The 135,789-nt window shown below is 39.8% G+C and overlaps 2 protein-coding genes and 1 long non-coding RNA gene across 3 annotated transcripts; 1 reads left to right on the forward strand and 2 right to left on the reverse strand.

The window, feature by feature from the left end:
• Nucleotides 1-536: 536 nt before the first annotated feature.
• On the reverse strand, nt 537-24,060 carry gabrd (gamma-aminobutyric acid type A receptor subunit delta). Its single transcript, XM_052562921.1, has 9 exons — nt 23,791-24,060; nt 15,916-16,031; nt 5,950-6,017; nt 4,237-4,457; nt 3,759-3,841; nt 3,227-3,364; nt 2,897-3,052; nt 2,341-2,549; nt 537-1,806 (listed from the first exon to the last, which is right to left on the reverse strand). Exons 1-9 carry the CDS (start codon nt 23,856-23,858, stop codon nt 1,495-1,497), a joined length of 1,371 nt encoding a protein of 456 aa, XP_052418881.1. The 5' UTR covers nt 23,859-24,060; the 3' UTR covers nt 537-1,494.
• Nucleotides 24,061-27,259: 3,199 nt separating this feature from the next.
• Nucleotides 27,260-116,048, forward strand: cfap74 (cilia and flagella associated protein 74). Its single transcript, XM_052562869.1, has 38 exons — nt 27,260-27,885; nt 27,966-28,041; nt 29,231-29,374; nt 30,138-30,236; nt 30,333-30,437; nt 34,275-34,448; nt 34,738-34,848; nt 35,002-35,104; nt 36,034-36,191; nt 36,320-36,491; nt 37,629-37,829; nt 39,206-39,364; nt 40,192-40,310; nt 51,532-51,598; nt 51,981-52,070; nt 52,189-52,344; nt 53,291-53,405; nt 54,831-54,949; nt 58,308-58,430; nt 58,533-58,654; nt 60,999-61,127; nt 77,056-77,143; nt 82,062-82,235; nt 102,894-103,027; nt 103,739-103,967; nt 105,125-105,253; nt 105,360-105,466; nt 105,560-105,691; nt 106,324-106,433; nt 106,514-106,569; nt 107,439-107,558; nt 109,006-109,158; nt 110,084-110,180; nt 110,639-110,793; nt 112,999-113,137; nt 113,230-113,345; nt 113,478-113,612; nt 115,736-116,048. The coding sequence occupies exons 1-38, from the start codon at nt 27,807-27,809 to the stop codon at nt 115,841-115,843; spliced, it is 4,803 nt and encodes a 1,600-aa protein (XP_052418829.1). The 5' UTR covers nt 27,260-27,806; the 3' UTR covers nt 115,844-116,048.
• LOC127963221 (uncharacterized) lies at nt 80,269-84,817 on the reverse strand. The gene is made up of 3 exons (XR_008154759.1): nt 84,518-84,817; nt 82,110-82,230; nt 80,269-80,521 (listed from the first exon to the last, which is right to left on the reverse strand). It is a non-coding gene; the product is annotated as an uncharacterized LOC127963221 (long non-coding RNA).
• Nucleotides 116,049-135,789: the final 19,741 nt, after the last annotated feature.

The raw sequence follows: 135,789 nt of genomic DNA on the forward strand, positions 1-135,789 counted from the left end.
TCCTCTCCAGGAATGAACTAATATTGGGATGGCTCCCCGGCCTGAGTCGGGCGGTGGGGGTATGTGGCGGGGGAGGCGTGGTTTAGCGCAGTCTGCAACAGGAGAGCGAGTGAAGAGACGAGCGGCGGTAAGTGGTTCAGGTGAGAGACAATTAACTCCTGGATCTCGTTGCAGTGATTGGCGTGGGGAACCAGTATTTAAGCAGTGCGACAGCCGGCGAAGAACGAGAGAGACGGGGACTCGTGAGCGTGAGCTGGTGAGCTGTCAAGGACAGAAGACTGCAGTACCGAAGCAGAGAAGAGTTTTGTGAAGTGCGCGCACCTGCTGCGTTTGTTTGTTTTGTTTTGATTAGTGTTTAAATAAAGTCTCTCACGAGCCCCGTACGCTGACCCTGGTCTCCTTCCTCTACATTAGTCAGAACCTCGTTACAATCACCATCACCTCTCTACCATGAGTTCTAAACAGGATATATATTAGAGTAATCATTAATATTAGGTTATAGGAATTTCGCAATCCAATCTCAAAACACTTCAATCTTGGGTGACAAGAACAGGTTTATTTATCAACTTTGTCAATTTGTCATGTCTTTATCTTGGTGCCAATGTCCCCTCACAGACTTACAACACAGTGATGGCATTAATATATTAAAAAAAAAAAAAAAAAAAAAAAAAGCAAATAATAATGTTAATTTTCACCAATGTGTGTTGATTGTCATGACAATGGCAAATGTTGTTGCAGCACAAATGTGGCACTTCAGAATTAGAGCTACCTCTGACAAAAGAAAAAGCTAAATAGAAGATATTGAACGGAACAAATTGCTCAGAATAGCATCACTACCATCATTACTTGTGGGCAGGGTTCCCATGGCTCATTTGTAACATTTTTCCAACACAAAAAATTATTTTTGCTCATATTTAAACCCCATTGCTAGGAGATTAATAACATTGAGATTACATGTACAGAAAAATATCTAATTTGTATGTTAATAATTCAGACGGTTAGAATTTATTTCAAGAACAACATTAAGTTGCAAGAAACACAGATATTGCTGTAACAGTAATAGCTATCAATGCAACAAAAATGCTGAACTCTTCTATGAGGAAAGATTTAAAGATTGAGAAAAAAAATTAATAAAAAAAATCATTCATAAATCAGGATATATTTCTGCTTTAGTTCATTCATACCAGTACTTAGAAGGCTATTCTGGTGCAAATATTATGAAAGAGCAAAAAATCAATAAGGAAATGGCATTGTAAAGCATTAAGGACTATTTGTAAAGATGCAGAGGTATGTATCAGTCTTCTAAAATGCAATAGACCCCTCTTCTTCCAAAAACAAACAAACAATGCATTTAACATATTTTTAAAGACTACCCTATGATAATATATAAGCATTAACAATCCAGCTATTCTCATATTCTAATAATAGTATAGTTCTGTTGTCACATCATTTATTGATTTATATACATGCAGAGGTCAAAATATTATAAATCATTTACACTGTGTATGCCACCCAGTAGATGACATTTACCACAGCAAAGGTGAAAGGGAAGACAGCCCGAGCGTAGATATCGATGGTGTCAGCATCGATAGGTTTACACTTGCAGCATTTCTTCTCTTCACTGCTTTCCTTCTGTGCCCGTCGGGACCGAGTGCCACGGACCTCCGTCTCTTCATGTGGATCTCCAGGAGGGTCAGTGGTCCGCTGGGCCCTGTTCTGCCTGTTTGTGACGAGGAGGCCCTGGTTCATGCCAGCCACAGAGAGCGAAAACAGAACCATGGCCTGCTTTCCATTCTTTACCATGGACTGCAAAAGAAAATGAGGGGAAAATAAGAATTGTCCATTAAAAAAAAAAACAGGTGGGAATTATTTTTAAACTATGTAATACTCTAAACTGAATAAGGTTTTAATTAATATTGGTGGTAAATGGTAAATTCAGGGAAAACTGGCTTTTAGTTTAGTTACCGATATATGTTTTCCATTTATTTATTGCCTTTGTTTACTTTAAGGTGCAGCTGTAATATTTTCATGTGATTTAAATTTTATTTGGAAGGTACATAACAATAAACATTTTGACATGCGGACAAATGTATTTTCAGGTAAATTAGGCCATCTCTGATTTATAAAAAAAATATCCCATATCTTAATAGTGTCCCTTGAATTAAAGACTATTGTTATACTCTTAAAGTGAAAACCCACTGAGCACAGTGCAGTCTTCAATGACCCACTTTACCTGAATTCATCCTACTTGAGATTTGAGAATATATGAAATGCTCGAGACTTGGTCAGTTATAGCACACAGTTTCACCCTTCTGCACAAAAATAATCTTTTGATAGTACCTCTGCACTCTTATTCGTCTTGACTTTGGCTTTCTCCTTCTTGCTGTAGTCTGCATTATAATGAGCAAAAGCGTATTCGATCAAGGCAGCGAATACAAAGACGTAGCAGATCCAGAAATACACGTCCAGAGCTTTGATGGCAGAAGCACGGGGCAATGATGAACGAGCACTGACCATCAGTGTTGTCATGGTGAGCACCGTTGTGATTCCTGAAGATTAAAGGACACATGGAAATATTCCTTTAACTGGTCAGGTTCATTTGTGTGTGTGATTTGTTTTAAATGTTCTAATTTTACTGATTACTGATTTCAATAGACATTCTACTAACTCTTAGTAACTACATGTCAACTAACTCAGAGTCGTAGTATACTATTAGGTTAGTGTTAACAGAATATATTCTGAGTTAGGTTAAAATAAAGTGAATATTAATCAGACAGTCTACTAATACTCTAGTAACTGGTATATATATATATATATATATATATATATATATATATATATATAGACACACACACATATGGTGAAGAGTACACTTAAGAAACTGTAAGTTACAGACCTAAAGTAACTCTTGCTGGCACAGCTGATTGGCTGATCCAGAATGAAACCCATGACATGGCAACCAGTAGGATTGAGGGCATGTAGGACTGGATGATGTAAACTCCTCGGTTACGTCTTAGTTGAAACCGTAAGCTGAGACGTGGAAATCTCCCTGCTGTTACAAGAACGACAATATTTGCCTTGAAAATATGTAACATGGTTTCTGAGTTAACAAAGCAGATTAAAACAATTCAAAATCAAAAAAGAGTAGCAGCAGCATTAGCGATAATGTATTTGAGAGAATTTAGTTACATCTGATTTATCAGACAGTGTCGATGAAAAGCCTCACCAGATTTAAAGTTCATCACCTCTGTGACAAAGCGATAATCTGTGATGGTGAACTGGGACAGCTCCAATTTGTCCAGCCCATGAATGTGTTTCTGACTCTCTGACCAGTGATACACAATGTCTTCTGAAGAGTAGCCATCTGCAAAACCACCACAGGAAAAAGAAAATATATGAAATAAAGGAGTTTTGTGAAATATAGGCCTGGTTTAACAGATGGGCCTTGTATTAAGCTAGGATTAAACAATAGTTCAATTAGGACATTTTGTTGTTTTTATAAAAACATTACTGGTGTGCATCTTTAGACAAATCAATGACACATAATTTAAGATATGTAAGTTTCATAAGTTAAAACAGCTCAAACATGCATTTTAGTCTAGGCCTAGTCTTAAGACTTATCTGTGAAACTGGGGGAAAAAGTCACAGGCATCATTATCATGGTTTGCTTTTTGTGTAGGAATCATTTTTGTGTTCATGAAGCTGAAACACTGTAATGCAAAAAAGAGATGCCAGATATAAGTTTGGCCTTTACTCACAGCTTTCCAGGTCTAGCATGCATTCCTGTTCATCCATGGGGTATTTTGTGAGGTCCATATCGCATGCAACTGTAGACGTAATTCTGAAAGGGAAACCATCACGATTAAACATTCTGAACATGAAGCAGGTCACAGAGAAGAAATAAACCCTCTTGAAAGTAAATTATATGATCCTATTAAAATATTGATGTTGTTGGGATTTTTTTCATACTGTTGGTGCAGTTAGATTGCTTTACACAGCTCTCAGAAATAAGTCATTGGTCAATGGTAGCCTTTATTTATTAATTAGCCAAGCAGATTTATTAGACCACTTTGTGTTTATTTTGCTATAATGTCTATTTAAAAACGTATTCGTTTTTTTTTTTAATTAGAATTATCTACCCTTTATCGTGACCAGTCAACATTACAAAGTCCTTTTACATTATTGCCAATGCAAAATTACTAACTAGTTTAAAAAGCACAAAAAACAGCCACGAACCGACTGCTGTAGAGGATGACTCCATCAGGCTGCAGGCGTATGAGTTTGTTCTCCACAGTGACATCGTGAAACCAGGCTGATTTGGCATTAACTATGAATGTGTCTGGTAACCAGAGTTTGTCCACAAAGCGGCTGTCCAGGCCAAGAGTTTTGTTTGTGTGGTTGTACGACAGACGGTCATCTCTCCAGCTCTGCCGCAGAAATATTGTCATGGTGTATTCCTGTCAAAACAAATGCACACAAACAAAACCTTTCTGAGACTTGCGTAGTGTACAGATTTACAGACAAGTTTACTTTAAAGCACTGAATTAAATCAAGCAATAAGCCATTAGAGGCTGTGCATCACAATAGTTTGACCATTGATATGGGGTGCTCTTCCTCCTAAAACACATTAAAATCAGCGATTAACATAGATAATAATAATACTTATTATTTTATAATAATTAATACTTATTAGTGCTGTGATAAAGGGCACACACAAAGTTTGGTGGCAGCTTCAGATTCAGTTTGGTATAATGCCATCCATCAGTGCATCAAATATGGTAATAATGGTTAGGACTAGCAATACATAATTCACAACCTTTGTTGATATGGTCTGAAAATAGATTGACTGATCAACCTGACCCATATTATTTTAATAGGATGATTTTAAGTTTATCTGGTTTGATTTATTTGCAAGCAGTTCTCTGGAATACCATTGACTCAACAATAAGTGCTTGTGAACCTTCTGTGCTTGGTTCTGCTATAAACACATTAATATTGAATGTGTCAGTTTCTGTTAGTTTGGACTTTGTTTGCACTGTTTTCTCTTGTGTCGTCATGGTTATTGATTGATTCTGTTCAGGTGTGTCTTGTTAATTATCCTCGGTTGGTATGTGTGTCTCTTAATTGTTTTTCATTTGTAAAAAAAAAAAAAAAAAGTAAATAAATCCAGCATAAATCTGAAAATTTTCACACAGAAATGAAGGCTTGGTACTAGAGCACAAATGCAATGTAGAAAAGACACGCTCACTCACATGCATGCTGGCAAATCAATCCTAAATAAATCTGAATATGTATAGACAAAAATGAAGGCCTGATAGAGCACAAATAAAAATGGAATGAGCATACTCACTCACTCACGTACGTACGCACACACACACACACACACACACGCACACCGTTCATATCTGATTATTGCAGTGTTTATTATTTTATTTTTTTAAATACAATTGTTTTGATTTTTACTTTTTAGATTGGAAAACAAATGTGCCTGAGTTCATAGTGACCCCAAAGACCAGATTTGCAAACAGGAAATGAGGGACATTTGAAGGTTAAGAGTCACTGGACTACATAAAAAGACCACATACAGTGGAAGACCATCTGCTCCAGCAAGCAGCTTAGACAATTTAGTGGTCTTGTGATTTCTATGTATATTTGCCAAAATTTACTTCCTGTGTTTTTACAACTGAAGATGGTGTTTAGAGGACCACTGAAATGGCTTGTTGTTTCTTATGTGTCCAGTGATTTTTAAATGTGTAAAATATTATTAATTTTACATTTTCTTTCTGGAACTCAATCCATTCCATTTTGAAAGAAGAATATTAAAAAGAAGCTTAGCACATTACATTTTTTTAAATTTACATTAATGACAAAAATATGATTTTTTTCTAAACCACAACAAAACAAATCTAGTACATCACACGTGTGAAATAGTGATATGGAAAACCTTACCATGTTGGCTTCTGAGATATGGTCAATACTGGCGACTTCAATTGCCATGGCAACATTCACAGGAGTTCCTGAGGAGACATGTGAGAAAAGAAAAAATAAATGATCAGACTTCACCTACTTGACAACTAAATTTAAATAATTTGAGAAAAAACAGCACTCTTTAAGCCTTATTTAAATTTTCCAAATCTTTAATAAAAAAAAAAAATGTACATGAACCATGCTAAAAGATAAAAATGAAGTAAATGAAATAAAATGATCAAATTCATTCCCTAGACACCAAAAGAAGGAAGCTGCTTCAAGAATGTAAAATATCACTTCCACTAGTGTTTTTGTAGAATGGTAATGCAAGGTACTCAGATTTGGTGTACAGTGTCAACGAAAAGTCTTGAGTGGCTTAGATTTGTTGTGAGTCATGTGACTGCTATGAATGCTATCAATGTGACTGTATAATTTATATATATAATTATGTAAGTATTTTATTCTGCAGTATATTAGCCAGTGTGAGAAGAGAGAGAACTGTGTCAGCAAGGGACTTTGAGCCAGGGCTCAAGTCTCCTGAAGCGATACCATGCCATATGTCAGAGCACAATCCACAAGGATATGACACAAATCTGTCATGTTTGAAGGGTGCCACATTGTAAAATTAGTGAAGTAGTTCCCAAAGCAACTGAGAACCTTTAAAGCCTGGTTTATGCTTGATGCACATGTGCAAGGGTCAAAGGTCTAAAGACGTAAGAGCCACCTGTCCACCTCATTCACTTTCCTTTTATCCTTTCCCATTATAATATAATATTCATATACATTACCTATCAAACTTTTTGATCAGTAAGACAAAAAAAGTGATGTTTAAGAGTGTGACGAGAGGGGCGGGGCTTAGAGCCGTGGGAACGGAGTGAGGCCGGTGGAGTGAAAGTGATAACGAGCGACACCTGTGCCACTCAGCGGTCTCAAATGCCACAGAGGAGCTCCAGAAGGATAAAAAGAGGAGTGACAGCAGTGCAAGACGAGAGAGGACCAGGCCTGGATTTTATTTTGTGTTTTGGTTCTGTTTGTGCGCGACAGTCATGCGCCACCTGGTGGACGGTGACGGCTCCTCTGGATTCGGGCAGCTGGCAGGAGTTCCCCATTCCCTGCTCCTTCCCATCATGGTGGATGGCAGCAGGCTCCGGCCCCAGGTGAATGGCGTCACTTCTCCTTTTATCCTTCCAGAGCTCCTCCTTGGGATTCGAGACCGTTGAGTGGAGCAGGTGTCACTCATTATCACCCACTTCTCACAAAGACATTTATAATGTTACTAAATATTTATATTTCAGATAAATGCTGTTCTTTTGAACTTTCTATTCATAAAAGAAACCTAAAAAAATCTACTATGTTCTAATTTGTATCAAATAAATGCAGGCTTGGTGAGCAGAAGAGACTTCTTTAAAAACATAAAAATCTTACTGTTCAAAAACTTTTGTCTGGTAGTGTATATTTTAATTACACTGAACAAAATTATAAATGCCAGACTTAAGTTTTTTCCCCCAGTTTTCTGACTTTTTCATGTATACAAAAGTCCTATTTCTCTCAAATATTGTTCACAAATCTGTTTAAATCCATGTTAGTGAGTACTTCTCCTTTGCCGAGATAACCCATCCACGTCACAGGTGCGGCATATCAAGATGCAAGATGATTTCATTGACAATTTTTTATTCATTATTTTGAACTCAAGAAAAAAGCGGACATTGCATGAGGACGAACTAAAACTTGGTATACAAAATATTTGTGAAATAATAGTATGTTTTCTCATAGAAAACTGTTTAATAAATAATGAACATCAGTGGACGTGAAATTTAAACTAAATTATAGAATGACCCACATATTATAATCAATTATAACTTCAGTTTCATAAATGCAGAGCAATGTGTACACAGGTCCGCAGAGGAGAACCACTGACATAGGTTTACTTTATGTAGCAGGGTGAAGTGTTACCGGTGTTGATTATTGGCTAGTGTCATGTGAAAACGTTGAGCCTATCAGCAGTCTGCTGTCACGATATAAAAAGAGGACGTTTTTGTCACTTGGGATGCGTTGTCACCCGTACCGCCCCTTTACGGAAGTTGGCACTTATGAATGGGAGAGTATCTGGAGTGCCGCCTCTGCGTTCTGCTGCTGTGTAGGCTGCCCCTGGCTTTGAGCTCGTCAATGAACAAACTACTGCATGTTATCGTTACCGACTGTGCATAGTACCGTGTTATGAACATCTTCCGATTGAGTGACAGGATCAAGGGTTTCACCTTTATATTATGAGACAAGATGCGCGTCTATTGATGTAACGCACTGCTGCCTTGCCTGGGCTGATTCCGGTCGTCTTTTTGTTGGAGTGAACTTTTTTTTTCTTTTTTGGCGAGCCTGGACGATTCCTCGCCAAAGAGTGAAAGTAAAAGTGTGGCTGTTTCTCGTTTGCCCTGTGAGGGTGCGGGCGATCGTGGCCTCACTTATTTTTTTGTGAACTGACTGTGTACTTTTTTTGTTCTCTCTTTATTTTACTTTTTTTTATTTCTGTCCTAAGGAAGGTGTATAGAGGAGGGGTTAGCCGCTGTTTAACGGGGTTCACGTTGAGTGTTGTGCTTATTGTGTGACCTTACTTCACCAGAGTGTGTGTGTGGGTATTAAGCGTGTGGTGTGTGTGTGTGTGAATTGAGGGTCACAGCAGGCCATCTCCCTCCCTTAAGCTTTCTTGTGTATTTGTATTATGTTGTATCCATTTTTTTTTATTTATTGAAGTGTTGTAAAGTGTTTATTTTTTTCTTTTGTTGACACGTGAATATTTAGCCCTTGATGGTAATGTATTGATGATTTTAAATTTTGTATTGAATAAAGCCGCTTCATTTTTTTGTACTCCCAGGCCTATGTCTCTCTGCTCACCCATTTTTCGGTAACGAACCTGTGCGCCCCCCCCGTCTTGGGGCTGGCAGTTCCCGGTATATATACCGGGTGGCGTAGTTGAATGTTATATAATTGTTGTTGCTTTATACAGTTCCTTCCAGTACCTGACGCCACTGGCCACATTTGGCGTAGTCGGCAGGGTCTCCATATTTTGGGTGAGCTTGTATTTTGAGAAGTGAGTCTGGGAGTGCTTTTGAGGCAGTATATTTTTTTTTGTTGGTATTGTATGGTTGAAAAATATACATGTACATTTCTCCCCCCCCCTCTTTTTCTTTTCTCTTTCTTTCCTAAAGGCAAGGCAGCGGTGTGTTATTTGTGTAAAATCTCCTCGGTGTTGTGGTGAGTAGTGATGGAAGGGGAGTTACAAGAATTAAGGGAATTGGTAGCACAGCTAAAGGCTGATAATGAGAAATTGCGCCAAGAACGTGTATGTGCTCCAATGTTGTCAAATAATGGTGTTTCTAGTGTTGCAGAGGCTCCCGCCACCGTGTCCCAACCCGTGAGTGCTGGTGCCACCTCAGCTGAGAGGTTTGTGTTTGTACCTCGTGATCGGCGATGTCCAAAATTTAACGGCCGGGCTGGCATCAGCATTGACGAATGGGTTGAGGAAGTTCAGGCGTGTATGCAGGTGCGCCATCTTTCTATTGCTGATCGAGCGTTTTTTGTATTTGACCATTTGGAGGGGGAAGCACGGGAGGAGATTAGGCATCGACCTAGTGTTGAACGAGGGGATTGCGATAAAATTATTTCCGCATTGAGGGAATTGTATGGCTGTTCTCAGTCATATGTGGCTCTGCAGGAGGCATTTTTTTCTCGTAAACAACGTGAGGGGGAGACCCTATTAGAGTTTTCTTTAGCTTTGATGGGCCTTTGGAAGTCTGTTGAAGAAAAGTCCCCTTATGCTATGCCAAATTCAGAAACCCTTGTGCGTGACCAATTTGTAGAACATGTGATAGATAGCGCCTTACGTCGTGAGTTGAAACAATTGGTACGTCGCTTACCCTCCTCCAGTTTGTTAGAGGTCCGTAGTGAGGCTCTTAGGTGGGAGAGAGAGGGGTTGCCGGGGGGTGATCGCCGTCGAAGCCAGTCGGTTCCTTTGGTTCCCGTTATGCAGTATGGGGTACAGGGGGGATCATCGTTAGATGCCCGTGGTGCCTCAATGGTTGAGCTAAGTGAGTTAAGGGATCTGTTGAAATCACAGCAAGCCCAATTAAATCAGCTCTCTAAAAGTGTGACTCGGCTCCAGATGGTGGCTGAGTGTAGTCAAGCCCCTCGTGCACGTAGTCAATCTCCACACCCACGGAATCACTCTTCTCGTGGCAATACCATAATTTGTCGACGGTGTCAGCGACCTGGCCATTTTGCCAGGGAGTGTGACGGGGAACGTGTTCCTCCTCACCCTCCATCTTCTCGTATGGTCCCTCCTGTGGCTGGAGGTGGGCAGCCTTTTGCACAGCAGTTGTCGGAAAACTAGCACCCGCCGGGCTGCAGAGTCACAGCTCGGTTGGGGTAGATGGTGGCTCAAAGATTCTTCAGGGTTCTCGTTCAGTATCATCTTTAATGTCGTCATGTCCCCATTTGGTAGTTTGCATTGGTGGGGTTCAGGTGCCCTGCCTTATAGACACTGGCTCCATGGTTTCTACAATAACGGAGAGTTGTTTCTTACAAAATTTTGAACCGTGGGGTCAGGATCGTCTTCGGTCATGCCAGTGGTTGCAACTTCGTGCTGCCAACGGGTTGGACATCCCCTACATTGGTTATATGGAGTTGGATGTCGAACTCTGTGGCAGGTTAGTGCCAGGATGCGGGGTGCTGGTTGTCCGAGATCCTCCTGGGGGCTTGTGTTCCCAGGCACCGGGAGTTCTGGGAATGAATGTTCTCAGCCGATGTTACCAGGAGCTCTTTGGGCAGCATGGCTCTTCTCTTTTTGAATCTCCCTCATTGGTTAAGGTACCCAGTATTGTAACAGAGGCATTTCAATATTGTCATAAGGTATGCTCCCAGTCTTATTCTACTCGTGCGGGGTCAGTTAGGGTACGCGGTCGTAGGGTACAACGCATCCCAGGTGGCATGTTACAACTAGTTACGGCAACTTGTTCAGAGCAGTTCTTGCATGACACTGTGCTTTTTGAGCCCCCTGAATCTGGCCTGCCAGCTGGATTGTTGGCCTCACCATCGTTGGTGCAGGTAAATCGAGGTATTGTTTCGGTGCCAGTGGTGAATGTGGGAACCACTGACATTGTGCTTTACCCACGCACTCATTTAGGAACTTTAACTAGTGTTTATGTTGTCAGTTTACCATCAGGGGTTACGGAGGTTAAAACTATCTCTGCTACCGTTAACGTGCAGGTCTCTCATGAGTTGCCTACGGTTGAAGAGCAGATAAAGGCTACTGATTTGTCTGTGTTGTCACTGGAGGATCAAGAACGTGTTCAGGCTCTGCTCTGGCAGTACCAGTCGGTGTTTTCTGTACATGAGGGGGATTTGGGGTGTACTACCCTGTTGTCGCATGAGATCCCACTGATGGATGATACCCCAGTTCGGCAGCGGTACCGTCGAATACCCCCATCGGAGTATGAGGTGGTAAAGGCCCATATCAATATGTTGTTGGAGGCTAAGGTGATACGCGAGAGTTGTAGCCCTTACGCATCCCCTATAGTTCTTGTCAAGAAAAAGGACGGTAGTCTGCGGATGTGCGTAGACTACCGTCAGTTGAATGCGAGAACTAGAAAGGATGCGTTTCCTCTTCCTCGTATTGAGGAGTCATTAGATTCACTGACAGGGGCCCGTTGGTTTTCCACCATGGATTTAGCTAGCGGATACAATCAGGTCCCTGTCAGTGAACAAGATCGGCTTAAGACTGCATTTTGTACGCCATTCGGCTTATTTGAATGGAATCGCATGCCTTTTGGCCTTTGCAACGCACCTAGTACGTTTCAGCGTTTAATGCAGCGTTTATTCGGTGATCAACAGTGTCAGTCATTGTTACTGTATCTGGATGATATTGTAATTTTTTCATCTTCAGTCAAACAACATCTGGAACGACTGGAGCTTGTTTTGAGTAGGTTGCAGTGCGAAGGTCTTAAGGCAAAGTTAGAGAAATGCGCTTTCTTTCGTTCGGAAGTCACATATTTGGGTCATGTGATTTCAGCCGATGGTGTTTCCACCGACCCCAAGAAGATTGAGGCTGTGGCCCAGTGGCCACAACCTACTAGTGTGTCAGAACTTCGCTCCTTCTTGGGCTTTGCGAGTTATTACCGCCGTTTTGTGGAGGGGTTTGCTAAATTGGCAGCCCCTCTACATCGGCTGGTTGCAGAGTTTGGTGGCACAAAGTCTCGGAAGAGAGCAGAGCCAGGTTTTGCAAGTGGCTGGACTACCCACTGTCAGAGAAGTTTTGAGAGTTTGAAGGGTAAGCTCATTTCTGCTCCGGTGCTCTGTTATGCAGATTTTTCCCTCCCTTTTATTTTGGAGGTGGACGCTAGCCTGGGTGGGTTAGGTGCAGTCCTTTCCCAGGAGCAGGGTGGCAAAGTAAGACCTGTGGCATATGCAAGCCGTGGCCTAAGACCCACAGAACGTAATATGTCAAACTATAGTTCTATGAAACTAGAGTTTCTGGCATTAAAGTGGGCCATGGCTGAGAAATTTAGAGAATATCTATTAGGCCATAAATGTGTGGTGTATACTGATAACAATCCTCTCAGCCATCTGACCTCAGCTAAATTGGGGGCTACAGAGCAGCGCTGGGCATCACAGCTTGCTTGTTTTGATTTTGAAGTTAAGTATCGGCCTGGGAGGTGTAATAAGAATGCAGACGCCTTGTCTCGTCAGAATCCACCCGTACTGGAAGTGGCAGGTAGCCTGTTCCCAGGTACAGGGGTTCCCGCTTCGGTACGTCAGGCTGTCGCTGTACCATTGGCTCCTGTTGCTTGTCAGGCCATGGTGACTGCCTTACCGGGTCATTCACTTGATCATATCGGGGGCTTACAAGAGGCTGACCCAGTAATCGGTGAGATTCTGGGGTTTTGGAGAAAGCAAGAGTTCCCTGGGCCTCTTGAGCGGCGGCAGCTTTCACAGGCTGCTCTAATTCTTCTTCGGCAGTGGGACCGCCTGGTGGAAAAGCAGGGAGTGATTTATCGTCGAATTTTTCGTCCTGATGGTGGGGATGAGATTTTGCAAGTAGTTCTACCTTCTGTACTGCAGCGTGACGTGTTGCAAGGGTTGCATCAAGAACACGGGCACCAGGGCATTGAACGCACTACTGAGTTAGTGCGTCAGCGGTGTTATTGGCCTGGTATGACAGCCAAGGTGGCACGATGGGTTCAGGAGTGTGAACGATGTCAAGTGGCCAAAGACACTGAACCGGCTGCCCGTAGTTTTATGGGACATTTGCTAGCGTCCCGGCCAAATGAAATCTTGGCCATCGATTTCACGTTGCTTGAAGCCTCTCGTTCAGGCTTGGAGAATGTTCTTGTAATGACGGATGTGTTTACGAAGTTCACTCTTGCTGTCCCTACTAGGGATCAACGGGCCGAGACTGTAGCACAAGTGCTGGTGTGTGAATGGTTCTATAAGTTTGGGGTACCTGTACGAATTCATTCTGATCAGGGCCGAAACTTTGAGTCCCTTCTGATCCAGCAATTGTGTAAGCTTTATGGGGTTGAGAAGTCTCGCACTACACCATACCACCCAGCTGGTAATGGTCAGTGTGAGCGCTTCAATAGAACATTGCATAACTTATTGCGCACCTTACCAGTTTCAAGGAAAAGAGACTGGGTGTCATGCCTCCCTCAGGTGCTCTTTTCATATAATACCACTCCACACCAGGCCACAGGTGAGTCCCCACACTTCCTTATGTTTGGTCAGGAGCCGCGGCTCCCCATCGATTTCCTGTTGGGCAGAGTGTCTGAGCCAGTGGCAGGTGAGGTGCATGAGTGGATTATGGAGCACCAGACACGGTTACAAGTAGCCTTTGATGGGGCAAGAGATCGTTTAAAGGTAGCCGCTGATCGTCGGAAAACATCTTTTGATCTGCGGGTCCATGACGCACCACTTGAGCAAGGGCAGCTGGTTTATCTCCGGGAATGTGGAAGGCAGGGCCGACACAAGATTCAGGACTTGTGGAGCTCTGTGGTGTATAGGGTGATAGAAGCGCCTAGGGTAGGTGGCTCGGTTTATACTATTGCACCGGTGGATGACGGGGGTAAGATCAAGCGGGTTCACCGGTCATTGTTAAAAGTTCAGGTTCAAGGGAGCCCTGTTCAAATACCCCGTGTCGCTCATGTGGTTGAACCAGAACAGAGTTTACAGGATAGTTTGGATGAGGTGGACTTGTGGGTAGCCTTGCCAGAGTCATCTCAGGCAACTTGCGTTCCTGTCCCTTTTGAAGGGTCAGTTGTGTGTGAGGGAGCTGTGGCTATAAATGGGCCAGGTCCTCCTTGCGAGGTGGAAATAAGTCAAGGTTCATCACTAGACTTGTCAGTTCTGAGTCAGCCGCGAGAGGCTGAGGTTTTGCCTCGTAAGTCAAGGAGACCAACAGCTGGCCAACATTCAAATGTTCATCATTTGCCCAGAGCAGTTGGAGAAGCTGCAGAATGCATTAGGGTGCCCTCTGGTGCAATGTCTAGTGCAGTTTTAGCTGTTTTTAGGCCATGGGATTGACTCCAGGTTTGGGATTTATCGTCGGGGCGACGATTTATAATGTGGGGGTGGAATGTAGCAGGGTGAAGTGTTACCGGTGTTGATTATTGGCTAGTGTCATGTGAAAACGTTGAGCCTATCAGCAGTCTGCTGTCACGATATAAAAAGAGGACGTTTTTGTCACTTGGGATGCGTTGTCACCCGTACCGCCCCTTTACGGAAGTTGGCACTTATGAATGGGAGAGTATCTGGAGTGCCGCCTCTGCGTTCTGCTGCTGTGTAGGCTGCCCCTGGCTTTGAGCTCGTCAATGAACAAACTACTGCATGTTATCGTTACCGACTGTGCATAGTACCGTGTTATGAACATCTTCCGATTGAGTGACAGGATCAAGGGTTTCACCTTTATATTATGAGACAAGATGCGCGTCTATTGATGTAACGCACTGCTGCCTTGCCTGGGCTGATTCCGGTCGTCTTTTTGTTGGAGTGAACTTTTTTTTTCTTTTTTGGCGAGCCTGGACGATTCCTCGCCAAAGAGTGAAAGTAAAAGTGTGGCTGTTTCTCGTTTGCCCTGTGAGGGTGCGGGCGATCGTGGCCTCACTTATTTTTTTGTGAACTGACTGTGTACTTTTTTTGTTCTCTCTTTATTTTACTTTTTTTTATTTCTGTCCTAAGGAAGGTGTATAGAGGAGGGGTTAGCCGCTGTTTAACGGGGTTCACGTTGAGTGTTGTGCTTATTGTGTGACCTTACTTCACCAGAGTGTGTGTGTGGGTATTAAGCGTGTGGTGTGTGTGTGTGTGAATTGAGGGTCACAGCAGGCCATCTCCCTCCCTTAAGCTTTCTTGTGTATTTGTATTATGTTGTATCCATTTTTTTTTATTTATTGAAGTGTTGTAAAGTGTTTATTTTTTTCTTTTGTTGACACGTGAATATTTAGCCCTTGATGGTAATGTATTGATGATTTTAAATTTTGTATTGAATAAAGCCGCTTCATTTTTTTGTACTCCCAGGCCTATGTCTCTCTGCTCACCCATTTTTCGGTAACGAACCTGTGCGCCCCCCCCCTGTCTTGGGGCTGGCAGTTCCCGGTATATATACCGGGTGGAGTAGTTGAATGTTATATAATTGTTGTTGCTTTATACAGTTCCTTCCAGTACCTGACGCCACTGGCCACATTTATTACTAGGTATTTATCAGTATGACATGTGGTGTGCCTGTCACAAGCTTGTTTCTTAGGACATGTTTTAAATATATGTGGAATAATTGAAATACTCTAAAAATAGACAGTAAAAACTGGAGCATTTGTCATAGGAAGTGTGAGGTTTGATGTGAAAAAAGGCTAAATACTGATGACTGCAGGTTGTTGAGAAGTGTAGTGTAAACTGCACATATAAACTCACCTCCAATCCCTGGGCGAAAGTTTCGAGCATAACCTTTCATTAAATCATCCAGATTAGGCAACCAGGATATTTCAATTTCTGTGGCAACATAGTCACCAATATCACTCAGCATGGCCCTAAGGGACAAAACAAACAAATGTTCTTCACTTTCTCTCTCACAATTTTATCATAGATGCAGATGTGTGACATGAAATTGCAGTTTGGTATTCACAATATTGAAATATATTATGGGAACATATTTTGTTGGAAGTGATTGTAAATACAGGACAAATGGATGGATTGAAAAGGTGTTAAGCAAAATAGGATAAAACACAGAAACCTAGCATTAGAAAGCAAAACCCAAACTTACTGAGGGGCTTAATGGATTCTGGTTACACAATAAGAAACAAAATAAGCCAAAAATGATAGAAACCGAGCCCAAAATACAACAAACAGACACAGACATAAAATACAAATTGGGGCACTGAATCAGGAAGCTAAGGAGGTAATGAGGGCTATGCCAAACAGACATAAAGGACAAATCCAAGTAACAAAACTGACAATCGGAATATAAAGCTCTTTTTTCCTATTGCGTTTTAAAAATATGGCTGAAACTTCTAGTTTGGAGATTTTCAAAACTGAAACAAATAATTTCAAATAATAAGGTTGCGCTGAAAATTATACTCATCTGTCAGACTGAATGATCTGCAAATTTTCCTTCATGAGCTATTTTAGTATGACACTTGCAATTTTAATGAGACATTGGTATTATAAGAATTTCTGTGGCAAGTGCTCTTTTTAGTCCAGTGTTCTCTGTTCCTCCTCACTATTTTCTATAAGTCTTTTTCTTCTGCCAAATCTATGAAAAAGAGAGCAGATACTGTGCAATTGTGGCCTGCGCTTTCAATTTAAAAAACAATATGTCCTATGAATAACTCAATGCGATAAGAATCCTTCCTTTTTTCTTTCCATTCTCCCACATTTCATTTTCTTTTCTTTATGAATCTCTTTTAGTGGTGTTTACTGGAAGAAACAGGGTGCATTTTCTTTTTTATTTTGCCTCGTTTCTTTTCTCTCTCGTGCTTTTTTCATGAGTTCATCAAACAACAGTGGTAAGTCAGAATCATTCTTCATGCTCGGTGAGTAATGGCTTCTCCTGCTATTGTTATCTGCACCTCTTGCCACATGTACAGTTTTTCTATCCCTGTCGGCTACGAGGGATTCACATGTGATAAATACATGGAAATAGTTAGGCTGACAGAGAAGATTTGAGAATTAAAGACACGCATCCAAACTTTAACTGAGGACAGAAAGACTGTGAGGGCTCTAGAAACAGCTTTGGATGTGACAAGCTCGGGGATTCCTGTACATTGTTCGGGTCCGCTAATAATAGCGCCCCTTCAGCAGGGCAACTGGGTGACTGTGGGTCAAAACACAGCTTTTCTGTTTCCCGATCAATACATTAAACAGGTTCTCCCCACTCAGTGATGCACCCACTGAGAAACCTGATGAAAGTGCTCTAGTTCTTGGTGATTCTATTGTACGGAACGCAGGGCAGTAGGGGTTAGAGGGGCCCTGGTGCAGGTTGTACCAGTGGACCCTGTTTGAAAGTGTTTAATTTGTATGTTCTTTCTTTTTATTTGTTTGTGCCATTTACACAGAGTTTACTTTTTTTTTTGTAAGAGTCACAGTTTATTTGCTCTAGTTCAGAAAATGGTAATAAAATCTGACAAGAACCCAGAGTTAGACTGTCAGAACAAATTCATCTTAATATCATCATAATATCAGATAAATTTGATAGAAAGATATTTAATGGATTACAATCAAACGGAAACTTCAGACAACTGTCAATACTTTGTTGACTAATTACCAAGCAATGATTAATTTTGTTCAGTCTGTGGTGTTAAAAGGTTGCATTAGCAATTCTGGAAAAAACACGTAAGCAAAACATGGTGAGGTCAAAGTGTGGTCTTTGGTCCCAAAAATTATTTATTTATTTATTTTTTGTATCAATTTCACTAATCCACTTTATGAAAGTTTATTTGGGTATAATATGCCACAGTTCACTTTATTTTGCTATACTCACTTACATAAATTCATTATAGTGTGCACGTACTAGTAATAAAAAAGGAAGAAAAAAAATAATATCAAAAATGATATCTGGTGTCTGAATAATTGTTGGTTTGACTATGCATTAATTCTTGTTAAAACTACAAAGTAATTCAGTCGAGAGCAGGGAGTGATTTTCTTTCTTTCATTTTCTTGGATTAACATTACAGCAGCTAACCCTCATTTTAAGAGACAATGAACTCATCCAATATAATACACATCCGAAATGTTTACTTTCACTTAAGACAACCGATAATTTTTTCGAACATACTTTCCAAGACGGGTATTTTGACATATTTTTTATGTATTTGTCGTACAAGAAAAAAAAAGAAAAGAAAAAAAAAAACAGACAAAGTGTTCAAGTGTTTTGGGCCGCCTCTATCAGCGTGAACCCTGAACAACGAACACCGTGGCTGCTGAATTGGACTGTTTTCTGTTTGTTTAAACTGTGATTTGCATTCACTCGTTTAGGTGCAGGAGGAACTTCGAGGAGAACGTCGCAGAAGAGAGCTCGGTTCAGTGTTGCTGTCTGTCAGACGCGGCTCTCTCTCCACGTGCGCACCGAACACAGCGCGCGAGTAACCAGCTTGTGTTTAAATGCTTTAAACGCTTTTGAATGTTTAAATTGGCAAGGCTTAAAAACATGTGAAATTATAGGCTTTCGAGACGACACGCAGCAGTGGCCTGTCTCTCGCTTCAGCCAGATGGTAGAGATCGCCCCCCCTCGGCCGTGGGCCCCTATAATCATCACAACCTTTCACCCCACTAGCGACGGCCATGACGGAACGTGAAAATTGAGACACCAGCCACCATAGTCCACTGTTTACTGGGAGCCAGAGCGCCTGACATCTTGGCAAATTGAAAAGTGCTGGCTAATGCTAAACGTAAATACAGTAAGATATCCATGCTAATGAAATTCAACTTCGGCAGTCAGAGATCACTAAAAATAACATTAAAGAGGTGTGTGAACTTGCAAGCACGATGTCAGACACTGTAATATGCTCTGGTCTCCTCCCTGCTTACCGTGGTGACGAGATGCATAGCAGATTGTCATCACTCAATGGCTGGATGTCTAAGTGGTGCCCACAGAATAACATAGGTTTCATAGACAATTGGATGAGCTTTTGGTGCAGACCTGACCTGTTTAAAAGAGATGGTCTTCATCCCTCCTGGGGTGGTGCTCCTCTTCTGTCTAGAAATATGGCAAATAGTCTTAGTGTTTATACTTGACTAACTGGGGCCCAGGTCAGGAAGCAGACAGACTGGCTAAACCGACCGTCTGCTAGCTGCCTCCCGTCACAGAGGTCAGTTAATTCTCAGCACATAGAGACTCTTTCACCTAGATATCACACTATAGAGACTGTGTCTGTTCCCCGAACTAGAAAGAAAAAAAAAACATTAAGAGTAAAAATTTAATTGAGGTTCAACAAATAAGGAATAAAGATCCAATATGAACATAATCTACAGTATATGTGCTCCGTTTGTCAGAAACCTAGCTAAAACCTGATGATTACATTATTTTGTACACAGGCCACCAGGGTACTGTACCATACAGACTTTATCAAAGAGTTTGACCGAGTATGACCGAGTTAGTTCTGGCTGCAGATTAAGTTTTATTTCTTGGTGATCTTATTATCCATGTTAATAATGAAAAAGATGCATTGGGATCAGCATTCATAGACATTTTGAACTCTATTGGGGTTAAACAACACGTTCAGCTGATAATAGAATAAATTATATCTCAGATCATTATTTAGTTTTGTGTAAACTTCATGCATCTAAAACTGTAAATTCTAATCCTTGTTACAAGTATGGTAGAACCATCAGTTCTACCACAAAAGACTGCTTTGTAGCTAATTTTCCTGATTTATCTCAATTCCTTAGCATATCCAAGAACTTGATGATGTAACAGAAACTATGGACTCTCTCTTTTCTAGCATTTTGGTAGATATGGTTGCTCCTTTACACTTAAGGAAAGTTAAGGTAAACAGTTTGACACCATGGTATAATGAGCATACTCGCACACTAAAGAGAGCAGCCTGAAAAAATGGGCTGAAAACTAGACATATTTCGTATTGCTTGGTGGGAAAGTAAACTATCCTAAAGAAAAGAATTAAAAACTGCTAGATCTGATTACTTTTCTTCTCTTTTAGAAGAAAACAAACATAACCCCAGGTATTTATTCAATACAGTGGCTAAATTAACTAAAAATAAAGCCTCAACAAGTGTTGACATTTCCCATCACCACAGCAGTAATGACTTTATGAACTACTTTACTTCTAAAATCGATACTATTAGAGATAAAATTGCAACCATTCAGCCGTCAGCTACAGTATCGCATTAGACAGTGCACTATAGACCCCCTGAGGAACAGTTCCACTCATTCTCTACTATAGGAGAGGAAGAATTGTATAAACTTGTTAAATCATCTAAACCAACAACATGTATGTTAGACCCTATACTATCTAAGCTCCTAAAAGAGGTGCTTCCAGAAGTCATAGGTCCTCTTCTGACTATTATTAATTCCTCATTGTCATTAGGATATGTCCCCAAAACCTTCAGACTGGCTGTTATTAAGCATCTCATCATAAAAAAAAAACACAACTTGACCCCAAAGAACTAGTTAAATATAGACCAATCTCGAATCTCCCTTTTCTGTGCAAGATACTAGAAAAGGTGGTATCTTCACAATTATATTCCTTCTTAGAGAAAAATGGTATATGTGAGGATTTCCAGTCAGGATTTAGACCATATCATTGTACTGAGACTGCTCTCCTTAGAGTTACAAATAGGGTTGGGTATTTATTGGTTTTTTTACGATACCGGTGCCATTTCATACTTTTAAAACGGTACCGGTGCTTAAACGGTGCCAGAACTGATACTTGTTTTAAAAAATGTTTTTTTTAAAAATCCACAAAAAACTATGGATAACATTAAAGAACATTTACAAAATATTTAAAATAAAGCCATAGTTTTCACACGCTCCGTGTATACTCTCTTTTCCCAAGCCTTCCTTACTCTAAGCCTAATAAATGTATTTCATGATCTGAGTCATTGTTTAATACTAAACAATTATTGTTTGCAGTCAATTGTTTTCACTGGTCAAAACAAGTCTACTGAATATAAAGCACCTACCAACAGGCTGAGGTACTGACAAAATGAAAAAAAAAAAAAGATTCAATTCAGTTTAAATTAATGTCCTTCTGGAGGAGGTAGAGTGAAACAAATATGTTATTTTCACCAGATTTAAAGGACACCATACAAATAAGGAAAAACAAAACATATGTGAGGACATTGCTACCAAATTAGCAGGGGTGTTAAAGGTTCAGGCTAGGACATCCGCAAGAAGTGGCAGGATCTAGGAAGCCTGCCATAGAAGAAAAGGGCACTGCAGAGGACTGCAATTAAAAAAATCAGGTGGTGGGACCAGTGAGTTCCCCCTTCTCACAGCAAAGGGAAAAAAGGACTTATCAATTCTTTGGCACAAGTGCTTCAGATGGCATTAGTTGTGGTATTGTGGTATTGTTGTGGTAACTTAACCTGAGCCTGAGTCAAGCGCTTCATGTTCAGAGGAACTAGTCAAGTCAAGTCAACTTTATTTATATAGCGCTTTTAACAATACAGATTGTAACAAAGCAACTGAACAACATTAAATAGGAAAATAGTGTGTTAATAATGCAAAAAGGTAGTTCATCATTGCATTCAATGATGTCATCATCCAGCTCAGCTCAGTTCAGTTTAAATGGTATCTGTGCAATCGTTTGCTATCAAGTCGACAATATCCCAGGAAATTAAGTGTCCCCAACTTAGCAAGCCAGAGGTGACAGCGACAAGGAACCAAAACTATTAACAGAGACTGCAGAGAGAGGTGCTACTTCTCTCACTGTCTTTTCAAATCCCATTCACTATGATGCTGTTTAATGTGCCTAATAACCAAAGAAATGAAGATTATATATCAATTCAACTTATCATTTTCAAAAGTCCTTGTAAGGCAGAAGTCTTACAAATCTCTCTGTCTGTATATGTATGGCTGTCATACTATTTTCTCCTCAGAATTAAGTGTATATACATATATTACTCAAGGTACACTTGAACACTACAATAACAGAGAAATTGCCTTTTTCAATAAATACATAAATAAATAAAGTTTATTGCACTTAAATTGGGGAAGTATTAAAAAATGTATTCACATTTTCACATTTTAAAGGAATAGTTTAATCAAAAGTTGAGGGTGAGTAAATTATGAAAAGTTTCATTTATGAGAACTATCCCTTTAGGTGTAAAGTTTTAGTTTAGTAGCCAAATCACACAGCCAACAGGATGAACTTTTTTTTTTTATTTTTATATTTTGATGAACATGCAGCACGTAGTACCAGGTTGGTTGTTAAATGTAGGTTTCTGAAAAATCCAAAGGAGACCTACTGATGTAATGCATACATCATAACACTGCTCCTGCAATGTTGTGAAAAAAAAAAAAAAAAAAATATATATATATATATATATATATATATATATATATATATATATATATATATGTGTGTGTGTGTGTGTGTGTGTGTGTGTGTGTGTTAAGTACATTGGACAAAAAAGTTACCATAACCTTTCCCACAATTAAAAAAAAAAAAAAAACAATAAACAATATATGGGATAGTCCTAAAATAGGTGTTAATACATTACGTAACATTACATCTTATTTTTTTTTTTATTTTTTTTTTTAATTTGACCTACAATACTGATGATTCTGTTAGATTCATCCCAAAAAAGAACAACATACAAGCTGTAGTACTGTAAACAAGGGGCAAAAGAGCCTAATGTGTTGATGCACATTCACATGAGAAATGAACTGCATGTGAACCGCACAACAAGCAAAGGGAGAGACGTGTGCATGTGGGTCAAGGACAAGACATCCCATTTTAGTGTCAGAATCAAATACATTTTACAAAATTTATTTTATATACATAAAGAGCATGCAAGCAAAGTGTCTATTTCAATGTTTCCAATAATGTTTGTAAAAATAAAATATCATGTGGATGGAATAATATTCCAGTCATTCAGTGTAACAGATATTTATGTAAAAATGAAACATTCTAATGTACGGGGGAAATAAATATGTATTGCACTTTTATTGTTGTGATGCTTGAAAACCCCTTTTAACCTATATATGGTTGAATATGCGTGCTTTAAACTGTAAGGTCCAGAGCTCCATGGAAACGTAGAAATATTTATGACAGCATATTATTTATATCTAACATACCACCAGCGAGACATAACTACAACGTATCTATCCTGTTTATAAAGCAAAAGACAAGAACATGAAAATCTGACCAATTTCATAGCAACAACGAGAATTTGAGATAGAAGCAGATTACTGTATGTGAATGTGTATTACGGCACTGCACAGATTTATTAACCTATCAGTTTATTCATGATATCCATGAGAATGAACAGTTTTGGCTAAATTTATCTTCTGATTCCCATGTTTAACATTAAATTTGACGTTGGAGGCAGAAGCGTAAAATGCATGAATTCTAAGCCTCACTGAAAAACATCATCTTAATCCATTACTGAAAAGAGAGGGATGATGGATGTTCACAGATCAGATGAAATTCGCAAATGCATTTATTTACTGCTTAAAGCCTATTTGATAAAGATTCTCATAAATGGGCAATATTTCGACAACCAATTAAACTGCTATAATTTATTGAGCATGAGAATAAATCTGCAGAGATATGGGCTATATGTTTTCTTCTTCTCCTCACAGTGTGTGACGGACGCGCGCATTCTCACCTGCTCATTCTGTTCCCCCCGATGAGCACAAACCAGAAGATCGTCTCGGCAAAACTCCGTGCATCCATTTTGCGCAAAATTGATTCGGACGAAAAGAAGACAGACAGATTAATATATCCTAATTTCCTTAGCCTCCTGGGAGAATCGCAGGAAAATTATGTAATGATCCATAGTTTAGCCAGCCTTATCCAGACTGCAGAGAAAACGGCACACATAACTCGCTTCCTCTCATAGACATCTCTCTAAAGCCGGAATAATCGCGAGGTCCGTTTCTCGAACGAATGGTTCTTCTGAGTCGGTTCTTTTTAACGAAGCGCTCCTGAATTATTTCACTAGCTGCCAGTTACGTATTGTACATTATCAGTGTGCAGTAGGCCTACTGGCTAATAAATGATTGCTTAAATGATTTGCTTTTGTTCTTGTTTGTTCTTGTCAGATAGCTATATATATATATATATATATATATATATATATATATATATATATATATATATATATATATATATATAGCTATATATATATATATATATATATATATATATATATATATATATATATATATATATATATATAGCTATATATATATATATATATATATATATATATATATATATATATATATATATATATATGAAACCAAAATTGTCCATTCTTATTGTTATGAAATATTATGTGCCCTTTAATCTTTTATAGCCTATTAAAAATAAAAACTTAATTAGACTATGCTTCTATTTTCCTTGCAAAGAAGACATCTCTTTCTGATGACTTTTGAACTGTTCTGAATCCATACAGAATTTAAGCACTTAACCGTTCGAACGAACCGATTCATTTGAATGAATCAGATTTACCAACAGTAGCTGCAACTCCCTCCTCTTCTTTCACATCAGATTAAGTCCTCCGCTTGCGGAGGATGCAACCACTCTGCACGATTACACGATGTACTTATATAACATCAACCCTGCTTTACAGTCTTCTTTAGCCCATGTCAGTGTATACTTCAAAGCCAGTGTATTCATTCATTTCTCACACCGCATAGTTTTAGGTTTATCTCTACAGCCACAGCGCATTTAATGCGTCCTGGTTTGCGATGCTGTTACATTTATGAAGATGTAGAAGGCATCAAACCCATATTTCCCAGGACATTCTGGGAAAGATTCAGGAAGGTCACCAGGGCCTTACAAAGTCTAGAAAGAGAACTCAGGTCTCAGTGTGGTGGCCAAGCTTATCTTTGTGAACATCGTGGACACAGTCTCGCCCCCAGAAAATGTTAACAGGGGTGGCCAAATGAGGCCACAGTAAATTTTGGGGTGGCACATTAAAATAAAGAAAAAAAATTAAGGGTTTGCAATATAGACAAAAAGTTATATCTCAGTGAGTTCTAGGATTTTATCGATAACGATAATTAGACTATTTTGCTGAGTGTTATTGTGCTGATATCTTATTTTTAATTGTGCTGACACCTGATTTTTTTTTTACCTTTAAACCAATGTTCAGCTCTGTGGAACATGGAATACTGTAACCTGCAGTTACAAATGAATAAATAATGTTTTGATATTTTAAAGATAAAACATTGAAAACTGATGTTTGAAATTATTTAAAAAATGAAAAGGTACCTAAAATGTGAAATTAAAACCGCCAATAGGCGGCAGCGAGTCACTGTTAATAAGTGAGTCATTCCGATTGAACCGAATCATTTAAACGGTTGATTCATTCAGGAACGAAACACTTTAATGTTGCACAGAGACGCAAAACTGTGGGCTGCAGCAGGTGCTGCACTTTTTTTTTCACTAACTATTGTGAATTTACATTCTGCATTTAAATTAATTTACCCACTGCAAATAATCCTAGGGGTGGCCAGAGTTTATACAGGGGTGGCCGAAGAATCTTGAAGCAGACAGATCCTCTGGTAGCTCTCATGTGCTACTGATCGACGTCTTCTGCCACTACAGGAGTTAGTCCGGCAGAGCTTCTTATGATTGCTTATGAAAATTGAACTGTTTGTTCTGTTCATTAAACAAGTGTTATTTTGCTCAAATTCATGATTCATGATCTGACACAACAAAAGGGGATAGAGGAGAATAGATAGCATAGTTTATTTTTTAGAAAAAGGGGGAGATGTCATGTGGCGCGGCAAAGACCGTCCCAATTCACAATGAGTCCTCTGAAGGCTGCATTCCCAGGGTGATTGCTTAATCGTGGCGCGACGAAGGCTGGTGCAATAGAGTGATGGAACTATGATGTCACTTTGTAGACAAAAACCAAGAAGTGAGCTATTATTTTAGTATTCTGGTTCCAACATCCCAGATTCAATGGGTTTTTTGAATGGGGGTTTGGTTAAATCCCCTGAAATAAGGTCTGTGGTTCATACAAGCACTTTCATGTTTTAGTCTACAACATAAAACACCAGTTACACCCCCACTCGTGATTTTTTAAAACTGTTACATTTCTTAAAAAAGACAGTTGATAACAAGTTGCTAAATGGGACTACAGGCGCTATCATAGACATTAAACGTCATCATGCTGAGCAGTGTATCAGTTTACAGTATTTTTCAATCATAGAGTATAATTTATAGTACAGTTAATTGTAGAAAAACAAATTAATGGTTTCCCATATTGTATATTGTTCAACAATGTTTTTTTGTTTTGTTTTGTTTTTTGCTTTTCCCCCGAAATGCAATATAAGTCTTTGGATGGACGATGCTCATTTTATCAATTTGCTACTGATGTATCCTTCAGAAGACTCTGGGTTTACACCATATAAGGTAAACTCATATGATTATTCACCTTTATTCACTTTTATTTATATAGTGCTTTTAACAATACAGATTGTGTCAAAGCACTATAGTAAAATAGTGTGTCAATAATGCAGCATGACAATATTAAACACAATATAAAATTTTAAGTTAAAGGCAGTTCATCGTTGAATTTAGTGATGTCATCATCCAGCTCAGTTCAGTTTAAATTAGGGAAGCACCAATAACACTTTTTTCAGAACAAGACCGATACGATACTCTCATATTTGGTAATCGCCAATAGCGATACCTGTATTTTCACAGCATTTGTCATTTTTTGCAAATATTGGGTACAGAGACAATATAATAATAAGAATAAGAAGAGGAGGAGGAAGAAGAAGTAGAATCATGATAGTTCGCTTCATTTGACAAACATATATTTCCTTCAGTTATTTCCACACATAAATATATCTGTTAAAATGTATTGTATAAGCTTTGGTTAATTTCACTGTTCATTTTAATTTACATTGGAGCAGCTCAATACTGTAATTGTTAAACATTTACCTAAAATAACGCAAGGAACCAGTTGTTACTGATCTATAATATAGAATATATATATATATAGATCAGTGGTTGTTATACATTAAACAAGTAAACCCAGCAACGCCCCTTGGCGTCACCATTTGGTGAAAGACTCATCAGAATCCAGGGGCATTGCTGGGTTGGAGATGGAAGAAATAAAACAGCGTGGATTATTCAACCGTGTTCGCGATTTGTCTCTTTAAATATGCAAAACAAAAATTAATGAGCATGTAAGGTAAGCGGCAATCTACCACAGCCAACAAGTTCTTGACTTTTATTTTTGAATCGGACAAGGACTACACAAAAGGCGGGCTGTGTGTCGACTTGCAGCCACTACATTTCCCAAGGTACAGTGCGTATGTGTTGCCATGGAAACACACCAACAATAGAAGACGCCGTGACTTCAGACGCAAGAGAGTTGACAGGTAAACTAATAATGTAAGAAAGTTCTGTCATAGGAAAATATATAATATATATTTAGGTTATGGATATCATGCGCTTATACGCGTATTTAAAGTTAGAAATAAGTAGCCTGACAAATAGTCTGGTTAGGTTGCTTACGAACAAACACTGCTTCGCGTTGAAGTTGTAGTATCAAATATGAGGCTAATCCTCTTGATGCAGCATAAAGTCCGGCGATTGATCCTTATCGAGTATGGATTATTCTGTAATTCCTGCAGTTGTTGACTTGGAGACTAGAATATGGCGAACATTGCAGATATCTCAACACCTGCACCTGAGCCAGAGCCACACGATACTAGCGCACAGGAGCACACAGACGGTAAGGCTATTTTTAAAGACCACTACAAGCTGTTGTTGCTAGTATTTTATACATGTTTAATTATGTTGTGTTTAATTTAGAGATTGGCTCGTGGGATGACATCTTCAGGTTTGAGGATGACTTAGTCCCTGATTGGTCCACAGGATCTGACAGCTGGTGGGTGTTAAAATGCGTGCTTTTTTATGGAATATTTTGACTGAAAGTCCAAGTGAGTGAGACTGTTTTTTTTTCATGAATTAGGATACAGGAATAAACAATTTTTTTGAAATTAATAATAAACTTATTTTATTGAAGTACCTTATTGATTTGTATTCAGATGGGTTTAACTAATGCTGAGTAAATATTGTACTAAACACATGTTTGGGTTTATATTAATATAGTTTTATCACTTTGCATCACTCAGTGTGTAGATACAACTATGCTTGCCTTTGTGCAGCATGTAGAAATTAAGATATGGAGTAAACAACAGTGCATGATACCCAGTTTAGGTCAGGTCAAGTACATTTACATTTAGTAATTCAGCAAATGCTTATATTATATTATATATATATATATATATATATATATATATATATATATATATATATATATATATATATATATATATATATATATATATATATATAAGAACTTACATTGAGAACTTACATTTAGGACAATAGAAGCAATCAAACCAACAAAAGCACAATATATATATTGTTTATATATTGTTTTCATCCAAAATACAGTAATACTATGGAATGTTATTACCATGTTATTTATTTGACTAAATTTAAAAATGTAATTTTATTCCTGTGATGGCATAGCAGAAGTTTCGGCAACCTTTCCCCCGCCTTCTGTGTCACATGATCCTTCAGAAATCCCTTCTTCTATTGTAAAATATGAAGCAGCACAACACTTTTCAACTGATAATTAAAAGAAAAGTTACTTGGGCACAAAATTAGAATATAGGAAGGATTCCTGTGTGACATTTTCTTCTTAAATGAGCATTTTTGTCAGGCTCCTCTGTGTAGGTTCAGTAATTGGAATGAATAGGATATGTTCATTGCCATTTAAGTTAAATAACTGAACATAAACATAGGAGCCTGATAAAAATGCTCATTATTCATTATTATTAAAGTGAAATTATTGAACCTACACACAGGAGCCTGATTAAAATACTCATTTTAGAAGAAAAATTCAAATAGTACTTAGAACTTAAGAGTCTTTTGCATCTGAACTCTTAATTTATATACATATTTACAATACTCTTAATTCTGATCTATTTGATGTAACCTTAATGAATTTGTTTTAAACTTTTGAACACTGGTGTAAATCTGTATTACTGGCTTTTGTCTACTTTAAGGGAAGTGAGTGATTGTGAAGATGGAAGTGACAAAGGAGGGGAAAAGCAAAACACTGACAAGATACGCATGTTCAAGCTACAGAAAATTCTAGATCAACTGGACATCTTTTACCAACAGAAGAAACAGAATGTGTTACAGGCCAGGTCTGTATTCACATGTAATGTTATAATGTGGCCCTTGCTGTAACAAGATGTTTTTTAGACTCTGCCTCCAATACCATATTTTCAAAAGTACAGCATGGTGTGAGCACATGCCACAGAAAAGCTGTTAGTTAGGTGGACTGAGTTTGAGACAAACAAGAGAGAGAAGGTTAATTAAGATTTCTGCAGTGTGTGGATTCTTTAAGCCCAGTTTAATGAGAAGTCTTAAAACACCATATGAGATAGTTAAATTACAAGAGTTTGTTTGAGTTGGGTTTGTACAAAAACAAATCTTAAATGAACCAATCTAACCTTTAAAGTCTAAAACTTAAACATGATTGTAATGGAAAATAAAATATACTATACTTATATATTTTTTTATGATCAACCCTTAGATATGCCTTGAATTTATCTCACAATTCTCTAGTCAAGTCAAGTCAAGTCACCTTTATTTATATAGCGCTTTAAACAAAATACATTGCGTCAAAGCAACTGAACAACATTCATTATGAGAACAGTGTGTCAATAATGCAAAATGATAGTTTAAGGCAGTTCATCATTGAATTTAGTGATGTCATCTCTGATCAGTTAAATAGTGTCTGTGCATTTATTTGTAACTTTCTAATAGGAAAGTTCTTGTTTCCAAATACAGTTTTTAATGACTTGTTAAATGGAGATAGTATTTGTTTTTAGCTGCTGAATAACAACAGAACATAACAAAATGTATCTGGAGAACTGAGTTTGTACAAAAAGTATCCTCTTGCAGGGAGGAACTAAAAGCATTTCAACTTCATGTAACTAACCTGGAGGAATTGAGAGACAAGATTGAGGTGGACATGGAAAGAGAGAGACAATCTGAGAACAGGTAAAAAAACAAAGCCCACAGAGATAATTTTAAGAACAAAGGTCACTGTAGAAGATACATTGCTGAATGTCTCTAATTCTGCATTATTCTGTGCAGCGTGGCGCTGTTTCGGCTCCGTGCTCAGCATAAGCGTATATGTGCTGAGCTGCAGGTGGAAGAAGATCTGGGAGCTCATTTAGCCATGGTCTTGAAAGAGCATGAGTGAGTTTTATTCATTAATGCTATACATACTTATTTCTGAATCTTGATTACTTTTTTTTTTTCTTGAAATAGACCTTTTTGTTTTTGTCATGATTTTTTATTTATTCATTTATTTATTTTATTATTTCAAAGTCCAATTCTCGCTGATAAAGGGGTCGTTAATTGCGATTTTCGCTTTTTTAACATTAGTATGTAATGTTGCTGTTTGAGCATAAACAATATCTGCAAAGTTATGAAGCTGAAAGTTCAATGCAAGCGGAGATATCATCTTTTAAAATTCTGGCAGTTTAATGCCTACAAAAACGGCTGGTAGGGACCACAATGAGTTACTTCCCGGGTTCGTACCCAGATAAACCCCACCTTCAGGAAAAGACAGCAAAGGGGGCGAGGCCATGCTGCGAAGAGGTAAAGAAAACTAGAGGTGCACATACAAATCTATTCATATATGAATAGCGATTCTGTCTTCTAACGATTCTAATGGATTCACAAGTTTCAAAATCAATGTTCTTAAGCAACGGTTCTTAATACTGTTCCACACGTCTCCCTGCTCTGCACATGCTCTACATCTCTCTGCATGATCCTCTTCAGTAATATCCTCTGCTTCTCAATTGAGCTCAAACTGATAAGCAATATTAACGTCTCCATTGTTTACAATACAACTGGAGCACATGCTGCTGAGGTGATAGGTGGGATGTTTAGACACGCACTAGAGGAGGTTTAGCCAATCACAACACACTGGGCTAGCTAACCAGTCAGAGTCCATTGCCTATTTCTGAGGGAGGGGCTTAAAAAAAGCAGGAAATGATCAGCGCGTTTCTCAGAGAAGGGACAGAGCATTAGTGATGGGAAGTTCGGATCATTTTACCGACTTGACTTTTGAGTCTCGTTCAGCAAAATGTAATTAAATATAAAATGTAATTTAATTACTTGTTCCTTAATGGAATTTAATTACATTTTAGTTCAGCAAAATGTAATTAAAATGTTACATGTTACATCCCCAACCAATTCAGTCTGAGCCAGAAAGAGAATTGATTAGTTCATCTCATGAGTCTCTCGGGTCGAGTTTTACATGTTCCTTATTCACGTGACAGCCCCAAACGCTATTTCTGACATTTCTGTCACTGTGTTTTTGTTACTGTTTCTTCAGGATCTGTGGTGTGTTATTATTTTATAAATAAATAAAGCCCTGTTATAAATAAAATATAGATGAGTTTGTCTTTTTGACTGTCTTATCAGTTAATAAACACTAGGCTATATAATAATAGTATAATACAAGCCTACAATACAAAGTATTTATAGCCTAGTTTGTTCATTTTTAATCAAAATTTGAGTTTGCTGGTATAATAATTGCTTTTCCTTGGCAAACTTGACATTTTGGTCTAGTATATGTACAAGAAGATTGGTCAAAAAGGACATAATGACATAAATTAAAAGCAAATAACATTTTGAATCCTAAACAAGTAACACTACAGTTATATAGTCTAATCTAAAGGGTGAACTCAAAAGACATAAATCATACAACAAGATCAGTTTTGAAGATTAGAATCCACTGTAAAAAAAATAAAATAAATAAATCTCTTCTTTATCAAAGTGATTTCACCATCTTATCGACAAAATTTAAAGCATAACCAATAATTATAATATGTGTGATTAGTCTTGTCAGCTCCTCTATATATACCGTGTTCTGTGTGAGCTCCACCCCCTTCACCATGGCTGAAGGTGAGTTGAAAAGGGATTTGGGAGAATGCAAAGCAGAAGAAAACTTAATTGACTTGTTTACCGACCTGCCCCCTTTCCTTTCTCTTCAGTCGGTGAACTCTGTCCCTATCATTTCTGAGTTTAGCCCAGAGAAAGTCCTGAAATTACTACCCTCCCACCCAGAAATTTCTGCCCTCCCACCCACTGCTGCCTCCTCCGCTGTTGCCTGGCAGCCCCTATGCTCTCCTTTAGCCCCATATCAGCAGGATGGGCCTTCCGGGAATGTAATGTCATACCCCTAGACTGTCTTTGTTGTGTTTTCCCTCCCACATGACCCAGTTTCTCCCCTTTCTAATTAGTCATTCTGTTTACCTGTGTTCCTCCCAATTACACTTTCTTACCACTCCTGGCAGGGAACCATGTGCCAGTCTGGTCGGACAACATTACAGTGGGGGTGGGGGGGGGGGTGGGGGGGTGTATGTTATCCAGGAGCAACCTCCCCCCAGAAGAATGGAGACTCCATCCCATTACTGTTCAAAGGATTTGGGAATGAAACTATATGGCATCCCAGACCCGATCTGTTGGCTGTCCATGTACAGCCTCTTGATGGGAATCGGTAGACCTCCCAGAAAGCATCATGAATACCATATTACAGGCTAGAGCTCCATCAACAAGGCGCCTCTATAACCTTAAATGGTCGGTTTTCACCGCCTGGTGCACAGTGAAGACCCATTCACTTGTGACATATCTCAGATATTGTCTTTCCTCCAAGACTTAATGGATTTGGCCATACTCCCTCTACCTCTAAAGTCTATTTTGCGGCTATTGCAGCCTCTCATGCTCCCATAGCCAGGCAGTTCATGGATAAGAACAACTTGGTTGTTCATTACCTGAAGGGGTCTAGAAGGCTGAATCCTTCTCTCCCATTCACGACCCTGACATGGGACCTATCCATGGTTGTTAGGGGCCTCAAAGAGCCCTTCAAACTGCTTCAGACTGACGACTTGTGTTCTCCGATGGAGACCAGATTGTTGTTCTCTCTGCACTTCCTCCTTCTCAGGATGATCAGGAGTTGAACTTACTCTGCCCTGTCAGGGCCTTGAGCCTACATTGACTGTTCCAACTGTTGAAATAGGTCTGTCAGTCTTGAAAGCCTAGGCTATCCAGATGGATAGTGGATGCAATAGTTCTCGCCCACTCGTCCTCCAGGCTCCAATTTCCGATTGGAGTTAAAGCACACTCTACAAGGGGCATGGCCTCCTCGTGGGCGTGGTCTAGTGGTATGTCTACTCCAGAAATCTGTGCTGTGGCCAGCTGGGCCTCACCGTACACATTTGTCAGGTTCTACAACCTGGATATTCCTGCACTACAAATGCAGGGCCTGTCAGCATAAGCCCACCTTCATAGTCGGTTTTTGCTTGTTGTCCAGCCTAGGACTGTGTCCGGGTTCTTAGTGTTAGCCTAAGTCCCTTACACATTCTCAGGCCCCTTGCCACCTGAACTGTAGGAGGTCATCAAGATGACTGATGTAACTACTTCCCCGATTGGTCTGGGATACTTTACGTATTTGTTACAAGCCCTTGTCATTGCTCTGGGCACATCCCTGGTCATCCTTCTTGATAGCACGGCGTGATTGTATTGTCCCCTTAGCGTCTTAGCCTAAACGGCTTACGACGCAGTACGAGTGTAGTATCGAATGGGAACATACTCTGTTACTAACTTGGATACGGAACAAGTATTGCATATTTTTCCGTGCTATATGCAAGGACACCTTATGTCATTGCTTGAGTCAAATTAAATCAGTTTTCCTGGTTGAGACGGCTGCTTATATAGCCCGATGCCCCTTCCCTTTTGTTGGGTTCGGGCATGCTCGCTCACCATAAGCTCTTGCTGCCATTGGTTCATTTCCTTCGAACTCTACGAACCAATAGTTGTGCGGTTTCACTGCGTGATTGAAAAAGTTGTCAGAAATAAACGAAATTGACTTTATCCATAGTGTCTTAGCCTAAATGGCTTACGATGCAGTATTCATTCCATATCTAAGGGAACTAAGGTTACGTTAGTAACTGAGTAAGTTTTTATTGCAAAAAAATGGAATGCCTTGAATGGAATTTAGATTGTAATTTGCCCTTTTTTCAGGCTGGAGCTGTGTCAGGTGGAAGTAGAACTGGGTCGCTTCTCGTCTCTGCGTCAGGAGCTTGAGCTGGAAGAGAAGAACATCCACTCTCAGGACAAGATGAAACAAAAGCTCAGACTCCAACGAGAGAAGGATGTTATCAAAGAACGTAGACATAAAGCACAACATGACAAAATGTAAATTGAATATGAAATATTTCACACAATTACACAATGCTTTCATCACATACACAGCAGTTTTCTTTGAACAAAGACAAATAACCTAATCTTCCCTGAGCCATTTAAAAGTTTAAGTCATGTCACTTTTAGACCTGTTGATGAATTTTTACATCTACAGAGCTTGGCATTACAGAGGCGAGTTGTATGGGGGGGAAACACCATTTTTAAAAACTTTAAATTGAAAATTTCTTAATGATTGTTAATTTTTCAGACAATAATGTTATTTGTGTGATCTTCCATATGACAGAGAATATAACAAGACTTTACAATTGGAGTTGGATGTTCAGAGGAAACAACGGCAACAGGCTCTTGCTAGCCATCGCAAAGCGGCTGTCTACCTCAAACAGACGTTACAGAGGTAGTAACAGTATATTTTATTTTACATTTATTATATATTATATTCACAACTTTTTAATATTCTGCTTTCATATTAGCTGCCAGTCTGAAATGTAAAATGGTGTATTCAAAAGAATGAAATATATAACTTATCCTTAGAGCACTTGTGTTCTAGGATGAAACAGAAAGAGGCTGAGGCAGAAGAGAAGAAGAAGGAGCTAATAAAGAAGAAGCAGACCGCCGTGATGACACTTAAAGCCAGTTTTGCTGCAAGTCAGGTACTCAATTAATCAGTCTTATGTTGTTTGTTCAGTTTGGAGTTATGACATGTCTGTGGAAGCAGAATCTGTATTTACACTATTATTAAATGGTAATATGTGTGAAATGCCTTAATCATGGTGCTCAATGGGGCCAATTCAGACTCAACCTGAACTATCAACATGGGGCTTATTAATCTCCTTGTGGGTTCACCACCTTCAAGGAGATGCTTAGACTAAAGCAAAGGCTTAGACCAAAGCAAATGTTTAATTAAAAGGCTTTAACAGCAATGTTGGTGATGACAGAGAGGAGTGTCTGGGAAGAATTGCCTACTTGATTTGAACCAGGGCTGTGTTCTGTTGTTGGACATATGTTCTCATCCCGGATCAGTCATAAGAAACTCAAACAAAGTAGGTTGTAAATAGGAACAACATCTGGCAGAAAATCCTGTTAAGAAGATCTTTAACTTCTACCTCTGGAGGAAGTATTCAGAAGTGATAAGAGAAACAAACTAAATGTGCAGAGCAGGGGCTCGCGTGGACTGGATTTGAGAACTGCTGCTGCAGTGTATCCACGTATAGTCCATTTTCTGTGTTGTCATCTGAATTGTGCAGCATGCAGTCTCTTGTGTCAAACAAACAGCTAAAGATGCTAGTTATTACACCTCTAGCTTGATCAATCTAGTTTGATTTATCAGTCAACTTTTTTTTCTAGCCAGATCTGCCAACACAACCGAGTCAAGACTCATACCAAGACTCGTAACAAACTATAAGATAAAGAATATTGATGGTGATTAATTCTATGTCTCACACAGTGCAAACGTGTTAATGATATGTGTATCCACAACAGCACTGGACACGGAACCTAAAGAACTTTGCTTTATTTGTGAGCCACTAATAATGTATGTGTCAGTAAAAGCCATTGATTGATCTTCTCTCCATATACTTAGGAAACTATGTGTTCTAGAAAACAACGACAGAAAGCCTACGAACAGAAACAGAGAGAGCGAGAGCAAAACTTGAGAGAGTCACTGGAGGCTAAAGGGTTGAACAGCACTGAACTCATACACCAACAAAGACTGCAGGAGCGCTTTAACAAGAAAATTGCGTAAGAATTTCCAATAAATATATGTGTAATCCAAGACACACACAAAAAATGTTTATATATATATATATATCTCTCTCTCTTTCTCTCTCTCCCTATCTTTCATATCTGTTATCTTGTTTGTATTGAAGTGAGTTTGAGGAGACACAGAGAGTGGGGCAAATGGAAATTGTGGCTAAATTGCTCTTGGAACAGAACATGAAGGAAAGGCATAGAAAGTCTCCTGTAATGAGCCACGAGAGAAAACTTGATGAAAAACTTCAAGAGAACTTTATGTCTCCATCAGCACATACAAAGAGAGAGGTACTAGTGAAAGCTTAGTGTGACACTCACCATAAATGTATATCATTAGAATAATTAATTAATTAATTATGCATTTATATGATGTTTTATTGTGTATTGCTGTACACCCAAAGCACTTTACAAGCGGGGTGGGGGTGGGGGGGTGGGGGGGGTCTCTCCTTAACCACCACCAGTGTGCAGCATTCACCTGGTTTGGTGGAGTTCATGGATATAATGTGACGGTTGGGTTTAGGATAAACACAAGGAGAGGGTAGGATCCAATTGCAAGTATGGGTTTTATTAACAGAAGGGAAAAATACAAAATAAACAGTCATGGGAGACAAACCAAACAAAAGAGGGAACCAGATGAAACGGATAAGAACTCGGAGGAACAAGAAGGTAACGGGAAGACTCGGGAGACGAGCACAACTCACACATAGGGTAAGGACTCCATACAGATGACAGACAAAGACAACTATATATAGGGAGACTAATGACAGAGGATTGTCAGCACCTGTGCGATTCTAATTGGAGTGCAATTACTGTGAAGACAGAACCAGACTAGAGGAATTAAAGTGCCTATGGTGAAGTGCCTAAGGAGAAGTGAGCTCACTAGGGAACACCCGGGAAAACAGAGACTGACAGCGTAACATATAATGAATGAAAAATTAACTGAGAATGTGATTGTCAAGCTCATCTCGTCAGCAAAGACGGTTCTGTGACTGGTAGTAGATCTCCATCACCTCCTTTTCAGATGGAGCGGCATTTAATACACAGAGCCGTTGTTCACTGACAAGCAAGGCAATACCGCAATCGAATCCGATACATCTGTGATTATAAACTATAACTTAAACATGACTTGACTTGAATGAGTAGCAAGAGACTGACAACATGTTGCATAAAACAAGGCTAGAACAGAAACAAATAAAGTATGCAGGCTAAATATACAGATTTATTACAAGATACACCTGAAAGCAATGAAACAATGGACCAACTGGAACATTTAACTAAACTAAATGTCTGTTCTAAGAGATAAAAGCAGAGAGCTGATTGAACACAACTCTAGTTTCAATAGCTTTTGACAGAAGAGAGGCTGGTGGAGTGTTGAACATACTGGAAAAAAACTTCTTTTTTGTCCACTTGTTGTTTTTAATTCAGGAAAGGCATGCAATTTCAAGTTCCAGAGCATCTTGTGGCAGGTCCCGTAGTGTTGGTGACAGTGAGGTCAGTTCCTCTCTAGATTCTGTGGAACTGAAGTGGGGAGAGCGGGGAGAAATTGAAGATGAGGATGAAGGAGAGATGAGCCTGGCCCAGCCTGAGTTTACAGGCTTTTGGGAACACAAACACAAAGATTATAAGGTAACAATTTAAATTAAATACAATGACACTGATTTCATTAAGTTTGATCAGAAGTCAACATCACTTACTTACATCACTCACTCAAACTGCAGTGCTTGTTTGAAATGTAGAGAGCTTTGGTTCTCTTACAAAGGTCTTCTGTCATGCTACTGGATTCTCACTACATTTGACATGTCTCGAATGTATACTGTCTTTGCTCTGAGATTGCAACTTTGATTTCTGCAGACTACATTCTTCTTGTTGAAATAGCAGATCAGGGCTTAATTTGCGCTGGAACAAAGCCGGATCTGGCACCTCTGAAATCTGATCTAGCACCTCATTTAGGCAGATCTCCCTCCTCACGTGCCAATCAGAGATGTTTGTGCTGACCAGTAGAATACATATAATTCACAAAAAAATATTGTATTATGTGAAGACTTGCTGCACATCTACATTTTAAATAATGAACTTGACCGCACAAAAGTTGGGATATGTGAACGGATCCAATACTGATAAACTAAAAAAAAAAAATTTTTATTTCTCAACTGTATACATTTACTTTAGACAAAACTGACTGTGCTAGGATACTCACCAGGATGGCCATTTTGATGTTGATTTCTGTGTGTTTGTTCACTTGTTCACAAAATAAATCAATATGATACTCATGACTGTGAGCACACAAAAAAACACATCTGGAGTGCGCAAGTACTAAATGGCTTGAAAAGACTTAAGATGTGCAAATTATACATTTTTTGAAAAAACGACAGTTGCTGATTAGGCACGTGGCAGTTCTATCAAATGTCCTGAAATGCGAGTGAAAGTCTGAGATCAGCATGCAGCAGCTCGCTTGTAGTGCAGGTGAGATGCACCGATGTGAAGCCACTTGAGTGAAAGAGGAACCACCGATGCATTTTTCTAATTACTAATTAAATATGATTTTGTTTGGGTGGATTTATTTACTCATCTAATCTACATGCTATATTGAATAAATGTTTGCAGGTATTTCCTCATAATAAATTGAAAGCTGCAGGAATTGGTAAAGCTATTCGATAAACACAAAATCTAGCTTTGAAATTCCGGTCCGGATTAAATATAACACTATTATATAGAGATTTGTGAAATAAAATTACATGACTTTTCAAAAACTTTTACAGGCCTAGAAATGTTTTTACATGAGCGCTCCATTAGCTCTCCCTCTTCTAATCACATGCCAGATCTGTTACCCCGCTTTGTTCCAGGACGTTGCAATTTACAAATTAAGCACTGCAGCAGGAGTGGAGCAATGTTAGTTGGTTGGCAATGCATAGCAATCTCTCATTTTAATTTTACCCTCCCCTCAATGTTGCTTTAATTATACTTAATTACAATTCCTTTTTTTTCATATTTGTCCCACCTAGGCAACATCAGATGAAAATATTCAACTTGAAACATCTTATACCACCATAAAGACAGACGTGAACAAAAGTTTGGTTTCAAAATTGGCAAAAAAGACTGTAAAGAGTAGAGAATCAAAAGGACCACCATTCATCAGCAAACCAGAGGTTATTCTGTTTAAGGTACAGAATGCAGCATTTTTCCATCGTAATTGTGGTGTTCAAAACTTAGGTTCTTAAGTCATGCTGTCTGTTAAAATATTGCACATATTCTTCATTTATAAGACAATAACATATGCATTGCCATGAGGGCGGCAAAGAATTTCCATTCAAAGTTTCCATTATGTTTTAGTCTAATATGTTTTTTTATAAACATCATCAGCTCACTGGCTGCGTTTACACTGCAAGGCTTAAAGCACAGATACAAGGTTTTTATTAATTTATTTATTTAACCTTATCTCATTTTTTGTCATACACTTAAGCCATGACTTGTGTCCGATATAATTTACCTGAATCTCCACTGAAATTTAATAATTCGACATGGTTGATCCTCAGGTTTTGAACAGCTGTATATAAAATTATTTATATAATTACCGTCAAGAGGCTCTTTGAATTTGAAAAGAAATTGTGTTTTTGTGCAAGTGCATAAACATAATTTTTTTATAATTTGACATTAAGAACATTTAAATTTGTTGCCAAATGTGTCTCCCTCAACTTACGATGGCTTGGAATTCCACTTGGAATCAGATATAAGCATTTAAACATAGGTCGGATGTCCACATTGGAAATACATCTGATTTAAAAACACATTTGGAAGTGGCTCAAAAATGCAAAAAATCAGATATTGTGCAGAAACTTGTGTTTACACTTGTGCAACAATATCCTACTTGTGTCACATGTGAAAAAAGAATCAGTTTTTTTTTTTTTGCCATTTGTAAACGCAGCCTTGAAATGTGAATGCAGCCATCATCTTTACATTATGCCAATACGTTTCTAAACTGTATTTGCAGGATTGCGATGTTGGGAATATCTACAAGAAGAAAGTCATGCTCACAAATGTCACATACATGACTAATTACTGTAAGCTGTTGGGAGTGTCACAGAATCTTAAAGATTATGTGTCAGTGAGGTGAGCTGCTCTTTTAGCACATCACATGAATATCTTACATTTAGGCATTTAATCAGTCTCATTTTGATGGAAGCAATAATCTTTTAAAGCCAAAACAGTTTCGCACATGATACAAACACATTTTACTGGCTCTCACTGGTTGTCTTGAAGGGATAGAAAATCTGATCATCATTTACTAAACCTCATGTCATTCCAAATCTGTATTACTTTCTTCTGTGGAAAAACATCTCAGGTTATGACTTGAACTATGGTTCCCTGAGAAGGGAAGTGTCTATGATGACACTGATAAAGCTTCTGCATCTAAAGCATATTAATCACTCAGTGAGTGATGATTGAAGTACTGCTGAAGCTACAAAGGATACTTGGAACCAAACATTACCAACATAATTAATACTAATGCAATGGATAGTAAAAAAAGTAATATAAAATATTCCAGTGTACAAATGGATCATTCGGTATTCTGGGATGACAGAATAGACAGAACAGACAGTAGAGCAAGTTGTAACAAGTGAACTTTTTTTGTTTGTTTGTAAACCAGATGTATTGATGTAGTGATGGTGTGTGGGGTGTCAGAGAGCAGAATTCAGTAAGGAGACAGCTGTAGGGAAAAAGCTGTTCCTGAATCTGCTGGTCCTTGTCCGGAGGCTCCTGAAGCGCCTCACAGAAGGGCAGGAGGTTAAATGGTCTATGGTCAGGCTGAGAGAAGTCCTTAGGAATGCTGCGATCTCGACGTAGACAGGGGTTTCTCTGAATGTCCTCAATAGTAGGAAGTGGTGTCCCTGTGATGCATTGGGAGGTTTTCACCACCCTCTGCAGTGCCTTGCAGCAAGCAACTGAGCAGTTCCCATACCAGACTGTGATGCAACTGGTCAGTACGCTCTCGATCGCACACTGGTAAAAGTTCACCAGCATGGCTGAAGACAGCTTGTTCTTCTTCCTGAGTCTTCGTGACCAGGCTGGAGGTGTTTGTGGCCCAGCACAGGTCCCCTGAGATGGTGGAATATATACTGCAGTTATAATGGTGGAAGTGAACTCATGTGTATTGAAATGTGCGAGACATGAATTTAAACTGTATTGATTTACAGAGGTATATGATGTCATAGTTGTCCATGTGTGCAGATGGACGTTGTGCAATGCAAATCCGTGAATGAATGTTCCAAAGTGAAGTAAACTTCAACAAATGCTCAGGGAGTAGGGAGCAGTTAACACTGTGTAGAGACCATGTCAGTCAGAACACAGTTCATGCACAGAGCTCACTTCTAATGAACTGATCATCAGAAGCAGGTGTGTTAACAAAGAGAGACATACAATATGTGCAGAGCAGTGGGGCGCGAGGACTGGAATTCAGAACCGCTGGGCTACACGATGAATCATATTTTAATTGTGATCATGATTTCTGCTTCACTAGCTGAGTGTTCTAGAACTGCTCAGGAAAAATATAATCTCTCTTCCTCCTGTGCTTCTTCCTTGGCCCTTCCAGTCTTGAGTGTTTGCCACGTTCTTGGGTTGTGTGCGTTGAATAGCTACGTCTTCACTAGAGCATGAGTTAGGACTCTTACCCAATGTAGGGTAAATTAGCAAGGTTCTCTTCCCATTTAAAGAGCTTGGTATGATTTCTTGAAACCCATGTTACGAAAAAAACTCACACAGTTCTCCTAGTATTGACAAGAGGGTTTTCTTTTGCAACAAAGTTTGCACACCCTTTTTTGTTGTTTTTGTTGTTGAGCTCTGAGAACTGGGTGGAAACAACCAGTTTTGGTTAATACTGAGCTACAGAAACTCTCTTTGCAAACGAGGCAGGCCTTCAGGTTTATCACCCTGATATGCACTTTGTCCAGTTCCTGGAACATACCTGACAAAGGAGGATGATGTATACTACTGGCGCCCTTTTATTCACGGTCAAACCGGTAGTGATGTCACTCAATGTTGACTTATTCGACTATCCAGGATGAAAAAAAAGGCATAGAATGATGCCCCAGGTGGAAGAGATGCTCACAGGCTACCTCTCCCCCTGGGAGTGCATCATCACTTAAAGACCAATGCTTCCGACCAAGCCATGCAGAGTAGCATCTACATGATGTACATCATTGCAGTTTTGCAGGCATAACATGCTGACCTTCTAAAAGATCTGAGGTGAGCAGGGGTATTGAGGAGGACTCATTATTAGAACTTCTCAAGGCCACAGATCTGTCTCTCCCAACTTAGTAGACAGCTCACGCCATCTGTTTTTCTATGGCTGCTAAGGTCAACGTGGAGAAGCATCTGTGGTTTAACTTCACAGGCATCAAGTTCAGGGCCAGAGCGTTCCCCCTTGATGTTCCTCCTTGACATGTCGTCTATTTGGTGACTCTGTCAGAAAAGTCATCATTAGGTTCCAAGAGGCAAAGCATCACAAATAAACTTTCGACAAGTTTCTCCCTTGTTGTGCTCAAGTGTCGGGGCTGTCAGCCATCCAGCCCATTACCATGAAAGTTCATTTGTTGACACATGAATTGCAAGATCTGCTGGACAAAGGGGTCATAGAACGTTCCCCTCCCAGACAGAGAGTCGGGCTACTACAGCCAGTGTTTTCTGGTTTCCAAGGGGTAAAAAATGGGTTCCATCCAATTTTGGATCTTCGTGGATTGAATAGCTACTTCAGAACTCACATAGAACAAGTTCAAAATGCTGACAATCAAAATGATTGTTTCTCAAATCCAATTCAGGACCAATGCTTACCAGTATCATGTTCTTTCTTTCAGACTAGCCTTGTCAACCCGCACATACACAAAATATATGGATGCTGCTCTGGCTTCATTGCAGCTCCAGGGAATCCACATATTAAATTGCATAGATGACTGGCTGATTTTGACCCAGTCTCAAGAACTTGTGCTGTGACATCGAGATGATGTCCCTGCTTATCTCATGTCCCTGGGGTTGAGACTGCAGGCCAAGAAAAGCATTCGCTCTCCTCCCCAGGGGACAACTTATTAAGGGTTTGTATAGGATTCGACCACAATGTGGCCCAGCCTTCTCATGCATGTGTAGAAACCATTCTAAACACCCTGAATAATATCAGGCCAGAAAAGTTACTGTCGCCTAGAAAAGCTGTGACATAGGGAGATGGAAATTCCACCCCAATGTAGGCAGACAGTTCTACCAAGCAGAGGTGGACCTTCTTGCTTCACAAGAGATAGCACAGTATCCCCTTTACTTGTCTCTGAAACCCCCAACTGCCCTGGGTTTGGACAAAATGGCCTATACATGGTCCAAACTGCATCTTTAGGCATTTCCCCTGATTGCTTTGTTTGGCCAAAGTCCATTAAAAAGGGTGTTGCCTCTTTCTGATAGCACCTTGGTGGCCAACCAGAGTGTGGTTCTCAGACCTATTGTCCCTTCTCGATGGCTCGCCATGGGCAATTCCCAACAGGAGAGATCCCCTATCTCAGGCATAGGGGATGGTACTTCATCCTCGGTCTGAGTCCTGGAAACTTCCTGATTGGCCTCTGAAAAAAACACCAATTTAGAGATGTTGGGCTTCCAAATGATGTATTACAGATTATTCTAAGTGCTACAGTTTTGCTCCACTAGACTATGTTATCAGATGGCACAGAAGTTTGTGTAGGACAAACGCTACAGACAGTTCACAGCCAAGTTGTTTCAGTGTTGGAATTCATGCAGGAAAAACTGTTCTCAGGTACATGTCCTGGTACTCCCAGAGTCCATATAGCCAACATTTCAGCTTGCTACACTCTGATTGATGAGGGCCCCATAGAGCCTTAGAAAATATCAGTTTCAATCAGATGAAAATAAGATGGCCAAGTGATCAGGGAACAGGATTACAGTCAAGTAACCTGAGATGTTATGTTAAGACAAGGCCATCAGCAAAGCAAATTTTTCTGGGCCCCAAAATGTGAATGTTGGTTGCTTCTCGCAATATAAATTATTTCAGATGATTTTACTCTCATTTGGTTCTCACAATATAGACAAAACCACACTCATCATGTGCTCTATGAGTTTATGGAAACCAGGAAACATGCTACTTAGCTTTTGCCTCTTAATAATAATTAGTTTGTGCTAATTAAAATCTATTCTCATGTCACAATGTGTATTTCATTTATATAGTATTAACAACATTAGCATATCTATTTATATGCTGGCATCAAAGTTGAATGTAAATGCAGGGTGATTCTCTCATGCGGTCAATTTGTAGTTATTGCAAAGAAATTCAGTAACACTTTATTTTGATGGATCTTTTTAAAGGGTTCATATGATGCAATTTCAAATTTTCCTTACTCTTTTGAGTGTAACAAGCCATTCATGAATAGATAAAATACCTAAAGTTGTAAAGACTAACGTCTCAAACCCTTTATAAAACTTTATAAAAGTTTAGACATGTCCATGCCCTCCTAAAAACAGCTCGTTTAGACAACCCCCCACATGTCTACGTCTGTCACAGACACGCCAGGCTCCAACACCATCCAATCACAGTGTACTCCCTCACCTGAGTTCTGATCACACACACCTGCCCCTCGTCAGCACCCTAGTCAACTGGTACATAAAAGACACTCACACACACACACACACACAGCCACTGTCTGGTCTCGTTTGTACCTAGGGCTCACATACTTGCTTTCTGTAAGGACTTCCATTGTTATACTTACCTGTCTCGAGTGAGTGTGTCTTCATCCTCCAATGTCTCAACTCCTATACTGCCACTTGGATCTTCACTCTGCTTTATACTAAGGACAGTATCTTTACACTCACTCATCAGTCACGATTGTCTCTTCAGTTTGACTCGCCGGTGTTCACTATCCCATTTGCTTGTGTCAATAAAACACCTTACCTGTGATTTCCCGTCTCCGACCTGTCTGTACTGTAACAAGGTCACTATGTGGGAAGATTTACATAATACCTCCCAAATATTCGGGCAAAGAAAGGAGTAACTTTTATTCTCATTGTAGAATTTTTACCACTGCTGCTCATGGAGACACTGTGTGTTTTGTTGTGAAAGCAAAACTACTTTGTCTGGCCTTCCAAAAGAGGATGATATCTGCCTCATCCCTAGAGCTGATCCATACTGGTTACTGAGGAAATGCCTCAAATTCCCGCTATAGATTGGTGTTGTGAGTTCGTATGGGTAAGGAAGAGGACAAGGGGTCGGCTGGACTGCTGACGTATATTTATTAACTGAAATTAAACAAACGTTTTCAAACACCCTATGGTGACTTCTATTTTGCTGCGTTCACTCGGTGCTTTCGCTTTCCGGCTTCCGGTTTCCAGTTTCGACTCCCGTCAGCAGTCCCGCTCTCTCTCCCTTGCTTCCGTCTCTCCTGGCGTTTTATACCCGCTCCACGCCAATTACTAGAACAAGAAACAGGTGATAATAATTTCTGCCCAAACCACTCACTTACCGCTCGTCTCCTGATCCTCTCTCCCGCTGCAAACTTCGCTAAACCACGCCCCCCCTGCCACATACCCCCACCGCCCGACTCAGGCCGGGGAGCCGTCCGGCCTGCACCCCCCCACCCCCCCCCCCATTCCTGGAGAGGAAGTCAGCCACCGCCATCTGAACACCCGGCCTGTGGATCATCTTGAATTTAAAAGGCTGAAGAGCTAGATACTCCTGGGACAGGACCGCCCCTAGCCCCCTGTCCGACGCGTCTGTCTGCAACAGAAAAGGGAGAGAAAAGTCAGGAGAGTGTAATAACGACCCGCCACATAGAGCAGCCTTGACCTGGGTAAAAGCCTGCTGACACGGCTCCGTCCACTGGACCGTATCTGGCACCTCCTTTTTAGTGAGGTCAGTCAAGGGGCTGGTGAGGTCCGAATAATTAGGAATAAACCGCCTATAATATCCCGCCAGCCCCAAGAACTGCCTCACCTCCTTTTTGGTCTTGGGACATGGGCAGGTCGCAATAGCGGCTGTCTTATCAATTTGGGGATGCACCTGTCCATGCCCCAAGTGGAAGCCCAGATACCTTACTTCCACTCGCCCAATTGCACACTTCTTTGGGTTGGCCGTGAGGCCTGCTCCTCTCAGCGACCTCAGAACAGCCCTCAGATGCTGCATATGCCGCTGCCAATCATTACTGAATATAATGATATCATCCAGGTAGGCAGCCGCATATGCCGCATGGGGCCGCAAGATTCTATCCATGAGGCGCTGAAAGGTTGCAGGCGCCCCGAACAAGCCAAAGGGAAGGGTAACAAATTGGTGTAAACCAAACGGCGTTGTGAAAGCTGTTTTATCTCGGGATAATGGAGACAAGGGGAACTGCCAATAACCCTTCGTTAAGTCCAATGTCGAATAAAAGCGAGCCGTGCCTAACCGATCAAGCAACTCGTCAACCCGCGGCATTGGACACACGTCGAACTTCGACACAGCATTCACCTTGCGATAATCCACACAGAACCGGACTGAGCCGTCCGTTTTCGGAACTAAAACTATCGGGCTCGCCCAGTTACTGTTGGATTCTTCTATTACCCCCATGTCAAGCATAGCGCCTAATTCAGCCTGAACTACTTTTTTCTTGTGCTCAGGTAAGCGATACGGCCGGCTGCGAACTACCACGCCCGGCTCGGTCTCGATATGGTGCTGAATTAGGTTAGTGCGGCCCGGTAGGGGCGAAAAGACATCGGCAAAATCTGCCTGTAACTTCGTTAAATCAGTGAGTTGGCACGGCGAGAGATGATCTCCACCTGGAGCCAGGGCGAGGGATTGTGGTTTTATATTCGCCTCTGGCCCGAGATCATCCTCCCCCCCAATCACCGTTGCCAACATCACTGATTCCGCCTCATTCCATTTTTTAAGGAGATTGAGATGGTAAACCTGATGCTCCACATTCCTATCGGACAGTATTACCTCATAATCGAGATCCCCGACTTGGCGTGCGACCTCAAACGGCCCCTGCCACTTAGCCAATAATTTAGAGCTCGACGTTGGGAGTAATACAAGTACTTTCTCTCCCGGTGCAAATTTCCGTAAGCTAGTTCCCCTGTTATACAGCCGACTCTGGCGGTCCTGGGCTTGTAACAAATTCTCCCTTGATAGCCGCCCCAATGTGTGGAGTTTTGTTCTCAAGTCCAGTACGTATTGAATTTCGTTTTTGCCCTGAGATGGTCCCTCCTCCCAAGTTTCTCTCAGAACGTCCAGCACCCCCCGGGGCTGGCGTCCATAGAGAAGCTCGAAGGGGGAAAACCCCGTGGAGGCTTGTGGGACCTCTCGCACAGCGAATAACAAGGGCTCTAGCCACCTGTCCCAATTTTTGGCGTCTTCCTGAACGAACTTACGGATCATGGATTTAAGAGTGCGATTAAATCGTTCGACCAGGCCGTCCATTTGTGGGTGATAGACGCTTGTTCGAATCGACTTAATGCCCAACAATCCGTATAGTTCGCGTAGCGTACGTGACATAAACGCCGTACCTTGATCAGTAAGGATTTCTTTCGGAACCCCCACCCGGGAGATAAGACGAAACAGGGCATCCGCAACACTTTTAGCGGAAATGTTGCGGAGGGCCACTGCTTCAGGATATCGTGTTGCATAATCAACTATGACTAATGCAAAGCGATGTCCTCGTGCTGATCGCTCTAATGGCCCGATGAGGTCCATACCAATTCTTTCGAAGGGGGCCTGCATTAATGGGAGAGGGCGCAACGGCGCTTTTGGGGCGGCCGGTGGGTTCACCAACTGACATTCCGGACAAGACGCGCACCACCTGCGCATGTTGTCATGAATGCCCGGCCAGAAGAATCGGGTCATGAGGCGATTTAGTGTGGCTGCCTGTCCCAAATGGCCCGCCATAGGATTAGAATGAGCCACATGGAAAAGCATTTCCCTGCGGCTCTTTGGAACTAACAACTGGGTTGTATTTACTTTTGTCTGAGCGTCTTGGGTCACTCGATACAACCGGTCTTTTAAAATGGCAAAATAGGGATAGGAGAGCGGAAGGGCTGGTCGGAGAGGCTGGCCATCGATGGTGCGGACCTGCTGGAACGCATGTTTTAGCGTCTCATCCTGAGACTGCTCCAGGGGAAAGTCATCGTGGTCCGAGAGAATTAGTCTCCCGATTCCACTCGGTTCCCCTGAAGCCGGCCTCAGCGGTCCTGGCTCAGTTTCCCCCACCTGCACCCGCGCGGTCCCCTTCCGTGCCATTTTTCCCCAAGAGGCATCCGCACATAACGACCCCAATAAATCTGTAAACGCGGGCCAATTCGTCCCCAAAATCACGGGATGCCGGAGGTGGGGACTAACCACCACCTCCACACTATGTTTTTGTCCCCGAAATTGAATCAAAATTGGGACGACCGGATATTCCACCACATCCCCGTGTACACACCGCACCTTAACCACGCGGCTTGTATCCAATGCCCCCGGTTGAACCAGGCTTTGATGGATTGAGGTTTGGTTGCATCCTGAATCCACCTAGGCCGGGTATGTACCCCCCTTGATACTCACGGGAATTTGGTACTCGCCAGCCTGACCGGCGGTGGCCCGTGGGTCGTCCGGGACCCGGACCATCATCTCCACCTCCATCACTGGACACCTGTCCACGAAATGCTCCGGGTCCCCGCAACGCCAACAGACCAGCCCAGACCTACCCGCCGCCCCAATGGCAGGGAGTGGAGAGGGGAATTGGCGTGGAGAGAGCGGAGAGACGGAATTACTGTCCCCTCCCGCAGCCCCGAGGCCCGCCCCCCTGGGCGGGGCCCTTATGTACGCGAAGCGGCCTTGGTCCGTCCCGCTCCGCCCCCGGGGCGGGACACGAGGAGGGCCAGGTGGACGGGACCTAGGGAGAGGGACAGGGCGAGAGAGAGAAGGGGAGAGAGAGTTAGTAGGTGGGGGTGTGCCGACCCCTGGGCACGCCACCATGTGGTCCTCCGCCAGGTGGATGGCTTATTCCAGCGACGCGGGGTGGTGGCACTGGACCCACTCGGCCGTCTTCTTGGGGAGCCGAGTGATGAACTGCTCCAGCACCACCAGATCGATGACACGCTCCACGTCGCTTCCCTCGGCCAGTAGCCACTTGCGGCAGGTCGCGGAGCTGTTGGGCCAACGCAAGGGTCGGCCGGCCTCGCCCAAGTCCAGGGAGCGGAAGCGTTGCCGGTGTTGTTCGGGCGATCGGCCGACCCGCTGGAGGATGGCCCTCTTCAGATCGTCGAAGACCAGGAGGTTCGTCACTGGCAGTTGTTGTGCGGCCACCTGGGCCTCGCCGGAGAGCAGGGGAATAAGGCGCACCGGCCACTGCTCACGGGGCCACCCACAGGCCTCAGCCGCCTTTTCAAAAAGTTCCAGGAAGGCCTCCGGATCATCCTGGGCCCCCATCTTGTGCAGTGGCAGGTGCATGGCAGGCGGCCCGGCGGCATCAGCGCGAACCTCCTGATCGAACCAGCCCTGGAACCTCTCGCGGTCCTCCTGCTGGGCCTGGACGATGGCCTGGAACCGTCGCTCCTGGTCGGTCCTCAGATCCAGCAGCGCCTGGTGTTGCTCACGGTGGAGGACCGCGAGGGAAGAAATGATGTCCGCAAGCGGCGTGGAGGACGGGCTTTGCATGGCGGTGGCGTCGGTCCGTCTTCCTTCCCGGGTTTCGGCACCAGTGTTGTGAGTTCGTATGGGTAAGGAAGAGGACAAGGGGTCGGCTGGACTGCTGACGTATATTTATTAACTGAAATTAAACAAACGTTTTCAAACACCCTATGGTGACTTCTATTTTGCTGCGTTCACTCGGTGCTTTCGCTTTCCGGCTTCCGGTTTCCGGTTTCGACTCCCGTCAGCAGTCCCGCTCTCTCTCCCTTGCTTCCGTCTCTCCTGGCGTTTTATACCCGCTCCACGCCAATTACTAGAACAAGAAACAGGTGATAATAATTTCTGCCCAAACCACTCACTTACCGCTCGTCTCCTGATCCTCTCTCCCGCTGCAAACTTCGCTAAACCACGCCCCCCCCTGCCACAATTGGCTTTCACCATGGATAAAGGGGAGTCTAGCTTGGGGTTGTCGGGATTGCTCCTTCGTCGAATCTCAGCAGCCGTTCCTCACTCAAGCCCGCTAGCCACTCCTTTGAATCTGCCAGTCATTCTTCACTCAAGCCCATTGGCCACTCCTTCATCGAATCCGCTGGCCACGCCATATTTTGAGTGTGCAGTACATTTGATACGTCTTATGCATCTGTGCACAAAGACTGTTTCTGTAAAGTGGGGCAATTCCAACTTTGCCAAGGACATCCTGGTGCTTCTGACTCGCAGCCTGTGAGTAGGTTTTTTAAATTTTAAGAATTTGCCACTGACTATTCAAATGCAAGTTTTGAGTAGTGTACAGTGGCACTAGTTTGTCATTTCTCTGATCACAAATGCAGACATGGGTTTTATTTTTACGTAACGCGATACGCAACACAATGTGTAAAAAGACAGTATAAGTCATTATAATCAGTAATTATGTCCCCACTGGATGCAACAAATCCCTCGTTTGTAATAGGTTTCATTGGTTTTGTCTGGTCCGGTTGGGAGATGGCATCACAGTATGTTAAGGGGTGTAACATTTCCATCATACGCTTAATGTAATCAGCCAGTCACAATGCACTGGATAGCTGGCCAGTCAGAGCACACCTCACTTTTCAGAACCATGAGCTTTGTAAAAATGGACTATGTAATAATATTGAGACTCCATATACATCGGGAAGAAGGAGGCGGGAACCGGCGGACAATCAAAACATTTTAATAATTGAAAAATAAACACAAAACAGCACACCAGCCCCTCACAATGTTTTTTTTTGTTTTGTTTTTTTGTACCGCATAAACACATTGCATTACACCAAATACAAAACATAATGTTGTTTTTAGCAACGTCGTATGACCCCTTTAAGCATTCTGTTGACAATAAGTAACTTTGCATCTACATGTACATGTCAACAAACATGTAGTCTTTAGAGTATTAGTAGATTGTCTGCTTCATTTCTGCTAAATGTTTATTGTGATGATCTCCCAACAGACATTCTTATGACTATAAGTAACTTTGTAAGTACATGTCAACTTTACTTTAACCCTAACTCTACCAGTCAACTACTACTCTACTAACACTCTAATGAGAGTTAGTAGATATGTAGGTGCAATGTTACTTATATTCAACACAATGTTGAAGGGACCATCAAAATAAAGTGAAACCTGAATTACAAATTTCACTATAAATCTGTTTGCTTTTATTTTTTCTAATTCAATAAATCTGTGAACTTTTTTTTCTTTCAGTTTTGAGCCACCAGGGCCTATGTCTGCAGGCATGGCTTGTGAACTGGAGGTTATATTTAGGCCTTTGGTAATGTTTTTCCCCACTTTATATATTTATCATCTCTAGTTTTTCACAGGAAATATATTTATTTACTTTACTCTGTAGTCACTACTCATCCCTGTGATGTATTGCCAGAGAAAATAAGATGAAATTCTGTTGTAACTTTGTTTTTGTTTTTATTATTATATCACTGCATATGAGCAGGAAAATTAGTAGATAAAACCTATAATTTCAGTTGAACATTTGCAATTTTTTTCTTTCTTTCTTTCTTTTCTTTCTTTCTTTCTTTCTTTCTTTCTTTCTTTCTTTCTTTCTTTCTTTCTTTCTTTCTTTCTTTCTTTCACTGTTTTAAATACAATTAAACTGATTGTGGAATGGTTTGTAATTCATATCCATTTTTTTGTTTTAGCTTGATGTGGATTTGGATGGAATGATTCATTTTCAGTCAGCTACTGGCCCTTTTTCAGTTTCCATTAAGTGCTCCAAGAAAAAATGTGAGGTAAGGTGATTAAATTATCCATCACAGATTTCACACAAGATAATGGGCTTTTGAGGAGCTGTTAATAAGGTTTTTTCATTTAATTTTTTTTATTAATTTAATCTTATTTTTTCTCCAGGTGGTGGTTGATCAGTGGCTTGTGGATTTTGGTTCTCATGTGGTTGGACAGAACGTTTCACGAGTAATCACCTTAACCAACAGAGGAGCCCTAGGCACTCGTTACATGCTGACCCCCATCACCAACGGCCCACTTGAGCAATCCTTCACAACACTGGTGAACAACACTGCTATAGAATATTATCTTTGGCAGAGCCTTATTTAAAGGCCACTGTGGTCATAAATGAACCGAGAGGGAGATAGTCCTGATGTTTGGTTATGTTCATATTTCTAAAAGGTTGAATCTCACTAAAATATGTTCAGGTAGGGGTGCCAGCTTTTTAATCCCCAGATATGCTAAAGGTGGTAGAATAAAGTGCCAGTGCAGATATGTTGCTGTATTACTTCAAACAGATGCAAATCTTATGTTACAGGAAACATTCACCAACACACAGACATCTCATAGACTCATTACTTCAAGGCAATGATCTATATGGCTGACCCAAACCCTCAAAGAAACCTGTTTACATTTGTAGATACAACTTTATTAGATGATTTGTCCAAATTATATACCTTTTAAAGAGTAAGGCCATGTTTCTCTTCAAAATGTAGACCTTCACAAGTGCAACCAAACCTGTGGACACACACAAACTGTACACTTATACAATTTATGTAAAATTTTCATAAATGTACTAAATATTTGACTTCTGTGCTGATTCCTGTGTGCAAATAATAATAATAAAAATTACAACATACATTGATTGTCAAATCAACGTAAGGTTTACACAGGATTTCAGTTACACATGGTGGAGGATATGGGACAACAGACCCCATTATAACAAAATCACTTTAGCCAATCAAAATTAATATCCTTGCCAACACAGGACAGCTGGCAATCTTATGATCAGGTCATATTTTGCAAACACATCTTTGGACAGTTCTTGACAAGTTTCATGAAATTAACCCATTAGCTACAGTTTACAATAATTTGTGTTAGTTACATTGATGACAGTCTTAATTATGAAGGCAATCAGTTGCACATAATAACATTGATTAACAATTGGGCACAGAGAAGGTCTTTGGGAAGTTAAGATTTAATTTTTATAGTCAATCTCTCTGCCCAGATTTCTGGTAAAACTTCCAGTGCTGAGATGCCGAGTGTAAATGTAGAGAACACAGCAGAAATTCCATCAGGCACAAAGAACACAGGAGACGTTGCTCACATGGACCTTAAACAAGGTAACACAATGCTTTTTTCTGTAGTTTAGTGTTGCTGTTGTTGTTGTTTTTTGTTTGTTGCAGTAACAGAATTGTAATTGTGGTCATTTTAGTTGCAAATGTAAAAATGTCAACATAATGTTCATGTTGATGTGGCTGTATATTTTTAATTAGGCCTGCATTCTTACTAGGCTCTTTGAGCAATGACTTAACCCCTTGTTCAACCAGCATCCAAAACAAAAATAATCAATTAAAACTAATTGTGCTGACGTCTGTCTAAAAAAATTAAACAGAATTGTTTCTTAATTTTACATTATTGTATATTAAAGGCTGTGGTTGATTTCACTTTTTTTGACGTTAGTTTGTTGGCTGTTTGAGCAATATCTGCAAAGATGCAGTGCTGAAGGTTCAATGCAAACTGAGATATCAGCTTTAAAAAATCTGGCAGTTTAATGCCTACAAAAAATGCTGGTAAGGGACTATAACACAATGGTCTGTTATGTCACAAACCCAAATAAACCCGGCCCCCAGGAACACACAACAAAGGGTGCGAGGCCATGATGTGCTGCTTTAGAGAAGGGGAAGAGAAAACTAGGGTTGCACGTAAAAGTTTGTGCATATATGAATTGCAAATCTGTCTTCTAACGATTCTAATGGACGCAAAGTTTCAAAACCAATGTTCTAAAGCAGCAGTTCCCAATCCTGTTCCTCACGTCGCTCTGCATCTCTCTCTCTCTCTCTCTCTCTCTCTCTCTCTCTCATTCAGATCGTCAGATCAGCTCCAGTAAACTGTCCCATTTATCCACTTATTTTCACAAAGCAATGAGAAGCATTATACATGGACACGTATACGGTTGCTGTGCTGTATTAAAGCTTTAATCTGAATAAAACTGTATATTAAAAGCATATCTAAAAGTATGAGACAACAACAAACAAACATACCATTAAGAGCCATGCTTGCACAGGTTCTGTGCAATCCTCTTCATTAATATTCTCTGTGTCTCAATTGGACTCAAATTAATAAGCAATATAGAGGACGTCATGGTTTACAGTACAACCGGAGTACATTATGAGCTTGAGGGACGGGATGTTCAGATGCGCTGTAGAGACAGTTTAGTGAACCACAGCACACTGAGAGCTGACCAGTCGCATATTTCTGAGGGAGGGGCTTCAAAATAACAGGAGATAAATTGAGGCATTTGTCAGAGAAGGGACAGATCAGTGTGGAATAAAAGTAAATTATGTGAACAATAATGCGTTTTAAATTTTTTTAGCATGAACACGTTAGACTGCACCACATAAACTCAATCACGCCTAGGAAAAAAAAGGGAAAGGTCAACCACCCCTTTAATAGAAGGGTTTTTTTTTTTTTTTTTGCATTCCCATTGCAATGTATTCATTTTGTAATTGTATTTATTAGTAAATTCTCCTTGCCTGTAATGGTAGGTGTGTCTCCTGTCAGCAGTCGTGGTCCTGATGAGCTTCTGATGGCTGATTCAGGATTAGTGGATACTACAGTGGAGCAGCAGAGCAGCTTTGAGCCAACTGAGTTTAGCATTGGAGCGGTATGAGCACACTGACCATTTACACACATTTAAAAAAAAATCTGGTAAAATCAGTAATTAATCCTGGTACATTGAACCCTGGCATATCTTGCTTCAGGTTTCAATATTTCAGTTAACAATTAATCCTGGATATTCACAAACTGACAGTTCAGACTGAGCATTTCTAAACCTTTCTTATTTGCATATTTGTGTGCCAGTGTCAATGATTGGACAAATGCAGCATAACAACAACATAACAACATAATGGCTCTAGCATTCTGTATCCCAAGTTATTTATAGAATTTTTCCTAAATGGATTTCCATTTTTGTATGGTTTATTAGGATCAGACAATATTTGACCTAAATACAACTATTTGAAAATCTGGAATCTGAGGGTGCAAAAAAAATCTAAATACTGAGAAAACCGCCTTTTGAAGTTGTCCAAATGAATTCTTAGCAATGCATATTATTAATCAAAAATTATGTTTTTTATATATTTATGGTAGGAAATTTAAAAAATATCTTTATGGAACATGATCTTTACTTAATATCCTAATGATTTTTGGCATAACAGAAAAATCTATAATTTTGACCCATACAATGATTTTTTGGCTATTGCTAAAAATATATCCCAGCGACTTAAGACTGGGTTTGTGGTCCAGGGTCACAAATAATTGCAAAGAATACCATGACCAGTAGGTTGCACGATAAATATCTGCTGCTGTATTTGAAATCACGCATGTGATTTAATTTACCGCTGTTTAGAGAACCAGCTTTACTGACAAGATGCGCATTAATTATTGGCCAATATTTATCGTGCACCCCTAATAACAAGACATATACCCAGTACAGTATGGTCTCTTTTGATAACATTACTTAATGCATTAACTAACATGAACTAATGATGAACAATAATTATATTTACATAATTTATCAATGTAAGTTAATAAAAATGTTCATGTTAGTTAACAGTACAGTGATTAACAGAAACAACTTTAAACTCATTTGCATTTAAAGTGCAACCCACCAAAACATTCTATTGTAGACATGCTTTAAAAATTATATTTTCCAGATGTTATAATAAGTGATCTGTGGAGTATTTTCAGCTGAAACTTCACACCCATTCCGGCAACACCCAAGACCAATATTACCTCTTGTAAAAAAGTTTTGGTAACACTTTCTTTGAAGCCCATATTCATATTAACTAAAGCCCTATTTCGGACGGGACTAGTTTTACAGGGGGTCGTTAGAGAAATCTGTTTCACAGACATACTTGGTGATTTTAATCCCGTCCAAATCTGCCACGTCTGTGTTTTTCTCACACAACCTCTGTGATAATTGCAGAGCAAACAACCTACTGTTTTTCAGCAAACTCCGTGATCCTCTGGGAAAACTAATCCCGTCCAAATGTGAATGTCTGTGATTGCCAGTGATATTTTATTTCACAGCTTGTTTCCTCATGTGTTTAGGCCAATGTGAATTACCGTAGATGCTCTTACCTCGCGGATGTTTGAGATATTTGACTCCCGGCAAAGAAATAATAATAATAAAAAAATTAAAATAATAAAATCAAGAGCCAGATCACGTAAACTGTTAATACTGGCTATTGTAATATCAGCATCAGGTAAGATTACTCATGTTCCTTTATGCACTCAGTTACATAATGTTTTAATTACAGATGTACCTTTATGAAAATTAAACATGGGTTTAGCCTACTACAAAAAAACAAAACAAGTTAAACTACAGAAACCACACATTAACATGGTTTTTCTATACTAGCTATTTAGTATTTATTGTGTAATAATACTAATGGTAATCAATCTGAATGACTATATATGCAATGCACGCATACAGAGCGTGTGATCTCTGTGACGCCCAGATGCACAAAACAGCCCCTCCCACCTCTGTAATAAACACAATGTTAGTCCCGTCTGAATTGGTACATGAAAATCACAAATGTCAGGTGATAAGAATCAAACTCAAACGTAGTTTAGAAAATTTGTCCCATCCAAATAGGGCTTAAGATTAATAAATGCTATGTAAATATTGTTTATATTAAGTAATATAGTTACTTGATGTTAACAGGCCCTATCATACACCCGGCGCAAAGCGAGCAAGTGTGTTTTCTAGTTTCAGTCCGGCGCCGTTCACATTTTCCCATCCAGCGCCACGTCATTTAATTAGCAAATGCTTTTGCGCTCATTTTTGCGCCCATGGGCATGCTGGTCTAAAAAAGAGGTGTGATCAGGCGTATTGCTGGCACATTGCTATTTTAAGGAGCTGAAAATAGACTGCGCCATAGACCAACTCAAACCTGGTCTAAAGTCTGGCGCAATGTTTTTTCTTTGTTGTTTAAAGCATGTTATCATAGGCGGGTCTGCAACACACATACACGCTGCTTATTAAACACAGGGACGCACAGAAGCACACAAACATGTGTAAAAATCTATCAAGTCACCTTTATTTATATAGCGCAAAAATGTATTGCGTCAAAGCAACTGAACAACATTCATTAGCAAAACAGTGTGTCAATAATGCAAAATGATAGTTAAAGACAGTTCATCATTGAATTCAGTGATGTCATCTCTGTTCAGTTAAATAGTGTCTGTGCATTTACATGTCATAATGGATAGTCATCGCATATATCTATCTATTTGCTCGCACACGAACAGTTCCGTTTCATCTCGGAGACGCGTTCTGTTTTTGTGCTTGCCAAATTCCACTGTGTTAAATAGCAAATCTGTCATGGCACTAGCGCAACTGGCTCTTAAAGGGAATGGAAGATGAGACTCTGATTGATTTATTTCACGTTACGCCCAAAAAACACCCATTACTCATTAAGAGAATAGGGACAACCCGTTTAGACCATACGCCAACTATTTTTCTGTCGTTAAAATAACAAAAGTGGATTTGGACAAGCCCTGAGTGCACCTGCGTTGTGCGCTTTACACTAGGCGTCTAGATCATTAAAATTGGGCCCAACAACTGAAAGATTATTGTAAAGTGGTGTCACCATCTTAAAGAGTCCCGATTCAGTTCCCTCGAACACAGTGGTGAAGCAGTGAAGATATTGCTGCACTCTAGGCCAAGCAGCAAAGACTTTGGTAAATAAAGATCAAATAAAGATACAAATGTAAATGTATTTGACTGAAGACTTTTTTGTTGCTGTGTCAGTGGGCAAATGTTTGCCCATGGTGTGAGAAGCTCTATAGGAATCCATTGTTAGAATTCTAAATCCTCTCTGGGGTGAACATTTGTGCTTAACCTTTCATGCTCTGCAATTAAACACCACTATATATATCTGCAATTTATTCATAGTGAATCTCACTTTGGTGTGAGAGTTAAATGGAAATGTGACAGATTGATTGTCTCTCTGCAGGCGTATGTTGGTGATGTCGGCCCATTTATGAGTGTCAAACTACCCATCATCTTCACACCAACAATTCCAGGGGAGGCAAAACTGGATTTCCAAATCACATTTTCTCAACCTAGTTGTCAACCGGTATCAGTTTCACACAATTTTTTTTTTTTTTTTTGATATTTGCTTAATATAACAGCTCAGCAGATTAACTTGACTTTTCTCCTTGTTTTCTTGAATGCATAGATTATGGTTTCAGTTTGTGGGGTGGCAGAGAGTGCACCAATCTGGGTGACCAAGCCAAATATTGACCTAAAAATCTGCATGTATGATCGACTGTATCAGGACAGCATCGAAGTTCAAAGCAGGTGAATTGCACCATTTATATTTTTATCAACACAACATCCACATCAGCCATTGATCTCTATACCTCATCAGATAGTTTGAAAGTCCGATGTGTCATTTACACCCGTTTTACTCCTTATATATCTATATATATATATATCCGTTTTCCCAAAATCTTTGTTGTGGGCAGTGTTGGGCATTAACGCGTTACTGTAATTTGATTACTTTTTTAGTAATGGAGTAATCTACCGTGTTATAATTTTCAAAATAGTAATTAGAGTATAGTTACAAGCCAAGGTCTCTATATGTTACCGCCACGTTACATTGCTGACAGAATGCAGTGTTTTATAATCTAGAGATTGTAAAAAGGATGTAGCACACCTACTGTCGAGTCAAGTGCCAGTGGATTAGAGACCTTCTCCCGCGAGACCCGACGCAACAGAAAGCAGTGTGTGGGACAAGACTTGATGTGTGTGTGGGATTCGGGAGAATAAATTGATTTGCTGGACTCCCGTAAAATAGAAATATCTAAACAAATAAATTATTAATCTATTGCACAAAAGCATAATATAATTAATATAAAGTAATATGAAATATAAACGATTAACAGGTGTGTATGGAGTGTTTCTGTTTAGGCTATAACATGTGTTTGCAGCTAAGCAATGCAGTGCTGAAATGAGCTTGCTCACGAATCCTCTCATTATAACACACAAATTGTAGACATAATAAAATATTCATTATGCATATATTTATTAAGTTATAACAGAGATTTGGAGATTGCAATGAATTGAGATGTCTTTTAGAGATTATAAATGCAGTGCTCTTTGCTTGCATTCTGCCAAACCATGCACGCAGCAACCGTAGGCTTTAGTTAAAAATAACAATGTTCTGTGAATGTTGATGCTTTAATAACAAATATTTAAAGGGAGCGTGTATGCTGGGATTTCATACATTTCATGGAGAAAGAAAGGAACGTTAACTAGTAATGTAACTAATTACTAATTATTATTATTATTATTATAATAATTATTATAGTATAATACACTGTAGAGGCACATCTACTGTATGTTTAGACGACTGCTTAATAGTCTGCCATGTAATCAAATCAAATTAAGACGTAGAGTATGCCTATTTTAGTCGCATTATCAAAGTGCAGTATAGACATAAACTCCTTAATCACACTATTACTGTCGTGTAGGACTTTTTGCCATATTTTACACACGGAAGTGGTCAATCGTTTGACAGCTAACAAAAGAGCATGGCTTTAATAATGCCATCATCTGTTTCCACGTATAGCATGAAAAATAATTAACTGGATTCAAAGCTTTCGTAAAATAAAAAATGAAACACCCAAAACTGTATATGGCATCATAAAGAAGATGAACTATACACATAAAATTCTGGAAGGGACGTTGGATGGCGTCACGTGGGGATGTAATGACGTGTAGCATTAATCGATCTATGTACTACAACATGTAAAACAGGAACATGAAAGGAATATTCTAAAAGCAACTCATGTAAAAACCTTTATCATAATATTAAGTTAAGGTAAATAATTAGATTACTGATTTCCATGTAAAGGTAGTCAGTGATAGTGTATTTCCTGTTGTTGCACTCTATTTCTGACCTATTGTACAGTATTACACCATCTGTTCTATTACTCATTGGTAAGAGTGCTCTAAAGCTTTTTAATAAACATAAAGTACTGTACAATGGATTTGTGATAAATCCAGAGTATGTATAAAAGACCATTATAGAGCAACATCAACATTTATTTGATGGCTGATGCCTTGAGCATTTAGACCCTGATCAATTGCTCTAAATCTACTTTACTAAATGTGAGTAGAATCTTGTCAAACTTGCAAGCAGGAGTTGCATGATCTAGAGCTCTCGGTGTAGCTGTCAGTCTGACTTATGTTCAGGATGATCATGCATTATAACCTGCTGTTCTTGAAGCTTGTTGCTGCAGGCAGTGTCCAACACTAGGTAGAATGGGTCACCTATTCCAGATCCATATAAATAGTGGGAATACTGCATATTAAACAGCCCTACCGATGTGGATTTGAATGAGTGCTGTCAGCTGCTTCTTGTTCTTTGTTTATTTTTCTGGTTACATAGTCCAGTTTTGATTTGTGAAGCATGTGCTCTCTGCTGTAGGAAGATAATGTTACTAAAACTAAAATCTTACCTGAATCACCATAGATGTTTACATTTTTACAATCTAGTCTAATTGTTTGTTTGTTTAAATTGAAAACGAGCCATCTTCCAGATATGAATATAATTGTTCTCTCAGTTTATGTCTCCACTTTTAGTCTGTTGATCGAGAATGTGAATATCTGCTGTTTTCTCTTCTTTCTTTCTTTTAAGGGCCAGCACAGCTCTCAGATTGACATTCAAGGTGTGTAAAGAGATGAGGAACCATATGTCCATCTTACCTAAAACAGGATTTATCCAGGCCAAATCCAGCTTCAGTGCTCAGCTGAAATTTCTGCCCAGGTATTCTTTAATAATTTAATAATAACCACTGTGTTGCTCTGAAACAATTCTGCTGTGGCTTTGTTTGGAACCATTTTTATTGGCGGAACTGAACAAAAACAGACAATACTGACAATATTATCTAAAACATAATATTAACTTATAATGTACAGGTCCATTGAATGCTTTAATAATTTTAACACTGCATTTTTTCCCACAATCATTTGCACCAAATTAACATGGAAATGGACAGTAACGCCTGTTATTTGTAATGTAATGCCTCCAACATGGTTTCATTTAAAAAAGGTCTGCTGATTTCCACTAAATGCTTCATACTTCATGAAATAACTTTTGTTGCAAACATTGCTTGAATGGATTAAGGATGGATTTAGGAGATTTGCTCAGAGAAAGTTACAAAAACAAAAACAAACAAAAAAAAAAAACAGAAAAAAATAAGATGGTTGTAAAAATAAAATAAAAAATAAAACCTGTTCCCCTCCTTTAAAAATGTAAATTATATCATAGGAACATCTCACAACATAACACATGAAACCATCAATAAAAGCTCCTGAGACAAGCATGTGGACATTTAGTTGGAGCTGAATTTGAATGAGGCTGCTGAGATATTTTTAAACCAGAACTGTAACGCGGTGTGCTGCAGTGCTGTAGGCTCCTGAGAGCGTGCATGTGGTGCCCTTTTCCTCGCCCACATTTTTCATCAGACAGAACAGCATATTGATATCTAAGCTGATTTTAGGTCAGATGAAACAACATTACGTAATAAAAGTTAATAGAACATTTTGTGAGTCTGATGTGCTGCAGTGGAGGAGGAGAAATTGCATTAATCTTCTCTTGAAAGCTTTAAAATGCAGATTAGAACAGCATTAAACAGCATCCACACTCTTTCACTAATCTCTCTCTCTCTCTCTCTCCCATGATCCAAAGCCCACAGATCTGTCTTGACTCCTTCTTATGTAATGCTGTTCACATGGCTCATTCTCACTGGAGCCTTTTGTGGGTCGTTATTATGGGCTATTGTTGCACAGCTCTCTGTAATACTTTGTGATTGTGATTGATTAACAGCATCCTGTGGTCAAATGCAGTTAGCCTGCCATTTTTGCCAATTAAAAACGATGATAGCCTCATCCTGTATCTCACTGAAGAGGTTTATTAAAGTAATACGCCCCAAGAATCTGTGGTTTAACAAAACTTTTATAATACAATAAGCATGCACTTAGCCCACCCATTTAGTCATAATTAACAGCAAAATATGACATAAAAAAAAAAAAATCTTCAGCTCTGTAAAAATGAGCAACATAGAGCAGTAGCGCAGTAAAACTGATGTAATCAGGTCACAGGGCTTTCTAGAGTCACAAAAGTGGCTTCGAACATGACTCATCATGCCAATCATAATCAACGACCGGAACTATCCTTTTAATAATTTGTGATAATGTCTGGATGACTATATATTATATCTATTATTCTACATTGTTTCATGAGAAAATTGTCCTAGCATCCTAGCAAAAAGACAAATCGCAATTGAATCCATCCATCTGTCCATTTTAAATGTAATATATAATAGATTAAAAATGAATACTGTCTTCCGAGGTCATTTTTATTACAGTAATTTGTAAATGTACCCTCACATTATAAAAAATGGTTACAAATGAAACAAGAGATGTGAAAATAGTATTGGCTATGTTGCCAGAGTGCGAATTACCCCACCCTAATTGGGGGGTACTGCTCCTTCACTTCTTCTATGACCATCATGGTCCACTACCATATCAATCTTCAACGTGATCGCCAAGTGCACTAAACATGTGACAAACAGGTCTAAACACGCGACAAACTGATAATCAGCAGGCTAAAGAATATCTCATTGTTATTATATATCCAAAAGAGAACTGTTTTGATTGACTCAAAAGTTAGAAGTTAAGTGCACTGAAATACCATTCTAATTACTAGTTAGTAATACCTTTACAAATATTGATTTGGTTTATTTTTAGATTTCATAAGACCTGGATGTAAAACCCAACCCTCTCATATACTGTATAAACAGAAACCAATTTCCCATTATAGTCTATTGTAGTCAGTGTCAAATCAGAAATGTGATATGTGAAACCTGAGCAATCTTTAATGTGATTAAGAAGCATACTATGAAAAACCATACTACCACAGAAGAACTACATACATAGCAGTAACATACAAGAATCCGCTAACCTGTTAATGTCAGAACAAGCTGGGTATCATCAACACTACAGTATTCTACAAATGAGTCACATACACACATGCACAAACACAGATACAATACTTCCAGACATTGTATTTACATTATATAGCACTATATTTCTAGACCTGTCCAAATCTGACAAAAAAAAGTATTTTATGTATGAGTATGTGTAAAAGGTGTATATTGTATTGTATATGTATTATGATTGAAGTGCACTGAAAATTGAAATAGTAAACGGCTAGGCATTCCAACAAACACTGTTGTAATATATCTGCAAAGCAGGCTTGTTTTAAAATACTGACCACAGAGATTGGGGTTTTGCCTTTTTTCCCTTCCTCCCTGGCACCCATGATTTAGAAAGGCGATGCCCTGCCTTTACCCGGGACATCACATATGGAGCAGGGTTAAAGATCTCCAAAGGATGGCCATTAAGGTCCACAAAAAGCAGAGAAGTGATTGTGTAAAGGTGTTCACGAGATAGAGATACCAACCTTTCGCGAACTTGCTTTCAATGTTGAAAGAACACTCGTTCTCATGGAGACGCGGTGTGCACAGATGGGAGGGGCTGTGTTTGTGTGTGTGTGTGTGCGCACATGTTAGAGACGCATGAGTGACAGAGAAACAGAGGGAGAGCAGGGAAAGGAAATGCAGCTGAACGAATACGCTGCGTGTTTTAAATATCGTTAGAAAATGAAAGACCTTGACAAAGACGATAACTAAGGACATTTACTCTATAATTTTATTTTAGTTAGTTTTGCCTTACACACATTACAGTTTTAGTTAGTTATCAGGGTTTTTTTGCAAATACATCTACTGATGCTACTGGACACATCTTCAGTGATGTTCCTGGACTCATTGAGTGTTTCGGGTCTTTCAACATCATACACCCTCATCTAGGCGACCACAGCTTGTGTCCAGTCGGCAAATCTAGCTATCCTTCCTCCATGGATCTCCTCTCTTTAGCCATAGCCATCTTGAGGCTTTCTCTGCTGCTTTACTGGTGTTGCGGATGGCTCTTCTCCTCCTCATCCCATCTATACCTAACAAGCTGAAGGCTCTGGCCAGGGATCGGGCTATAAAGCCCCTGCATCCTACCTCTATTGGGAGACACCTAGCTCTCCATCCGGCTTGTCTGCACTCACTGACCAGTCCCTCGTACTTAGCGAACTTCCTCTCAAAGGCCTCTTCCAAGCGGTCTTCCCAGGGGACTGTAAGCTCCAATAGAACTACTTGTTTAGTGGACTCCGACAAGAGTACGATGTCGGGTCTTAAGTTGGTGATCACAACATGGTTGGGGAACTTGAGTTGCTGCTCCAAGTCCACCAACAATTGCCAGTCCCTCGCAGTGGCCAAGATACCTGCAGATGTTTTTGCGGCTGGTTTTGGCAGCTCTCCAGCTCTGACAAAGGCAATGGTTTGCTTGGAGGGTCGGGAGTGCTTGGCCCACTCAACTCCTGTAGCAATGGCTTCCGCAATGGCCTTCAGTACCTGGTCATGCCTCCACCTGTACCTTCCCTCTCCCAAAGCTTTTGAGCAGCAACTCAAAATGTGCTCTAGGGTTCCACGCTTAGAGCACAGTGGACATGCTGGAGACTCCACTTTGCCCCATATGTGAAGGTTTGACAGGAAAGCACATCATATACCGCTTGAATGAGAAAACTGAACCCACCAGCCTCTTGTGGTGTAATCTTGCCTCTGCTTGTTGAACAGCCTCCTCAGCCTTCCACTTCCGACCAGTCCTCACTTCAATCCCAGCTGTTGCTACTTTTGGGTCACTAGAGTCTCTATATAGCAACACTTCCCTAGCTTTTGTAATCTTGAACTCCTCTTCCAAGGACCAAGCGGCAGTTGCAGTTCGTTGTGGTGCCCATAGAGTGAGATGCATCTTAGACTTTTTGGAAGCCCCAGCCATCTTCTGAGGTGGCTACTGACCTTCCTCTCTAAGGTTTCCACGGTCGAGATTGGCACTTCATAAACAAGTAATGGCAACAGGATTCTGGGAAGAATGCCATGTTGGTACAGCCAAGCTTTGAACTTCCCTGGCAATCCAGACCCTATCCACTGTTCCAATCGTTGTCATAGCTTGCAGTTTTCTGTCAACTTCTCCCCTTATGGTGGTCTCCAGGATTTGATCGACATCACTATCAAACTGGTTCCACAACGAGGTCATGTTAGATGCAGGCCACCTGATCTGCCTCCTCTCAGACTTAATGCTAGAGGGAGTCATTTGCAACACTTGGAGGTTCCGGGCACTGTGGGGTGACTCCGGGCCTGGCTCCTCCTGCGTCTCACCAGTTTGGACACCTATGTGTTGTGTTTGTCCTGTCCCCACCAGACGCTTGCTTATTCTTGCAGATTTTGCCACATATACACTGCTTTTTCGTAGACGTTTGTCCATTGCCTTGTTCTAATGCCGTTATATCCGTCCAGTTGGGGTGCTAGCTTTTTAATATATGCCTCGTTTTTATTTTTATTTCAGTTAACGACAATGTTTTTTCCCACCTAGTTTCCGTTTTTACGTTCATTTTCGTTAACGATTATAAACTTGGACCCCCCCCCCCCCCCACCCAAAAAACAAAACAAACAAACTGATATTTCTGTCCCTTTGGGGGACCCCTGTAATTCGAACTATGTTGCCATGAGCAACTTTTTTTTTACATTTTTTTTATTTTCAATTTTATTTTTTGACAATACCTGAATAAACAATCAGGATCAAGTACTGCAGCGACATAATAATGTATAATGACTAAACTGTATATTAATACAGGTCACAGGTGAATTAGAATGTTGTGGAAAAGTTTAACATTTATTTCATTAATTCAACTAAAATTGTGAAACTTGTGTATTAAATAAATTTAGTGCACACCTAATGAAGTAGTTTAAGTCTCTGGTTCTTTTAATTGTGATGATTTTGGCTCACATTTAACAAGAATACACCAATTCACTATCTCAACAAATTAGAATATGGTGACATGCCAATCAGCTAATCAACTCAAAACACCTGCAAAGGTTCCCTGAGCCTTCAAAATGGTCCCTCAGTTTGGTTCACTAGGCTACATAATCATGGGGAAGATTGCTGATCTGACAATTGTCCAGAAGACAATCATTGACGCCCTTTTAACAGAGGGTAAGCCACAAACATTAATTGCCAAAGAAGCTGGCTGTTCAGAGTGCTGTATCAAAGCATGTTAACAGAAAGTTGAGTGGAAGGAAAAAGTGTGGAAGAAAACAATGCACTACCAACCGAGAGAACCGCAGCCTTATGAGGATTGTCAAGCAAAATCGATTCAAGAATTGAGTGAATTTCACCAGAAATTGACTGAGGCTGGGGTCAAGGCATCAAGAACCACCACATACAGATGTGTCAAGGAATTTGCTGAACCACAGATATCAGAGGCATCTTACCTGGGCTAAGGAGAAAAAGAACTGGACTGTTGCCCAGTGGACCAAAGTCCTCTTTTCAGATGAGAGCAAGATATGTATTTAATTTGGAAACCAACGTCCTTGATTCAAGTCAAGTCACCTTTATATAGCACTTTAAACAAAATACATTGTGTCAAAGCAACTGAACAACATTCAGTAGGAAACCAGTGTGTCAATAATGCAAAATGACAGTTAAAGGCAGTTCTATGGAGTGAGTTTTGGTTCTTTATTACATGCGAGAAAATAAAAGATCTGAGAGAAAAAAAAAAGTTTGAGAGAAAAAGTTATCACACTGATAGCAAAAAAACATTTCATGAGAGAAAAAAGAATATTTGAGAGAAAAAGTTTTCATGCCAATAGCAAAAAATAATAATATTTGAGACTAAAAAAAGTTTTGAGAGAAAGTATTTTCTCATAGAACATAAAAAAATATACATTTGAAATTTTTAAAATTATTTCTGAGAAAAAAAATCTCTCTCAAAATACTTTGAAAAAAACTCTCAAATATATATTTTTTGCTATCAGTGTGAAAATATTTTCTCAAAAAAAAAAAAGTGTTTCTCTCGAAACGCTTTTCTTTGCTCTTGATGCAATTTCTTGCTCTCGTGTCAGAATTTTGCTTTCACTGTGAGAATTGTGTCATGGGCGGGGCCACGTTCCTATTGGCCAGTCGGGTGAGCATCGTCTTGTCTTTGGAGTCGAACTGAATCATTACACCATTGTTCGGTTCACCTGCATAGATGCCGCCTCTGCCTTATGGCTAGTTAAGTTGAGCACAGACACTCCAATGTTTGGCTAAGATGATGACACACAGCTGGCGGAGCAAGTTCAGTATCACTGAAGATTAAACATTAAAAAATAGCACTCATATTCATGAATGAACGTGTTTTATATTATTTGCTTGCTAATCGCTAGTAAAGCTAACCAGCCATCATGCTAGGTAAACTTGCAAACTCACCTGGTTTATACTATGTTTAAATCAAATGCCAAATTAATGTTTTGATTTAGATAGTTTCACGCCTTATTTAGTGAGTAGTGAGCTAGTTTCTACCTTTGCACTTGCTAGCCTCAAAGCACCTGAAGAGTAACTGCTTGTTCTTACAACCTCCCGTACAACTTTCAACTAACGCTAGTATGCATGGAAGGTGGCAACCCTACAACTAGCTAACGTTAGACAGTGATTGACATACCGTTTGAAAGATTTAAAAGAAAAAATAATTACCATGACAGTACAGGCACAAACATATTTGTGGGTTGCTAATGTAAGAGTTAGTCCTAGACCTGCAATTTACCTTGTCAGCTCTAGACCTCAGCTAGATGGTAAAAAATATTTAGAATAAGCCCCGTGTAGCTGAGTTTGCGAGCTATACATGCAGTGTAGCTAAACATGTGCAACAACCATACAAAGACTATTTTAAACAAAACTAGGTGGGACACTTTCAAACGGTATATCAATCACTGCTCACTACTCACTAAATAAGGCGTGAAACTATCTAAATCAAAACATTAATTTGGCATTTGATTTAAACATAGTATAAACCAGGTGAGTTTGCAAGTTTACCTAGCATGATGGCTGGTTAGCTTTACTAGCAATTAGCAAGCAAATAATATAATACACATTCATTCATGAATATGAGTGCTATTTTTTAATGTTTAATCTTCAGTGATACTGAACTTGCTCAGCCAGCTGTGTGTCATTATCTTACCCAAACATTGGAGTGTCTGTGCTCAACTTAACTAGCCATAAGGCAGAGGCGGCCTCTATGCAGGTGAACCGAACAATGGTGTTATGAATCAGTTCGACTCCCAAGACAAGACGATGCTCACCCGACTGGCCAATAGGAACGTGGCCCCGCCCATGACACAATTCTCACAGTGAAAGCAAAATCCTGACACGAGAGCAAGAAATTGCATCAAGAGCAAAGAAAAGCGTTTCGAGAGAAACACTTTTTTTTTTTTGAGAAAATATTTTCACACTGATAGCAAAAAATATATATTTGAGAGTTTTTTTCAAAGTATTTTGAGAGAGATTTTTTTTCTCAGAAATAATTTTTACAATTTCAAATGTATATTTTTTTATGTTCTATGAGAAAATACTTTCTCTCAAAACTTTTTTTAGTCTCAAATATTATTATTTTTTGCTATTGGCATGAAAACTTTTTCTCTCAAATATTCTTTTTTCTCTCATGAAATGTTTTTTTGCTATCAGTGTGATAACTTTTTCTCTCAAACTTTTTTTTTTCTCTCAGATCTTTTATTTTCTCGCATGTAATAAAGACACATTTCTAACCCCATACAGTTCATCATTGAATTCAGTGATGTCATCTCTGTTCAGTTTAAATAGTGTCTGTGCAATCATTTGCAATCAAGTAAACGATATCGCTGTAAATGATAGGCATGCCAATTCAATCTTAAATTCTTTAATAATTATTATACATGCAGTTTGGAGGTGTCACGATAATTAGCTGGAGGGCCCATGAACTTCAGTAGAGGGCACTCCTCTTAACAGATTAAGAGATTAACAGGATATTGAGTGAAAACGAGCATTTCACCCCCCCCCCCCCCCCCTTTAAGGACTTGTTCCGTTTTGGACTCAATGAACCATCTAAATCATTGTTACCTGTATGGGAGTTTAAGGGACATCATGGACTATACACTGATATTATGTCACTGTCCATTCACTGTGGGAGAGGCGGAGGACAGCATTGAAGCCCCAAAGTCTCTCCACAAAATGGCCGCCAGGCCAGCACCGCTGCACAAGATTGCCATCAGCCCAGCGCCGCTGCACAAGGTGGCCGCCTCAGTTGATCTTCCAGAGTCAAGTCAGGCCCCTAACATACCTGATGCCATTCCTGATTTCTGCCTGTCTGACCATTCTCTGAATAAAGTTCTGCACATGGATCCTCGTTACAGGAGGAAGGGTTGAGAAGCTCATAGCTCCCAATTAAATTTTTTTACTTTGGTTAATTTCAACAATTACATTTAATACTTTTTAAATAATGAATCTTTACATCTTGAAAAAAAAGTTGCTAATTTTAGTTTATATGTAAACTAATTTTTCATTGTTAATGCATGTTACATTAAGTCGCTGCAGCTGTTAACACTCCCCTGCTGACACTGACTCCTACTGTTTCCCAAGCATCTATGCTAATGAGGCTTAGGGCTAAAAATTCAGCTTGTGAGAGAGTGAAACACTGTATGTAAAATTATAGTTACTTTATGTTCCTTGTTCTCTTGATGTGGATATTTGTGTGATGGTGCTGCTTTTTGAAAGCTCAGCTTTGATTTATGCTTTTAGAAAGTATATGGTCTCTGTGTCTTTCTTATTCTCTCTGTCCGTGTGTACTGTGACAGAACTTGTTTGAATCACACACAATGACAGCTGTTTCCCAAGTGCTGCTGATTATATCTATCTATTGAAACACTTAAAGATCACAACAATAAGAGACAAAAATGTGTGTGTTTGTAGCTTATAAAGAACTATGGTGGTTCTTAGGACCAGTGATGCATTTTTATGAAAACTTTTTTCTGCACTTATATTTATTGTGAGACTATAATCAATCAATCAATCACCTTTATTTATATAGTGCTTTAAACAAAATACATTGCGCCAAAGCACTGAACAACATTCATTTGGAAAACAGTGTCTCAATAATGCAAAATGATAGTTAAAGGCAGTTCATCATTGAATTCAGTTATGTCATCTCTGTTCAGTTGAAATAGTGTCTGTTTTAATTTGCAATCAAGTCAATGATATCGCTGTAGATGAAGTGACCCCAACTAAGCAAGCCAGAGGCGACAGCGGCAAGGAACCGAAACTCCATCGGTGACAGAATGGAGAAAAAAACCTTGGGAGAAACCAGGCTCAGTTGGGGGGTGTAAGGGAAACAGGTCAATTTAGCTCAAAGGGAATCATTTAAGATTTTAAAGGGAATTTGAACAGAATCACTGTTTCACGGCTGTTCACGGAGACGCGCCTGCGGTTCAGTGAACGAGCCGTTTAACATCAAATCTGCGCTGGATACTAATATCCAAACTATAGAGAAAACACTATCAATTAGCACAGTAACAAGATCGGCAGTTTAAGACATTAACTTGTAAGCACAAAACACAAGATACTTCTCTTTTCAATATGAATAAGGCTTTATTAGATAAATCTAAGACATATAAACTAATCTAACACATAAACGCACGCACACACACATTCACACAAGTTGCAGGAAGGTCGAAAGTTAGGGAAAGATGAGTTTAAGAGAATGGAAATATGGAATCCCAAGTTAACAGCAATACCTTAAATTGCATAGACATGAACAACCATCAATCACGTAATTAGTGCTCGCATTGAGTTCCTCAATGGGGTTAAAATTATATTAGATACACCAGCACAACAAATATCTGGGAATACGTTGCCTTCGTTTGCTGTGAAAGGGACTCCAGTTGAAAGGGGTATCCCGGTGTCGCTGATTGGCTGGAAGTTCAGTTGGCTGAAGTGACGTCTTGGGAAGCCCGTGCTTGGGCGTTGGCTGAAGCTGGAGTTGTGTGGCTGGTCGGAGTTCAAACGCGCAGACGAGGTCGACGTTACAAAACTTAACTCAGAACACGAAACTCTCAAACGGAAAAGAAAAGAAATAAAGTTTGACGAGACTAGGTTGTGTTCCTTCTCATTGTGGCATAAGTAGCGGCAGGCAGGCACGCTGGAACCGCGCTCAAAGAACCATGATGACTAACCGCATGGCTAGATGCTACAAGCTAAAGCTAGGTAGCAAAGCTACAAGCTAAGAGCAGGCATGACTGATAGCACGAGCAAGGCTGGAACTAAAAGCAGACTAAAAGCCCGCATGACTGATAGCACAAGCAATGCTAGAACTAAAAGCCGACATGGCTAATAGCAGCAGCTAGACTAGAACTAAAAGCAGACTAAAAGCAAGGCATGACTGATAGCACAAGCAATGCTAGAACTAAAAGCCGACATGGCTAATAGCAGCAGCTAGACTAGAACTAAAAGCAAAAATTTAATCGTATCCAAAGTATTTAAACTTTCTTGTTGGCCACCCCTCAAATGTTGCCTTGACCAATCAGATATGTTCTTGGGGTGGGTATCATAAATCATTTGTTTATCTTACCAAGCATGTGGTTCTTGCCTCACAGGGTCTAATTTTGGACATGATTCCTATAACATGATTATGATATATTTTACAAATAAATGATTGTCAGGACAATATCAAGCAAGAAAATGTGATTATTTCAATACTAGACATGACTATGTATCCTATAGTTATCAAAAGACATACACAATAAGTGATTATACATGATAGTCAAATGTGTGGGTTACACGTAAATGAATATGGAGTTAAGCAATGGAATGATTCATTCATAAGTCTTTTTTTGAGTTCATTCTGGTCCATATATAATGTATAAAAAGGGTTTCTTTGCCATTCTCTGGCAAAGGACTTTTCTGTGAAGACAAAGGTTTAAAGCCCTTCCCCCTTAGGAATTTCAGTCTGGTTCTTCTGGGTGGGGGGAAGTCAATGCAAGTATTTAACTTGATCTCCTGGGTTTACATATGATGTCCAGCATTGCATTCCAATCACGAACAATAAATTTGACAATCTCTTCTTCGAATTAAAATTGTCAATAATTGTTATATTGGTGTTAATGTTGAAAGCTGTTGTGTGAACAAGTTGGTTGGTTGGTTATCTTGCTTGGTTCTTGTGGCACTAGAACTGATTTATGACTTCCTGAGGAATTCAGCTCATGTTTCAATGCACACAGCTCTGATAGACTCTTTGATTTGTCTGATTCGACTCATTTCTGCTACAGGGGTCAGTTCTCCTCTGACCAGACGAAACCAGTAGTTCAATTCCAGGCTGCAGCAAAGTCAGATTGTGCAGAAGAATCATCTGTTTCCTGTGGTCTTGTCCTGGTGCTCCTCTGAGACAAGGTCTTTACAGGGGATCTGTATCTGGGGCTCTAGTTGTCCTGGTCTCCGCTGTCTTTCAGGGCAGTAGAGGTCCTTTCTAGGTGCTGATCCACCATCTGGTCTGGATACGTACTGGATCCGGGTGACTGCAGTGACCCTCTGATCTGGACACAGACTGGATCTGGTGGCCACGGTGACCTCGGAACAAGAGAGAAACAGACAAATATTAGCGTAGATGCCATTCTTCTAATGATGTAGAAAGTACGGTGTTATGTGAAGTGTTCCGGTTCCAGTTTACCTAATTAATGCAGCCTAAAAATCCTTTAACGGATTTGGATATTAAAAGCATATTAGTATGTTATGTGTATGCCAGGTTAAAGAGATGGGTCTTTAATCTAGATTTAAACTGCAAGAGTGTGTCTGCCTCCCGAACAATGTTAGGTAGGTTATTCCAGAGTTTAGGCGCCAAATAGGAAAAGGATCTGCCGCCCGCAGTTGATTTTGATATTCTAGGTATCATCAAATTGCCTGAGTTTTGAGAACGTAGCGGACGTAGAGGAGTATAATGTAAAAGGAGCTCATTCAAATACTGAGGTGCTAAACCATTCAGGGCTTTATAAGTAATAAGCAATATTTTAAAATCTATACGATGTTTGATAGGGAGCCAGTGCAGTGTGGACAGGACCGGGCTAATATGGTCATACTTCCTGGTTCTAGTAAGAACTCTTACTGCTGCATTTTGGACTAGCTGTAGTTTGTTTACCAAGCGTGCAGAACAACCACCCAATAAAGCATTACAATAGTCTAACCTTGAAGTCATAAATGCATGGATTAACATTTCTGCATTTGACATTGAGAGCATAGGCCGTAATTTAGATATATTTTTGAGATGGAAAAATGCAGTTTTACAAATGCTAGAAACGTGGCTTTCTAAGGAAAGATTGCGATCAAGTAGCACACCTAGGTTCCTAACTGATGACGAAGAATTGACAGAGCAACCATCAAGTCTTAGACAGTGTTCTAGGTTATTACAAGTAGAGTTTTTAGGCCCTATGATTAACACCTCTGTTTTTTCTGAATTTAGCAGTAAGAAATTACTCGTCATCCAATTTTTTATATCGACTATGCATTCCATTAGTTTTTCAAATTGGTGTGTTTCACCGGGCTGCGAGGAAATATAGAGCTGCGTATCATCAGCATAACAGTGAAAGCTAACACCATGTTTCCTGATGATATCTCCCAAGGGTAACATATAAAGCGTGAAGAGTAGCGGCCCTAGAACTGAGCCTTGAGGTACTCCATACTGCACTTGTGATCGATATGATACATCTTCATTCACTGCTACGAACTGATGGCGGTCATATAAGTACGATTTAAACCATGCTAATGCACTTCCACTGATGCCAACAAAGTGTTCAAGTCTATGCAAAAGAATGTTTTGGTCAATTGTGTCAAAAGCAGCACTAAGATCCAATAAAACTAATAGAGAGATACACCCACGATCAGATGATAAGAGCAGATCATTTGTAACTCTAAGGAGAGCAGTCTCAGTACTATGATACGGTCTAAATCCTGACTGGAAATCCTCACATATACCATTTTTCTCTAAGAAGGAATATAATTGTGAGGATACCACCTTTTCTAGTATCTTGGACAGAAAAGGGAGATTCGAGATTGGTCTATAATTAAATATATGGAATATTTGTACTTTATTACCATTAAAATAAATTAGTGAAGGTAAACATTCATATCTACAATCCCTTATACATTCAAATAAACAAAATCTTGATTTAAAAAAGCACATTATGTAGCTGTTTGAATTAAGTCCAAAACAAAATTTTTAGTAGTGGTTTCTCACACGTAGCACCAATGATGTTGTTAGTTTAGGTCATGTCACTTAAGGTGTGCGTGAGAATGATAAATGACTCCATCCTCCCTTTACCTCAGGCCACCAGCTCAGGACACCTTAACAGTAGAAGAATCATACAGAATTAAGTAAATAATAATTAAATTAAAATCATTCAAATTTTATTAACACAAAAAACACTAAATGAATACAAGGAATAGAAAAGGAAATGGAGATGAAAATATCAAATGCTTCTCTGAAACTATTAAGGTAAAGAATATATATATATATTAACTGACTTCATCTATATACTGTATACAACATAAAATTCTATTTAAATAATTTTATACTGACAATATAGAACGCCAAGGTGTCTCTGTAAAATATTTTCCCACATGGTCCAGCTGGTTAGTTTGCATATGCATCTGTATTGTTTTCTGCCTCTCTGGGCCAGAGAGTCAGAAATCAGTCACTCTACTTCTGGCAAAGAGACTCAGGACATGCAACCTTTGTTGTTGTCTCGCCAGATGAAGGCTCTTAATATCTGTTAATGTCTCTTTCCTCACAGGCTGGAGACTCAGAACAAGGAATGGGCTACTGAATGGGTACTTTTTCCCATTCCAATAATGAGAAGATTGCACTTTGGCATTTATCCATTTCACTGCTGTGACTGGCTGTTGTAATAAGAGGTGGCACACACAGCATGGCCCACTACCAGAATACTTTTGGCAACATTCTAAATGCTTAGTCCAAACATGATGGAGAGAAAAAGAAAAAAAAAAATGGTGAAAACATTTAGAATGAGTTTAAAGATGGGTGAAGGGCAGTTAGTTCCTATGAAACAGCTTGTGGACCAGTACAAAGTCCTGTCTTTTCCAGGTACTGATTTCTTCATCCTCCCTTTAAGAGGTGTCTGGCAGTTGTCCTAACAGCCATATCTAATGGTGATGGACATTTATTTGTTTTGTCCACCAAAGATTAATTAGAAATGGATGAAACCTTTCTCCACTGTGGCAGTCAGAGAGTGGTCCCAGCATAAAACTGATTTACAACACAACATCTGCCTCCACCAATTGTCCTTATTGATTCAGGCTGGTTAATTGACAGTTAATAATAATATAAAGTAAGGTTATATAGAGCGCTAACCTAATTTAGCTCTACAGTTTCTGTCTAATTCATTAGCCCTCCTCTCCCTCCCAAATTTGATGAATGGAATGAATAAAAGTACAAAATAAAAAACACTACATGCATTTAAAGTACTTCAAGTAAATCAAGTACTTTTGCACTTCAACCAAAGTAAAAATTGTAAAGTGGTAATTACAGTTTTACTGGAGTTATATTAGGGTATGCATATTTTTATTGTTACACTGTGTGCAGCAGTGAGTTTTAGTTCAGCTCAAGTCAGCTAAAAATAGCTTTTTAAAGCAGAGGATGTGTCAGGATGTATTCACAAGCAAGATCCAGTCAGATTCCTGTTAGGGGTGTTTGTTCCATCGACAGATGGGCTGGGTGGCATCCCACAAAGCTGTTCCACAATGCTGTGCCAAGCCAGTTCAAGAGTGCCACTCCAACTGATTCTATTAACTCAGAAGAAGCAGTTCCTGAAAGTCTTTAACTAATAATACGCTTAGAGGAACAAAAATTAACATTGTTTATTCATTGTTTCTCTGTTTAGCAACTCCAGAGAACATGAATTATTACTATTTTTGTTCTGTTCTGTTTTCTTTTGTAATGATCTTGATTCACCAACCAAAAACCATTTGGTCTGCGTGACTCTTTACAGCAGGGGTGTTCAACCCTGTTTCTGGAGATCGACTCTCCTGCAAAGTTTAGCTCCAACCCTAATCAAACACCCCTGGGCACCCCTGCTGTAGAGCTTCCTCGAATGCAGTGTGTGTACCGGTATTCCTTACATTTTGAGGACACATAAGTAGAGTAATACCAGTAACTTTTGACCTTGTGAGGACATGTTTGTAGTCCCCACGAGGAAACAAGCTTTTAAATTAAATACAGTAGAAAGAAGTGCTTTAAAAATCTAAAATAGGAGAACATTTTGTATAAAAGGTTGGTTTAGGGTAAGGGGATATAACATACAGTTTATAAAGTAAAGTTTTATAAAGGTGTCCCCACAAAAAATGTAAACCTGTGTATGTGTGTGTGTGTTAATATATGTTTCTGAATGTTAACATTTTGTTGGTCACACCACATTTGATTGAACACAACTTTGATTTGGTGGCAAAAGTTTTTCTTATCAAAATGTTTATTTTTCTGTACTACAACAGAAGCATCACTGAAATAACAAAATAAATTTTTATTCAGAAATCAAAAATATGTTCATAAAAAGGTGTGTTTAGGTCACTGTGTGTGAAATGCATTTTAATGCATAAAAAAAAGATAAGCTAAAATAATTTGCTCAACCATGATGCAGAAGTATATAGTATGCACTTTTAATAATTACTTATACTGAGTCTAATAAATTTGGAATATTTAAGATCTTGAGGAGATCATGACAAAACATTTTTCTTTATAGAGAGAGCTTGTATGCAGATGCCAAAAGCTTCTTCAGTAAAGACACAGGAGTTCTGGAGGTTCCCCTGGCTGTACAAGTAGCGGATCAGGTATGAAGTCTCATTCTCAAAGTAAGGATATCTTTCAGGTATGCCCATTTTTATATCTAGTGGCTCATTGCCAATCATTATATTTAATGCTTTTATTCTCATGTCTTTGTCCATGCATAAATCGCTGCCATGGTGCAAAGGTATTTTAGGTTTTTTACACCAATTTTGCCCTTTATTTTGTTTATAAAAACCTCCATAATCCTCAGAACTGGACACTGGTTGTCATCCCTCTGTCTCAGCATGCTAAAGAAGAAAGCAGGATCTCATCACGTCCTCTCATCCTTTTCCTCAGTTAGGCTCTTTATTCACGCCAGGATTCTTACTGATGCCAATCCTTTGTCCATAACAGAGTGCTGGCACAAAACCAGTTTCTTCTTGGCACCCCACTATAAAATGCTTCAGAAAACATTAGTCATATCTGTAACTGACTATAACCCCGATGCATGCAAATTAACATGCTGATTTTTTTTTGTAGAAAATCAGCTCTATTTACACTAAAATCCAGTCATTCCCATATTGAGTGTAAATAAACATAATGCAGGCTCTTTAGTCTGTATCCTGTAAACAAAAATATAATATTGAGCAGCCAATTAGTTCAGAAATGTATCCTCCAACATGAATACTCCAAACTGTATGTCACCATGAAACACATACTGAAACAAGACAGGGCAAGGCTTGCCTGGATATAGCAAGTCTAAGACAGGGACATTTAAATCCCGTGGCAAAACATAGAAACAAATAGAGACATCATTAGCATAGTTGCTGTTTCAACAAAGTAAATTTAATTACCGTAATTCCTCAAATAAAAACCGGTAGTCAAATAAACGCCTGGCCTCTTATAGTGGCCGGGGGCGTGGTGAACACGGACAAATAAAGGCAGTTCTTAAATAAAGGCCGGGGGGAAATTTGTGCAACAGAGTCAGATAACGAACGTACATGCCCACTGCTGGAGAGTTTCTCGTTCTCGAGTCAAGAACCGGTTGCATCGGTTTTAGGATCACCAATACAATGAACCGAGAACCGTTTCTGTTGGACGCGTCCAATTCGAGAACCGAGGAGCTAATGATACTGCGCATGTGTGATTCAGCGTGAAGCAGACTAACACACAGAGCGTCTGAACCGAACTGATTCTTCTGGTGATTGATTCTGAACTGATTCTGTGCTAATGTTATGATCTCTGTCCACTGGAACGCTACACTTTTAGTTTAAAACGGGTTATTTAAAATAATTACTTATCAAACAGATGGAATTAGAAATAAAGGCCTGCCTCTAATAAAAGCCTGCTTCAAATAAAAGCCTGTTACCTTCTTCAGTTCAGGTAAATAAAGGCCCCGGCTTTTATTTGAAGAATTACGGTAGTTTAACCAAAGCTAATAAATAAGAATGTGCAGGTGATCAGGTACAACTGCAGTCACAATTTAAGAGATACATTATTCGAATGCTTGGCGAAAAAGATGCGTTTTTAATCTAGATTTAAACAGAGAGAGTGTGTCTGAACCCCGAACATTATCAGGAAGGCTATTCCAGAGTTTGGGAGCCAAATGTGTAAAAGCTCTACCTCCTTTAGTGGACTTTGCTATCCTAAGAACGACCAAAAGTCCAGCGTTTTGTGATCTTAGGAATATCTGGACTATCTGGAGTTTGTTTATTAAGCGTGCAGAACAACCACACAATAAAGCATTACAATAGTCTAACCTTGATGTCATAAACGCATGAATTAACATTTCTGCATTTGACATTGAGAGCATAGGTCATAATTTAGATATATTTTGGAGAATGAAACGAAATATTCAGTATTAAAGCTAGAAATTTGGTTTTTAAAAGAAAGATTGCTATCAAATAACACACCTAGGTTCCTATGATATGGGTTTTTTAAAACGCAGCATAAGGGAACATCAGAAACATTGGTGTTAAACTACTGGACCGCTTAAGTGAATCAACAAGTCCTGATGCTTTATTTTTCTTCAAGTTTCTTGCCTGGAAAACGAACATGTCTGGTCTACTTTGTCTGGTTTCAGCGAAGATCTTAATGGAGTGACAATGTTTCCACCCGCACTGAATACATGCTCCGAGGGAGCAGTTGTAGCACATATAGGCATATATTTTCTGGCACCTTTGCAAAAAAGAGGGAATTGAGAATGTTTGTCACAATCCTGACTCGCCGCCTCCTCAGATGCGCCATTAGAGTGAATTGCAAACAGATTATTATTATAATGAAATGTTTTCGTCCCTAAAAGCTTTCTTTAGATATATTTATCATGTCTGTGATGCATGTATTTGCCGAGTTTTGGTTCATTTTAGATTAAGTAAATACCTGTGACTGCACAACACGCAGCATGTTTGTTTTCTTTATTTTATAAAAGTGCAACGTTTTGTTGATATTTCTGTCGATTTAACCAGCCATGCCATTATGAATTTATCAGCCTTTTGCATATCAAAGTCAATTTCTAATTTTATAATTTATATATATAAATCTTTCCGATTGCTATTTCAGTACTTTGCCATACACTAATTAATCTATGCAGCACCACTTAAAGTCAAACATACCAAAGATCATAATTAAAGTCCCAGAGGAGGGCGGTGGAGGTGGATGCAGGGCAGGACCAGCGATAACAGAGGTATAATCAAAAGATGACTTGATGAGGTAGAAGCCAGGGTGGAATCTTCAGCCAGACATCTATGATGCAAGCCCACGGAGGAGTCAAGGGAGGAGACCAAGGTGGAACCACAGTGATAAACAACAGAGGTGGAACCACAGTGACAAAAACCAGAGGTGGAACCACAGTGACAAACACCAGAGGTGGAGCCAGAGTGCCGGAGCGTCCAAGATAAAAGGCGGAGCTGGAGGGAAGGAGGAGCCCACCAAATCTGAAGGGGTGGAGTGAGAAAGCACAGCTGAAGGCCCAGAAATCCATGGTGCAGGCAGAGTGATGATTGACCAAAGCAGAGTCAGAGGGATGAGGAAGCCTGCTGGAGCTGAGGGAGCGAGGAGCTTTGGTGGAGCTGAGTGGTCAACAGACAGCTGGAGTAATTTGCACGGAGGTTCTGGGTGGAGCTAGTGGAACAACAATTCAGGGTTGGAGACATAGACTTTGTAGACTCAGAACAGACAGAGGAGGTAGGAGTGGGAGGGGGTAGGAACACAGATTTTATTGATTGTTGGGTGTTTGCTAATGAAACAGGCTCCACTCCATCCCCTCATATTCCTCTCATAGGTCCACAGAAACTGGCGATGTTGCCAGTTCATACACCTAAGCAGACGTGGTAGGTTTAGGCTTCCAGGTGATTTTATGGATCAGGTGTCTGCTCTGGCTCTTATATCGCATCAGGCTCCATCTGGAGTGTGCTGGTATAAACACGACGAGAACTGACAATGGACTGAATGGAATAAAGGAGATTAATATACAAGTGAATGAAACAACTAAATTAACAACAGGTGCAACACATATCAAAATTGATAAGAAACCATAGGAACAAAATTGCAACTAGGTGACCGAACTAAAACACAATCCCTTACATTTGTTAATATGGTTTAAAGTTTAATCCAATAGAATAATTACATAAACCTGCATTTATTTTAGATCTAAGATTGATCATCATTGGTCCAACCAAAACTTAAATTTAAGTATGTTTAATCAGTTGATTAAAAAATAATTCATTCATTCAGCAGATTTCTGCATATGATTGCATATTAATTTTCTATCAGATGAATGTGGAAACAAAATAGATTATTTAAGGGTGTACAGTACTCACACTAGGCACAGCTGCCTTGAACCAAACCCGAACGCGATTGTAGATTATTTGCAAACTACATTTCCTGTTCATCAATAAGGTTAAGTACCAGAGCCGTTATAAACCTAAGTATACTTGATTTAATTTTTTATTTAATCCATGCATATCGTGCCTGATCCAAATCGAAAACGTGCCCTGGCCCACCTCTTCCAACCGGGCCAGGACCGGATAAATGAAACGCACCTGAGCATTGCACAGAGCACTCAAACTAGTCCGACAAACCGAGCTTTGGGGGTCAAACGTGCTCCGGTGCAGTCCAAAACACCTAGTGTGAGTACACCGTAAAATATTTGGTATTTTAAACATTTCTCTAGAGTATTCTACTATAAATGAAGGGCAGTGTCACTGATACTAATAATGATTTCTTTAATGTTAAATTAGATTTTTTATATATATATATATATATATATATATATATATATATACTGTAGTTATAATTTTAAACATTTTAACTATTCACATGGACACATTGTAAGTGTCACAATAATATTTAGCTGTGTCTTTTATATAGTGTTTACTGATGTTTCTATCTCTATCAATACTATTTCAGTTCTCAGTGTTTGAGGTGTCAGATACATTTTCTACTTAATTTTATGTATGTACAGTACTTATTATTTTACCAAACCAAACAAATTATTTGGTATGAATATTTTTATTTGAGGATTGATCCTCCAACATCAGTTAAACCAAAATGTATACTTATCTCCTTACACATTTGTATCTTAGCTAATGAGACTAGCATGTAACTGTCAGGGTCAAAAACCAATAGCCTTGTGGAGCTTGCAGCTGAAAAGCATGCTACATGTGGGACTTGTACATTGTGTCTATTGGCCTCCAAAGAGGTAGATGTAATTTTGTTAAAGTCACCAAGAAATCAGATGAACAATTCTTATTTCTTAAGGAAAGCTGCAGAATTTCTAATAAATGTTTTATATCAGTACACATTTTCTGTTATTTAATGTTGTTTTATTATTGTCTTTTTATTTATTTTATTTGTAATATTAAATCAAAAACATTTACCCTTGAATTTATGTCACATGAAAATGCAAACTTCATAATTGTACAGGAATGTTTAGATTGGAGACATGACTCTACTGAATAACATTGCTCAATGTGCTTTAACTAGGTGAAGCCAGTCCTGTTTACGGTCCATGCGGTTGTCACCAGCTCTGACCTGCGGTTCGACCACACTGAGGTGGACTTTGGACACTGCTCCATTTATGAGTCTGCTCAGATTGCTGTGCGTCTCACGAACTGTTCCTTATTACCTCAGGAGTTTGGCTTTGTGGGTAATCCTAAGGTGAGCACAATATTGAGTGTACACACTTCACAAAACTTCAAGCTAAACAAATGCCACTTAAGCTTTCACCTTATTCTGCACAATCATCACATTAAACTTCAATGACAATATATATAAGTATGTATACACTACCAGTCAAAAGGTTTTGAAGAGTTAGATGTTTTTTTAAGGAATTCTCTTCGTTTCACCAAGCCTGCATATATTTGATAAAAAATACAGCAAAAGCAGATATATTGTGAAAAGGGCTGGTAATTTAACACACTCGCCCCGCCCCAAACCTATGTGGATCATCTGCCATTTCATACAGTCGATTGATGACTAATATCAGGCTGGGCAACAACTTACTGCGTGATGGAGCCTAGAAAATGTCCCTAAAAGTCAAGATATGGGGGCAATATGCGCATTTGAGATTGTGTCTCATATTTACATCACGTAGTAGATGTGAAATAGAAATATCACACGAGAAGTGTAATATCACATGAGTGCAATATTCTTATACAACATTAAGAAGTTAATATTGTGTTATTTTGTACACAATACTGTCTGTTTTGCCAAACAAGATAAAGACAAAGTAGAACTGTTCATCTCTGAGCAACCCACAGGGGCATATCATTTCTTAATTCACGTTTTGAATGAGTTTGGTGAACGTTTAACCATTGGCCTATTGCGTTGGCTTTGAAGTGGTGCTGCACAGACTGATCGGTGTGTGACATCAAAGTACAGCGAGAACAATTCGTCTGCTCTCTAAGCTCTTATGGTACTTTGATGTCACACACTGATCGGTCTGATGGTGATGACCCGCTTCAAGTTGAACAAGCCTAACGATTCAATGAACCATTCATAAAGGACCATCTACTTCACTCCTAAATAAATCAGCCATTTGAACGAATCAAACAACTGAATAAATGACGCAATGACTTAATCATTAAAACATTTACCACCACCTACTGGCTGTTTTAGTTTATTATTTAGAGTATCATTTCATTAAAGAAATAATTTAATATTTTCATAGTAATAATAATAAAAGTAAGAAAATCAATTATTAAAGTTATAGTTCACCCAACCAAAAATGACAATTCTGTCATCATTAACTCACATGGTCCAAAAGAGTAGGCTATATGTAATCAGTTTTATCAAACAAAATATTTCTTACTGAACCTACTTTTTGTAATGCCTGATGCTTTACACAACAATGATTTCAAATGATCTTTTGTAAGTAATTTCTCCAAATTTGATGTGTGATTAATTTGATTAATCACCACATCATGTAATTAATAAGATAAAAAATGTTAATCGCTTACCAGCCCTAATTGTGAAATATTTTTACTATCTAAAATGTTTTCTATTTGAATATATTTTAAAATGTAATTTATTCCTGTGATCAAAGATACATTTTCAGCATCATTACTCTAGTCTTCAGTGTCAAATGATAATTTAGAAATTATCTTAAAATGCTGATTTGCTGTTCTAGAAACATTTTTTTATTATCAATATTTAAAATAGTTGAGTACATTTCTTTTCAGGATTATTTGAAATAAGTTTAACCAAAGCATTTAACTGAAATAAAAAGCTTTTGTAAAATTATACACTATACCATTAAAAAGCCTTGAGTCAGTATGTGTGTGTGTGTGTGTATGTATATATATATATATTAGGGGTGTAAAAGTTCACAAAATTCATGGTTCGGTTCGATACGATATACTGTCACGGTTCGGTTTCGGTTCGGTACGTTTTAGATACAGCAAAATGTAAAAACATCTCAACTTTTCAGAATGCCGCAAGCGCACCGCGGGTCATGTGACAAGAACTAACCAATCAGCTTCATCCTTTCCCGTAACAATGTTGAAAGCTCAGCCAAGATGAAGGAACAGCTGATCATAGTTGTATATGGATTGCAATTTTGAAATAAATTTAGTAGCAGAGCTACTGCAAGTGATTTTTAGAGCTGCAAATCCATTTATCCTTTGCTGAAATTTCCGCGTCTCATGGAGAGAGCACGTCATTGTTGCTTCGCAAAGACAGACGCCTCATGAGCGCTTCTGCCCGAGCGCTTTGGAAAGGAGGAGAAAGCGACGCTTTTTAGGCACGATATGTGAATGGCCCCTAAGGCGCTCGCTCACTCAGCACGCGCTGAAGGCTCGTTGCAAAATGTCTAATGCATTTAACAGACCAGAAATAGAAGATCCTCCAATAACCAACAGGTCTGGTGTTGGGGTGCACTTTGGATTCCCTGTAAACTATAACTGTTACTCCACCCAAAAACTTTGTCATTAATCACTTACCCCCATGTCATCGGCATCGTGGAATAGTCCAGGGGCGTCGCTAGGCCCTTTTTAGGGGGGCTTCAGCCCCCCTAAACTTATGCCCAGCCCCCCTAAAAAATTATTTGATTAATTAATTAGTGATCGCTTCAGTCCCCTTTAAAAACTCATTTGAGACGGTGGCAAGCTGCATCAAGTTCCGGCTCCTCCCCTTATCTGAGTCTGCACGGATTCAGCGCGTTTTTCAATCCACAGGGGCGCCGAGCAGTGCGAACATCAGAGAGTACAAGGTGTGTGTGTGCGTGTGTGTGTGCGTGCGTGTGTGTGTGCGTGCGTGTGGTGTGTGTGTTCTCGCATCCAATACCAGTACGTCTTCGCTGCGTTCACTTTCAGCCTTTATCACAGTGTGACAGATGTGTTTTCTTCTAACAAAAATGAAGCGATTAACACCCATGAAAACATACTTTAGAAAACGATCATGATTTATTTTAATTTACTTTTTGAAATTGAAAACATATTATTGTGTATTTCGGCATTACATTATGCAGCCATGCAAAAGAAATGATTAAAGACACACATCATTGTCTGAAAGTACTAAATGGCACAGAGAGAGAAACATCATGTGGAGTTATTTTGTTTTCTATTATTAAACATAATTTTGTATTAAGTAATAATTAATCATTAGTGTATCATGATACATATATTAGAGTAAGAGTAAAGGGATCTGTGATTATTTTTTTTTTTAAGTAATTGATTTATAGAAGTGGCAAATTGATAATGATGTTATTTTTAATAAATATAAATAAATATAGAACAGATTAAACATATTGCCAATAGACAATTACATTAATACATGTTTTGTCTATATTCTTAATGAATATTAGCTGGTTAGTTAAATTATTTGAAATGAAATACATTTTCAGGGACTGACTTGATGTATAACCAACCGTATTGTTGATTATAAAGGCTAAAAAGCTAAAAATTAATAATAATAATAATAATAAAATATAATAATTTATATTTCATTGTAGATGGATATACAACATTTTTTTTGTCGTGCGGGAGTAGGTCTGCAAATGAGCAACAGTCAGGTGAGAATAGAACAGACAGCCTCACACACACACACACACAATATCACTGTGTTCCCAAAATTCATTGCAGTCATTGAACCCTTATGTTGTTTTAATTTTCTGCCAATTTCCACATACATTTCATAAGAAAAAGCAGTGGTATCATCAAAGGATAAACATGAATGTCCTAATACTGAATCATGAAGTCTTTATTGTAAAAAAATAAAAAATAAAAAAAATATCTACATTCCCAATTCTAAATTTTCCAGTGACTGGTCACATCTAAAAAAACTGTATTAGTTTTTTTTACAGTGTTATATATGGCTCAGTCAGTACTCCTACTCCCATATATGAAATACAGGGAATACAATGGAATAGTGGATTGCAATAAGGTTAGTAGTATACAACCCTACTCTAATAGTAAAATAATATTTTTTAATCATACACTTATTGGGGGCTGAGCCCCCCTAAAATCAAAATCTTAGAATCGCCCCTGGAATAGTCCATCTGTCATCAGTGATTCAACCATAATGAAGCGACAAGAGTACTTTTTGTATACAAAGAAAACAAAAAGAACAACTTTATTCAACAATTCCTCTCCTCTGTGTCTCTCCAAATCAGCATAGTGCCATTTTGGCAAATCTGAGCTGTTTGCAGATGGTGTACACTCTTCTGTATCAGCCACGTCATAAGGATGTGTTTTTTAAGTGTATTTACGCTTTGGTTTGTGTGGCGAGGGGGGCTGGAGAATATGGTGGCACAGAGAGAAATTTAAAGTGTGCCTTGAATGTTTTGTGAAAGTGCTGGATGCACTATTTTTGTTTTTGTAAAGTTCTGAATAAATTAATCGAGTCTCCTAATGCCAACCCTGTACTCTTCCTTCTTCCAACTACGAACGTTGTTACAGTTTGAAAGCAAACAATGCATCAGTGCTGCGCAGAACTTACATAAAGAACTTTGGCAAATATCTCAGATTTGCCAAAATGGCAAATCTGTATCCAGTATCTGTATCCAGATCAGATGGTGTAACGAGGAGGCTGAGGCAGTATTAGAATCCATTTGCAGAAGTTTATTAGGAAAAGATCTTACAGACAGAGTCTTTAAGCAGGCAGAGAGTCAGTACCGTAATGGCAGTCCGATCTTTCAACATGCACAAGGGGAATCCAAAAGGCAGAGACTAGTTGGCAGGCTAGTAGGTCAAACACAAACATCAGTCCTTGAAACATCCCCGTGGTCGTGACGCTGGTCAATTGGGTCTGGCTCTATGAAATTCCTCCGTGAGAGAGGGATCCAGAATGTCACTGGCAGCTACCCATGACCTCTCCACAGGTCCATAGCCCTCCCAGTCCACCAGATATTGGAGCTGATCCCCTCTCCTTCTAGAGTCCAGCAGTTCATTGACCTTGTAGGCTGGTGCTCCATCAGCGTCCAGCGGCAGTAGCGGTTCCTGAGTCTCATGATTGGGGTCAGCATCCTGTTGGACCAGTTTAAGTAGAGAAACTTTAAAGGAGGGAGAGTACGGTAGATAACAGGAAGCTCTAATTGGTATGTGTCCTCATTTATTCTTCGTAGAATCTTTAAAGGGCCAACATACCTTGGGCTGAGCTTCCTGCATGTAGAGAGCCAGACCTGCTGTCCTGGTGTGGCCGACACCGCTTGTTGGCCTAGAGTTCCTGTACTCTTACAGCTAGTTGAAGGTTCACATATGCACTGTCCCACACCCTCTCACTATGTCAAATCCAGTCATCCACAGCGGGGACGGATAATGGTTCGCCAGACCATGGGAACATAAAGGGTTGATATCCAAGGACGTACTGGAAAGGAGTCAGGCCCCTTTGACGAGTGAGTCTGCGAATTCTGTGCGTATCCTGCCCATGGGAGGAATTCCGACCATTGATGTTGTTCTCTGCTGCAAAAGGATTATAAGTATCTGCCTAGTTCTTGGTTTAATCGTTCCACCTGACGGTTAGCTTGTAGGTGATAACCTGAGGTGAGACTGACATTAATATCGAGTTGCTTGCAGAATGCTCTCTAGACTTGGGATGTGAGCTGGCTCCCTCTGTCACTGACAATATCTTCCGGGATGCCATAGTTCCTGAAGACATGGTGGAACATTGCCTGTGCGGTTTCCATGTTTGTGGGGAGTCCTTTCAAGGGCATCAACAGGCATGACTGGGAGAATCGATCTATGATAACTAGGATGGCAGTGAAACCATTGGACAGAGGTAAGTCAGTAACAAAGTCTATGGAGGGATGAGACCAGGGATGTCGTGGAATGGACATGGATTGAAGGAGTCCGGATAGTAACTCCTTGGGGGTCTTGGATTGGGCACAGACCTGACAGGCTTTTACTTAAGTTGTGACGTCTTTGGACAATGAAGGCCACCAGAACGAGTTGTGTAGCAGGTGCAGAGTGTGGGAGATTCCAGGGTGGCCAGAGCTGACAGAGTTGTGAACCCATTGAATTACCCTGTGACTAAGACTTTATGGAACGTAATGTGTGTAAGGTGGACAGTTGGCAGGAGCTGGTTCTTGGAGCTGTTCTCTCTTTATCTCCTCCATGATATCCCAGGTGATTGGGGCGATGATTACAGATGGGGAAAGAATGCATTCTGGAATATGGCTGTCGAGGGGAAGATCATACTGCCTGGAGAGAGCATCTGCCTGTTTTTACTCCCTAGACGATAGGTCACTGTGAAATTGGAATCGGTCGAAGAAGAGAGACCAGCGAGCTTGGCGTGGGTTGAGTCGTTTTGCACCTTTAATGTACTCTAAGTTCTTATGGTCAGTTATCACCTGGAACGGGTGGAATGCTCCCTCAAGCCAGTGTCTCCTTTGTTCTATGGCTGCTTTCATAGACAGGAGTTCCTTATTCCCAACATTATAGTTTCGTTCAGCTGCTATTAACTTTCTTGAAAAGAATGCAGAGGGATACAGTTTGCCAGGTTGACCATGGCGTTTGGAGAACATGGCTCCAATTCCCGGGTCATAAGCATCTACTTCCACAATGAATGGCAGATTGGGGTCCTGGTGTTTGAGGATTGGGGCTGTGATAAACTTAACTTTTAAAGTGTTGTATGCTTTAGTAGCCTCCTCACTCCACTCCTGAGTTTTGATGGTTTGCCCTTGAGGAGCGATGTCATAGGTGATCCAACCATGCTGTAGTTTCTAATGAATCTCCTGTAGAAATTAGCGAACCACAGAAATCTTTGAAGTTCTTTAACGGTAGATTGTTGTGGCCATTCTGTCACTGCCTTGACTGGGTCCTGAACAGACAGCCATGGAAATCCTAGGATGATTTCATGCTTAGGGGAGTCAGTGATAGATGGAAACATATATGGATATGTATTCTTGAAGTAATAAACCAACTTGTAGGGTTAGTGTCTTGGTTTGATGAATTATACCAGTTCCAATTGCAGTCGTTGATGGCTTTAATCTTGATGGGTGGGTAACATGGTTGAATGGGTATATTGTATTTCCTGACGATATCCTCATGAATGAGATTTAATGCGGCTCCAGAGTCAATCATTGCTGTTAGCGAGATGGACAGTTAATATGTTTTTAAAGGTGCCATATGCAAAAATTGAGGTAAAAATATCCATAACATGACCTACACGCATCAAAAGAATGAGAAGAAATAAGGGCGACTGTTAGAAAGGTCGGGTCTGTGCGCGTGCGCCACCTTTGACAAGTCCGCATGCGCAGAAAGTGCGAGAGTGACTCAGTAGGAGAAGTGTAAAGACTGTGCGTGGGTTAATGTGTGCGTCACTGAACAAAAGTAAGTTTTCTGATTATTAAGTTAGTAATAACTGTTAGTTGAACAGTTCCTTATAAAATGTGTTTATTGTGTTTGCATGTTAGCACGTTGTTTAAGCATTTATCTGTGTTAATCGCTAATCGCACACGTTCGAGCACATTTGAATATGCCTTTCTGTCATGATGATAATGATTCGAGTTCTCTCAAACTATGGTGTAATGATGTGAACGAATGTCAGATTTAGTATCCCACTGGGCCCTATCTTGCACCCAGCGCAATTGACTTTGTACACCGACGCATGTGTCATTCCTATTTTGCACCCGCGCAAAGCGCGCTTTTCCCTCCACAGAAGCACGTCGCTAAACTAGTGAATGAACTTGCGCTCCCTGGGCGGTTCAGCGCAAAAAAGGAGGCGTGTTCCGGCGCAAACAATCCCTGGTGCTATTTTGCTGTTCCATTAAACAATTGCGCCACTGACCAGAAAAAACCTAGTCTAAAGTCAGTGGCGCGTTGCGCGTTGTTCATTATGCTATTTTAAGGGCGCATGCTTGACCATAATGTATAGCGTGCACAACGCGCATACACTTTGCTCATATAATCTACACAGATGCAACAGTTATTTTTGCATATCATAAATTGTTACACTAAAAAAAATATTAACACATGAGATGACGGAAATCATTGTGGTGTATTTTGGGTGGGTTTCTCCCATCCCCATACAACACAACTTCTCTGTCTTTCACTGCTCTTACAAGAACATCAGTCTCCTCGGCTGTGAACCGCTCCTGGCGTGCGCCTGGTAAATACGCCACAATAATAGCAATCCATAATGGAACTTGCGCACCTGCTTTTAAAGGGAATGTTGGATGACGCTCTGATTGGTTTATTTCACGTTACGCCCAAACCACACCTATGAATAATGAAGCTACTTCAGACCAACCCACTTTAGATTTGCGCCGGGCGCAAGAGCCATTTATCCCGCCGGGAAAATAGCAACAGCGCCGAGACCCGCCCACAATGTTACTTGCGCTTCGCGCTTTGACACTTGCGTTTCAGATCGTTAAAATAGGGCCCACTGTGTGTAACTGCAATATTAGTAACTTAATCGCTGTTTATTTGATCTTTATGGACGCGATGTTCATGCTTATGTGCAGTTATGCAAATTACCTCATAAGCGGTTTGAGTATGAAAGCAGTTTCCATTTCTAACCACAAGGTGGTAGTGGTGTTACAATGTTTATTGTTCATTTAGTGTTCTTTGATAATTTAAACTGAGGATATAATAAGAAACTAAGTATTTAATGTGAATGTCTTTGTAATAATATTTTGAAACATGTAACTTATTACAATTCTTATTTCTTTTCTATTGTAGACCACATACACACCCACTCTCATAACAAATACCCAATTGATCACCTGTAATGCCCATGTACAGCTGTGTTGTGTGCATCTTGGTTGCAAATTACTCTTATTCTAAGAGAAATTAAACTCTTTGGATGGAACTGATCGGACCCTGTGTTTTGACTGACACCCCCTGAGCAAGGCTGGATATCAGACCTCACCTAATACAGTCTTTTTAGTCACACTCCAAAACAATGGTCCTTCGAGCCGGATCTGGCATTTCTCATGGACAAAGAATTGATCAGTAGCAACATGCAACCAGAAGAAGCATCTGCAAAGGTAGTAAGACCCAAACGTCAGGTTCATCCTCCTGCCTACCTTAAAGACTATGACCTCACGACTGTACATCAAAGACAGGTCAGTCAGCCAGTATCCCCTCACACAACACAGTGTACACAAGGGCATGGAGATGGTGCAGAAAACATCCTCTCACTTTCTTCAAGAGTATCGAGTCCGATTAGTCAAGGTCCATGGGACACCTTGGATGAATGGCCGGATGCCTACGAGAGGGAACAATCCTTTCAGAATGTGGATGGCACTAAACTGCAGCCGCCTAGTCCCAATTACACCCCACTGCAGTCTATTCCCCATCATCAGCCTTCTCCATATTACCGGCCATGGGAAGTTCAGCAGCCCACTCCTTTACCACAGACATCCTACACTAAAGAGGATAGGCCTCCCATGCATACATTGACTAAGTCAAGGCTCCAGCCAATCTATGGTCAGCAACAACAGACAGCACCCTCCCTGAGGCCACCCCAACCCTTTCCTATTATGACTGGAGGCTCCTCACTCAGTTTGAATCAGGGGACTGTTTACCAAAATCTGCCCAAACCAGCAGAAAGAAAAACTGTAGATCCTCAGATTGACTCTAACATGCTAGACATTTTGGGTAAGATGATGAGTGAAATCCAAATCATGAAAGATCAGATTCAGGCTTCTACACCTGTTAGACCACAGATAAATCCAGCCCAGTGGCATGAGTGCAACTACCCAAGTCCCTCTCCTTTGAAGCATCCTGAGGAAACCAGTTCCATTCCTTATCAGAGAAGAGCTCAGCCACTAGCGGGTCACCAGCCAGATAATCCTGTCTCTCATCAGTATTCGAGAAAATTATATGAGCACCCTGGAGATACTTTTACACATCCTGAGAAAGTGCATTTTCAGTCCAAGCAGACCGTTAGGCCGAAACCAGCACAGAGAGCTCTTTATTTCTCAAACACGAATCCTGCAGGACGGGAAACAACATACCGTGGTCCAGTGCCAACCATACCAGACTTTAGCACCAAAGATCCTAGTGAGTTTACACGGTTGAAAATAGCCCTTGAGAACCTCTTACCACCTGACGCTACAGAACTATTCAGATACCAAATCCTGTTAGATCATCTGAGGCTGGATGAAGCTCGCCTGGTGGCAGACTCTTACCTCAATTCATCATTCCCATACTCAGACACCATGGCTGCCCTAAATGAAAGGTTCGGCCAGCCACACAAGTTGGCCCTTAAGAAGATCGCCAAAGTGATGGATTCCCCAGACATAAGGCGAGGAGATACTGAGGCATTTGACAATTTTGCTTTGCAGATAAGGGCTCTTGTTGGTATGTTGGAGACTCTTGGAGATAAAGGTGAAGCTGAGCTTCAATGCGGGTCACATGTGGAGCGACTACTAAGTAAGTTGCCTGCTGAGATGAGATCAGGATTCCGAAGACAGATGTACCACCGTCCTGGGTCAGTGTATAACCTTCGTGAGTTCTCTGAATGGTTACAGTATGAGGCCTGGTGCCAGAGCAGTGAAGCACAGGTCAGTTACAAAGTCCAGAGAGTGGAACAGAAATCAGAGCGCAGACGAGAGACAAAACCAGCTGCACGTTCAGCCACTATCCTCCTTGGAGCTGAGGACATTGTTGTTAAGGCACCTACTGAGCCATGTCAAGCCAAGCCAGCGAGAGTGGAGACCAAAATTCCACCTAAAGCCTTTTGCCCATACTGCGATAAAGAGGACCATTATCTTAGTCAGTGTGCAACCTTTAAGTCCTTCAGTAAACAACAAATGATAGACTGGATCCGAACAAATCATCGGTGCTGGCGTTGTGGGCGGACACACTGGGCAGCTCAATGCACACTTAAGAAGCCTTGCAGTATCTGTCGGGGTAAGCACTTGCAAATCTTACATGAGGTCAACACAAAGGCTGCCAAAGAAGATTCCTGCCTTGTCAGCTCGACTGCAGAGACCCTGTACTTGGATAGACCCACTGACTGCAGACGTGTTCTCCTGAAAGTCATCAGAGTCTTGCTACGCTACGGAGAAAAAACACTCGACACCTATGCTGTCATGGATGACGGGTCGGAGCGGACTATACTTCTTCCTGATGCCGCCAGTGGGCTCGGAATACAAGGCCAAGCTGAAAGCATAGCTTTACGGACAATTCGCCAAGAGGTGCAGACTGTCAGTGGTGCGTCGATTTCCTTTCACATATCTCCAGCAAATCAGCCTCAGAAGATGTTTAAGATTACAGCTGCCTTTACTGCCAAACGCCTTGGTTTGGCTAATCACTCGTATCCTTTGAGCATCTTTAAGAAATATAAACACCTGAGAGATCTCCCTCTGCACACCTTTGAAAAAGTATGTCCTCTACTGCTCATTGGGGCTGATAATACCCACCTGATAACACCAATAGAACCTGTCCGTCTTGGCCCACCCGGTGGTCCGGCTGCCATTAAAACAAGGCTTGGATGGACCCTGCAGGGACCAGTTAAGCTCCTGGAGACTCAGTTGCAGCCACAACAGTGCCTTTTCCTGTCTCTTAGTCCCGCAGAACTGGAACTCAAACGAGATGTTGAGAAGTTATGGCAACTTGACGTTCTGCCTTTCCGAAGTGAGAAGCAGGTCACAAGATCCAGGGAGGATCGGCAAGCCATCAACCTTCTAGAGACCAAGACAACTCGTGTGGAGGTAAATGGGATATTACGCTATGCGACACCCTTGCTGCGCAGAAAAGATTTTCCCTTTTTCCATGCTCCGAAGGAGGCGGTGATGCCAAGCCTCAGAAATATGGAGCGACGACTGATTCAAACTCCTGAGAAAGCAGCAATATACAACACAGAGATAGAGAAGTTGGAACTGAGTGGCGCAGCTTCTAGACTTCCCCCAGAAGGAGGCAATGTAACAGGGGAGTCTTGGTATATACCACACCATTTGGTCAGCCATAATGCAAAGGACCGTGTTGTGTTTAATTGCTCCTTCCAATACAAAGGCCTGAACCTGAATGATTCACTGTTACCTGGTCCGGTCTTGAGCCCCTCTCTCCTGGGTGTCTTACTTCGATTTAGAGAGCATAGTGTAGGTATCAGTGGTGACATCCGGGGGATGTTTCACCAGGTCCTGCTTTTACCTGAGGACAGGCCCCTCCTGCGCTTTCTCTGGCGCGGCATGAGACGAGACGAACCACCTGATATCTATGAATGGCGAGTACTGCCATTCGGCACCACGTGCAGTCCGTGCTGTTCAACCTTCGCCCTTCAAAAACACATCTCATTGCACAGCACACCAGATGAAGATGTGAGACATTCCGTGGAGAGATGCTTCTATGTGGATAACTGTCTTCAGAGCTTACCATCTGCTCAAGAAGCAAGGCAGTTACTGGACAAACTTCGTAAACTACTAGCAACTGGAGGGTTTGACATCCGCCAGTGGGCCAGTAATGTGCAAGATGTCGTCTGTCACTTGCCAACAGATGCCAAATCTTCGGAGTTAGAACTATGGCTTTCACATGATAAAGTAGATCCACGTGAATCCACCTTAGGATTAAGTTGGCACTGTGAGTCAGACAACCTAGGATTCAAGCACAGACCTGTTAACTATGGAGCTCTGACAATGCGGAACATATATTGTGTGTTAGCAAGTCAGTATGATCCCCTTGGTGTCATTCTTCCCTTTACCACTCGAGCAAAGGTGATTGTTCAGCAGCTTTGGGTCAAGAACAGAAATTGGGATGACCCACAACTCCCTGAGGACGTTCAACGAGCATGGAAAGTATGGGAAGCTGAGCTTCAGTATTTACCGCTTGTAGTACTCCCTCGATGCTACACACCATACAGCATGGACCACCCTGAAGTCACTCATGAGATCCACATTTTTACTGATGCTTCAGAGAAAGCATATGGGGCAGTTGCTTACCTTCGTTCCAAAGATCCTAGTGGGAGAGTAAACCTTTCCTTTCTCCTGGCCCGGTCCCGTGTTGCCCCACGTAAGCAGTGCTCCATACCTAGGCTTGAGTTGTGTGCCGCTCTCGTAGGAGCACAGTTTGCCAAACTCATTGGAACTGAGCTTACCCTGAAAGCCCAAAGGGTCACATTCTGGACTGATTCAACAACTGTCCTTCACTGGTTGCATTCAGAATCATGCCGTTTCAAGGTATTTGTGGGTAACAGGGTAGCAGAGATTCAAGAATTAACGGACCTTAAGGCATGGCATTACATTGACTCCACAAGGAATCCTGCAGATGATCTAACCCGTGGCAAGAATCTGAAGGACCTCACTGAACGGAATCGATGGACCCAGGGACCAGAATTTCTCCTCCAACCTCAGAGTAGTTGGCCATCACCTCCAGCTAAGCACAGCCTGGAATCTGATGATAAAGCTGAGTTAAAACGAGCTATCTTCTGTGGTGTGATTAACCCCGCACCACAAACTGCAGATGGTAGTAAATTTAGCAGCTGGAAGGACTTGATTGAGTCGGTGGCACAGGAGCTGCATGGGGCGGCACTGCAAAATGGTTCTCCTCCAGCCAGTACTTACCAAAAGGCAGAGCTGATTGCACTGAGAAAGGCCCAAATGGACAGTTTTCCAGAGGACTACCAGTTGTTAAAGAGTAGTAAGCCTGTTCGTTCTAACAGCAGACTCCTTTGTCTCTCTCCAGAGTTTGACCAAACCAGTAATCTAATTCGAGTCGGAGGACGATTAAGACGTGTAGAAGGCATCGATCCAAGTGCAGTACACCCTATTGTGTTGGATCCCAATCATCCTAACACCCGTTTACTCATCAAAGATCATGATACTCGCCTTTGCCATCCAGGACCGGAACGAGTGTTTGCAGAGCTGCGCCGAAGTGTGTGGATCTTGAAAGGCAGAGAAGCTGTAAAGAAACACCAGCGAACATGTCTTGAATGTTGTAAATGGAGGTCAAAGCCAGCTTCACAGAAAATGGTCGATCTTCCTCCATCTAGACTTCGGTTATTCAAACCTGCATTCCATTCAACTGGAATGGATTGTTTTGGACCATTCTTGGTCAAGGTGGGACGTCGGACAGAGAAGAGATGGGGCCTTTTATTCAAATGCCTGACCACTCGGGCTGTGCACCTCGAAGTTCTGACATCAATGGATAGTGATGCATTCCTCATGGGACTGCGCCGGTTCATAGGTCGACGTGGGAAACCGGCAGAGTTATACTCAGACCAAGGCACCAACTTCCGAGGTGGTGAGACAGAACTTAAAGAGGCATTTCGTCAGCTAAGTCAGGATTTACAGCAGCAGTTAGCTAAACAACAGATTAGCTTTCATTTCAATCCTCCTTCTGCTCCACACTTCGGAGGGGTGTGGGAACGAGAGATTCGTTCGGTTAAGGCTGCACTTTACACAACTCTGGGATCAGATACAGTGACTGAAGAAGTTCTTCAAACTGTCCTCATAGAAATCGAGGCCATCCTAAATTCCAAACCACTTGGGTACGTATCAGCGGACATTGCTGATTTAGATCCGATCACCCCAAATTGCCTTCTGATGGGGCGGCCAGATGGTTCCCTGCCCCAAGTTATCTACCCAATATCAGAACTCCTAGGAAGACGGAGATGGAGGCATTCACAAGTGTTGGCTGACAGATTCTGGACGGCCTTCATAAGGCACTACTTACCAGGATTGCAAACCAGAGGGAAGTGGCATAACCCATCTGCAGACATCAAACCCGGAACAGTCGTCATGCTGGTTGACCCTCAGATGCCTCGGTCATTCTGGCAAATTGGCAGAGTAGTAAAGATCTTCCCTGGGGCTGATGATCGTGTACGAACAGCTGAGATCCAGATAAAGGACAGAGTCTACACAAGACCCATAGCACGCCTAGTAATACTGCCAGAGATCCCTAATGATTCAGATGACACTCCTGCCGGTGACTGAGACTGTATAATGTCGACCTTTCAACAGAGCAAATTTCAATCCAAATTTGGGGGCGGCAGTGTTAGAAAGGTCGGGTCTGTGCGCGTGCGCCACCTTTGACAAGTCCGCATGCGCAGAAAGTGCGAGAGTGACTCAGTAGGAGAAGTGCAAAGACTGTGCGTGGGTTAATGTGTGCGTCACTGAACAAAAGTAAGTTTTCTGATTATTAAGTTAGTAATAACTGTTAGTTGAACAGTTCCTTATAAAATGTGTTTATTGTGTTTGCATGTTAGCACGTTGTTTAAGCATTTATCTGTGTTAATCGCTAATCGCACACGTTCGAGCACATTTGAATATGCCTTTCTGTCATGATGATAATGATTCGAGTTCTCTCAAACTATGGTGTAATGATGTGAACGAATGTCAGATTTAGTATCCCACTGTGTGTAACTGCAATATTAGTAACTTAATCGCTGTTTATTTGATCTTTATGGACGCGATGTTCATGCTTATGTGCAGTTATGCAAATTACCTCATAAGCGGTTTGAGTATGAAAGCAGTTTCCATTTCTAACCACAAGGTGGTAGTGGTGTTACAATGTTTATTGTTCATTTAGTGTTCTTTGATAATTTAAACTGAGGATATAATAAGAAACTAAGTATTTAATGTGAATGTCTTTGTAATAATATTTTGAAACATGTAACTTATTACAATTCTTATTTCTTTTCTATTGTAGACCACATACACACCCACTCTCATAACAAATACCCAATTGATCACCTGTAATGCCCATGTACAGCTGTGTTGTGTGCATCTTGGTTGCAAATTACTCTTATTCTAAGAGAAATTAAACTCTTTGGATGGAACTGATCGGACCCTGTGTTTTGACTGACACCCCCTGAGCAAGGCTGGATATCAGACCTCACCTAATACAGTCTTTTTAGTCACACTCCAAAACAGCGACGATGTCATTACAAAAATGTCAAGTTATAGTGCTGCAGAGATATCAACCTTAATTAGCATTAGCATTACTAGCCCCGGCCCGACAGGTGTCGTAATACCAGTTTCGGCCATGGGAGGCTGTATGCGGGCAACATAACCACCAGCCAACCTGCAATACATGAATAACTCACACGGCTTGTGGGCGTGCCTGAACCTGATGTCAATGGTGTGGAAAGTACAGCCCAGTACTTCATTTCAGTTCAGGGAAGAGAGAGAAAGGATGGCTCAAGCCCTTGGAAAGAGACCACCACCCGCTACAGGGAAACAACCGTGCTCGGAATCACAAATCAAATCCGATAAGAAAAGGAGCTAAACCAGAGTAAACATCGGCACTGCTTTTAATTGCTGGAGACAGCTGATGGACCTGAAAGAAATGAGGTTAGACTCCAAACTTGCAACATTTCTTTTGGATTGCTAAGTTAGATGCTGTTAGTATTTCGCTAGAAGTTTGTTTTATATGTTTGTGTATTTCTTTTCTGGAAGTTATAACATAGAAATGTATCGAAGGCTGTTTGATAAACATGCTAATGTTAGCGATGGCTAACCGTAGCTGCGTTTGATAATTAGCTAGCTATAACTTAACGTTACCCATTTTATTATATCATAACTAACCTGCTCTGTCTAGTCTGTTGGTCTCCGTGTCCTCTTTGCTTCGTGGTTTTTCTGTGCATGAAAAAATTGATGTGGTGTGAAAGCGTGTGAAAAGAGTCAATTGCGTGTGTCTCACGGTGAATGCTTGAGAGTTGGCACATTAGTTCCCAAGCAGAATAAAGGACAGGTTGATTATTGCTGTTTAGCGTTTGTATTAATCTATGATGTGTCCCTGTTTGCGTACAGGGACATAAAAAATAAATGAAAAGTGATACGTGGACCAAGGTGTCTGAGATCGTTCATTTTAAGTAAAGGATCCTAATATTTCGTCCACAACAATATTTAATGAGGTTATAACTCCTTGTGGTTAGTCTGCACGAGATCAACAAGCTTGTTTGCTTTGCGGCCGCTTTAAATACAAAATAAGCATTCGATCTACGTTAGAGCGTCTGAGCGCTCACAAATCTTTCTGCAGCGTCGTGAGCAGAGCGGCAAGAGCGATTTTTGACGTTCTAGACGCCGGCGGTGTGAACGCACAGTTAGGCTTCGCCTATGGCTGTAGTGTTGTTGTGAAAGTAGGGGCGGAGCATAGAGACTATGCCGTTTCTCATTTGTTACTCTAGAGTAGACCAATTCACTTTATTGAGGCATACTGCATCTGGTATGGAATGTGGAGTATGACTTGATTGTTTTTGCCAAACATTACAGATGGCACCTTTAAGGTAAGGGGAAGTTTGAAGGACTGATCACTGGGGAGAGAGAATTGTTCCTTATTTACCATAATGGGGATTTGAGCCTTGTGTGGGTATCCTTGATAGCGATGGCATGGTTCTCCCCAGTAGAAACAGAGACGAAGTTGGCGTCGCCTTGCTCTTTCACCTTCTGAGAGTGTGGCAAAACCCACTTACATTGGTTCCTCATTGAACTTGGCGGTAGATGTTGGTATGGCTTGAGTAACACATGATGTAACAGGCTGGATCTATCTCACATGCCTTCTTCGTGGGGATTTGTCTCATGAGATTATCAATCTTGATTGTGAGTGACCAAGTCAGAAAATGATAAACTTTCTCCTTTACATATCAATTCTGGCTGTAGGTCAACGTTGAGGTTGAGGCTTTTCTGGAACACAGTGTTGAGAGAAACATAATTCCATCCACTCTCAGCAAGTGTACGAAACAAGATGGTGTAGTCAGCAGCTTTTCTGTTACCTTGGGACATTTGCAGAAGCTGGGTTGATATATCATTTCCCCCTGTGGGATATTCAAACACTTCTCGTAGTTTTTGAATGAATAAAGTAGTCAAATGATCGTCTAAATCACGTCAGTGTCCCAAATGGCTGCAGCCCAGTCGATAGCCTTTCCAGACAACAGTGACATCATAACGGCACATTTCTTATCATCAGAATTAAACTTGTCTTCTTGATTATATAAATAAATCGATAATGGCAGTCCGATCTTTCAAAATGCACAAGGGGAATCCAAAAGGCAGAGACTAGTAGGCAGGCGAGTATGTCAAACACAAACATCAGTCCAAATTAGGCAATAAATCCAATGGGGCAATCCAAGAGGCAATAATGTGAAAACAGGCAGAGTCATGCACAAACAGGCAGTCAGAATAATTAATGGGGAAACGCTTGGTAAGGCAGATAAACTGGCAATACTTCACAAAGTAAAAACATGCTGACTTGTGTTAAATAGTCCCAAACAGGAAATTATTGCAGAAGCAGAGGGAGCTGTGAACAGTCAGTACTCAGGTGAAGGCTCCCTCTGCTGACGTGGCATTACAGATGGTCCCTGCAGTCACCTGGATCCAGTCTGTATCCAGCCCAGATGGTGGATCAGCTTCTAGAAAGGACCTCTACAGCCATGAAAGACAGCGACAACTAGAGCCACAGATACAAATCCCCTGTAAAGACCTTATTTCAGAGGACCACCAGGACAAGACCACAGGAAACAGATGATTCTTCTGCACAATCTGACTTTGCTGCAGCCTGGAATTGAACTACTGGTTTCGTCTGGTCAGAGAAGAACTGGTCCCCCAACTAAGCCTAGTTTCTCCCAAGGTTTTTTCTCCATTCGGTCAACGATGGAATTTTGGTTCTTTGCCGCTGTCGCCTTTGGCTTGCTTAGTTGGGGTCACTTTATTTACAGCGATACTGCTGACTTTATTGCAAATGGTTGCACAGGATAGATACTATTCAAACTGAACTGAGCTGAATGATGACACACTGAATTCAATGATAAACTGCCTTTAACTTTCATTTTGCATTATTGACAATGTTTTCCTAATTAATGTTGTTCAGATGCTTTGACACAATCTGTTTTGCTTTATAAATAAAGGTGACTTGACTTCTACGTCTTGTGCATTCTGAGATGATATTCTGCATACCTTGGTTGTAACGAGTGGTTATTTGAGTTACTGTTGCCTTTCTATCATCTCTAACCAGTCTGCCATTCTCTTCTGACTTCTGACATCAACAAGGCATTTTCATCGAACAATTGCTGCGCACTGGATATTTTCTCTTTTTTGGACCATTGTCTCTAAACTCTAGAGATGGTTGTGCATGAAAATCCCAGTACATCAGCAGTTTGTAAAATACTCAGAATGACTTAAGTCCACTTTCTTCCACATTCTGATGTTCGGTTTGTACTCTGTCATCTTCACCACATCTAGATGCCTAAATGCATTGAGTAGCTGCCATGTGATTGGCTGATTTAGCAATATATATATTACACATTCATTGAGGTGCACTCCGTACCCCGTGATGACAAAGTGAAAACAGAATTTTAAAATGTCTGAATTTTGAACGTTCTATTTATCAAATAAACCTGAAGAAAATATATTCTAACAATAATAATAAAAAAATTTTTTGAGCAGTGAATCAGAGTATTACAATAATTTTTGAAGGATCATGTGAATGAAGTAATGATGCTAAATTTTAAGCTTTGAAATCACAGAAATAAATTACATTTTAATATGTTCAAATAGAAAACTGTTAGTTTAAATAGTACGGATTTATTATTTATTTTTTTTTACTGTTTTTGCTGTACTTTGGATCAAATAAATACAGGCTTGGTGAGCCTTAAAAAATAAAAAAAATCTTACTGTTACAAACTGGTAGTATATATATATATATATATATATATATATATATATATATATATATATATATATATATATATATATATATATATATGTATATATATATATATATATTTATGTGTGTGTGTATGTTATTAATATGAAAATAATAATTTTTTTAATGTCTAAATGACTAAGTCATCGAGTCATCTATTCATTCATTTGATTCGTTAAAATTGCTGATTCATTCAGGAGTGAAGTAAATGGTTCTTTGTGAATAGTTTATTGAATCATTAGGCTTGTTCGACTTGAAGCGGGTCATAACCATCAGACCGACCTGTGTGTGACATCAAAGTACCGCTAGAGCTTAGAGAGCAGGCGATTACTTGTCATAACGTTTATGATACTTTGTCATAAACCGATTGGTCTGTGCAGCGCCACTTCAAAGCCAGTGCATATGCCAATGGTTCAACGTGCCAAATGGTTCACTAAATTCATTCAAAATGTGGATTAAGAAATTAAATGCCGCTGTGGGTTGCTCGTAGATAAACTATTCTGCTTTGTCTTTATCTTCTGGTTGGCAAAATTGAGCAAAACAGACCATTTTATCTAAAATAATACAATATTAACTTCTTAATGAACTGTTGTATAAGATGAGTATCACATTTGCTCTAATGGGATATTGCCCTTAGCCTACTTCTCATTTGATATTTCTTAATTATGTGATGTAAATATGAGACACAATCTCAAACTGGCATTTGCCCCATATCTTGAATTGAAATGTGTTAATTTTAACGCGTTATTTTTCTCCATAATTAATCTAATTAACGCATTGAATTACTAGCCCTAATATATTTACAGATGTGTGTGTGTGTGTGTGTGTGTACTGAATGCATGTATATTTAAGTATTTTGCTTAAATGAATCAAAGTAATGACAAAGCACAGTGTAAAATAAAGTCCAGGCCTGGTCCTCTCTCGTCCTTCACTGTCATAGCTCCTCTTTTGTATCCTTCCGATCTCCTCTGTGGGACTCGAGACCGGTGAGTGGCGCAGGTGTCGCTCATTTCCAAATCACTCCATGGTCACACACAGTAAGGCATAGCACAGTAAAAACAAATCAGAAGAAAACAGAGTTTTGAAGGGGGGGCAATTTGTCTGTAATCTGTCCTGTGACAGGAGGGTTTGGCTCAAATGTGCTCAGATTTAGAGAGCATCTGAAGAATTTATAAAGATCAGATCTCAATCAAAAGAAAAAAGAAAATGAAAATTTAAATGTGACTATGAGATTCAGGGGCCTTGAAGATATATAAATACATGTACAAATATATATATATTTCTTTCTCTTCAGTTTATTGACATCCAGCCTAATGATGGTTTTGGCACTTTGCTGCCTTCACAATGCATGGACATTTACTTGATCTTCAGTCCATCAAAGGCAGGGGAATACAACTTCACACTCACATGCAAAACAAGCATTAACAGGTAAGAAAGCGGTTGTATGAAGGTCTACCTAAGCGACATATTGAAAGACAGCATTCTGCTGAATTATTTTGCACTAAAAAAGTGGTGTCCAAATTCTTAGGGGAATATTTTCACCCCTACTTTATTTTTTTGTTTGTTTGTTATTTGTTGATTAGATGAACAGTTTTGGACTGATGTCTTGTACTGATACCTGTGAGTTGTCCTAGCCATGACGTGACAGAGCACTGCACTTCTTGTCCTGTGTGCAACCATCTTTAGCCACATCTCCTTTAGTCAAAAAAGTTTATTATGTGTGATGTAAGGCGCCCCTTTTTAAGCACATGCGCTCCCTGTGACGTCATAGGATTACCGTCTGCCAATAATCATTGGTGTGTTTCTACACACTTCGGATGGAGGTCACACCTGCATGCCTTATCGTAGTGTAAACACATGACACAGTGTCTTGTTTCCTGCTCAAGGATCCGGGGGCTGTATCTCTAAGATCTTTTATTTATTTCGTCAGAAGGTGTTTGATCTGCCTGGTCACATATGTTTTTTCTTGGCCTGGTCCTGTAGAGATTGATTATAGCATTCAGCAGAATGTCTCTTTTATTCTCAGTGGTTATATTTATGACCATGTTCTGCATGATTATATCTGATTATTTGATTTTGCTTTAATTTATTGATGTTATTTTTCGGTCTTCTAACTTATGCTTTCTATTCTTGACTCAGAGACTTCCTGATTTCTTGTCATGCGACTGCCGTCCAGCCTTCCTTGAAACTCTCTGATAGTTTGGTTGAGTTTGGAGGGACAGCGGTGGGAGACCGGACCACAGCAGTATTGTATGTGGAGAATATCAGCGCCGGGCCTGAGGCTGCAGCTCGGCTCTTCACCTTCTCTGTTCCAGAAAACTCTGACATCACCATCACACCTGCTTCAGGAAGAGTTCTGCCTGGACAGGTATCGCTAATGACTGCTGCAGCTTACAGTCGGCTTTATTATCCTGTTAGGCGAAATCAGAGCTTGCTGTCACATTTTGCTACAGTGAATATTACTCATAGAAAGTTTATTTTTAATAGTCATATTAATATAGTCATATACCTTAATATTGGGACACAACAAGACTTAAATATTATTTTCCTAGGAAAAAATAGTTCACTGAACAATACATTTGGTAAGTACACAAAATACAATAAAAAATTATATTGTAATATTATTAAGATTTAAAATTTCTGCATTCCCATAGAATCAGCATAATAACACAATGTCTAATTGTGCCCTCCTAGATTACATAATGTAAACTGACATGATTTCTGAAGAATCTTGTTTAGTAAAGGCTGTTGAAAATCCAGCTTTGACATCACATAAATTACATTTAAACTATATTCAAATAGAACAGATCATTTAAATAAATTATTACTGCAATATAAAAATTACCGCAATTAGGGAAGTGAATAAAATCTTAATGTTTCAGTTTCTTAGCATGACACACACACACACACACACGTTTGTTTTTGTGAAAAGTGTGCTCATCCCATAGGCGTAATGGTTTTTATACTGTACAAACTGTATATTCCATGGCCCTACACCTAACCCTAACCCTCACAGGAAACTTTGTGCATTTTTACTTTCTCAAAAAAACTCATTCTGTATGATTTATAAGCGTTTTGAAAAATGGGGACATGGGTTATGTCCTCATAAGTCACCCTCTCCTTGTAATACCTGTGTCATACCCATGTCATTATACAGAGTTGTGTCCTGATATGACACAAAAACAAGCACAAAGAAACCTTTCAAATCCTACATCATATAGTGAATGTTTTTTTTTCTTTTATTAACTTTTTGTCGGTGCAGTTTTAAGGATTTTATCATTAATTTTATTTAACTTTATTTACTAGTTTTAAAAATGTAATTAAATTTTTTTTTTTTAATTTACAAAAATAATTTATGATCTAGATGTTTGAAACCAACATACAGAAAATAAACAAATGCATAGATGCTTATGGATTTTTGGCCGCATGAATGGAATGGATCTCTATTATATATTTGCCCTGAAATGTTGTACGGAAATATACTCAGCTCTGTTTATTTCAGCATCCATTTGTGTGCCTTCACAGAAGTGTCTGGTGCAGGTTACATTCAGCCCAACACTGTCTGATGACGTAATCAACGCAGAAGCTCTCCGCTGGAAAGAGGAGTTTCATACTGACACCAGCAACTGCCAACATACAGAACCTGATGCCAAAGTGAGGGGCAGGACAATGTCCAGGACAACCATGCCACTTCTTACACAACATTCAGCATTACCAAGTGTTGAACAGTAACTTCCCTGATATCTTGATTCTTTTACAGAGCAAACTGGAGACCCACTTGCTTTCGTTAAAAGATCATGGCAACAAAGTGATGCCTGCAAATGGCAGCCCCTTCCATTCCCCAAGCCCAGCAGATATTCAGGCAAGGTACGAAGGCCAAGCAGTCTGTGTTTGATGACACTGACATAAGGGTCAGGGGACAGTTGAAAATATGATTTTATTTATAATGTTTCTTTACAGCTCTACTGAATATTTGGCTGTAAAGGCTTCACTATTGCGCTCTTTCATTGAGCGTCACGTTCGTTACATCATATCCTGCTTCATCTCTTCTTCAGACATAATTCGGGAAACATCGGAGGAGCCCAGATACAGGTGATGTCAGAGTACGGTTTTGAGAGGGACTGATACATAAAACAAGTTTTAACAAAACCTCTTCAGATGTTCAGAAAGAAGGTTCACAAAGTATTTTTTATGCTGTAGTGCTGTAAAAAGTGTATCATTAGGTTTTTAACCGAAACCTATGAATGCATAAGAGAGACCTTTCATAAACCAAAACTCAGTGAGATACATCTTCAATGCATCAGTTAAAGAAGGTTAAATAGCATCCTTTGCCGCTGTGTAAAGCTCATACACTCAACAACTCTCAACTCACTGGATTGCAACTATTACCAGGTTATCTTATCGTTTAACAACAATAATCAAGAAAATGTGTTGTGTCATGAAGCAGGCCTTTGAGTCACTACACTACAGCAGTCACTCACGGTGCCAGGTTGAAGGTTTGTGATCGTGTCATAATGTTTTTGTGACTGTAGAGTCAGTTACATGACACTTTCGGCTCAGATGATTGGATTAAAACAAAAATGTTGTCTTCCGAAACTAATGAACAATGTACATCCTATGGAGCTACAGAATTTAAGATGAATGGGAAAAGCAAACTTTCTTGTTGTAGTATGTTGCAGTAATGTCACATCTCAGAGCTCACTGAACTCAAATGTGTTGTGCAGCCCACATCAGACCCTCTATCTGGAGCTGCACTGCCCAGCCATCAGACCAGCATTACTGCTCATCACTGACAGTGGACACAACACCGTCCACTTTAATCAGGTGGCAGTAGGTAATAAACATTCTGCTGAACTGCTGTTGCTGTTTCTGCTTTTATCTTCCAGTTCACTTGCAATTGTGTTATCCTTGTAGGTCAGAAAGTGTTGAAAAAATGTGTAATCCAGAACATTTCTTCAGAGACTGTAAAGGTATCTTTCTCAATCCTTTTACCAAGTATAGCATTGTCATACTCTGCATAACCTTATCACCATATTATCATGTCCATTGATGCAGCAGCATCTTTATATACTTCTGACAGCAGCGTGCACATATAGTGGCTTGTACTGTTCATCTTCTTTCTCTTCAGCTTGTGGCAGCCATCAGCAGTCACTGAGTTTGATGCTTAACATTTCAATAATTTGGGTCAATGTTTGCTGTAAGCAAGTCTTGCAGAAACCCTCTACCTGCCCTAGCTCCACCTGTCTTGATCTGCAGCGGGTAATTTCATATATTTAGCTGGCAGTAGCAAGTCTCTAAAATATGAAAACATATCAGAGTGATATGACCATTGCTTTATGGACATTTTGCTGTGTTTATTATAAATTATCCATGCACATCATTATATATTTATGCCTTCATGGTAATTAATTGAAAACATGAATGTGCCCCAAGTTTTATTCTAAAAAAAATCAATTTCACTCTCATATACTGCATGTCAAAATAGGGCAGAAAAGATGGTCACAGTTTCCATTTCATGTTAAATGTAAGTAATTTTCTGTTGAAAAGTCATTGATTATGAAAGTAAATAGTTTCAACTCATCTTTAGTTTTAAAAACAAAATAAACACATGCTCTAGGAAATAAACTTTAAACCCTACCCACAGGAATTACATCAGTAATATATTGAGCTACAAAAACAATCCCATTTCAAAAATAATCATTCAAACAAATGTGCTGTTAAAATACAATAACTACGAGCATCACATTTCTGCTGTTAACCTGTACAATGTCATTTTCAGTGTATTCAATGCGAATAAAACCCTGTGTTTGATGAATATCACTCTTAACCTGACTTGTAGCTGACATCATCACTGCTGGATGTGACTGGGCCGTTTTCTGTGCTGAATGCCATGCGTCCCATCGCTCCTGAAGACACACACATGATCCTGATCGCATTTACACCCTCTCTGGCCAAGAAGGTAAGCATTGCTTCACTGTTAGACAGTTATTGCCCCCCTTACACAGATTATAATTATATTATAAAAAAAAAATTTTTTCTGCATCTAAATTTAAGGCTCTGCTACACCAGCTGATTATAAAGTAGATATAATAAAATGCAGATGCTGGATGAAGTCTTTAATTTTAGACAATTTGGTAATAGCTACAGAGAAATATGTGTAAATATGTTGATTAAACATGCTGTATTTAAAGGAATAGTGCACCCTAATTTACATTTGCTGAATACTGTAATTCCTCATTTTAAATTAAAAGCGATAGCGTTCCAGTGGACAGAGATCATAACATTAGCACAGAATCAGTTCAGAATCAATCACCAAACGAATCAGTTTAGTTCAGATGTGCTCTGTGTGTCGGTCTGCTTCACGCTGAATAACGCATGCGCAGTATCATCAGCTCCTCGGTTCTCGAATCGGACGCGTCAGACAGAAACGCTTCTTGGTTCAGTGTACTGGTGATCCGAAAACCGGCAGTGGGCGTGTACGTTCGTTATCTGGCTCTGCTGATTATCCACACAAATTTTCCCCCCGCCTTTATTTAAGACCGGCCTTTATTTGTCCCAGTTGACCATGCCCCTGTCCACTATCAGAGACCCGGCGTTTATTTGACTACCCGTTTTTATTTGAGGAATTATGGTAGATGAGTTATATCTTCATCAGAGCAGATTTGGAGAAATTTAGCATTATATCACTTGCTCAACAATGGATCCTCTGCAGTGAATGGGTGCCATCAGAATGAGAGTACAAACAAATAATAAAAACATCACATTAATTCACATGACTCCATCAGTTAATGTTTTGTAATGCCAAAAGCTGCACGTTTAGATGAAAGATAGGTGACCCAGCCTAGGGGTGACCAATTACTGTGTTGTTTTGATGATGGGCTGTTTGGATTCTCATTCTGACGGCACCCATTCACTGCAGAGGATCCATAGTGAGCACGTGATTTAATGACATGTGATCATCAGAATCTCACAAAATCTACAATATTAAATGCCTTGATTAAAATGTTGTAAAAAAAAAAAATGGAAAAAAAACATTCACATGGATCCTTGAAAATTACAAAAAAATGCTGCAATAGGCAAGCAGTTCACAATGTCACCCTGTAAAGGAATGCTACACTTCTGCACACATACCTATAGACTGAATACACAACTACAGGATATCACCGTTTCCACAAACTTCCATTTTCAGGCCCCAGAAAATGTGAAACCAGTGATGCCCCATCATTTAACAAAAACATCTCTCTTTACCCATTATTCTTATGATTATAATACAAACTGTGTTTATTTGGGCTGAAATATGATCCAGCCATTTTCTGAACAGTTTTCGTGAGATTCATTTGAACACACCAAGATCTGTATTTCCCCAAAACTGTCACTGAGCTCCGTGCCCATTTTTGTTTTGTCAGTACTGTGAAACACTGGAGGTGAGCTGCAGTCAGATGTCGCTGGAGCTCACATTGTGTGGTGAAGCTGTAAATCCCATCATCACCTGCTCAAATGAAGGACACATTCACTTTGACTATGTTCCTGTGAATGAGAGCGCCTCACAAGTGTTCAGGGTATTGACTCTACATTGCCATGTCTTAGTGCACTAACATCACATTCAACACATTGACTGAGGAAATAGCCGACGCCTTTTGACAGACAATGCATTGTGTGCAAAAACACAGTTATCAAATCATACATTCTCAGAAAATATTTGCAAATATGGTACCTTCAAGGTTACAACAGCTTGTGATTGTACTATCAAAAGAACATGTTTACACCTTACCCCTGAAAGGTTCATAGTAGTACCCAATATCTCTAAGGTATAAATATGCAATTTTTAGGGGTAGATAAAGTGTAAAGTTCAATATAAACTGCCCACTGTTGTACTGCTGTTAAGGTAAAAAAATTTTTTTACAAATTCAGCATATGATAGCATAAAATGAGCCATTTTAGCATTAATAGTGTCAAATTGATGCTGCAGTTCAACACTAGAGGTCACTGTCACCACAGTATAATTCTGTTGACCGTGCTTCTGTAAAATATCCATTCATTATCGTGGCCTTGAACAGACCATAGCACTGTACGTACTGTAAGTCACTCTAAACACAAGCATCTGCTAAATTAGTGCGTTAAAGTGATCAAAAACGACAGTGAAGATATATTTATAATCTTTATAATATACAAGTTTTTATATCAAATAAATGCTGTTCTTCAAACAAGACTTGATTCATAAAGCAGTGCCGAAATGGTGTAATTATAACATCAAATATTACTGGAGCATCAAATCAGCGTATTGAAATGTTTTCTTACGAACCATGTCACACCTGAAGAATGGAGTGACAGCCACTGCATTTTATTTTAATGAAGCCTTGGTGAGCATAATGTTCTTTCAAAAACACAAAAAATGTACTGAACTTTAGAGCAATAGTGTATAGATTTGCAAGATCTGGATTGTAAACATGAATTTGGTAACGAACTGATTCTGTGTGTGTTTAGCTGCAGAACATGTCCTCGCTGGATGTGCAGTTCAGTGTGCTGTTAGAAGGACAGACCAAGCGGATGCTGGCTCTCATGGACTCCACCGTACACCTGGGTAAGTTACAGACACACACACTGAGGTCTTATCTCCTGTGGAGTACACGCATGTGACTGCAGATTTTCAACCTGAGAAAACGTCACCCAACAGTTCTGCAATCTTTTAATCAGCCCTTTCTTAAGCCCTATTTTACAGATCTTCCCAACCATGTTCCTGTTTCTTGTGTGGTTGGGAACCACTGCTTTATTACACGTCTTCTCAAGTCATATAATACCTTTGTGTGAGCAACTAACCTAAGATTTTCTTTGCTAACAATCCTTTCCCTCAGCCATAGCAGAGTATCATTCATATGGGGCTTATTCAGACTGGATCAACATGAGGCTCATGTGTAAATGATGAACGCCTCACAACCTTAACCTGAACAGAACAGGCTCATTTACTGACATAAACATGACCATTCTGCCTAAATGTATGAAATCATTGATTAATATCATCATCATCATCCATCCTCTCAGGTACTCAGAACTACAGTGGGATGAGCGTCTTCCGTGTATCACCGTCAGGGGGAGCGATTACTTCTGCAGGAGCGCTTGACATCACCGTGACCTTTCACCCCGATCATGAGAGTCTGCATTACAGAGATGTTCTCACAGTGCAGCTCATGAACAAAGTTAGACACGTTCATCTACACACCAATACAGCTCACATTCAGTTTTATTCAGTGTGTATATACTTATTTATTATACATTTTTATTCAGAGTGCAATGTGTGTGTGTGTGTATAAATATATAGAAAAAAATAAACAGCAACATATTTTACTGTTACTAAATAACAACATGTCTCATTGGGCAAAATTAGATGCACATTTGGCTAGTGTGGTGATTAATTTCCCCACCTGTTAACAATATAATTATGAAATATGATTCTAAGGCTATGTGTACATTAATCTGGATACATTTGAAAACAGGTTTTTTTATTTCAAAAGGCTCTCTCTTACTGCTTATGTGTAAAACATAATAAAAGCTCACTGAGATGATACAGCGAGACGAGACGTAATACAATTCTCAAGCTACTCTTCTGTCACAGTCATTTTATGAGCAAATTATCTCAACACTTACTGCTATAAAGTAATATATGAAAAAAACATTAATATATTATAATATTAAGTATAGTTAAAATCTATTAACACATTTACTGACATATTGCCAGAGACTTACTCATATAAAAATTATAATTAAACTTTATTTGGATAACTACTTGTGCACAATGTACATTTCTTAATGTTAAGCCTAAAATGTGTTTTAATGTCACTATCGATGAGGATTGCATGATCTTTGCATAATAAAGGTCTTTAAATGCAAGATATTTAAAGTTTACCTGAAGTATACTTGCAATAGCTCCACTTTAGCACAATCAGATTTACTTCAATATATCTTTAGTTGGACTTTAGCACTACCACTACTATTAGGTACAAAAGGAGTTGTTCCCATTAAAGGGGGGGGGGGGTGTTGAAATGCTGGTTTTCACTCAATATCCTGTTAATCTTGAGTACCTATAGAGTAGTACTGCATCCTTCATAACTCCAAAAAGTCTTTAGTTTTAATATATTCATAAGAGAAAGATAGTCTGTACCGATTTTTCCCGAAAAAACACGAGCTGCTGGAGGCGTGACGTGTGGGCGGAGCTAAAGAATCACGAGCGCCAGCAGGCTTTTGCGTTGAGAGCATGTGGAAGCTGTGACATTACCGTGAGGAAAAAAAACATCATCCAAAACAAACCATGGCTAACAGTCAGATTCAGTCGTTTATTTATGATCCAGAATCAGATCCAGAGGCTGAAATTTAACAAGAGCAGCCTCAGCAACGATGTCTCTATGTGGTATGTACTGAAACTGTATATATTTGCTTAGCGGTTTTGGAAAATGACTAAGTTCCACTTTATGTCGTCTTTCTTTTTTTTTTTTTTAAGCTGTACATGTGGAAAGTGCAGTTTGATGACAACATCGCAAGTTGTTTACTTGATGTGCTTACGCGCCGATAGCTAAGTTAACAACACAGAGATATTTTAAGCAGTTTTACTCACCGCATGCTGTTCCAACACACAATCGTGACCCTTTTTCGTTGGGTTGCATTATCCTTAAGAAATAAACGATGTGCAAATCCGGCGTCAAACTGGGCCTTTTTTGTAAAACAAGCATCTTCGAAATGCAGGGAACAAACACAAACACTTGCACAACTCCGTTGATGCTCTGTAAAAATAAACTCCATCCACTGGTCCCTTAAAGCTGTTTCTCGTTTGGTAATCTGTGCAGGGTTGTCTTGCCCTGGCAACCAAAAACACACTTCTTTTGTGACATTTGGCGACGCTCTCGCTCTGATCAGTGAAGTCTGTTGTGCTCTCAGTGCTCTGCTATACGGGAGCGTGCTCTTCCGGCAGAAGTGCCTCAGGACCCATATAAGGAAATTCTGCTCCATCTAACGTCACACAGAGCCATACTCGAAAAAAACTTTCCGAAACTTGTGACAAACCGGTAAATTTTCTGTCATCTTTGCAGGAATGTGATATGACGTTTATACAAAGTAACATACAGTATCTCTAGCAACACTGTGAAAATGATTAGCACATAACCGGCACATGGACTGATCTATGAGTGTAATATGCTTAACATGACTTTACATGCTTCCAAACATTGCCTCTGTGTGGACCACCGCCCAGAATATAGAGAAAAATTATATTCCAGCTGTATTTAGATTAGTGTACACATCGCTGTAAAGTCTGTTCAGTTACACAGTGTGCTTCATGCACAGCAGTTCTGATGTTTTGACAGTGTTTTCACAGCATAAATGAGTTTGTTTGTTTGTGAATGTACTGATAGCAAACGGTGTGTGCGCTGGAGCTCCGGGGTTCTTCATGTCGACACAATATGTTTGTCTGTGGTGGGGATCCAGTAGATGTCTGTTCTGAATCACTCATCCCATCTCATATATACACATCAGGAACCATGAAACATGAAGGTACGCCTACTTCTTTATTTTATTTTTTTAACTGATTGTTATCCTTGATTTCATTGTCTTTGTCGTTCTGTCACAAACTTGCACATATGTAGACAGCAAGCGTTTGCTACTGACACTCAGGAGTGAATATCAAGAGGGGAGAGCAATCTTAGCCACACGCAGACTTCATGTTGGATGTATCTACAACACAAAACCAACCACAAAAAAAGTAAGCAAACAGTTCAACACAGTGTCATCTGAAGCCATGTTTCAGTTTAATTTGAACCGGTTCATGCTGAGATGATTGAAAACAACAGATCAGGAGTTTGATCCTCTCTTTATCTCTGCTCTCTGTTATCAGACGGTTGAGTTTACCTGGGAGAATATCTCACCTGTTGAGCAGCTGGGCTTCAAAGTGGCACCGATGCAAGGCAGTGTGGACGCAGGACATAGATGTCCCATCACCATCTCCTGGATGCCACCTAGTGGTCTCGCCGTGAGTATTGAAATCTTAGTTTAAAGGGTTAGTTCACCCCAAAATCTAAATTCTGTCATTAATCACTCCTCATGTCGATCCAAACCTGTAAGACCTTCATTTATCTTCAGCATACAAATGAAGACATTTTGAACTCCAGAAACGTAGCAGTAAGGACATAGGTAAAATAGTCCATGTGACATCAGTGGTTCAACGTCAGTTTTGGGAAGCTATGAGAATACTTTTTGTGTGCAAAGAAAACAAAACTAACAACTTTATTCAACAATTGTTCTCCCCAGAGTTACGGTCTTCCACCATGTTAGAAAGTAACACAACGCATATGTATGCTTTACCCTAAGCGTGAACAACTCTGATTACGTCGAATACGCTCTTGGGAACTCTCTAAAATGGCAGAAGACATAACTCGGGGGAGAAGAATTGTTAAATAAATTAAGTTATTTTAGTTTTCTTTGCAAACAAAAATTATTCTCGTACCTTCCCAAAACTGTAGTTGAGCCACTGATGTCCCATGACTCCTCTCTATTTTACAGATGTCCTCCCTATGTTTCTGGTGCTGGGAACATTACAGTTGCATCGCTGTCTATGTGAGGGTCAGAGAGCTCTCGGATTCCATCAAAAATGTCTTTATTTGTGCTCTGAAGATGAACAAAGCTCTTACAGGTTTGGATTGACATAAAGGTGAGTAATTAATGACAGAATTTAAATTTTGGGGTGGACTAACCCTTTAACTTAGTGTTTAGGTCATAGAATATCACAAAGCTTTCTGAAAGAGGCACACACAGAACCCTGCAGCAAGGAAAGCCTTGCCTGTTATTTTACCATGTTTAAATTTGAGCATATTTACTCTCCTGATTCTCCAGAGAAGTCTGCAGATTCTGTTGGGCCTATATAGTCAAAGACCACATCAGTGTCAGTCCCTCTCATAGGTTCAGTCAATGCTGCATCAGTAGTTGACACTATGGGGACTCCCCCCAGGTGTGGTCATTTCCTGTAGCCCAACCAACAACACCAAGTTAAAGCTTGAGAGATTGAGGAGAAGGTATTTTCCCTCTCTGTCTATCTCTATTAACCATGTTTCGCTGGTCAAATACACTTATGATGAGCTGCGTCAAGCCCAGTGTGGCTCCATTGATCTGAATGAGATTGGTTGTAGTTTATTTAATACTTCCCCCCCTCAGTTGGGAAGAGATGATGCGTTATACTGAGCCACTGCAAGTCTTAACTTGGACTGCCCTAATTTGGCCCAGACAGAAACAGAGTCGAGTCGAAGTTAAACAAGCATTTCTTGACTTGTAATATTGCAAACTTTCTTCCAATACCTCCTTTATACGAATCTGGATCAGGATATTTGAAAGTGAAAGTCGTGATTACCCATACTCAGAATTGGTGCTCTGCATTTAACCCATCCAAGTGCACACAAGTTCTGCAGGTCAACAGCAGTCTTGCATGTTGCATTCTGGGCCAGCATCATCACAGGCACATTGACCTGTAGTCAAAGCTGCTTAGCCTTTGGCTCAGGTTGGTTGTTCCTGACTGTTTGTTCAGCTCATACAACAGTGGTTCACTCCAAGCAGCAAGGGCTTTGAACTGCAGAAAACATGTTTCATGCTGGGTACCCTTCGCATGCAGAGACAAGAAACCATTTTATACCTCTCTTAACGCAAGCTGTGGTTGTGTATAGGCTCTTTCCCCACAACATCTCGTAGTATCTGATTTACCTGATATGGGCTCAAGCAGTCACCTTATGGATTGGGACCATTATGTTATAGGAGTCAGCCACAGTGTGTGTGTTGCCTCTTTTATACATCATATTTAGTGTAAAAGTGCTACTGGGCACCACCTACTGGGCAGTTATACAATCATGTTTTAATCTTATCCTGTTCTCTTTCTCTGTTACTTGTGCCATAATTTAACTTTCTGAAGAACTGTTCAGTTTTTATTACTGTGAACAAGACGGATGTTGTTTGAATTGATTTGAATTAATCAAGAGTAATCTGGTAATAAAATTAGTCTTATTCACAAACCTGTGTGTTACAATAATCCTGGTGTAGTTTGCATGTTCCGCCTCACCTTATTCACACTCGGTGTCAGTCAGAAGTGTGTGTGTGTGTTTTGTCTTCCAGCCAAGCTCTGTGGTGCAAGCGTGTGCTCTGCTGACGGTGAGAGGAGATGAGACTGAGGTTTACCGAGTCACGCTGATGGCCCACACTGATACAAATACAACTACATAGAACTCCATTCTAAATCTGTGCCAGGATTATTATTATATAATTCAACGTCACTGAATCCTGATATTTGTTTAAATCTAATTGTAGTAGAAATCCACTTATATCTCTTATACAGAGCACAAAAAGGCCACAAACTTATATGTCATTTCTGAATTACTTTCTCTGTAATGTGCCGTCAATTCACTGTGCAACAATAAATAACGATGTACGAAACATTGTCAAGGATCAACTTCTTTTTACGTATATTTACAGTGGTGGCCAACATTATTAGAACACTGGTATTTTCATCAGCTAAAACTGGTGTTAAGTCTGTTATTTATATCTTTTGCCATTGTTTGTCTGTAGGAAATATCAGTTTACATTTCCAAACATTAATTTTGCCATTAATTGTAATAATCTGGTGATTTTTATTTGCAGTGCTATCTTCACACTGTTTTGGTTCCTTGCCGCTGTCGTCTCTGGCTTGCTTGGTTGGGGACATTGAATTTCCAGCGATTTCATTGACTTGATTACACAGATACCATTTCAACTGAACTGAGCTGAGCTGAGCTTTATGATGACATCACTGAATTCAATGAGAACTTCCTTTTTGCATTATTAACACACTATTTTCCCACATTTGTTTTTTTTTTAGTTTATTTGTATTTTTTGTGTAGAAAACTGTATTAATATTATAAATAAACCTCAAGGAACATATAATAAAATCCACATCATGGCCCCTTTAAGGGTAGGTTAAGGTGTAAGGTTAAGTGTAGGTTACTATAGGCAGATATGTTTAAAATATTAGTACAATGTAAAAATGTGCAGACACTAAGTGCAATTAGTGTTAATGATAAATCCCCAGTCCATTTGTATACAGGGCACCAGTGATAAAGTTATGGCCCACCCACTTTGAATTGTGACTTTGAATCTAATTTGAAATTAATTAAAAATAATAATAATAGTAGTAGTAACCATCTTTTTTTGTATGTATATATATATATATATATATATATATATATATATATATATATATATATATATAAAAGATGAAATGCAAGTTTCCATTGTCAGGTTGTCAAATACACTTGTCAAAAAGAAAAGTTAAATATGATTTGTCAGTTTCAGTTACTCCTGCCCACAATGCTTTACAACATACAGATGTAACAACTGCACATTTGAGTTTAATTTTAAAATGCTGAAGCAAATACAAATTAGAATATACTTTAAAAAGCCTAAATTGGATACAAATTGTACTGCAGCAAGAAATCAATTCTAGCAAGGAAACTGGACCACCTGTGGCTGAAAATTAACCTTCAATCTCCTTCTCCTGGGCGGGCATCGCCATCAATTAAACATGGGACAGGATACAGAACCTCAGGATAGCAAAAGACACCTGGATATCACTGGAAATTAAGGCCACATCGACACAAAGCCAGAGCTTTCCCTATCCGATTTTTTTTCCTTCCTCGTCCTTACGTAATCACAATATTATCACAAGAAATGTCTGCGTACACATGAAACCAACTCAAAATAATGTAGTGTACATGCCAAAACTCTGTCGGTGACAGAAATAGAAGAAAAAACCTGGGGAGAAATGAGTCTCAATCAGGGGCCAGTTCTCCTTTGGCCAGATGAAACCAACAGTTTAATTCCATGCTGCAGCAAAGTCAGATTGTGCGGAAGGATCATCTGGTTCCTGTGGTCTTGTCCTGGTGGACATCTAGGTAACGAGGTCTTCGCTGGGAATCTGTCTCTGGGGCACATCTAGTTGACATGGTTTTTGCTGACATTCAGGGCTATAGAGGTTGTCTCTAATTGCTGATCCAGCATCTTGATCCAGGTGACTGCAGTGATGGATTTGAATAACAGGAATTTATTAGTGCGTTATGTGTAAACCAAGTTAAAGAGATGGATCTTTAATCTAGATTTAAACTGCAAGAGTGTGTCTGCCTCACAGCAGATGTGAAGGACAATAATGTGATCAGAGCTCATTCAAGTACTGAGGAGCTAAATCATTCAGGGCATAGGTAATTAACAATTTTTTTAAATGTATTTGATGTTTAATAGGGTGGCAGTGCAGTGTTGACAGAACAGGGCTAATATGGTCATACTTCCTTGTTCTAGAAAGAACACTACTGCTGCATTTTGGACTAGCTGGAGATTGTTTATTAAACATGGAGAGTAACCATCCAAAAAAGGATTACAGTAATATAACCTTGAGGTCATGAACACATTAATTAACGTTTCTGCATCTGACATTGAGAGCATAGGTCATAATTTTTATATTTTTTGAGACAGAAAAAAAATATTTTTTACAAATGCTAAAAATGTCTATTTCAAATGAAAGCTTGATATCAAATAGCACACCTTGGTCCCTAACTAATGACAAATAATTGACAGAGCAGCCATCCATTGTTGGTTAGTGGTGCTCAAATCTCTCGATAAAGTTCCCCCAGCTGTCAAACCCTCTTCAGGTCTTGCAGTCTCCAGTGATGAGTTGAATCAGGTGTGATAAATAAGGGAGAAATACAAAACGTGCAGGACAGGGGGTGTCCCAGGACAGGTTTGAGAACCACTGTTCTGGATCATTACATACAAAGGTTTTTGGCCCAATAATTAACATCTCCATTTTTGTTGTTGTTGTTGTTGTTGTTGTTTTGGTATTTAGCAGTAATAAATTACTATTCATCCAGGTTTTTTATATCAGCTATGCATACCGTTAGTTTTGCAATTGGTATGTTTTGTCAGGCCACAAAGAAATATAGAGCTGAGTATCATCAAACTAACAGTGAAAGCTAACACTGTGTTTCCTGATGATATCTCTCAAGGGTAACATGTAAAGCGTGAAGAGTAATGGCCCTAGTACTGAGCCTTGAGGTACTCCATACAGCACTAGTGTTTGGAATGATACCTCTATTTATTGCTACAAATTGAGGACAGTCAGATATGTATAAGTATGATTTAAACCATGCCAATGCACTTCCACTTATGCCAACATAATTTTCTAGTCTATTCAAAAGAATGTTGTGGTCGATAGTGTCAAACTAACTAACTAAGATCCAGTAGCACCAATAGAGAGTTACAACCATGATCAGATGATAAGAGTAGATCATTTTAACTCTAATGAGAGCCATCTCATTATTATGATATGGTCTAAAAAAAACTAATACTGTAGATGCCATTTTCTCTAAGAAGGAACATATTGTAAGGATACTACATTTTCCAGTATCTTTGACAGAAAATTGAGATTTTAGATCAGTCTGTAATTATTTATTTATTTATTTATTATTAATTATTATTTTTAATGAGAGGCTTAATTACAGCCAGTTAACAGGTTTATGGGACATATCCTAATGACAATGACAAATTTATAATAGTCAGACATTAAATGCAGACATACATGTTGTTAGTTTAGATGATTTTACTAGTTTATACAATTCTTTCTCTCCTTTTTAGTAGAGAATGAGTGGAATTGTTCCTCAGGGGGTCTATAGTGCACTGTCTGATTGTAACAATTTTATCTATAATAGAGTCTTAGAAGTAAAATATTTATAAAGTCATTATTGCTATGCTGTTGGGAAATGTCAATGCCTATTGATGTTTTATTTTTCATTAATTTAACCACTGTATTGAGTACCTGGAGTTGTGTTAGTTTTTCTTCTAAAAGAGATGAAAAGGCTTTTCTGTAAGAAAAGATACTATCCCACCATGCAATAGGAAATACCTCTAGTTTTGTCTTTTTGTTTGTTTGTTTTTTACCCAGCTACATTTCATTTTTCAGGCTGCTCTCTTTAGGGTACAAGTGAACTTGTTATAGCACAGTGTTTGAGTGTTTTCCTTAATCTTCCTTAAGGGGGGGGGGTGAAATGCTATTTCATGCATACTGAGTTTTTTACACTGTTAAAGAGTTGGATTCCCATGCTAAACATGGACAAAGTTTCAAAAATTAAGTTGTACGTTTGAAGGAGTATTTCTATTCCAAAAATACTCCTTTCGGTTTGTCACAAGTTTCGGAAAGTTTTTTTCAAGTATGGCTCTGTGTGACGTTAGATGGAGCAGAATTTCCTTATATGGGTCCTGAGGCACTTCTCCCGGAAGAGCGCGCTCCCGTATAGCAGAGCACTGAGAGCACAACAGACTTCACTGATCAGAGCGAGAGCGTCGCCAAATGTCACAAAAGAAGTGTGTTTTTGGTTGCCAGGGCAAGACAACCCTGCACAGATTTCCAAAGAAAAAACAGCATTAAGGGACCAGTGGATGGAGTTTATTTTTACAGAGCATCAACGGAGTTGTGCAAGTGTTTGTGTTTGTTCCCTGCATTTCGAAGATGCTTGTTTTACAAACAAGGCCCAGTTTGACACTGGATTTGCGTATCGTTTATTTCTTAAGGATAATGCAATCCCAACGAAAAAGGGTCACGATCGTGTGTTGGAACCGCAGGCGGTGAGTAAAACTGCTTCAAATATCTCTGTGTTGTTAACTTAGCTATCGGCGTGTAAGCACATCAAGTAAACAACATGCAATCTTGTCATCAAACTGCAATTTCCACATGTACAGCTTAAAAAAAAAAAAGAAAATAGAAAAAGACGACATAAAGTGGAACTTAGTCATTTTCCAAAACGCTAAGCAAATATATACAGTTTCAGTACATACCACATAGAGACGTTGTTGCGGCTGTTGCTCTTGTTCAGTTTCAGCCTCTGGATCTGATTCTGGATCATAAATAAACGGCTGAATCTGACTGTTAGCCATGGTTTGTTTTGGATGTTTTTTTCCTCACGGTAATGTCACAGCTTCCAAACGCTCTCAACGCAAAAGCTTACTGGCGCTCGTGATTCTTTAGATCCGCCCACACGTCACGCCTCCAGTCGCTCGGGTTTTTCCGGGAAAAATCGGTACAGACTATATTTCTAACTAAAGACTTTTTGGAGTTATGAAGGATGCAGTACTACTCTATAGGTACTCAAGATTAACAGGATATTGAGTGAAAACGAGCATTTCACCCCCCCCCTTTAAGCGTAAAGGAGCAACTGTATCTAAAGTGCTTGAAAAAAGAGAGTCAATAGTTTGTTACATCAAGTTTTCTGAGCTATTGAATATGTTGAGGAATTGAAATAAGTTTACTCACAAAGCAGTCTTTTGTAGTAGTAGTGATGGTTCTACCATATTTGTTGGAGTTTGAGTTGAATTTACAGCTTTAGCTATATGTAGTACACGGTAGACTAGATAATGATCTGAGATATTATCGCTCTGCTGCAGTTTTTCAACGCCATTAACATAAATTCCATGACAGTATTAAATCTAGAGTATAATTTCGACAATGAGTATGTCCTGACGTGTTGTCTAACTCCAATAGAGTTCAGAATGTCTATGAATGAATCCCAATTTCCTTATCCACATGGATATTAAAATCACCAACAATCAAGACTTTATCTGCACTCAGAAAATTCATAAAGTTAATAAAGTTGTTTAATGGGGTTGTGCTTGTTGTCATTTGTTGTGTGCCAAGCAAGATATTCCATTGCCTGTTTACAGAGAAAATGAGGAAGCATTAAACAAGGTAATTTCTTTGGAATTGTTTTGCATGCTTTCAAACTATGATACAGAAATTCAAACGTGCTTTGACCAGCTGCCTAAAAATGCGAAAATATTCATAATGATTTACTTGTCTTGAAGCAACCACTTCCTTTGTGTTGGGCAAGATAAGAACCGAGTAACAAATGACACCAGGCATGCATTATGCCATTATGGCAGAGGTGAATGTAAAGCTGTCTCAAAGAGAAAACTTGTTGTAGTTTGCATTCGATACTTGCATGGAGGACTTTTAAATGAAAGGACCATTGGATTTTTGGATACATGCGATATGACGGCTGATACGATTTAAGAGAAAATACTTCAGGTGTTGGCGCTAGCATCACTTGACCTGGACCCTAAGTAATGTGTGGGAAATGTTTTGACAGCACCTCTGTGATGTCAGGGGCAAAAGGAGGAGTGAAGACCATCCTTAAACATACTTTCCCTCATGCTGCGTATGTACACTGTTGTTCTCACCACCTTAATCTCGTAACCAGTGTTGCAAGAGTATCTAGACATTTGAATACAATCTTTGAAACACTGAATTCTGTTCATGGCTTCATGACTGGCAGTAGTAATTATGCAATGATTTATGGACATTCAAAAAGAGCTGAATCCAGTGTGTCAGTGATTGGAGTTGGAGCGGTCAGTGTACACAAGGTGGGGCTCCCAGTCGGGCTGAGTCACCAAGATCCTGACACTACTTGATGTGATCTTAGAAACGTTTACTGAGAATTCTGAAACTAGCAGTGTTCTGACTAAACTAGAAGCTGTCTCTCAAATGCAAGCAAAAAAGTTTCTTGTTTCTTCTAGTAACATTTTAATGATAAAAAAAAAATTAAATTAGAAATTTTGCAACAAAAGGACTACAGTCAATAGCCGAATCTGAAACAGACTGCATTCATTTAATTGACGGATTCAAATTAAATTAAAAATGTTCAGAGACTACAGAAATCATGATTTTGAGAAAGTGCTTAAATGAACGCATGGCCTGATGGAAAAACATGACATACACAAAATGGATGTTGCTGCCTTCAGAGAAGGAAAAACTTCCTGCTAAATTGTCTGACTCCTTCAGGAACTCGTGCTGCATCGAAACACTATGGGAACGCCTTCAGCATGACCACACTCTGAATCACATGTGAATCACATCAGTTCAACAAATGGTCAGGACATCACAGGTGGGGTGACGTAATGACCAGGAAGCTTAAAAGTACGTGCGGTGGAACCAGTGTCAGCTTTCTGTCATTCAGCAAGGGCACTGTGTGTTTGTCAGTCATTTTTCTTTTTTTGCTGCTGCTGAGGCATGGCACGGATCGAGATAACTGGGATCGCACATGATCTGGAAGATGGTCTCCCTATCTCCCTAACCGTGTTCTTTAGATCGACTGTTTACTCATCTGGTTGTTTGACTGCATTTAATTCTGAGGAATAAAATGAAGTATTTATCTATGAGAAGGTTAATATACGGGGGGCTCTTGGGATAAAAATTTCTTGAGTGAGAGCACGTGATTATCTCTCTTCCACCAAGGAGCAGGGCCTGAGCAGTCCTAACCTACCGCGTTCCAGCTCCTCATTCTGGGGGCATCACTTCTCATACTTCCCAGAGTCTAGAGTCAGAGTGGTACTCTCAGGCTAAAGGCTTCCAGTGGAAGGCTGTTCTGTGGACTGTCATTCTCGTTGGATAGCCTTTAGCCAAGGGTTATCCCCACTTTGGTCAGTCCCGAGCAGGCTTTGGTAATAGAACAAGTAGTAGAGACTCTCTTAAAGAAGGATGCCATCAAGGTGGTCCCTACTCGTGGAAGAGAGTCCGGGTTCTACAGCCAGTATTCCATCATTCCAAAGAAGGATGGAGGGTTGCATCCCATTTTAGATCTGCATCAATTGAACCTCTCAGTCATGCGACTGAAGGATGCTCACACTCAAACAGATCGTGTCTCAGATCAGGTCCGAGGACTGGTTTGTCACGATCAAGCTAAAAAACGCATACTTCCATATCTCCATCCTTCCTCATCACAGGAAGTTCCTGAAGTTTGCTTGGGGATAAAGCTTACCAATATCGGGTTCTTCCTTTCAGCCTTGCACTCTCATTCCACTCTTTCACCAAGTATGTGGATGCTGCTCCGGCTCCTCTTTGACTCCAGGGCATTTGCATACTCAACTACACTGATGATTGGATGATATTAGCTCATTCAGAGCAGGTAAATGCATAAAACACATAAAAACATGTCTATGGTCTTCAATGCTTACTGTTGTCCTAAGCAATTTGTCTCTGCTGTCTGTTGAATGTGAACTGACAGAGACTTGATTATGATGAGATCATATCAGTGTTTAACCAAGATGTAAACATAAGTTCAATATTTTCTCAATGTTTATAGGTTAATAGTAATGTATATATATTGGCAATTCATCTAATGTTTACCCTTGTGAAAAATAAATATACCTAAATGTATTTGAAATTTAAAAAATCATGCTTTGTATATTACAAATATTTTTTTATATGTTTGTACACAATAAAATGTCCAGCAGTTGTACTTTTAGTGTACTAAAATGGTATACTTAAAGCTGCTAAATTGGAACAACTAATTTTGTACTTTATGCACTTTAATTGTGCAGAAGTACAATTAAAGATATACTTAGTACATTTTACTATATCTAACTATTTACTTAACATTCAACACTGATGGAAAAAGTATTTAAAAAGTATTTTTACTTTTTTTTACCGTAATTTGGCAAGCAGCTTTCATACAGTACTGTTTTATGAAAGCCCTCCCACTTAAAAATTTCTGGGTTCGCCCCTGCAGGGCACCATACAGACTTTATTGAAGAATTTGCAGATTTTCTTTCTGAGTTCGTTCTGGACGCAGATAAAGTTTCATTGTTAGCAATTTTAATATCTTTGTTGATAATGAAAAAGATGCATTGGGATCAGCATCTTTAGCCTTATTCTAATCTTTATTGGAGTTCTAGACTAGCAACTAAAACCTCTCAACCAGGATTAGTTTTGACACTAATGGAAGACAATATCAGGATGGTAAGGGAAAAGCCAAAGAGTAATAGAATATGACATTAGCCCCTTTCACACACAGTCACATTGGTAAATTAGTGTTAAGTGAGAAAAATACCAAATGTACTGATAAATCAATTCTGGTAGTTGTAGCATAACCAGTTAATTACCAGTCATGCTCGAGGCAATTATTACGCTATGTGTAAACGAAGAACATGATTACCTGTATGGGCATGTAGATGGATAGAACATGCTGATGTAAGACGTCTGCTTTGGGCTCTGTTGGAACTGTTTACAGTAAGCGTCTCTGCTTTTAATTGTTTTTCTACGTAAACATGAGCTAGACAAACCACTGACTGATCATTGCAGCACATCTCATGCCTGAGACCCTGCCTTCTTTTCTTTTTATCAGCAGTGCAGCTCCGTTGTTATTATTGTGTACTAAAGTAACTAGAACACTGTTGTTATCTATTATCATGTGTTTTTAAGTGCAAAAGAAAGTTCTGTGTGATCGAAATAGTACAGTTCTTAATTCGTTACTTCCTACACATACACATACACTCTTGTAAACATTAGAGATTGTTTTTTGTTTTTCCTCTTCTTTTCTTAAATCATAAAAAATACTCTAAGTACAGGGTAAAATGTTGATATGCCCTGACTAATAGTTAAACTGCTACCATTTTAGTTTTAAACCTGTACCACAGACGTACCAGACTTGGTCTCTGGAACATGAAATATTGTGTTGAGACTGATCTACTGAAATTCAGTATGACATTTTCTAATTTCACAGCACATAAGAGTAATGATGTGGCTCAGCCAATAGGAGCAGTCCATTTGAATAGAGGCATACGGTCAGCATTTATGCCAGATTTGAGCAGATTACTCTAAATCAGATTACTGCATCCCCAACCCTGCTATAAAAAGCAAGGTTATTAAAGGCTTAGCTGCATATAATGCCATCCCCATTTATGAAATGCATCACATTATACTGTATTTTGTTTTATTTTAAAGTGCTTATCCTGATCTTTCTTAAATGCCAAATGATACTACTACTATCCATGTGGAAAATCATGTATTAGAAAATATAAATAACTTGCTTGCTGTGCTTCTCTACAGTATGTTGGAATAGATTAAATAACTAAGAAATGAGACATGATATCTTATTCTAAATGTCCTGTGTGACATGGATTATTAAATGATTATATATTTTGGGTATTAGTAAAATAGCACAAAATTTACAATTAATTGTCTTTACTACTATGAACTAGGGCTGTAGTACTCGAGTCCGGTCTTGGACTCGAGTCCGGACTCGAGACATTTTTCTGTCGTCTCGGACTTGTCTCGGACTCGTTGAATTTGCACTCGGACTTGTCTCGGACTTGGCCATTGGACTCGCCAAGTCTTCTAGTTGGTCTCGACCGAGTCCAGCAAAAAAAAAAAAAATGTCTCCTTCAAAACAAAACCACATTTGCATGATGTCGCGACTGAAACTGTGTGGAAAACGCTAGGCGCGCCGCTCTCCTTATTTCCAAAGCACTCTGTAATCTGCGCTCGCGCTCCAGTGGCGTCTGCTGTTGCTGGGCAACCATGACCCGCTCTCCATGATGACGCAGAAGTTTCAGCAAAGAATAAATGGAATTCCAGCACTAAACATCCCTTTCAGTAGCTCTGCTAATAGATTCATTTAAAAAATGGCTATCCTTGTACAGCTATGATCATCTGTTTCTCCATCTTGCCTTAGCTTTCAGTATTGTTCCGGGAAAGGATGTGCATGACCAGTGGTGCACTTACTGCGACCTGAAAAGTTTAGATGTTTCTAATTTAATTTTCTACCTGTTAGATTGTGTTTTATTTAGCCTACGTCTACACCTAGATAGCCTTTTTTTTATCAATAAACGCGTATTAATGTATAGCCTTATGCAACAATTAAATATGTAAATTTTAAAAACTTTATATATGACATTACATATTTACATTTTCATGTAACAGCCAGTATTTGTATCTGTAACAATCACAAAATTTTTCCTATCTGCATTCGGATACAACATCGTAGCCTACAGTTAAGACTGTTATGACTTTTTATATATTTTTTCGTAGTTATCACTGAACAAGTATGTCGTGTTAAACTGAATTAATTATTAATTTTTAAAATAATATTTATCATGCAAGCAGAGAGATGTCATGACAAACGTGTCATAGTGATCATTTGAACACGACTGAATCCATTCAATGCACACATTCTCATTACGCAGAACACTTTGAGCGAGTCTATAATGTATAGTCGACTTCACTAAACAGATGTGTGTGTGCCGCGCAAACCAGCAAAACATAAAGATGCAAACATGTAGGACAAGTAGACAATGTATCCATATCTATGTTGATTATTAGCCTACTCTTGAGAGAGAACTGGTTTGGTTTTTGAGAGACTGAGACGCGCAGCGCGGCTGTTTGATTAGTGAGCGCGCTGTGCTTATTCCATTCATTCGTATCATGGTAGCCTAAGCTTTCAATATTTGCCTTTTAAATATATACAAATAATATAACGTGTAGCTATGATGTATTATTATAGGTAAAATTACTCTTGCAACGCTCTGATTTCTGAGAGATGCACAGAGAGGCGACAACAATGCGGTGTTTGATTTGCGCGCTTTTCACTCATAAAGTTTACATTCATTCACTTCTGGCGCTGATGCCCTGGCTCACCTGTTATCTAGCAAACACCAGACTGTGTCAGCTTCAGCCGAGTATTCAGGCAGAATTATTCCTTGTCCGTTATTCGTTTTTTAAGCCATTATCCGTGCCATTCCGAATAAGGTATTCGGCTTCAGGCACAACCCTAATTATTACATTACATAGGCCTATTTTATTTTTACATGCAACATAGATAAGGTCATATAGTAACAGCTCCACGCAATATTGTAATTCTAAAATTCACGTCGTACTTGCAAACACTTTGTATGCATTATGGTTAATACATGCTGGAGTAGTCGATTGTTTCCGACAGTGCTCGACTAGTCTATGCAAACACTAGCACAGTATGACAAAAATTGCTGTATTTATGTGCGCATGCCCAGTAGAGCCAAACGTATCCATTCTAGCCTTGCTGCGTGCATTTGTCATATCCCGAGCTTTGCGTGTGTCTGTGCACTGTGCCAATTAGGCATAGTCATATACATTTTTGACCACAGATATAATGTCAACAAAAAATAAAGTACATAAAAATTATTTGACCTTACAGTTCCAAACTTTGTTTGTTTATCCAAGTTTAGCTCCCAGGGTCGGACTGGGGGTAAAACCAGTACTCATTACCAGGGCCCCAAAGGAAGAGAGGGCCCTTGAAAAGTATGAATCTGAAATATATTTTATTTTACCTGGATATTTTCATGGGTGGGGGGCATGGGGGCCCATCAGGACTGCCTATGCATAGGGCCCAGGATCTTGTTTAACGCCCCTGTTAGCTTTAACCCTAATTATACACACTTGAACCTAATCAAGCTCTTACTAGACACACTAATCTTCCAGGTGTTTTAAGGCCAGTTGGAGCTAAACTTTTCAGGACATTGGCCATCCAGGATGTAGTTTGGAGACCCCTGTCCTACAGAGTTGTTACTTTGCACATGCTTTTTGATCATTACAAATAATAATGTAAAATGATTTTCTTAGAATAGGAGATATGCTTTCTCTCGCATCACAAACATTATCCGTAGTTAAGTATGTGGTCTTGAATAGGACCCTTTTTTCACTCATTTGGACTCGGTCTTGGACTTGGACTCGAAACTTTTGGACTTGGACTTGACTTGGACTCGAACCTCTTTGGACTCGGTCTTGACTTGGTCTCGACTAGTCCTGGACTTGGACTTGACTTGGACTCGACAAAGCCGGACTTGACTACAGCTCTACTATGAACCCACAATGTTGTATCAATGGACAAATATAATTGGAGATCCATCACTGGAATACGGTTTTTAAGAAATTAACACATTAAAGTGACCCTGCAATGCAACACTGGATTGATCCCAGGAACAGTGGCAGTAATTCTTGACTTTATAGAAATACAGTTTCATGATTCAACAAAACAAAATAATTATGTGTACTTTAATAAAAAATAAATAAAAGATGGTTAATATCTTTGTCACGCTGATCATAATAAGTAAACTGGCTGGTAAAAGTGAAGCACTTCTGTAATGCAGGTAATAGTGTGACAGCTTTGCCAGCAGCTCTCATGGGATGTTTTATGTAGCTGCAAAACACATTCGTCAGAGAACATATCCAGGACAACAAATTCTCAAAAGGATTGTCATCCACCGTGGGCAATTTTGCACCTGCAGCACCTGATTCCAAGAACAGAACAGTTAGTTAATTTACCATGTAGTAGAGATTAAGAAAGTTGCATGGCCCTTCATTCTTTTTCTTGTCACACTCTGTACTGTAAAGCCTTGTCCTGGTTCATCTCAAAGCCTATGGACTGAACTGAATAGTTGGCTATTCTAATTTGATGCAGGTTATTAATTCAACAAAGATGATGAGCTGACTCCACATTCAGCTTGTCCTTGTAAAACCTTGATCCTTGTTTCAGAACACCTAAGCCTCCTTGCACAACAAAGAGCATGTCTGCAACATCCAGTATGGTAATATTTGATTTGACTTACACTTACATTACTTACATAACCTGTTGGCAATATAGGTCCTATCTGTCCTTGTCAAAAACAATGTCTGTTGTTCTTTAATCTACTGAATTTATGAAATAGACATATACTGAGCATATATCTTTTTCCCATGTTCAATCTCTGTACTAGCTGGGTTAGTTACTAGTATGGGTTGGTAGTATTTGTGGGAGAGCTCCTAGAAAAGTGGGATCTGTTGAGGCCTCTGTCTCCTTGGTAAAGTCTGAGTTAGGGATGCAAGGGCCCAATAAACCCGGTGGGTAATTGATCAGGGTATATTGTGTTCCTAGTCTCTAAGTAACAGTGCTACCCAGTGTGCCTCTGACTCTCCATGGAGTAACATCTCAGTCAAGCTGCTGGTGATAATTAGCTGTGGGCTTGAGACTGCCTCCCTTAACCCCTCCCACAGATGTTTTGGTGGTCCCTTGTCTACTTGCCTTTCATTTGTTCCCTTTATATTTTTTTGTGACAGGCCTTGCATGTAACCAGGGGGAATTTGGGCAGTGAGTGTTGTTGAGAGTACATGTAGTAAACGAAAACAAGTGCTGTGTTAGCTGCTTATGAGACAAAGTGTATGATGCAACTAAACTGCTGAGAGACCCATGTCATTCCCCTTGTCTTGCTATGGCAGCAGAGGACGATTTCAATGAAGTCTCTTTTAGCACACTTATATGCTTTGAGCAAAATTAATAAACTGTTACTGTACGCTGAAGGTGTTATTGACAATTGGATGAGCTTTTGGGGCAGGCCTGACCTGTTGAAAAGGGATGGTCTTCATCCTGGGATGGTGCCACTCTTCTCTCTAGAAATATGGCAAATAGTCTTAGTGTTTATACTTGACTAACTGGGGCCCAGGTCAGGAAGCAGACCGACTGGCTAAACCGACCGTCTGCTAGCTGCCTCCCGTCACAGAGGTCAGTTAATTCTCAGCACATAGAGACTCTTTCACCTAGATATCACACTATAGAGACTGTGTCTGTTCCCCGAACTAGAAAATACTAAAAAAACAATTTAAGAGTAACAATTTAATTGAGGTTCAACAAACAAAAAACAGATGCAATACAGATAAACAAATTATAAAGTTTAGCTTATTGAATATCAGATCCCTTTCCCTGTTTGATAGAAACCTGGCTAAAACCTGATGATTACATTATTTTAAATGAGTCTTCTCCCCAAGATTACTGTTATAAACATGAGCCATGTCCAAAAGGTAAAGGGGGAGGTGTTGCTTCAATTTATACAAATATTTTCAGGATTTCTCAGAGGGCAGGCTTCAAGTATAACTCGTTTGAAGTAATGGTGCTACATAAAACATTATCCAGATAAATGAGTGATAAATCCCCTGTGATGTTTGTACTGGCTACTGTATACAGGCCACCAGGCCACCATACAGACTTTATTAAATATTTTATATCTGAGTTAGTGCTGGATATATCCCCAAAACCTTCAAACTGGCTGTTATTAATTCTCTCATAAAAAACAAAAAACAAACACAAGACCCCAAAGAACTAGTTAATTACAGGCCAATCTCTAACCTCCCTTTTCTGTTCAAGATACTAGAAAAGATAGTATCCTCAAAATTATATTCCTTCTTAGAGGAAAAATTGTATCTGTGAGGATTTCCAATCAGTATTAAGACTACTCTCCCTAGAGTTACAAAAGACCTGCTCTTATCATCTGATCATGTTTGTATCTCTCTATTAGTGCTACTGGATCTTAGCGCTCCATTCAACACTATTGACCACAACATTATTTTGCATAGACTAGAAAACTTTGTTGGCATTAATGGAAGTGCATTAGTATGGTTTAAATCGTACTTATATGACCGCCATCAATTCATAGCAGTGAATGAAGATGTATCATATCGATCACAAGTGCAGTATGGAGTACCTCAAGGCTCAGTACTAGGGCCATTACTTTTCACGCTTTACGTTACCCTTGGGAGATATCATCAGGAAACGATATAAAAAAACTGGATGATGAGTAATTTCTTACTGCTAAATTCTGAAAAAACAGAGGTGTTAATTAAAGGACCTAAAAACTCTGCTTGTAATAACGTAGAACACTGTCTAAGACTTGATGGCTGCTCTGTCAATTCTTAGTCATCAGCTAGTAACCTAGGTGTGCTATTTGATAGAAATCTGTCCTTAGAAAGCCACGTTTCTAGCATTTGTTAAACTGCATTTTTCCATCTCAAAAATATATCTAAATTTCGGCCTATGCTCTCAATGTCAAATGCAGAAATGTTAATCCATGCCTTTATGACCTCAATGTTAGATTTTTGTAATGCTTTATTGGGTGGTTGTTCTGCACGCTTAATAAGCAAACTCCAGTTAGTCCAAAATGCAGATTCCTATTAAAGAAACTGTTTTAAAGTTTTTTTCAGTCAAGAGTATTGAGAAATCTTTTTCTTTGTGTTTGATGTTTTATTAAAATTAAAGGAATAATTCACCAAAATATTTAAAAAGGGTTGGTGTCTTATTTTTTACCAACTATAGAGGCTATACATAAACCTTGTGTGTTTTGACAGTATTAACTCAAAACATAACTTAGTTCAGTAATCATGCAGTTTTAAAGGGCTTTGCATGCACTTTGAGCGTGCTCAGAAAAAAACCCAAATCATAACAGCACATGAATTAAATATTTAAATAATCAGTAAGGTTTTAAAGCAGATGCAAAAGAAAGTACTTTTGTGAATAAGTGCAGTGTCGTCAGAGTAACTCTACCGCTGAGTTAATACTGATGTTAATGTATGTCGCAGTATAATTTGGCGGCACCAGAACATCGCACACCCCTACCTTCAAAAAATGCAGACCGGACCGCAAGGGCACTTTAGTGTCGGACCTCAAAGGGACAGGGGCTCAAGCCCCCACCACAACCCCCCCCCCCCAAGACCACAGGAAACAGATGACTCTTCTGCACAATCTCTCAAGGTTTTTTCTCCATTCTGTCACTGATGGAATTTTGGTTCCTTGCCGCTCTCGCCTCAGGCTTGCTTAGGTGGGGACACTTCATTTATGTTGATATTGTTGACTTGATTGAAAATGATTGCACAGATACAATTTAAACTGAACTGAACTGTATGATGACATCACTGAATTCAATGATGAACTTCCTTTAACTGCCATTTATTAATGTGCGTTGACACACTGTTTTCCTAATTAATGTTATTCAGTTGCTTTGACACAATCTGTTTTGTTTAAAGCACTATATAAATAAAGGTGACTTAACTTGACTTGAAGCCAAATAACCAGAACATTAATAATAACGTACTCGTGGGAACGAGTACTGCGTCTTGATTATATGCTATAGGAAAAAGCCTTTTTTCTCCTGAACTGAAGCCTTTTCAGCGGAGCTGCCCAAACCTTGGGCGACGAAGCCCGCAAAAGCCTGACAAAGCTGGGTAGAATGGGTGGGGTATCTGGCTATATGAGCAGATGTCCTCACTGGATTCTCAGGTTACTTCGATTGAAGCGACAACTGAGTCGTGCAGCTACATAGCACGGCTAGCAACACAGTACTCGTTCCTGTATCTCAGGGAACAGAAGTTATTTTAGTAACCGTGTATGTTCCCTTTCAATACTACACTCGTACTGTGTCTTGCTAAGATGCTATGGGAACACCGTACAATCACACCATGCTAATGTGGTGGAACAACTAAAAGTATCAAACTTCCATAAGCAACCAATGCCCATAGAGAAGTTAACAACAACCCAAGGCTAAGACGGGCTGAGCTTCCTAAGGTCACATTCAGCCTGGTTAATTGTTCCAGAGTACTCCTGTAACTCTGACAGCTAGGAGTCGAGTGGCTAACAGGTGAACTAATGCCATAGAGCTTGAGTGTGATATGGCCAATGGCTCCCTCCCAGATCTGTTTACATAGCCAATGTCTCTTCAAGTGGAAAGGACCCTGGCCCATAGGTTGGTGCTGAGAATGCCATATTGTCCCATTCGCTTGAGAGAGGAGATCCTGTCTCAGCAGAACGGGCCAAGAGGCTGCTACCAACAGGTGAATTAGCTCTGATAGCCTCAGTTGGTACATCCAAAGGGGGGCCATCAGGAGAACCTTGTGTTTTTGTTCTCTTATTCGCCTGTGGGATCAAGGCGATCAAGGGAAAAGCTTAAGAGGATTTTGGGCCAATTGTGGGCCAACGTGTCCCTGGTTTTTGAGAAATAAATTGGGCATTGAGAGTTGTCCTCTGATGAGAAAAGATCCACCTCTGCCTTGCCGAAGATCTCCCAGGTCCTCTGAACCATCTGCGGATGGAGCATTCACTGCCTTGAGGGGACATTGGTCCTTGATAACATATCCGCTCCCTGGTTCAATTTGCCCAGTATATGCACAGCTCTCAACAAGCGCAGGTTGAGTTAAGACCATTCCAGGAGGTGCTCTACCAGAGTGAAGAGATGCTTTGAGGAGAGGCATTCCTGGTGATTTGTGTAGGACACCACAGAAAGGACAGGCCTGATTACACTAAAAAGATTACACTTTTAGGACAGGCAGGAGTTCTTCCAGGTGGCTAGTCCTGTTACCCAGGCCTGACTCACCCTGATCTGCTACCGTCCATGAAACCACGCATGGGATGGATCCCATGGTTTCAACAGTACTGTAGAAGGAACATACGAAGCAGACTCAACTGTAGTGCTGGCAATGCCGCCGCCATGAAGCCCGGCATCCTCTGAAACACTTCGATAGGGCGAGTAGTACCAATTTCGAAGGATGTCGTCAAACTCCATATTGCCAGACCCTGTTCTGGCACGATGTCAGCTCTCATTTGGGCGGAGTCAAAAATTGTCACCAGGAATTATATATTCTCTGGCTAGGGAACAATGTGTTCTTGACAAAACAGACCCTGAGTCCCAGGCACTCCAGATGACTGAGGAGGAGGGTCCTGTGTGATATTAATTCTGCCTCCAACTGGGCCAGAACGAGCCAGTCATCAAGGTAGTTAAGAGTCCAGATTCCTATCTGTCTCAGAGGGGAGAAAGCCACATTGAGGAGAAGAAATCTGAGAATCCTGTGGCTAACGTCCGCTTATATAGCCAGATGCCCCACCCATTCTGGTGGGCTTTGTCACCATAGGGCCATTGGTTACATTTTTTATACAATGCACGAACCAATGGCCGTTGATGTTCTCTTTTATAATAATTATTGGCTGATAGAAATGTTAAAAAAAAACATTTATTTTAGATAAGATCAAGACCCTGGATAACGTCATGATCTATTCTATCATGTAATGCTCATGGACAAGCCAGTTCCACGGTAGAATAACCTCTGAATCATTTTTTAGCTGGTTCATTAAAACTATACAAAACAGGAAACTGATCAGACTTCTAATCACTTTTAGCAAATATGAGGGAGGCGAATGGTAATGAAAATATAAAAATAATCTATTTAATCTCACAACTCTCGTAATTACGGCTTTTAGCAAGCATTAGGGAGGTGAATGTTGCTTCTCAAATGTAAGGCTGCATCCTAACATTCAGATGATCTCAGTACCCACTTGTTTTCTTTCAGTTTATTTTCGTGAATTTAAATGTGAGCAGCCTTCCATTTGAGAGGCACCCATAGGTTAGTCTCACGTCTCACGTAGCCAGACCTTCAAACTAAAGGTCTTAAATCTATGGCAGCTTTCATTGGCCAAGGCCCACCCATGAGGCTGTTTGTCAACATGTCAAAAAGCCAATCACAGTTAGTTTCGTTCATCGTCACGTTTCGGTGCGTGGAAATGTCACCACAATAACAGACCGGTTTGTAAAACTATTTTAAAGATTCTATGCCGCAAACTTTAAATATTTCACAGACTTTTGAAAATCCAGCATTTAGTTGATCCTGATAAGCACTCATTGTCACAGTAGTAAACACTAGGCTTTCTTCTTTCATGAGGGGGTTTGGCGCCATGGTATCTTTGCTTCCAGGTGGAACATCAAAGAACGTGACACACACGTCTCACAGTAATCCTGTAGAATTCAACCAATCCGATGAAGACTTCAACACTTTTGTGTGCCATATACATCAGATGTTCAGCCAACGATCCGTGGGCGTGACGTCTGAGGCTGAGACTACCCATAGATAAGCTTTGTTGAACTGAAAAGGGCTCTGAATGAGGAGTCGATTCCCCTTGATTCCAAGCCCTAGCGACTCTGGCCCTGTCCTAAATGGAGCACTTCTTGTGCTCTTACGGCCTTGCCGTGTCTGTTAAGACCACAAGAACGTAGGGTGTTCCATTTGTAATTTAAGCATTCATAAGGGGTGCTCCCTTTGGGGCCGTTATGCACCATCGATCCACACTTCTGCCGAGCCAACACTGGGGCGAGCCCCGCAGCAGACTTCTATCTGACAGTCAAAGCGGAATTACTTAATGAAAGTATGTTCTCACACTGTATGACATGACAGACTAGAGCCCCTTTCACACTGCCATTCCGGCAAATACAGGGGTAAAGTGTTCCTGCAATTGGTCCCTGGTCGCTATATTTGGCACTTTCACACTGCCAGTGATGACCCGGTATATGTGCGTGCTTTTACACACAACCCTTGAAGATCCCGTAACAACACCTGACATCAGAACGCGACGTGTAATGTACGAGTTGAAAACGCTAGGCACATTATACTTTCACTGAAGCAAGCAAACGGTCTCTGCGTCAGCGCGGAAAGTGAGTAACTAGTGATCTCTGCTTCATTACAGTTTGCACATATGTTTTTGTCGCGAATGTTGATCTTC

This window comes from Carassius gibelio, chromosome B8 (assembly GCF_023724105.1).
Source record: "Carassius gibelio isolate Cgi1373 ecotype wild population from Czech Republic chromosome B8, carGib1.2-hapl.c, whole genome shotgun sequence".
Classification (NCBI taxonomy): Eukaryota; Metazoa; Chordata; class Actinopteri; order Cypriniformes; family Cyprinidae; genus Carassius; species Carassius gibelio.

Coding starts and splice junctions, on each gene's coding strand:
- gabrd (XM_052562921.1), bottom strand. CDS start 23,858: ATGGATGCACGGAGTTTTGCCGAGACGATCTTCTGGTTTGTGCTCATC. Junction 4,458..5,949: donor ATATCTCAGAAGCCAACATG/GTAAGGTTTTCC, acceptor TTGTTTTGACAG/GAATACACCATGACAATATT. Junction 1,807..2,340: donor AGACGAATAAGAGTGCAGAG/GTACTATCAAAA, acceptor TTTCTTTTGCAG/TCCATGGTAAAGAATGGAAA.
- cfap74 (XM_052562869.1), top strand. CDS start 27,807: ATGGCGAACATTGCAGATATCTCAACACCTGCACCTGAGCCAGAGCCA. Junction 30,237..30,332: donor GAGAGACAATCTGAGAACAG/GTAAAAAAACAA, acceptor TATTCTGTGCAG/CGTGGCGCTGTTTCGGCTCC. Junction 82,236..102,893: donor GCTTTGTGGGTAATCCTAAG/GTGAGCACAATA, acceptor CTTTCTCTTCAG/TTTATTGACATCCAGCCTAA.